This window comes from Monodelphis domestica, chromosome 5 (assembly GCF_027887165.1).
Source record: "Monodelphis domestica isolate mMonDom1 chromosome 5, mMonDom1.pri, whole genome shotgun sequence".
In the NCBI taxonomy this organism is placed as follows: Eukaryota; Metazoa; Chordata; class Mammalia; order Didelphimorphia; family Didelphidae; genus Monodelphis; species Monodelphis domestica.
The window spans coordinates 144,723,270-144,867,448 of NC_077231.1; the positions used below are offsets into that span (position 1 = coordinate 144,723,270).

At 35.1% G+C, this 144,179-nt stretch overlaps 1 long non-coding RNA gene across 1 annotated transcript; it reads left to right on the top strand.

Moving 5' to 3' along the window:
* The first annotated feature begins 3,228 nt into the window (after positions 1-3,228).
* On the top strand, positions 3,229-99,979 carry LOC103106285 (uncharacterized). The gene is made up of 4 exons (XR_472801.3): positions 3,229-3,732; positions 30,947-30,999; positions 88,435-88,571; positions 95,381-99,979. It is a non-coding gene; the product is annotated as an uncharacterized LOC103106285 (long non-coding RNA).
* The last annotated feature ends 44,200 nt before the right edge of the window (positions 99,980-144,179 follow it).

Below are 144,179 nucleotides of genomic sequence, written 5' to 3' on the forward strand. Positions count from 1 at the left end.
CAGGAAGACTTGAGAAAAAAAAACCCTGGAAAAACTTACTTGAACTGATGTAGAGCAAAATGAATAGAACCAGGAGAAGAGTGTAAACCATAAAAGCAAAAATGTAAGATGAATCATTGTGAATGAATTTGCTATTCCTAATAATGAAATAATCAAAGGCAATCCCAAAGTTATCATGATCATAAGTGGCAGCTGACTGCAAAGAAAAAAACTGATGGATTCTGAATCCAAACCAAAGCATACTGTTTCACTCTCTTTATTAACTTTGTTCATATTTTCCTCCATAACATGACTAATATAGAAAAAAATGTTTTACCTGATTTCACATGTAAAATCAATATCAGATTGCTTACGACATCAGTGAAGAGGAAGGAGAGGGAAAGTGGGAGTGATCTGGGGACTCAAAAAAAATTAATGAATTTTTAAATTATTTGTACATGCAATTAAAGTAAATGAAAAAAAGAAAATTATATTAACTAAAAAATGATACATGTGTGGCTACAAGTATAGACACATAGTTTATGCTTAATAAATGTTGGTTGATTGTTCATTAGATGGCTGAAAAGATTGTGATTTTCAACCAGAATCTGAATCTTCAAATGACATTCTGATCTTCATAAGGAAAACTCCCAAGTCCTGAAATTAAATAAATAAAATAAAATCCAATAAGACAATGCAAATGGGTAGGGGAAAAAAAAGGTCTCGTTAGGATGTGTCAAATGTATAAAACTTTTTATCATGCAAATATAAAGAAGTACATATAAAATATAATGACTAAATTTGCAATTTCCTCAATGAGGAGAACTCTCATGTGGGGAAACTCTCTCTACCAAAGCAAGTTGGTGCCTTCTTGGCAATATCTATTTCTAGAGCTGTGTATATAACACTGAGAGATGAAAAGATTTACCTAAGCTCAGAAAGCCTATCAAAGGCAGAAAATGAATCTAGATCTTCTTGGTTCTGAGATTGGTTCTCTATCCCAAATACTGTATTACTCAAGCACAGATATAAGAAAACAATGATTATTCACAAACACAGAGAAACACAAGACAACGATACCATTCTTGTCAGGAGCAAGTCAAGAGCATAAAAATGGAGCAATAATCATAATTTATTCATTTAATGAACCTATGATTTTTAACAAGGTCCAGAAAGAATGGCAAATTTTTGGAAAATGTAAAAGTTTAAACTTATCACATGGAGGAGGAACAATTGAATAAATGTCAATAAAACATCATGGAGAAAGCAGCAGAGGATGCATAAGGAGCAAAAGATGTGAATTAGAGATGACATGATAGATCAACTATGGAATGGATTTGTTTAAGTAATGAAAATAAAATGTGTTGAAAGCATGGTAATAAAGATTTTGTAGAAATTACTATGAATTGAAAGAAGCACACACATTTTAGTCCATATTCTTCCACCACATAACATAGTTATATGTAACATATCATTCAGTCATGCATAATTTTAGCTATCTACAAAATATTCTCATAATCCAAAATGGAGAATGCCATTATGATATCATACAGAAGTAAAAAGTCATAGTGAATATTCATTAATATTGCTGATTCATTTAGTCCTTGATTTTTTTATACTGATGATAATAATAGTATGGGACTCAGACCTGTGGATGCATACTACAGAGGAAAGAACACTTTCTTTGGAGTAAGAGGTCTTGGGTTCTAATCCATCTCTGATAAACCAATCTGACCTTGGCAAAATCATATAATCTCCCTAACTCTCAGCTTCTTCATCTGTAAAACAAGAATGTTGAGTCAGGTGCCTTTTCAGGTTATTTCTAGTCCTAGATTCATGATATTATGGTCCCAGGTAGAATATTTAGAATTTCAGGTTTGGTGTAAGAAATACCTTGGTTTAAATCCGGTTTCAGATACATACTAACCATATGACCTTGGGTAAGTGACTAAAACTCTGCAGCAGTTTGCTCATCTGCAAAATTAGAATAATTATGTCACTTACTTCCCACAGCTTTTGTGAGGATCAAATAAGATAACAATGGTAAGGCACTTAGCAAACAAGTGCTATGTAGATGTTAACTATGTTTATCACTATATAGCTATTACTATTATTATCCCAAGTTTTAATTATTGGAATATTGCAATAGCACAGATGGCTTTTTGGAGTATTGCAACAATACCCCCCCTAAATTATAAAAAAAAAAAAGGTGTTCAGTGTGCTGAGTGAAATTTAATTGGAGAATTATGGAAAACCCTGGATAAGAATAGCACAGGACAAGAAAGCATTGGAAGCGCTGCAATCTGAATTTGTGGAGTGAGAATTCATAATATTAAAACCATTAATCACTCAATTAGTTCTTAAGTAATGCTTGTGGCTAACTTTATAATACTACTCAATCATATTCTTCTCTGATTTTTCACTCAATTTTAGTAATTATTAGTGATTCATATTATGTCAACTATATATTATAATAAAATTGACATTTGTGTAATACAATAAGGTTTGCAAAATGCTTCACATTATATAATTTGTTTCTCATAACACCTTAATTTAAATGATACATATATTATTCTCTCCATTTTCCAGATGGGGATGAAAAGGGATAAAATGATTAAATTAAAGCCACATGCTTAATAGTTTATGAAGCAGGATTTAAGCCTAGCTCTTCCTGACTACAAAGTAGTAAGTACTCTTATTCTATGGCACTTCTCACTACCTAACAAAACAAATTTCCACCTCTCTTAAAGTGATTTAGAAGTACCATATTCCATTATGTGTGTGTATTAATCACAGTAATGTTTTTAATGTTTCTTACACCAGTCCTTTTATACATATAGAAAAGAGTCTCATCATTGTTCTTATTCTCCTATTCTAGTCCTTTATCCTAGGGTAAGGGGTTAAAATTAGGAGCTTGACAAAGATAGGAGAATTACCTTTTTTTTGTTTTCATTTAGAAAAGATAATGAAGATAGAAAGAGGGGAAAAAGAGAGAGATTTAACTCTCTACCCTAGTACTATGTAAAAACTACCTAATCTTATATCAACCTACAAACTACCTAAAAACTATCATTTGAGAGAGTCTCACTAATAACTTTTCAGCCTAGCTAACCAGGCTGAAACTACACAATATCTATATCTATATCTATAACTAGAGATATAGATAGTCTAATTAACTCACTAAACAATGGACAGCTACCAACCCACACACTCTCCTTCTGTCAGATTCTATAGCAGCCAATACTCACCAGCAACTGCCAGCAGCACCCTGCCCTCAGGAAACCGTAGAGTGAAAGGGCCTTCTCACACTTCATGCTTGCCTTTCTCTCTCACTTTCCAACTGTCATTCTTACATCACTTCCTCTCTGAGATCAGTTTCTATTTCTTTTAACTATAGTCTGGTCTCCATGGTAACAGAACTGCTTATCTTTGGGCCTGGCTCTCTGTCTACTGAGCCAACCAGCTCTTTCCCCAGTTAAGTTAGAGCAAGGGATTAAGAATTCCCTTTTATACTAAAATGGAGGTAGCTATGGATTCTTGATGTTTATAAGAGAACCGAAACTTCAGCAGACCTGTGTCAAAATGAAAAGGTTATGAACAGTTTCCTCAGAACTATATTCTTTAATATGATAACCAACCTGGTTATATTGGAAAAGGCCCATCATCAAGTTGACTGAAAATAATTTTTGCACTTCAACTGATCCAGAGGATGCTTACCAAGACATAGAAGAGTTGCAATCTTCATTGGCAGAGGTAGTATTCCTATACATTTAATTTCTGATTGTTGAAGCACTGAGATACCTTACTTAATGTTCATATTATTATTATAACTACATTATTATAATATTATATTATATTATAACTACATTATAGGTACATACATATATATATATATATATATAGGTACATACAAACATTGTACCTAGTCATCCATCTTATCACCCATGATATCTAACCAACAATCTTCCACTTTGGACCTAAGCTTCCATAGTCTGATCCTAAATAATCTGAACTCTCAGTTCCAGAGGAAAATTGATCCCTTTTCCTTTAGAGTTCACTCCTACCCTGATTGATTGGTGATTGAGTGAATGCAAACTAGCTTACTATATTTGCTACTCAGCCCAGAGGCCAGATTATTTTTTGCCTTTGTATGCCATCCATTTACATGAGTCATTTTGTAATTTGCTAGCTTAGGTACAGAAATAAAATAGTGCTATTTCTTCTTTTTGTTATTCGGTCACTTTCAGTTATGATGCTTTATGACCCCATTAGGATTTTCTTGTCAAAGATATTGGGGTAGTTCTGTGTATCCAGACAATTTTTTCAGATGAGGAAATTGAAGAAAACAGGATTAGGTAACTTTCCACACAGTGAGAAGGTGTTTGAGGTAGAATTTGAACTCATGTCTTCCTGACTTCAGGCTTGATACTCTACCACATACTACATACTACATACACACTACTGCACTATCTCCTGCCCACTATTGCTTTTAATCACTGACATAGCCCTAATGGTTTTGTGTATTCTTTTATCATTCAATTATGTGGTACTGGGGACCATTAGAGCATTTTAAGTATATTTTTATAAAATGTTATAAAATTATATCATTATCTTTTTTTAAGTTTGATATATAATAGACTATCACCAAACTACTATGATACATAAAACAAATTCTGTGACAGGATTCAACATCCTTTTAATAATATAATACAGAAAGAATAGGGTAAACTTTATGGAAATGAAATGCTTAAATAATAGTGCCCTCCCTCGTATGGTTAAGGGATTATTTCTAATAGAAATTAAACCCTGCAAATCTTCCCTATCATGGAATTGGGAGAATCTAGAAGATAATCTTGCACTATTGCTCAGTTTCTGTTTAGAAGGGATTTCAGCATTGGGAGACAGGTTCAATTGGTCCCTCTGAGACTTTCTCATTTTTTTCTATATATAAATTGCTTTTAGATTTTTTTTATGAATCCCAATGTTGTCTCTCCCCTTGAGAGATCCTTGGGAGCAGGAACAAGTCCTTGAATAAGTGCCCAATTTAAATGATTTAACCAATTATGCATTTACCCAATCCACAGTCAGGACTACAGAAAGTTTTGCTACACAATGAAAGACAGAATAGGGATTAGATTATAGGAGCCAAGTAGGAGCCAATATTGAGATACTTATTAGAATGTGGTACAAGAAAGACCTGTTTTTGACATATGTCAAAACAGCCACAACAACAAACCCCCACACAACTTCAGATCCTCTTGTCTTAACTCAAAATTTCATCAATCCCATTGGAACTGGTTGGTCTCTTAAACCTTATGCTCTATTGGCACTATACAGTTTAGCTTTGTGCCACTTTGGCATTGTGCAATTGTTATTTTTCTATTCCCTTTTCCTGGAATCAGACAAAATAATTACTCAAAGTCCCATAATTGTTTTAAACAATCAGTGGCATCATTTTTATAGTCTAAAACTTTTGGTGTATGCATTAATATTAGAACAAATGCATTTTAACTTATATCACTGCAAAATAAAAAAATTAAATAAAAATCTCAATACTGTTGACATGTGCTTCAAATACAAAAAGGAGAGAAAAACTATAACTCAGATACTATATTGCACATGCAAGGAAAGACAATAATAAAAAATAATTTTAAAAATCAAAAATATGTAGCTCACAATCAGTGACACACTGTGTCAGCCAAGGAGAGGTAGAATACAAAGGTTTGCCAGAGGCAGCAGTGAGGAACTGTGGAATGTAGGTTCAAGAAGAATCTCCCAGCTAAAAAAACAGCCTAGAGAAAGACTGGGCAAAAAGTAGGGAAAGAAAAATGTAGCATCTCCAAAGAGTGTTTGGAGTTCTCTTGGTGTTTGTGAGGGTGTGTAGGTGGGTGAGGTGGGAAAAAAGCCTTGGAAAGAGAAACATGGCTTAAAAAATTTATCTAGGCTATCTTTAAAGACTGATTGTTTTTCCTTCAGCTTATGGTTGCCATCAATATAAAAATTAAAATTAGTCTCAATAAATAAAAATATTATATTTTAGGAGATTTATTAATGATCATTAGAAATCAAGGAATAAAGAGGTTACAAAATAAAAACCATGTGCCCGTGACTGATCAGCCAGTTTGAAACACCCACCTTAACACTACCAAGCTCGGGACAGGAAGCAGGATCCTCCACATTCCCACCTACTATCTCCTATTTATAGGAAGTATGTAATGATAGGAAGTTTGTGTGCTTGAGGGAAATGATTTTCATTTATACAATACATTATTTTCTTCTTTGTGTTATCACAAAAGATTTTGACTCCAGTCTTTGATAAATCACTTTTGTTCAAGTCATTCTCAAGATAATTATTAGTACTTAAACTGAGCATACTATCCATACTGAGATAATTGCTATCTCTCAATGAGCATCTTTAAGTTATTTACAACAACCAATCCATCATAGATTTCCATGATGAAAACCGATACCTACATATTAGATCAGTTTTGGTCCTGAATTCATGCCAAAGCTGATGTTTCTTGAAGTTTAATCGTAAATTGGTAAGAAAGTTTATGAACTCAGATTCATGTGCACTAGACAATTAGCTCTATGAAGAGACCATCTATGATCTTGGGCTTGTGTGTCCTTATAAGTTAGCTTCATAAATTTTACATAAACATTTGAAAAGTGGAAATGTACTGATTGAGAGTAATATAAAAAGAGTAGCTTTTGATTCATAAACAAGAATTCAACTCTAAAATGTATTGTAGGAAGCAATCAATATAGAGGCATAGAAGTAGCAAAAGTCGAGTCCTCTGTGAAAACCCTTCCACATCTATCAAAAACAAAGCACATCCAAGAGGACAGAAAACCAAATACAATAACAAGACAGAGCTGGGGGGACCCTTTTAATTTGACTTAAAAGATATACAGAGATGGTAGAATTCTCTGGTTTAAGGAAAAGAAAGAAGGATGGACCCAGGACCATTTCCCCCACCTACTGTGCTGAGATCTGGAGATTGCTAGGATCTTAACGAGAAGGCTCCAGCCTGGAGGGAGTGCCTTGCTACCAAAGCTACTCGAGGCTCAAGGCTCTGACCACATTTTCAGGGAGGCAGCTACAGGGGAAGAACAGAGAAGAGGGAAGCCTGGTTGCAACTATCAGTCCCCACTCCTCCATCTTGGGCCTCAGCCTTTGCTCAGGGAACATACAGCTCTGCAGATCAGCTTGTTCAGCATAATCCAGTCTAGCAATAGTACATATAGGAAGCATTCAGAGAGTAGGAAAGCTCAGTCTCCAACACCTCTCCCTCACCTACTGCACTGAGACCCCCCCCACCCCCAGTAAGAATACAGTTGACTAGGATTTCAGGGCAAAGACTGCAACCATAACAGAGAACCTAGGTACAACCATAGGAAGCTCAGGGTTCTGAGTTAGCTGCTAGCAGGGAGGTAGCTGGCAAAAAGGAATAGAGGAGGACAAAGATAATTACTTTCTGCCTCCAGATCCTTACCTTTATCTTCAGCTGCTGCTGGCAGATCAGAAATATATGGCCTCAAGACGCATTCATGTAATAGGTCAGTTCAATCTGCCTAATCCAGTTATTCAGAAGAGCAGAGAAGAAGCTCCTTCAGGACAAAATAGTCCAAACCTACAGATCCAGCAAATAAACAGAGGAGCAAAAATGAAGTCAAAGATAGGGGGAAAGAAGGAAAAATAATATGATTAAACAACAGAAAAAGAAAAAAAGTAATTATAATTGATGGCTTCTATCCAGGTAATGAACAAAGTAAAAATAGGACAGAGGAGGACCAGCGAATACCAAGGTGAAACTCAGGAACTTGAGCAAATTGAACACAGACTTTGAAAGGACTCAAAACACAATTCAAAAAACAATTAATAAAGGTTGAAGAAAATTGGGAAAAGAACTTAAAAATCAAAATAAATTATCTGGAAACTGAGGCACATGAATTAAAGCAAGAAAATACTATCTTAAAAGCCAGAATTGACTAGCTTAAAAATGAGGCAAAGAAAGGAAAAGGTGACCTACAAAGAAAAACAGAACAAAAGGAAGAGGATGATCAAAAATCCAGGGATAAAATTCAGTGTTTAAAAATTAGAATCCAACAACCATAAACAAATGACTTCACAAGGCAGCAAGAGTCTATAAAACAAAATCAAAAGAATGAAAAAATTGAGGAAAATTTAAAACACCTCATTGATAAAACAACAGACCTGGAAAATAAATCGAGATGTGACAATTTAAGAATTATTGGACTCCCTGAAAATCATGAATAAAGGAAAATCCTGGACAGCATTCTACAGAAAATTATCCAAGAAAACTGCCCTGACATTCTTGAACAAGAAAGTAAAGTAGAGATTGAAAGAATCCACAGATCACTTCATGCATTAAATTCCCAATCAACAATGTCCAGGAATGTTATAGGTAAATTCAAGAACTTCCAGACCAAGGAAAAACTACTACAAACTTCTAAGAAGAAGCCATTCAGATACCATGGAACCACAGTTAGAATAACACAGGACCTGGCTGTATCTACACTGAAGGAATAGAAAGCAAAGAATATGATATTCCAGAAAACAAGGGAAAATGACTAAAAACAAAAAGTTGGGGGACAAGGTAAGAGAGAGGGATGAGAATAAAGGCAGAATCAAAGGAGGAAGTCAAAATGGAGGGGAATACACAGACAGTATTCATAACTGTGAATGTGAATGGAATTAACTCACCCATAACAAGGAAACAGATAGCAGAATGGATTAAAAACCAGAATCCTACCATACTTTATCTACAAGAAATACACTTGAGTCAGGTAGACATGCTCAAGGTAAAGATAAGAGGGTGGAGTAGAATTTACTGGGCTGCAACTGAGGCAAAGAAGGCAGGAGTAGCAATTAGGATCTCAGACAAAGCTAAAGAAAAAATAGATCTCATTAAAAGAGATAAGGAATATAAGTACATCTTGAAAAAAGGCAGTATAAATAATGAAGAAATATCAGTACTCAACATATATGCACCAAATGGCTAGGATCTAGATTTCTAAAGGAGAAGCTAAAGGAGATTAAGGAGGAAATAAATAGCAATACCATAAACATGGAGGACCTCAACCTTCTCCTCTCAGAACTAGATAAATTGAACCAAAAAACAAATGAGAAAGAAGTAAGTGAAGTGAATGAATTTTTAGAAAATTTAGAGATAATAAATATCTGGAGAAAAATAAATAGGGATAAAAAGAATATATCTTCTTTTCTGTATCAGATAACACATATACAAAGATTGAATGTAGTAGAGCATAAAAACATTGAAAATAAATACAGGAAAACAAATAATACATGCAATTTTTTCAGATCATTATGCAATAAAAATTGCAATTAATAAGGGCTTGTTGAAAGGCAGATTTAAAATTAATTGGAATCTAAATAATCAAATTCTTCAAAACTGAATGGTCAAATAAATAAAAAACAATTTATAAATAATATATAAAATAATTACATATTATAATATATAATATAAATAATTACCTGACTTTTCCTTAGAACCAAACCTAAATGGAAGCTGTTGTTACAGATAGCAAAAACAACTGATTTCTAGTTATTGACATTGGTGGTATGTTATTCCTATTCTAGTAAATTTAAAGAAAAAGAAGATTCCTAAATATTACTTCTGGTAGAGTAGACACTTAATAAATAGTTGTTGACTGAATTATCCAACACATTTGGTAGACATTAATTAAAACTTTTGGAAAACATGTATAATGTGTGCCTTGGGCACAGAAACACATTACCAAAATGGGCTCATCAAGTGGTGAAGGAACAGAAAATACCAAGCAATAAATTCAGGTTTGTAAGCAAAATATTAAGGGAATCAGTAGAAAGAAAATAGAATCTATGAATTCTAACTTAAAGGAACATTAATAAGAATGTAACCTAATTTTCTTATTGTATATGGAAATGAATACAAATGTCCCAGGACATACCCAGAAGAGAAGTTAATTCTGTCTGTGTTACCAAAAGACCACAAACCTTTTATTTTTTTATCTCTAACTAGGTTCTAAAATTTTTTGACACATTAAATTTCCTTTTGGTTGCTTGCTTCCAACAAATCTTCTTATACTGAGATTCTAAACATATAAATTCTACTGTAGGAGAGGAAACAGAAGTCCCTTTCTTTTTTTTCTTTATCCCTAAAAATAGCTATCTGACAACTTAACAGATAATAATACCTCACTTTTATATTGCACTTTAAGGTTTGCATAGAACTTTAAATATTAGGTCTCCTTTTTTTCCTCACAACGACCCTGGCAAGTAGATGTTATTGAATCAGTTTTATAGATCAAGACATTAAAGCAGATAAAGGTCAAATGATTTGCCCAGCACCATACAATGTGTCTGAGATTGAATTTAAACTCATATCTTCCTAATTCTGCCCTATAATCTACTACTGAGCCATAATTAAGAGTGTCAATTGTAGCTTCAGATAGAAAAAAGAAGAAAAAGGGAAAAGTTCAGTAATTGCTTTTTATAACTTTAGAAAAGTGATCTATCTACTCCTCCAGAAACAGAAAGTACCAGAACCCAAAGAGATAGGGGGAGCTCTCCTATTTGGACCAGGAGAGAAAAAGAGGAAAAGAGACAGAGAGAAATCAATCAATAAATTAAGACCAAGAATAACTTAATTTGCTGAAACCAAAAAAATTGATCAAACTTAAAGCTGTGAAAAGTGGTATTGTTCTCCTGATTAACCAGATGCAATGAAATCAAGAATAAGACCAAGAGCTCAGGAGGCCTTGGTTTTGAAAACATATTTAGTACAAAGGTTACTATACACATATTATGTTACATCACAAACAGCTAGTTAGGTTCCTCTCTGATAGAATATAAATTTGATCCTCAACTACTCCTACTCTCAGAATGTGGCAATCTCATGTCTATTCTGAATCACCATTTTGTTCAGCAATGGAAGATTTGAATTGATGATGTCATTAATGAATCTAAAGATGCCCCATCAATTTGTGACCCATGAGGGGCACCTCCTTTTGTAGCTAGAGACACGTTAAAAAGGGCAAGTTATTCTATTCACCTCATTCTACCACCCACCCTTACCATTTAAATAGCTAGAAGATGGCTATTTTCTTGCTGATGATAGATGAGCTGAAATAGCCTTTGCATAGCTCTTAAGAAAATTAACTTTGGAAGAGTGCCTGAATCTACTCACATCCATATAGAAAAACATAATTCCATACAACTTTTAACATATACACCAGTATACACTCATTTTCTACAGAAATAAGTATATTAAACTTCATTATCATAGTTTCATTTTCTATTCTTAATTTCAATAACTCAAAGTTTTTTGGTTTTGGGGTTTGTTTTCTGTTAGCCTCTCATTGGTACTCTGTCATAATGCATTTGGCCTGAGTGTCTCAATAACCATGAGACATTATGAGTAAAATATATTGGATATCCAGTAAAGAGACCAATATATCATTAGTGCATTTCAACTTGATTCTCTCCTGGTGTCCTGAGAAGGGCCATGCATTCCTGAAGGGTAAGTTTCAAAAGGATAAAATCCAAAAATAAAATGCATTGCTATTTTTCTTTCTAAAATGGTTCTGCTAGTAATCTTTTCAATAATAACACCAAGATCAGTCAACAGACTTTCTAATTTTCCCTCATTTATCAATGCTTCTAGCAACAATTAGTTTTATCAATGGAAAAGGTGGGGCAATCTATCTTTTCATTCTAGACCATGTATCCAGGAGGTATTCCAGATACTCATGCTAACAATATTTCCTTTAGACTGATACCTTGCCTTTACAATCATCAGGGAATAAAAGTATCTTAAAACAAAGGGGTGTATGTTAAAAAGAAAAAAATATTACTAATTTTGGAACTCATTTCTGGTAGGCATGAAACAGCCTGATATTCAGATCGCTGTTAATCCATGGGTAAAATTCTATTTATACACATGAGGACAGATAAATAAGCATTTGCACAATTACATAACTGGCAAGGTAAATTTTCTATGGACCCTCTTTGTTTGCTTTCTCTCCTCTAATAGATATTTCTTTCCCTTTCTGGATTGTGGACTGTTCATTAAAATAGACTGCCATCTCCCATGACAATATTAAAGGTTCTAATATTTTTAGTAGCGCGTTGCCTGATTATACTTCCGTGTAAAAGAATTTAACTCAATTGACAACCTGAAGGCCTGAGTGGTTTAAGGTTTTTATCTTCATGATTTGATAGGTTTTGTCTTCCATTAAAGACATTTCTGACAGCAGAAGGAAATAAACAAGGAACTGGGGAATGTGGAGAATATAAACGTCCCATATATTCAATATTTCTTGACCATTCTAATACTTCTGTTAATAATCATATTATTCAGTATTTTAAGGAACCTTAGCTATTTAATTAAACTTAGATATTAATTGCAGATTAGGAAATCGAGGCCCAAAAACTGATGAAGAAATTTTTCCACAATCACATAGACAATGTTATAGAGTTCAAGTCTAAGCCTAAGCTTTTTTCCTCCAAATAGAAAGTTTGTTTTTTTTCTTTTTTTTTTTTTGCTACTCTGGGATTCATTTCTATAAAATAGGTCTATTCACTAGTCTCCTTATTGGTTAATAAGACTCATAATATAATTAATTTAAAAGTTGGAATGTATCACAGAGTGCATGTGGCTATAGACAGCTAGATTGTGCAGAGGATAGAATTCAAGATGTGAAGTTGAGATATGAGTTTGAATCCTGCCTCAGAAAGATACCTCTCTATGACCCTGAGCACGAGACAAACAGTTTTTTCATTAGTAAAATGGTCACCAACATGCTACTTATTTGATAGGATCATTGTGAGGATCAAATGAGTTGGGGTTTTTTGCAAACCTTAAATTCTTTGGATGTTTGGATGGTAGTTTTTATTATGTAAATGTTAAATCTAATGGTTGGACTCAAATTATATGAAATAACGTGGTCACCAATATTATTATATCTCAATTCAGAAGTTTATTGAGCAAAATAGAGGGGGAAACAACAAAGTAGAGAAATATGAAAGAGGTTATAGAAAATACATATACTAGTCCTCAACCAGGAAGGTTGATAGTGATTAACCAAACAACCTCCTCCAAGATGGAAGCTAGTCTCTTTAGCAACTAGGAAGGGAGTCAGCCTTTTCACTCATCTAATGAAGTAGTACAGAAGTCAAAGTTGAAGTCACAATCCACACCACAGTCTCCAGTGAATTTCCCTCGAAGACTATCTCCAGAAGGCACTCTACATGAGACTCAACTTCATGAGACTGCCCTAGGTGAGGGATTTCATGGCTTTTATGGCAGTTTCTTGTCCCTGCCCCTTTTCACATGGGTTAATCACAGTTTCCAAATTGTCCAGCACTGCCCAGGGACAGTGTCTGTGGGAGTGACTTCTCACCTCTAAAGGTGTTAACTCTCCTCCTAGTATTCACACATTTCTGAGTTGTCACTTTTGGATTCACACATTTCTGAGTGAGTGAACTCTTAAAGGAATTCAAAAGTTTCTGTCTATTAGGATTAGAAAAATGGTGGAGCTCTCCAAGTATCTTACTGGCTTCTCACCTAGCACTAAGTAGGGTGTGAATTCACTAAGTGGTTTGCAGCTCCTCCATCTAGTTCAAGCTGGTGTTGATTCAATCAAAAGGTAGACAAAGGAAATTTAATCCTGTCTTCACAATCTAGTGAGGGACTTAAATTAGTATTAACCAAAGTTTTGACTCCAACTAGGCAAAGAACATAAAGGGTTCCCTTTTCACAAATGTACAAAATAGACAAAGAGAATAAAGAATTTCCTTTCACAATTAGTAGTAGCACCTAATATTTATATCATGCTTCCTATGTGCCTGGCATTATGCTAAACATTTTGCAATTATTATTTCATTTGGTCCTCACAAAACCCTACTAGGTAGATGCTATTATTATCCCCATTTTACTGATGAGTAAAGTGAGGAAAAGAGAAGTTAAATAAATTGTCCAAGGTTATAAAGCTAGTAAATAACTGAGGGCAGATTTTAATTCAAAACTTCTAGATTCATTCCAGGCTCACTCTGGCTTCAGAAATCTATATAGTGTGCCACCTTGCTGCCTTTATTAGCTCAGCAATTTATATACTGTAGCACCTTGCTGCCTTTATTTTATTTTCAATAATAATAATAATGAAGATGATAGCTATCATTTATACAGTATTTATGTGCTAGGCACTGGGATAAGCATTTTATGATTATTATCTCATTTCATCCTCACAATATCCTTGGGTGGTAGGTGCTATTATTATTTCCATTTTACAAATAAGGAAACTGAGGTAAGCAGAGATAAAATGATTTTCTCAAGGTCACATAGCTAGTAAGTATCTAAAGTGGTTTTTGAATTCAGGTCTTTTTTATTCCAGAGCTAGTGCTCTATCCATTGCACCAATTAGTTGCCTATATCATCATCATCATCTTTTTTCTCTCTTTATTACCATCATCATATCAATCTCATTATTATTTTCATCATTTTAAGTATCCTTGACAAATGTTCATGTAATCTTTCCTAAAGCTGATCATTTTGCTTTTGAATATTTTTAATTATTAAGAGGTTATTTTATTTCTCTTTTTGTTTTTCCTTTACATCTAGTTTAAATTAAATTCATTGTATCATATAGATGATAGATTAATTGGATCACAGGTCTCGGCCTGGAAGGGACCTTAAGAAATCATCAACACATACTGCCTTATTTTACAGATGAGGAAACTGAGGCTAAGAGTTTGAGTGGTTCATCTAGGGTTATATAACTAGGAAATGTTTGGGGTGGGATTTGAACTCAGGTTTTATGTACTCTCAGTATTTTCTATTATGTAATGATACCTGTCAGCTTCTAACTGCTGCTTCTAATTTTGTTCTCTCTGGTCAAACAGAGAAAGTGGAATATGATTGCCCATCATATATTTGAAAATAGCCATCACATGTGCCCTAGGGCATTTTTTCCTACAGAGTAGCCATTCTCAATTCCTTCAAACAATTATTGTATGGCATATTGGTGAGACACTTCATCAAGCTGATTACCTTCTTCTGAATTCTTTCTTTTTTTTATTCTAAAACCCTTACCTTCCATCCTGGAGTCAATACTGTGTATTGCCTCCAAGGCAGAAGAGTGGTAAGGGCTAGGCAATGGGGGTCAAGTGACTTGCCCAGGGTCACACAGCTGGGAAGTGGCTGAGGCCAGATTTGAACCTAGGACCTCCCGTCTCTAGGACTGGTTCTCAATCCACTGAGCTACCCAGCTGCCCCCTCTGAATTCTTTCTTAAAGTGTGTCTTTCTCAAATTTTCAAAATTCTCTAGATATGGTCCAAAAAGGGTAGACTAGTAGAGCAGGACTATAACCTCTTTATCATGACTATTTTGGTTCTTTAAGCTAAGGTCACATTAGTTTGTTGGTTTTGTTGTTGTTGTTGTTGTTTTGCCTACAAAAATGAGTCATCAAAGCCTTTTCATCTGATATTAACCTCAAATCACATGAAAAATAGTTACTATTCACAACCCCACATCTTACACATGATACCTTTTTATTTTTGTGCCCAAAGGTAAGGCTTTGCATTTGTTCTTACTAAATGAAATTGAAATTGATTCAGCACAATGTTCTAATCTGTTCAATTCAATTCAGCTTAATTCAATTTAATAAATATTTATCAATGGCCTACTATATGCCAACCACTATGATAAGTGCTTGGTATACAACTAAGAAAAAAAAGATAGTATTTGCCCATAAGGAACTTAAAGTCTAATGGGGGGGGACCCCATACCCAAAGTGGAACTAGAAAGTTGGAGGTGGAGTGTTGTAAAATGTTCTTGTGAGTCATAACCCAATGGAAACCCCTTGAGTACACATTTAATTTTTGTACATTATCCAACATTCCTCTGTTCTCAGTTTGGAGAGAATTGTCAGGACTTTAATCACTGGAAGATTCCTCTTTTTTTTTCCTTTAAGACAAAGAAATGTATTAAGACTCTTAAGCTAAGGAAATAGTCTGTTGAAGGATGTATTCAAAATAATAAAATCAAAGATCTTTGGAGTGATAAGACAGAATGTAATAGCATGAGAGGGGGATCGTTACTGAGTGTTATTATATCATTTAGAATGACTGTGGGTAGACACATTGAGAATTTCTAAGGGGATATGATGATAAAGTTCTTTGAAGGCAAGTTTTTTTTTTTATTTTTGTATTCTTTTTAGTATAATATAAATACTATGTAATAGTATTTAGTATAATAGTATAATATATAATAATAAACCAATAAAATGATTGTTTATTAAAAATTAAAGATCACTGGATTGTATTGTATAGAATGAAAACAGGGGTGGAATTCTTCTATTAGGGAGAAGACCAATGGTTTAGTGTGAAATTCCCTGTTTCAAAGCCAGAGTAAATATATAAAGAGCTTCTTCATGAGAATAGAAATGTCAGAATTAGATTTAACTACTATCCTTATCAAATTAATTCATAGGTCAACAGTGAATGAATGAAGAGTTTCCTTTGTTTAAATGAAAGCAGGCTTATTTCTAAGGAAATTTTTTGAATGTAGCTATGAGGAAGCAGTATGAAATAATTTAATTTGTTTAAAACCATCCCATTTTGCAAATAAACTATGGATTAACAAGGTCTTTATCCTAATATTTATATTCTAGTGAGTCCCATCCCAGAAAAATGAACCAATATTAATGCCTAATATGAAATATTATCTCTAGGGAAATATGTAGGTCATCTTTATATAAGACTGTCCATCTCAATCAGTATTATGCTGCTCTCTGATATAAGCCCAACTCTCTGAATTTCTCTCATTGGGCATTGTCTGCAGGACTTCTAGTGACAGGTGTTATAATCATTTCAAGAGAAATAATATTTTCCTCTCTTAAAATACCTTTGTTATTTAAAATCCATATCTTTTCTTTTAGTATCAATTTTAAGACAGAAGAGTGGCAAGAATGCCTTATTTGGGGTAAGTGACTTGCCAAGTGTCACAGAGTTAGGAAATATCTAAGGCCAAACTTGAATCCACTTCCTCCTGATTTCAGGAATGACACTGTTCACTGTGGTACCTAGTTGCCCCCTCTTAAAAGATTTTAAATGGGCCTATATACACACAGAATAAGAAAATATTATTTATCAATCATACTCATGATATTTACCTGGAATTACTAGAACTTTTACGTTGATATAGTATCATGGATGATAAATCTAAAACTGAAAGTGTTCAGGGAAGACTGGTACCTGTTGTGGGGGCTTGCTAAGAGTTTTTCATGGCTCTTTATCCACCTCTGGTGAACATCTATCACCTGATTCTCACATATGGTTCCAAGAAGCTATACCATATAGAGCAGCCACATCTTTATAAAACCTTCTTGGCAAATGGGCTAAATCATGTTGAAGGTAACTATCAAGCCTCAAACTCATCTGTGCAGTAGTGGGATATGTATTCCAAGTATTTGAAGATTTCCTTGTGTGAAGGGTTAAACTTTGGGGAGCAGCAGTTTGATCAAAAGCCAGTGCACAGTTTATTAAACAGAAAACACTTAGTTTATTATTAGGAATTATGGATAGGAAATAGGAAGAAGGAAAATGAAAGTAATGTTATAATAGATTATAACTATACCCAAGATCCCAATCCTAACTAAATTATTTTTAGAAAACCCTCCATCTATCTGCCTCAGAGGGCAGCATCTTCTGCTAGACCGATGCCCTTGCCTACTCTCCTATTCTCTCTATCTGATAATATAACCACTATCTATCTACCTAAACTACCCAAGTTAATCAAAAATCAATAAGGCTATTAAAACTTTAATTCAGTTCTATGTCTCTAATCAGAGAGATTGCTAGCAGCACGACTTCTCCCCAGGAGACCCAGAGACCAAAACTTCTTACAACAGTCTGCCACTTACTAACCACACTTGGCTACACCCTTCTAACTGTCAGCAACTGACAGTTTGCATAGTTGGAAAACCCCAACTGCTGACCGGCACAGCAAGGGGTCTTCTAATGGAAAAAACAAACAAACCTTATTACTCCTTTTCTTCTTAAATATAAAAAGTAAGAATTAATAAAAAATTATCTTAACACTTGGCAAAAATGGGTAGATAAAAGCATTTTGTTCCAATAGTCATGAAGGTGATGGGAGTGTTACAGCTTGAGCAAAAATGAAACTTGCCAGATTCATCTGCTGCATCCTGGGCCATCACAAGTTGTCTTTACTTTTGCCTTGCCACAGGACTTTTATGATTTTTTATACTCTGCCTCACCACTTAAATCCATTTTACATGCAAGTCAATAGATTCACAAATCTAGATACATCTCCATCACAAATGTTCTTAATATTTGTGCCTTACTTGTGGTAGAGCCTTTCAAGATCATATTAAACTGATTATCCATAGTTGAACACATGGTACCCTGACCCCAAAATTGTAATAATATTGGCCCTCTTTGTGTACAAAGGATGAACAACAGTTCAACATTTTCATTTTTTAAATGTGGAAACACAGGGTTAGGAAGTTAATTGACTTACCCAAACTTACATAGATAAATCATCAGAGGCAAATTTTGAACTCAGGTCTTCTGTTTCCACATCCACTCTTCTTAACATGATTCCACACTGGAACACTCTGGAATCATTCACTTTCTCTCCTTTATGCAACCTTCAAGATTAAAGAAGTTAAAACGTGCCATGAAAGTCAGAAAGAAGCTTAGCAGTGGCTTTTTAAAGTAAGTATTCCTAAGTAACTTTTCTTTGTTTCCTTGCTACTCACAAGTGCTTGTGAACTATCTATTCCTTATGTTGAAATCTATGTACCAGAGGGCACTGTAAAATGAAGGACTACATTTTCCTCTTGAATTTTATCTTGTGTTTATTGACTCAAAGACTGATGTACAAACCTTCATGTTAACTAGTTACAAAGGCTTACAGTCCAAATTACCAATGGACATTTTACAAAAATCCTATAATACCACTGCAGAAAAGAAAAACACAACTTTTTAGCTTCTACCTTTTTCTCTTCCCAATATCACTTCAGGTCTCACACAAACCAAACTATGATATATTGCCAGTGGTATTCCTTTTTTTTAACTAGTCAGTTTCCTAAATATTTCATATATTTATTCATTTCAAAATATTTGTTCACATTTTTCTTGATTATAATTCATTATACACCCCATTCTATTAAATCTTACCTTTTTCTCAAGATCAAGTTCCATTCCTACTTTTGCCATGAAGATCCAAACGTCATTTGTATCTCTAATCTAAAATTAGGTAATAATTTTGAATTATTCATTTCATACTATATTCTGCTTTTTATTGTTATTATGTCTCTTTAGGTGAACATCCTGTCTCTCTAGTTAGATGGTAAGCCCTTAAAGAATGGGCATTATATTTTAAATATCTCTATATATGTCCATGACTCGCTTGTAATGGACCTTTGACAAAGACATTTTAGTGTATAGAGCACTGGTATTGGAATTGGGAAAACCTGTGTTCAGAATTTGTCTCAGAAACACAATTGTGTAGGGGCAGCTGAGTGACTCTGTGGATTGAGAGCCAGTCCTAGAGATAGGAGGTACTGGGTTCAAATCTGGATTCAGACATTTCCCAGCTGTGTGATCCTGGGCAAGTCACTTGACCCCCATTGTCTAGCCCCTAACCATTCTTCTGCCTTGGAACCAATACATAGTATTGATCCCAAGATGGAAGGCTAGGGATTTATAAAAACAAACAAACAACAAACAAACAAAAACACAGTTGTGGGACTCTGGGTAAGTTGCTTAATCTCTGGCTGCCTTAATTCCCTCACCTATAAAATGGATAGAACCTACATCACAGTGTGGTGGGGGTAAAATCCCCTACCCTCTTATATGAGGAATAGATTTTAATGTTAGCAATAGTTTTTAATTAATCATAATTGTGATTTTAAGATGAGGAAATTAATACTATCATAAGTGATAAAAATTAATAGGTTTGTGATTATTTTAGTGTAAGTATTAAAGTTGTGAATTAAATAAATAAATGCTTTAGCATAGGCTTCATAGGAAGTGTCAGCCTCACTGTCAGCCTTAACCTTCAAATTTTCTATATTATGCACCCTCAGGAATAATGGCCTTGAACTTGTGTACTGGGCCTTCAGCCTCTCCACTCCCCCTTGGCTATCAAGTGACTTCTTCTACCAATGAGAAGTATTTCCTGATTACTTCAAACAAACCACATCTCTATTTTCATCACTGTGCTGAATTATTTTGGTACTGGCATAAAAATTGTCTGATTCTTTGGCCTATATAGGAAGGTCAATCACAGTGCTCAAGGTCTCTTGGTCTTGACCAGGAGTCTGGTTTTATTATAATAAACCTATCTTTCTTTATGGCTTGGAGATTGTATATCATTTTCATTCCTGTGGTTAGAAATTACACAATTGGCAACTCTGGTAGGACTCAAACCCAGGTATGCATCAAATCTTTTACAAATATTAAAGTGCTATATAAATTTTATCACCATCTAGTATATTATTATGATTGTTGTTGTTATAGATTTTAAAAGTATTTTTATCCCATTTGATTCTCATAATATTGACAATGAGCTACATTGTAAGGTATTATTATCCTTTTATAGATGTGGAAACCAAGATTAAAAAAATTTAATTAATGTGTCTATCCATGATATCACAGCTAGTAAATATCGGAGACAGGATTCACACCCAAATCTCTTCTAATTTTTGTCTACCAAGATTTGTCAAAAGTATACTGCATATAAGTTTCCCTCCTATGATCAAGCATCAGTCCTTACAATTCTTTCTCCCTTTATTTTGTATAATACTCTTTGATCTATTCCCTTGTCTATACTCTCTTGTGTAGTTATTGGCCTCAGTGGAATACTACAGTATTACTGTTCTCTTTTTCTATGGGTCACAGTTATTTTCTTGGGTAGGCTGGGATCTTGATTGTTTAGGCTTAGGGGCATATTGTCACCTTCCTAATATCTGACTTTCCCCTACAATCATGGAATTTTCCACTAATAAAGTTGAGTTCCATCCTGACCTAAATGGTGCTTTTGCCTTTTGGTATATGGTAGTCATCATTTCTGTAGAAGTGCTAATCATGAGTCACTCATGGTATTAATTATGGCTTTGACATTAACTGTCTACAAATAAGGACATTTGCAATTAGGACACAAAAGTTCAAAGAAATTCAGGTCATTTAAATCCTTTTGAATGTAAAAAAATTCTCTCAAGATTTGCTCTTATTCTACTAGAGAAGTCATGGAATTTATATTTAGCAAATATGATGTGTCTCTGTTTCCCAGTCAGTTATCCATCAACTTAACATGTTAATATAATGAATTGTTCCAAAAGGGCCACATCTGAGCTCACTAGAAGCTTCCAGTTCACTTAAATTAGAAATAGATCTACTCTGATGAGATGATGTAATTCACATTATGCAAATTGAAAGGATAAAAACAGGAAATAAAAAAAATTACCATGGACCACATTCTGACAAAATAATCTTCATAAGAATTAGTCTTTCTTACATGAAATCTACCATTTCTTTATATCAATTATCATTCCATTTAAAATTCATTAAGTTCTCAAATGGTGAGACCTAAGTTTAAGGAGGTATTTGTCTTCTCTCAAAATAGTTTGGTGAGTATGTTAATGAAATAGGTTCATAGATATCAATTTGGCTCTTTTCTTTTGGTTTCTATTATTTTTTCCTTCACTCTCCTGCAGAAGTGTATGTTATCACCACTATTTTAAAAATGACTGATTGCTTTGCCAAAATCAAGTAAGAATTTCAATTATTCTAAACAGTTCACCAACCAAGGCAGATTTTTTCTCACAAAGCCCTGAAGATCACTGTCTAGTAAAATAATGCTTAAGTAAGCAGATTAATTTCTGTTGACTGTAGTAAATCAGTTAAGCCAATTCACTTTAAAGATTCTTTTAACATCTCAAGCAGGAAAATATTATTAGTCAAGTAGGAATTGCATTGTGGATTTGGTAATTTTTTAAAATATGCATAATGAGTGCCTATTAGGAACAACTTTGGAGTCTTTTTGATTATATCCATTTATTTGTTAAAGAAGTACTTATTGAGTACCTACTATGTGAAAGTCTCTTTAAAAAATTAGTGAGATAGATATAGTTTAACCCCGAAGCAAAATAAACAAAACAATACAACATAGAATGTGATAAACACAATAAAGAGATAGAAACCAAGGGGGTGGAAAAGTAAAGTATAATTTAGAGGATACACCAACAAATTCACCAATGAAATAAGATATGATTTGAGATGTTTTAAAGGATAGGAGGTATTTCATAGGACAGACAAGGGTGAAATTCCAAGTATAGGGAATGATACAAAAGTAGTGCAAGATGACAGGTGCATATGGGGAAACATCATGATCAATAAAAAGGTAAGGATCAGATTGTGGAGAACATTTTCTGCTGAGCTAAAGACTTTGTTTAATAGGCAATGGAGAAAGAATGAATCACTTTGCAAAAAGATAATCCTTGGGAAAATGAAATAAAAAGTTTCAGGTATCTAATCACCAGAATTGACTTCCATCATGTTATGAGAGTCATTGGAGAAATTTGTACAATTGTAGTAACCTGGTCCTCTAGATATCTGGATAGTTTAACTGCAAATAACAGTGATGGGCATACTTTTGAGCTTGGTGTGTCAAAATTTACCCAAAAACCTTAGCATAACCCAAGTGGGGTGTCACTTTGAGAAAACAAACAAACAATAATTTCATAATATTTATAGTTTAAATTAAAAAATGTATAATTGTAATATATAACTGTATTTGAAAAACCAAAAATGAATTATTTAACTTACCTGCTGAGTGACTTCTTTGTTCATTTTCAGTTGGTTTCTTCTGTTGGTCTTGATATTATTTTACCTGTGTGAGGTGCTATGAACTAAGATAAGTGAGGAGGAGGGGGAATTCTTTAACTAACCTTCATATTAGTGACTTTTTTGTTGCTGAATTTCATTGGCTAAATCTTCAATTGAAGGTTGGTATTTTGTACACTTCAAGCCCAAGCAAGCGCTACTAATTCCATCTGTCAAACTGTTTCTTTTGTTGTTTTTGATTAACACTGAGAATAAGATCTCACAAAAGTATATAAAGGGAAAAATTGTGAGTAAGGCCATTGCTATATTTTTCAGGGTGTTAAAAGTATCTGGTAATTGGTTCCAGGTACTCCAAATTTCCTGTTCATAGTGGCACTCCTCTTGATTCTCCAAGCAGTACCTTTCCAGATTCTCAAGCTTTGACCTCAAGTCGACAAACACCTGAGTCCAGATGCTGTCTTGAAATTCTGCAAGTTGCATCTCAAAAACATCAATTTGCATCCACTGGAAAGCATTTAATTCCAAACCATTGTAGACTACTACATCAGGATACTTAATTATTTTATGGTATGTTCTAGTCTTCTAAATTGATTAAATCTATCACTGAACTGGTCAAGTAATGAGTCTAAAACATGCTGGTACTTTACATGCAAGGGTTCCATTTCATTTTGTACAGCTGCACTGGCCTTCTTGAAATACTTTGTTACTCAAGGAAAATATTTATAAGTTTTAGTTTCTACATCTCACTTGAAAATTTAAGTTTACTTTCAAAAGCTTTAATGTATCCAAACATAACATCAATACTTTTGCCAAAACCTCGTAACTTTAAGTTCAGTTCATTAATATGAACAGAGAGATCTGTGAAAAAACATCACAGTATTGATGTACTCATCCTCATTGAGCTGGGAAAAGTTTCCCAGATCCTTATATTGAAGAAATAACTTAATTTCTTCAAAGCAATCCACAAAGTGCTCAAGAATTTTATTTCAGTTCAACCATCTTACATTACTGTACATCAGCAGCCCACTGTAGGTGGAATCAACCTCCCATAAAAGTACAGAAAATTCTCACTTGTGAAGGTGTCAAGCAGCTATTAAATTAACTCATTTTGTAACAACTGACATTAAGTCATTTATGTCAGTGAATCCTGACTTGACACATGAAACCTCCTAAGGGATAATATAATGAAAAGGCAAAATCAGAATTCCAATAGCTTCTGTAAGCAAATTGAGGAATCTGACTTTTTCCCCACCATGTTTGGTGCTCCATCTGTTGTCAGTGACACAGCTTTAGAGATATCACTGCTTAGGTCAAGGAATGTTTGTATAACTACTGAGATCCATCCAGTGGTATGTCTGAGGGTACAAGGTTATCTCTGTCTAGGTGTGGCAATCTGGTCAAATAATGATGATGAGAAACACTATGTGTTTAAACTCACGTATGTAGGCATCACACACAGTACTCTGCCATAGTACTGTGATTTATTTTGTGAATTTTAGATTTACTCCACCCTGCTTAGTCTTTAGAACTTCTAGCAACCAGGAATGTATACACCCCCACTTAAGGATTAAGTGTTGAGGAGGATGACCTATGACCGACATGTGCTAGCAAGTGACAAATAAGAAACAACTGACAAACCCCCTGGGATGTCTTAAGTCAAGCTTAAGCTACTATTGGTATATGTGAGATGCAGGAAGTGATGTAAATAACTGTCTATATATTTTGGATCACTTCCTCGCTCTTTCACTCTCACTCTCTCTTGAGGAGACATTAGGCTTTTTCCATGTTGGGAGCTCATGGCGGCATCCTTGGCATCTTGGCGGGTTTTGGCATTTGCAGCTTGCTAGTGAGGTGATTGGGAGAAGCTCTGTAGAGGGGGTTAGATGAGGCGTCTTCCCTGAGCAACCTTGGTGAGGTGACTGATTCCTCCTTTCCTCCTTTCCTTGACCTCCAACTCCTATCTGGCTTGCCAGAGCAGTCCAATTCCCTTTTTTCTCTCTCTTCTTCTTAATTTCTTCCTTCTATTGTAATTAAACCACCATAAAAATCCTAAACTGACGAATATTTTATTGAGATTGAATTTTAATCCCTAGCGACCACTAGTATAATATATTCAGTCGACAACCCTAATTTTTACCCCTTGTGACATCAGTAGTATCATAAAGTGAGATCAAAAATATTTACAATTACTTATGTCTCTTTTTAATTGATGATTTATGTTTGTGTTCAGTATAATTATTCAGACTTTTAAAATATTTCTACTGAGTGGTAACTCAGATATTCTCTTAATAATTGCATCTTTATACTGCATATCATGAAATAGAACTGGTGAACATCTTAGGAGATTTTCTTTAATAAATTCTCTCTCACTGAATGCTTTTCCATTCTGAGCTATGGAATGAGCAATACTCAAACTTTCAGATGTTAAAATTGTAAAGCCAATAAATAAGAAAGAGGTGAGAGAAGCAAATGAAATCTTAGAAAAATTAGAGTTAGTAGACATATGGAGAAAAATAAATAGGGACAAAAAGGAATACACCTTCTTTTCAGCAGCACATGGTACATTCACAAAAATTGACCATGTACTAGGGCACAAAATCTTTGCAAACAAGTGCAAAAGGGAAGAAATAATAATGCAACCTTCTCAGACCACAATGCAATAAAAATAATAATGAGTAAGGGTACATGGATAGATAAATCAAAAATTAATTGGAAGTTAAACAATATGATTCTCCAAAACTAATGAGTTAAAGAACAAATTGTAGAAACAATTAATAACTTCATTGAAGAAAATAACTATGGTGAGACATCCTTTCAAAACTTATGGGATGCAGCCAAAGCAGTACTTATGGGGAAATTTATATCCTTGAGTTCATATATAAACAAATTAAGAAGGACAGAGTTCAATGAATTGGGCATGCAAATTAAAAAACTAGAAAGTGAACGAATTAAAAAACCTCAGATGAAGACTAAATTAGAGATCCTAAAAATCAAAGGAGAAATTAATAAAATTGAAAGTCAAAGAACTATTGATTTAATAAATAAGACTAGAAAATGGTACTTTGAAAAAAATAAAATTGACAAAGTACTAGTCAGTCTAATTTAAAAAAGGAAAGAAAAAAACCAAATTGACACTTTCCAAGATGAAAAGGGAGACCTCACCACTAAAGAAGAGGAAATCAAGACAATAATTAAAAACTACTATGCCCAATTATATGGCAAAAATATGGCAATCTAAGTTATATGGATGAATACTTATAAAAATTTAATTTGCCTGGACTAAAAGGAGAATAAATTACCTAAACAACCCCATATCAGAAAAAGAAATTGAACAAGCCATCAAAGAACTCCCTAAGAAAATATCCCCAGGTCCAGACAGATTCACAAATGAATTCTATCAAACATTCAAAGAACAGCTAACCCCGATATTATAAAAACTAGTTGACAAAATAAGCCAAGAACGGGTTCTACCAAATTCTTTTTACGACACAAACATGGTACTGATCCCAAAGTCAGGCAGGTTAAAAACAGAGAAAAAAAAAACTATAGACCAATATACCTAATGAATATACATGCAAAAATCTTAAATAGGATACTAGCAAAAAGACTCCAGCAAGTCATCACAAGGGTTATCCCCTACGATCAGGTAGGATTCATACCAGGAATGCAAGGATGGTTCCATATTAGGAAAACTATCCACATAATTGACCACATCAACAAGCAAACCAACAAGAACCACATGATTATCTCAATAGATGCAGAAAAAGCCTTTGATAAAATACAACACCCATTCTTACTAAAAACACGAGAAAGCATAGGAAGAGAAGGGTCGTTCCTAAAAATAATAAACAGTATATATCTAAAACCATCAACTAATATCATCTGCAATGGGGATAAACTAGATGCATTCCCATTAAGATCAGAAGTGAAACAAGGATTCCCATTATCACCCCTATTATTTGACATTGTACTAGAAACACTAGCAGTAGCAATTAGAGAAGAAAAAGAAATTGAAGGCATTAAAATTGGCAATGAGGAGACCAAGTTGTCACTCTTTGCGGATGATATGATGATTTACTTAAAGAATCCTAGAGAATCAACCAAAAAGCTAATCGAAATAATCAACAACTTTAGCAAAGTTGCAGGATACAAAATAAACCCACATAAGTCATCAGCATTTCTATATATCTCCAACCCAGTTCAGCAGCAAAAATTAGAAAGAGAAATTCCATTTAAAGTCACAGGAGACATTATAAAATAATTAGGAATCTATCTGCTGAGACAAACACAGGAACTATATGAATACAACTACAAAACACTCTCCACACAATTAAAACTAGATCTAAACAATTGGGAAAACATTGATTGCTCATGGGTGGGAAGAGCTAACATAATAAAAATGACCATCCTACCCAAACTTATATATCTATTTAGTGCCATACCCATTGAACTACCAAAAAACTATTTTACTGAATTAGAGAAAGCCATAACAAAGTTCATTTGGAAGAATAAGGGATCAAGGATATCCAGGGAAATAATGAAAAAAAAATACAAAGGAAGGTGGCCTTGCAGTCCCAGATCTCAAACTATATTACAAAGCAATGGTCATCAAAACAATTTGGTACTGGCTAAGAGACAGAAAGGAGGATCAGTGGAATAGACTTGGGGTAAATGACCTCAGTAAGACAGATTTTGACAAACCCAACGACCCCAGCTTTTGGGACAAAAATGCAGTATTTGACAAAAACTGCTGGGAAAATTGGAAGACAGTGTGGGAGAGATTAGGTTTGGATCAACACCTCACACCCTACACCAAGATAAACTCAGAATGGGCGAATGACTTGAATATAAAGAAGGAAGCTATAAGTAAATTAGGTGAACACAGAATAGTATACATGTCAGATCTTTGGGAAGGGAAAGATTTTAAAACCAAGCAAGACTTAGAAAGAGTCACAAAATGCAAAATAAATAATATTGACTACATCAAATTAAAAAGTTTTTGTACAAACAAAACCAATGTAACTAAATTTAGAAGGAAAGCAACAAAATGGGAAACAATCTTCATAACAAAAACCTCTGACAAATGTCTAATTACTCAAATCTATAAAGAGCTAAACCAATTGTACAAAAAATCAAGCCATTCTCCAATTGAAAAATGGGCAAGGGAAATGAATAGGCAATTTTCAATTACAGAAATCAAGACTATTAATAAGCACATGAAAAAGTGCTCTGCATCTCTTATAATCAGAGAAATGCAAATCAAAACATCTCTGAGGTATCACCTCACACCTAGCAGATTGGCTAACATGATAGCTATGGAAAGTAATGAATGCTGGAGGGGATGTGGCAAAGTGGGGATACTAATTCATTGCTGGTGGAGTTGTGAATTGATCCAGCCATTCTGGAGGGCAATTTGCAACTATGCCCAAATAGTGATAAAAGACTGTCTGCCCTTTGATCCAGACATAGCCCTTCTGGGTTTGTACCCCAAAGAGATAATAAGGAAAAAGCCTTGTACAAGAATATTCATAGCTGCGCTCTTTGTGGTGGCCAAAAATTGGAAAATGAGGGGATGCCCTTCAATTGGAGAATGGCTGAACAAATTGTGGTATATGTTGGTGATGGAATACTATTGTGCTCAAAGGAATAATGAACTGGAGGAATTCCATGGAGACTGGAACAACCTCCAGGAAGTGATGCAGAGTGAGAGGAGCAGAACCAGGAGAACATTGTACACAGAGACTGACACATTGTGGTACAAGAGAATGTAATGGACTTCTCCAGTAATGGCTTTACAATGTCCCTGAACAACCTGCAGCGATCTATGAGAAAAAAAAACAACAAAAAAACAACTATCCTCAAGCAGAGGACAAACTGAGGGAGTAAAAACACAGAGGAAAAGCTATTGCTTGACTACAGAGGTTGAGGAGACATGATCGAGGGGAGATGCTAAATGAGTACCCTAGTGGAAATACTAACAACAAGGAAATGGGTTCAGAGTAAGGACACATGTGATACCCAGACGAATCGCCCGTCGGCTAGGGAAGGGGTTGTGGGGGAATAGGGGGAAGGAAAAGAAAATGATCTGTTTCCAATGAACAATGTATGAAAATGACCAAATAAAATAATGTTTTAAAAAACTAAAAAAAAAAATATGTAAAGCCTTTTACAAATTTAAGGATGTAATTAGATTGGCTCTTATAAAGGTGTAGCTGCCTAGAAATGTATTGTTTCCTTTCATCCTCACTTTTTTTACGAGCTGTAAATGATTAGTTTCAAAATATCTATTTATATTCCATGTTCTGCTTACTACCATTTCAGTACATAGAATGGAAAATGATCTGCCATTTTTTTCTATAATGCCACACATCTTGGTTCATGTCTCTTGAAAGGGTCAGCTACTGCTACTATCACTTCCTTTACTTAATCTGTTTTTTAATTTTTGGGGGGGTTCTCCATCAAAGGGTCAATGACAGAAGATGGAATTGTAAATAGCCTGTTAGCCCTGCAGGCAATTAGGGGTTAACTAGCCTAACTGCCCACAAGATGGCACATGTAACTGTATTTTAGGGAAGGGCAGGGTTAATAAAAATAAGGAATTAAAAAAGTAATAGGGGTGAAACGGAATCTTCACTATGCTGCAAGATGGCATTCCTTATGTAACTTAAGATGGCTGCTGCTATGTCTAATGGCAGGGAACAGTACCCATAGCACAGGCCCTCTCCTTTCCCAACCTCTCCCTCACTTATCTCAGTAATGGTCAATTAGAAATCCATGACACCTGAGAACAGTAGATTGGATGATGGTTGCTGTGATTATGTGGTTTCTGGCAATGGCAATCATAGGGCCCCCAGAGATGCATCCCCCACAGCATTATGCTGATCCCTGCTCCACAAGATGGAAGCGAGTTCAAAGATCCCCTAACAGCCTAAATTGAAGTCTCCGAATTAGATGCTCTGTGCCCGAGTTCTGTTGTTTTGGCCTACATATCTCTGAAAAAGAGTGTCTACACTATACTACAGCAAATGTTTTCCCCTTGGCTACTGCACCTGGGCATGCAGGAGTCAAGGATGAAACGTTCTCAGCATGCAGCTTCATATTTCCCCACATGACATTGAAAATGGCCACATCTGTCAGTGCTGACACATGTGTCATAAGTTTGCCATCAGGGGCATATAATGAAAGCTGAATAATATTACATCTCCCCAGTAGAATGCTGCCTCCTTGTAGGAAGATAAGATTTTATTTAATTTTTATAAATCTAGTGCCTGACTTTGTGCTTTCTAAATAGTAGATGTCTAATAAGTATTTTGTAGAATTTAGGTTGAAAATGGCATATGTTGCATATGCATTTGAAAATAAGAAAAATAAAAAAAATTAGTATGAAATTGTTTTTGAAAGTTTGAACTTATGCTATTATGAGACTTCAAAAATTTCTAATTCAAGACAAAACAGCAGTAAATAGCAAGGGCATACTTCCAGATGATGGTAGCAGAGGTATGCCTTTTGATTCCATACAATGATTCCAAATAAACACAGTTTTGAAACATGTGATTGAGCTTCCCCATTTAATGTAATCCATGTTAGTTTTCCTACTCTTTCCCATTCACTCTCTTCCCAAATAGGAGGCCATTGTGTTATACAAAGATATCTTCATCACATTTTGCAAGCGTGTGATTTTGCTAGTCCTGTAACTATACATGGCCTACACAAAGGGCCATAAACCACACTGATAATTCTCATCTCTGAAATGACTGTCTATAATTGGAGAATTTTACCCTAGCATTGAGTCTTTGTAAAATGTTTTGGCATTTGAAATTTAGGAGAACAAAGTTCCTGCAATTCCCCAATGTTCTGCAATAGGGATCATTGTGAATTCTTCACCCCTTCTTGGAATGAGTAATTTCTAATCTTCTTGACTTTCAGAACATTGTGTCAGATCTATTTGTTCAGGTTAACTTGGTCTGCTTGATGAATCTTCCCCCTTTTTCTTTTCCTGAACATACTGTTTCTTTGCCAATTGCAATCTGTTTTGGAACTCACTAATAGTGTTTTGTTTTATTTTTCAGGTGAACTGTAGGGCACTGCAGCTGTGTGGAGAATTCAAGTGATGATGCCGAGTGTAAGTAGTTATACATAGTTATATGCACATATATGTTTTTGTTAATATACACACATGTGTATAAATTTTGATATAAGAAATAGATAGAATCTAGACTAAGGGTCAGTATAAAAGAGGATCATTATGAAATTCATTAATAAAAGTTCTACTTATCATTTTATTTTGATTTAAATAATTTTTTAAAAGTGTAGCACAGTGATTGCTCACCAATCATGGGAGTTACATTACAAAGACCACACCCCACCATAGATGAAAAGCTGAGAAGTACAGTCAATCAGTACTCAGGATACAGAACATAGCACTGTAGTTGGTTACCTTTCATTCAATCAGCCAATAGGGTACTGTGTATAATCTCATGCTGGCAAACTTGCACAAGTGGTAATGACTATACTTCATTTCCATTGTTTTCAGTAGGGTATTCATTCACAAAATCACCATGATATAACAAAATCTCCAAGATAGAGAATTGCATATATTCTTTAAAAAAATCTGTGACTTACTGAAGCTGTGAGAAGTGAATGGTGATATAGCAAGGGATATCTGTACACTACTTTCAGCAGGAACTAAGGCCTATGATTTTTAATGCTATATTTGCATCTCCACAAATATACTTTAATTAAAAAAAAACTTTTGGGCACTGATGCCTATAACCAAAGCATAGTACTATGCCTTAAATTTATAAATATTACCTTTGCAATGGAATATGCACTATGCTAGGCATTCTACATAATCATGTGTACAAATATATTTGTGTATAAGCACATGTATGATGGTGTTTATACATATATACACTCATGTACATATGTTATATACTTCATATATATAGATATATTTACACAATATGCATACATGTGTAATAAAGTAAATATAGATACACATACAAATTAATTTTTAAATGTAAATTAAATTAAATGTGATTTCATCCATAGGGGGATCTACCAGTAAGGAACATTCTTTACCAACTCAGATTGTCAACTTCTCTACATATTATATTCTTTCAGATTTGTCTGAAGAACTGACAGGTCAAGTGAATTTCCCAGAGTCAAGCAATTAGTATATAACAGAGTTAGAATGTGAACCCAGGCCAGATCTCTAAGGCCAGATCTCCATTAATGATAACATGGTGCCTTTTCTGTGTATAAAATGATATTATTGTGTACTTTAAGTCTTGGCAGGTATATATGGCATATGCACACACACATATATGGTCATGTATATTATATTAATAAATATATTATTTAATAATTATGTAATATATTTATAGCATAAAATAATATTTACCATATTTTGTACTTATACTATATTAGTATATATACTTGATACATATATTAGAGAGTTAGCTATCTTCAAAGAAATGATGAACCAATGGGAACTGATGACTTCTTCAAGAAAAGGAAGAGAGAGAGGGAAAGAGACACACACACACAGACACACACAGAGAGACAGAGAGATGCACAGAGATTGAAGAGGGTCTAAATAAAATCTTTACTGCATGATTACAATTAGTGTATGGGAGAATTGTTGATCCAATAAAGGAGGGAATTATAATTATAGAACTCATTTGAAGGAGGTCTCTTTAGTCATATAAGTTTGAAGTCTTCAAATATTTGGAGATCTCTGTGTGTGTATCCATATATGATTGAGAAGCATTTTTTACAATTATAAACATAGATGTATAAGAACAGAAACTCAGAAAAACTGAGTGTATATGGGGTAACTCATAAAATAGGAAATATATATCTGCCTTGATAAACTGGAAAGTTGACCAGAAAAAATCCATCAGAATTATGATTGGCTTTAAATCAATGTCTAATGAGGATCATTTGAAGGAACTGAAGATATTTTGTCTGTGAGAGAGAAGAATTAATAGGAAATGAAGAACTTAAGTCTTCAAATGTTTAAGGAGCCATCAAATTAGCTAACCTCTAAGATCCCTTCTAGTTCTAAATCTCTGGTTCTATGATCCTAATGAATGTCCAAGAGGCATTAAAGGTTTTCTGCTTGATGGAGGACAGAATTAAGCAGAGTGAAGAATGGAAGTTATAGGGGGAAATGTATAACATAGATTTTATTTAGGGAAAAAAACAATTCTGCTAATAAAGTTATTCCAAAGTGCAACAGTCTGATTCCAAAACGTAATTATACTTCCTTTTCACTATAGCTCTTTAGGCAATATAGAATCTTGAGTAAACATTGATGATAATATAAGAAACATTCTGGTTTAAGTATAGAGGATGGTCAAGATAGGTACTGTGTACCAAACCCTGAGGTTCTGATTATTTGTTTATGGCTATCATCATTGTCTGAATCTTACAGCCTTCACTTCAACCACAGCAATTTACTCTTTCATTCCATTTCTTCAAGACAATGAAATATGCAAATAATTCTATTTCCTAGGAATAGTAAATTCACCTTTCTTCCTATTAGTCAGTGGACTAACAAGTTCAAAATACCTTTCTACTTTACTGAGAAAATCAAGGTTATATTTTCAGGTTCCTTCATAGTGCCTACTCTATATTTCAGAATCCCTTTACTTTAACACCTATCTATCTTCTGTTATGTTCCTCTGGACTCTTGTAGAGGTAGTATTCACCTTCTCTTAGAGTGTTCAAAATGTTGTAAAATCTGTTGTATATATTTTAAATCATTTTGTATCATTTAACACTCTCAATTCTAGCTAAACTCTGTATCTTTCAATTTCATGAATTAAAGCTATATAATGTACCTGGAATAAATCCCTTCCCAATTTCTACCTTATCTGCTTCCTTCAAGGTTTACCTCAGGTTCTACATTCTCAGGAAAGATTTCCAGACTCTTCCTCAGTCTATAGGATTCTTGTCATAACACATTACCTTACATTCTACTTCTCTGTGCACATGTTAAATTTTCCAGAATATAATCTCCTAGATAGCAAGAATGTTTGTTTGATTTTTTGCTTCAGCATTTTTGGCTTTCTTTCTCAGAGATCACTACAATGTACTTGCAACTGAAACTTTGCTATCTCCCACCACCACCATAGAAGCTTTCTTTCCTGGAGCCTGTTAATCTGATTATCTGGTTCCTCCAAGAATCTCCATTTTAAGGAGGATACAAAGGCTAGCTACAACTCCATTCTTCTTCCTACTCTTCTGACTCCCCACATTTTCTTTACATGCCAGGCATATTAATATCTTCTTTCCTATCCCAATTTGTCAAATTCCTTTTATGAGTTATTTTCCCATATTAGAATGTCAGATCCTTGAAGAAAGAAACCATCGTTTCTGCTTGAATTTGTTTTCTCAGAAATTAACACAGTGCCTGCATGTAATAAGTCCTTAATAAATACTTGTAGTTATCATTTCTGCATAAAGAATGTTTTAACTGTTTTCAAGAGAGTATGTATCTGCAATGGCTGGCAAGAGATTATTCAATACACTGAGAGAAAGGACTAAGAATGTATTTACTGAGAAAATTAGTGAGTTAAGTATGAAGGAGAAAGAGTTGTTAAAGCCATTTACTGAGAGAACATATTTTAGCATTTATTCTGTAGAAGAGAGGTTTTACCTAAAGACCATTTTTCTTCAACATCCAAGCTTTTAGAAGAACTCACTAATTGGGAAAATCTGCTGGGAAAACTTGAAAACAATAAGGCAGAAACTGGACATAGACCAATAGGTCAAGTCATATACCAAGATAACATCAAAATGGATATGTGATTTAGAAATAAACAGTAAAGCCATAAACAGTTTTGGGGAGTAAAAAATAATTTATCCATAAGATCTATGTGAAAAGGAAGACTTTATGACAAAACCAGAAATAAAGGAGTTTGAATACAGATTGAAGCGCACCATTCTTCATTTTATTATCCCCATGAATTTTTCTCTAATATAAGAGATATGTGTCTTTTTTCATAAGATGACATAAAAACTCCTCAGGAAGAAGGGGTTGGGACAGAGGGAGAGAAAGTAGATCACAACATTTTGGAAATGATTAATAAAATTATATGTATGTATAATTTGGAAAAAAATTCATTCTTAAAAGACTTTGATTATCTTCCTAAGAGATGAATGGGAAGGACTTTGTCATCAGAACAGAGAAGCCAGCAGTTGAAATTGATTGTAGGAGGTGATACTAGCTATGACCTTTCTCAAATAACATTATGCCATTTAAATATATAAATATTTCTTTGTATTTTTAATCAATAAAAAATTTTTATGTTAGTAACACTGATATTTATTTAAATCTATAAAATCATGGAATTTGATACTGAGAGATGAATGATGGCTTACTAAAAGATATTTCACCACATTATTTTATGAAAAAATATCAGAACATGCCCCTTAAATGCATTAAAATTAAGTAGATAAACAATAGATACTGTGTAAATAGGTTGAAGGATAAAGCTGTGGTTACATTTTTGGTCAGTATAGTATATCACACAGCCATTGTGACCCTACCTCAGCTATCAATGAGATAAACTAATATTAATGCCCCTCTAAGAGGTCAGATCTTACTTCATTCATATCTTCTCATCCAGTATGATTCATTCATTTCCTCCCATAAACCATGTGAGCATCTGCCCCTCCCCAAAGTGCTTAGGCTTTTCCTCTGAATCTCTTGACATTGTATGAATCACAATAGAGATCAAGTTCTGCCCATCAGTTAATTATCATTCTCTATATATGGCTAAATTCATACTTCATTATAAATGTCTGGCTCAGAGGGCCTTAATAACTATTTGCTGAATTGAATTGAATATAGAGACTAAGGTTCTAAAATCACATCATTTTTGTTTACTTATTAGGTTTGTGATTTTGGATAATTTGCTTGAACTTTCTGAGCCATATTTACTCTATAAAAGAAGATATTAATAGTGACCATCTCTAAAGTCCATTACCACATAAAAAATCTGTATCACTATGCATGATAAAACTTTGCAAACTACAGATACTTTTAAGATATTCAATCTTGAGCTGTTATAGATTTTGGCTTTAATATAAATAATCCTGTAGAAACAAATCGCTAGACCAAATTTCAACATGATGGATAGAAGGATAGCCTTAACAAATAGAGCAATTCAAAGGTGGGATGAACTATAGGATTTCTATCCTCAGAGGTCTTAAGGGCAAGAAAGATAAGTTCTTAATGAGACATTGTAGAGAATATTCTTCTTCAGTATGAATTAAACAAATTACATATAAGATTCCTTTCAGCTCTGAAATTATGTGATAATCCCCACTTAATTAAAACACAAATAAGAAAAATATCAGATGAGGCATAGAGCTAGAAGATTGGACAAAATTATGGCATAACTCAAGCAAATACTGTGTTTCCTGTGTTATTTCTTTAACTGTCTTTCCTGAGTATATTCATTTTTGGAGGGAAAGTAAATAGGTATATAGTTTTGTGTGGGATGGGGGAGGTGAAAGAATATGTTTTAAGTGTTAGGGAAATTTTTTAGTTTTAGAACAAACTCCAATGTTCTTTTTGTATGTCTTTAACTTAAAGAGTCATTTGGTGCCACTAAGAGGTTTTGATTTTTCATGGTGACATGATCTGATCTGAATCAGAAACAGTGCTATGACGTCCTGTTAAAAAATATAGACTAAATGTTATATAGTAGGCACTAGAAATATTTTTAAATGAAAATTATCATTAACATAAGTTTTGTTTCAAATCTCTTTACTTCAAATGTAAACAACACTAAGAAAGGAGAGAAGAAAATTAATAAAGAAAAAGTCCAATTAAGTTCTTAAAAAATGCAAACAGAAGAAATGCCAGAAAGAATTACAAAGAAACAGAAGTTTTTTAAATTATATGATCTTGTCATATCTGATATCAAGATGACAGAGTAAGGAAGTCACCCTCCTAAATTTCCCTCCAAACAACACTAAACAAAAGCCTCACACCAAATTTTGAGCTTATCAGACCAGAGGAGCCTGTGAGATTAGCACAACAGATTTGTTCTACTGGCATGGGAGAGGAGTGGAGTCTAGACAAGCAGTAAGTACAATCTGTACCCCAGTGTGCTAAGCAAGGACCTGCCCACTCATCAGTGAGGCCTTAACCGGATGTAAGCCTCCTGTAAGGTTCACCACCTGTAGGGTTCATCACCTGGGGCCAGTCAGCAGCAAGGTTCTGCATCCAAGGCTGACAAACAGTAAAGTTCCACCCATAATGTCTAGCCATCGTAAGTCTCCTTCTCCAGAGCTATCCAATAATCTCTGTTCTTGAACTGTCCAGCCTTGAATCTATTTCAGTAGAAGCCTGCATTGAGTTCTCCCACAAGTACAAAGTAACAGTGAGACTTCTGCAACTTCAGTTTATTGAGTTGGAGTAGGGGGTTACATTGTCATATCTGTACTAAAGGAAAAAAAAAACTTTAGAGGCTGAATGGATGACAGATCTGAGTGGGAACAGACTTGTGACAGGAATAATTATTGTCAGACTATTACAAAATACAGACTTGAGGTGATGAAGACTTCTACCTTTGGAGTGGCAGCATCAGAAGACAATAGAGAGTGTATGAGAAAGATGTAGCAAAGGTGAATTTATCAACCTTGGGAACAGAATGAATGTGGAAAAGAGAGAATTAAGAGTCAAGTATGACGAGACTTCCGGTTAAGATGGCGGCTTAGAGAAAGCTAAAGCTCAGATCTCCGGAAAACCCTTCCCGACCAATCTCAAACGATAAGCTCCTAAGGCGCCGAAATTCAAAACGATCAACAGCACAGACCCTGGGAACCCTCCTCCTGGACCTGGACCCGGTTCAAAAGGTACGGCTCCCCTTAAAAGCCAGAACCCGAGATCACTCGGACCTCAGGGGTAGGAGCGCAGAGTCCAAGGCTCCCAGAAGCCGCAGCCCGGCCGGCTCAGAGAGCAGGGTCCTCGGAAACAACAACCCTCAGGGCCTTCTACAGTCCCGGTGAAAGTTACTGCCTGGGGCTTCCGCTGCAGAGAGCTGGTCAAAACAACAGCAACCCTCAGGGCGGGCAAGACAGCCTCACGGGCTGGATCCTGCTATCCAAGTCTCAGTGAAAGTCTGTGCTCTCGGAGCTTGGGGAAGCGGCAGCCCATCCCCCCGCAGGCCGACGAAACAGCCTCACGGCCAGCGATTCTGAAGGCAACTTCCGGAAAGCGAGCCGGGGGGGAGAGTGTGGCCTCGTGGTCCGACCCTTCCATTCCAGTTCCAGTGAGGCATATTCAGTTTAACCCAGGGAAAGCCCATAGAACTATCTGCCCAGGACTGCCGCTGAACACCAGAAAGAGACAAGAAAAACTAATCCTCCACATTCAGAGATGACAAACTCCACAGAACCACAGAAGCCCCAAAATACCAAGAAAAATAAGAAGAAAGGGGCGACTTTGGACACATTCTATGGAGCCAAAATACAAAATACAGAGCAGACAGAAGATAATATAAAAGAAAATGCTCCAAAACCTTCCAAAGGAAATGGAAACTCTCCACAAACCTATGAAGAATTTGAATCAGAAATGACCAAAAAGATGGAAGCCTTCTGGGAGGAAAAGTTGGAAATAATGCAAAAGAAATTCACGCATCTACAAAACCAGTTTGACCAAACTGTAAAAGAAAACCAGGCTTTAAAGGCCAGAATCAGGCAGCTGGAAGACAACGATCGTGTAAAAGAGCAAGAATCAATAAAGCAAAGCCAAAATACCAAGAAATTAGAAGAGAACATAAAATATCTCACCGACAAGGTGATAGATCTGGAAAATAGGGGGAGAAGGGATAATTTAAGAATAATTGGACTCCCAGATAAGCCAGAAATAAACACCAAACTGGACGTGGTGATACAAGATATAATCAAAGAAAATTGCCCAGAGATTCTAGAACAAGGGGGCAATACATCCACTGACAGAGCTCACAGAACACCTTCTACACTAAACCCCCAAAAGACAACTCCCAGGAATGTAATTGCCAAATTCCAAAGCTATCAAACAAAAGAAAAAATCCTACAGGAAGCCAGAAAAAGACAATTTAGATATAAAGGAATGCCAATCAGGGTCACCCAAGACCTTGCAAGTTCTACTCTGAATGATCGTAAGGCATGGAACATGATCTTCAGAAAGGCAAGAGAGCTGGGTCTCCAACCAAGAATCAGCTACCCAGCAAAACTGACTATATACTTCCAAGGGAAAGTATGGGCATTCAACAAAATAGAAGACTTCCAACTTTTTGCAAAGAAAAGACCAGAGCTCTGTGGAAAGTTTGATACCGAAAATCAAAGAGCAAGGAATACCTGAAAAGGTAAATATTAAGGAAAGGGGAAAATGTTATCTTCTTCTTTTACTCAAACTCTCTTCTATAAGGACTACATTTATATCAACCTATATATACTAACATGTGGGGAAAATGTAATGTATAAATAGGGGGTAAAGAAAGACCAAATAGAATAATCATTCTCACACAAAGATTCACATGGGAAGGGGAGGGGAAGAAAACTCCTATAAGAAGGAGAGGAAGAGAGGGGGGGGGGTTACTTAAACCTCAATCTCAGGGAAATCAGCTCTGAGAGGGAAAAACCTCCAGATCCATTGGGATCTTGAATTCTATCTTACCCAACAAGGGTAAGGAGAAGGGAAAACCAAGGGGGGGAGGGGGAGAGGGAGAACAAAAAGGGAGGGTAAGAGAGGGGGGAGGGGGAGGGAACAAAAAGGGAGGGACTAAAAAGGGAAACATCAAGGGAGGGGACAAGGGGGACTGTTTCAAAGTAAATCACTGGACTAAAAGGTAGAGCCGAAGAAGAAAAGGTTAGAATTAGGGAAGGCAATCAAAATGCCAGGGAGTCCACAAATGACAATCATAACTTTGAACGTGAATGGGATGAACTCACCCATAAAACGTAGACGAATAGCAGAATGGATTAGAATCCAAAACCCTACCATATGTTGTCTTCAAGAAACACACATGAGGCGGGTTGACACCCACAAGGTCAGAATTAAAGGATGGAGTAAGACCTTCTGGGCTTCAACTGATAGAAAGAAGGCAGGAGTGGTAATCATGATATCTGATAAAGCCAATGCAAAAATAGACCTGATCAAAAGGGATAGGGAAGGTAATTATATTTTGTTAAAAGGGACTATAGACAATGAGGAAATATCATTAATCAATATGTATGCACCAAATAATATAGCACCCAAATTTCTAATGGAGAAACTAGGAGAATTGAAGGAAGAAATAGACAATAAAACCATACTAGTGGGAGACTTAAACCAACCATTATCAAATTTAGATAAATCAAATCAAAAAATAAATAAGAAAGAGGTAAAAGAAGTGAATGAAATCTTAGAAAAATTAGAATTAATAGACATATGGAGAAAAATAAATAGGGATAAAAAGGAATACACCTTCTTCTCAGCACCACATGGCACATTCACAAAAATTGACCATACATTAGGTCACAGAAACATAGCACACAAATGCAGAAAAGCAGAAATAATGAATGCAGCCTTCTCAGATCACAAGGCAATAAAAATAATGATTAGTAATGGTACATGGAAAACCAAATCTAAAACCAATTGGAAATTAAACAATATGATACTCCAAAACCGTTTAGTTAAAGAAGAAATCATAGAAACAATTAATAATTTCATCGAGGAAAATGACAATGGCGAAACATCCTTCCAAACCTTTTGGGATGCAGCCAAAGCGGTAATCAGAGGTAAATTCATATCCCTGAATGCTCATATTAACACACAAGGGAGAGCAGAGATCAATCAATTGGAAATGCAATTGAAAAAACTCGAAAGCGATCAAATTAAAAACCCCCAGCAGAAAACCAAATTAGAAATCCTAAAAATTAAGGGAGAAATTAATAAAATCGAAAGTGATAGAACTATTGATTTAATAAATGAGACAAGAAGCTGGTACTTTGAAAAAACAAACAAAATAGACAAGGTACTGGTCAATCTAGTTAAAAAAAGGAAGGAAGAAAAGCAAATTCACAGCATTAAAGATGAAAAGGGGGACAGCACCTCCAATGAGGAGGAAATTAAGGCAATCATTAGAAATTACTTTGCCCAATTATATGGCAATAAATACACTAATTTAGGAGAAATGGATGAATATATACAAAAATACAAACTGCCTAGACTAACAGAAGAGGAAATAGAATTCCTAAATAATCCCATATCAGAAATTGAAATCCAACAAGTCATCAAAGAACTTCCAAAGAAAAAGTCCCCAGGGCCTGATGGATTCACCTGTGAATTCTATCAAACATTCAGGGAACAGTTAATCCCAATACTATACAAACTATTTGACATAATAAGCAAAGAGGGAGTTCTACCAAACTCCTTTTACGACACAAACATGGTACTGATTCCAAAACCAGGCAGGTCAAAAACAGAGAAAGAAAACTATAGGCCAATCTCCCTAATGAATATAGATGCAAAAATCTTAAATAGGATACTAGCAAAAAGACTCCAGCAAGTGATCAGAAGGATCATTCACCATGATCAAGTAGGATTCATACCAGGGATGCAGGGCTGGTTCAACATTAGGAAAACCATCCACATAATTGACCACATCAACAAGCAAACTAGCAAGAATCACATGATTATTTCAATAGATGCAGAAAAAGCCTTTGATAAAATACAACACCCATTCCTATTAAAAACACTAGAAAGCATAGGAATAGAAGGGTCATTCCTAAAAATAATAAACAGTATATATCTAAAACCAACAGCTAATATCATCTGCAATGGGGATAAACTAGATGCATTCCCAATAAGATCAGGAGTGAAACAAGGATGCCCATTATCACCTCTATTATTTGACATTGTACTAGAAACACTAGCAGTAGCAATTAGAGAAGATAAAGGAATTGAAGGCATCAAAATAGGCAAGGAGGAGACCAAGTTATCACTCTTTGCGGATGACATGATGGTCTACTTAAAGAATCCTAGAGATTCAACCAAAAAGCTAATTGAAATAATCAACAACTTTAGCAAAGTTGCAGGATACAAAATAAACCCACATAAATCATCAGCTTTTCTATATATCTCCAACACAGCTCAGCAGCAAGAACTAGAAAGAGAAATCCCATTCAAAATCACCTTAGACAAAATAAAATACCTAGGAATCTACCTCCCAAGACAAACACAGGAACTATATGAACACAACTACAAAACACTCGCCACACAACTAAAACTAGACTTGAACAAATGGAAAAACATTAACTGCTCATGGATAGGACGAGCCAATATAATAAAAATGACCATCCTACCCAAACTTATTTATCTATTTAGTGCCATACCCATTGAACTACCAAAATACTTCTTCACTGATTTAGAAAAAACCATAACAAAGTTCATTTGGAAGAACAAAAGATCAAGGATATCCAGGGAAATAATGAAAAAAAACACATATGATGGGGGCCTTGCAGTCCCTGACCTAAAACTATATTACAAAGCAGCAGTCATCAAAACAATTTGGTACTGGCTAAGAAATAGAAAGGAAGATCAGTGGAATAGACTGGGGGAAAGCGACCTCAGCAAGACAGTATACGATAAACCCAAAGATCCCAGCTTTTGGGACAAAAATCCACTATTTCATAAAAACTGCTGGGAAAATTGGAAGACAGTGTGGGAGAGACTAGGAATAGATCAACACCTCACACCCTACACCAAGATAAATTCAAAATGGGTGAGTGACTTAAACATAAAGAAGGAAACCATAAGTAAATTGGGTAAACACAGAATAGTATACATGTCAGACCTTTGGGAGGGGAAAGGCTTTAAAACCAAGCAAGATATAGAAAGAATCACAAAATGTAAAATAAATAATTTTGACTACATCAAACTAAAAAGCTTTTGTACAAACAAAACCAATATAACTAAAATCAGAAGGGAAACAACAAATTGGGAAAAAATCTTCATAGAAACCTCTGACAAAGGTTTAATTACTCATATTTATAATGAGCTAAATCAATTGTACAAAAAATCAAGCCATTCTCCAATTGATAAATGGGCAAGGGAAATGGATAGGCAGTTCTCAGATAAAGAAATCAAAACTATTAACAAGCACATGAAGAAGTGTTCTACATCTCTTATAATCAGAGAGATGCAAATCAAAACAACTCTGAGGTATCACCTCACACCTAGCAGATTGGCTAACATAACAGCAAAGGAAAGTAATGAATGCTGGAGGGGATGTGGCAAAGTAGGGACATTAATTCATTGCTGGTGGAGCTGTGAACTGATCCAACCATTCTGGAGGGCAATTTGGAACTATGCCCAAAGGGCGACAAAAGAATATCTACCCTTTGACCCAGCCATAGCACTGCTGGGTCTGTACCCCAAAGAGATAATGGACACAAAGACTTGTACAAAAATATTCATAGCTGCGCTCTTTGTGGTGGCCCAAAACTGGAAAATGAGGGGATGCCCATCAATTGGGGAATGGCTGAACAAACTGTGGTATATGTTGGTGATGGAGTACTATTGCGCTAAAAGGAATAATAAAGTGGAGAAGTTCCATGGAGACTGGAACAACCTCCAGGAAGTGATGCAGAGCGAGAGGAGCAGAACCAGGAGAACATTGTACACAGAGACAAACACACTGTGGTATCATCGAACGTAATGGACTTCTCCATTAGTGGTGGTGTAATGTCCCTGAACAACTTGCAGGGACCCAGGAGAAAAAAACACCATTCATAAGCAAAGGATAAACTATGGGAGTGGAAACACCGAGAAAAAGCAACTGCCTGAATACAAAGATTGAGGGGACATGACAGAGGATAGACTCTAAATGAACACTCTAATGCAAATACTATCAACAAAGCAATGGGTTCAAATCAAGAAAACATCTAATGCCCAGTGGACTTACGCGTCGGCTATGGGGGGTTGGGGGGGGGAGGAAAAGAAAATGATCTATGTCTTTAACGAATAATGCTTGGAAATGACCAAATAAAATATATTTAAAAAAAAAAAAAAGAGTCAAGTATGACAAACAAGCTGCAAGAATGGAACACTGGGAGTAGGGTGATTCACTTGACAGTAACAGGGAAGTTTATAGGTGGGAAGGATTTAAGAGAAAGTTAATGAGTTCTGTTTTGGATATGTTGAGTTTAAAATGTGTATGGGGAATCCAGGTCCAGAGGAAGAAATTAATTCAGTATATATACATGTATGTATATTTACATTTTATATAGTTATATATGGGGGTGTATGGGGTGCTCAGGGAGGAGGAGTATCTCTGATATGGAGGGCTTGTTGAGCCCTCCTAGGGCAGCTCTCCAACCTCTGACCCTCACCTGACATCCAGCTCTCACTTGTGGCTCCTAGTAGCTGCTAGCATGTGGCAGTGGCCACACCCCAGGCAACGGCTTTGACAGGTCTGTTAAACCTTGTGAGGGTAGCCATAGGGTTGTAGACTCCTGTTGAACTAAGGCTTTGCTCACCCAGCATGTGAAGACTGCTTCGGCCAAACAGACTGAAGAAACCAATAAGAAGGTTCAACGGCTGAGAGGGTGATGCAGCAAAGCACTGTGGAGTGCTTAGTGCGTGTTGGAGCACAAAAGACAACATGGCCATCCAATGCAACTGAGGAAGTCTCCAGGTGTAACAATTTTTCATGCCAATGGACTCAGGCTTCCAAAGCTCAGAGTGGGACTGTCTCTGTGCATAGACTTTTCTACTTAAATCTCCTTCATGCACAAGTGTTTTTTGTGCACACTCATCTACATCACAGATGAAAGCGCAGAAAGACGGACGTCATCCTCGGTTACCGAGAGACTACTACTACTAGTTATATATGCCTACATATATATACGTGCTAATTTTTAATATAAACTATATTTTATTGATGTAAACACTTGGAGATATAAATTTTCCTCTGCTGCTTTGCTGCATTGCATGAAATTTTATATATTCTCATATTATTGTCAATCTTTTCAATGGAATTCTTGATTTTTTCATATAATTTGTTCTTTGACCCACTGAATTTTTATGATTAAATTCTGTTCAAGTTAATTTTCATCTGTTTCAATGTTCTTTTATTAAATATAACTCTGCATTATGGTTTAAAAGGATAGAATGTTTTTCACTTTGTTATAAGGTTTTTATGACCTATAAATGGACAATTTTGTTAATGTGCCATGTACAGCTAAAGGAAAAATTATAGTCCTTTCTGTTCCTATTTACTTTTCTCCAGAGGTAATTTATATTTAACTTTTCCCAAATTCTACTTATCTCTTTCATTTTTGTTTGTTTGTTTATAGTTGTATTTACCTAGATCCAAGAGGAAAAGGGTGACTTCCTCCATTGGTATAGTTTTACTGTGTATTTTCTCCTGTAACTCATTTAAATTTTCCTTTAAGAACTAGGGATCGGGACTTCCGGGTAATCATGGCTGCAATCTAGACGCCACACGCTTCCTCTCCCCAGCACTGAACGAAATAGACTACATCAAAGGATCATAAAAATCACCTTTGGAGGAACCGAAGGACTCCCTAGTACTCCCTAGTACCCCACAGAGGCAAAGGTACGTGGGGTTTGAACATTTCCACACTATAATAAGAAGGAGAAAAAGCTTGCACAGAAACTTGAACTGAGCAGCCCTTCCCCCCCACTCCTCCACCAAACCAGAGTGAGCTACCGGAGCACTCACTGGGAAAGCGAGTGTGTGGGGAACGTCTCTGTATGGGGGGACACTCCAGGGTCCTTGGGATCTGGGGACTGCCAGGAAAAAACGTCTCAGGGCAGTTTCACAGGAGAATCCTGCACTGATCACAGGGGGCCCAGGGAGCCTTACTCGGGTCGGTTGTGCTGAGCATCTGGGTGCAGCTAAACACCAGGGGCAGACCATGAGCTGATTATCTGGGCGGAGCTGAACACCTGGGCAGTTTGGCTGTGATAAGGGGCCCAGCTCTCTAAGAAACCTCAGAGGCTGGGAAGAACTAGTCTGAGGCAACCTAAATTCACAGAAAACCCGCCCATATCACCCAGACCCCAGACCAAAAAGGAAAGGGGAATAAAACCACCAAAGGGATGGCTTAAATGGCCAAAAATCAAGCCTCCAGGAAGAAAGGGAAAAAAGTGACTATTGAAAACTTTTATGGTGGAAGTACCCAAGGAAAAGAGGAGAATGAGGATGAAATCCAAAAAAAAATCAGAACATGCCTCCCAAAATGGAAACTATCAACAAGTTCTGGAAGATCTCAAACTGGAATTTACCCAAAAGATGGAAACCTGGAAAGAAAAATGGGAGAAAGAGATCAGCAGTCTGACAGATAAGACTGCTCAATTGGAAAAAGAGCTCGAAGCATCAAATAGAAGGGCAGACAAAGCTGAAAAGCAAAACCAGTCCCTAACGACCAGAATTAAGCAACTCGAAGAAAGTGAGATCATAAAACACTGAGAATCAATAAAGCAAAACCCAAAAATTAATGAATTAGAAGAAAACATAAAATATCTCACTGAAAAGGTCACAGACTTGGAAAACAGAGGAAGAAGAGACAACCTCCGAATTATTGGTCTCCCAAAAAACCAGAGATAAACAATAAACTCAATGTTATTCGACAGGAGATTATAAAAGAAAATTGCCCACACTTTCTGGAGCAAGGGGGCAAAATAGAAATAGAAAGGGTTCATAGAACACCCTCTATACTAAATCCCCAAAAGACAACCCCTAGGAACATAATTGCCAAATTCAAGAACTTCCAAGAAAAGGAGAAAATCCTACAAGAAGCCAAGAAGAGGAGCTTCAGATATAGGGGGGAACCCATAAGGATCACACAGGACTTAGTGGCTAACACACTAAGAGACCGCAAAGCATAGGACATGATATTTAGAAAGGCAAGAGAGCTGGGTTTCCAACCAAGAATCAACTACCCAGCAAACTGACTATATACTTTCAGGGGAAAGTATGGACATTCAACAAAATAGAAGATTTCCAAGCATTTGCTAAGAAAAGACCAGAACTTAGTGGAAAATTTGATATCCAAGCACAGAAAGCAAGAGAAACATGAAAAGGTAAATATGAAAAAAAGGGAAAAGGAGATAAATCTTATATTTTTCTTTAAGCCAAACTCTCTTCTATAAGGACTACATTTACATCAAATTATATATAATAATATGTGGGGAAAATGTTTTGTGTAACTCTCAAAAATTGTATGCATCATAAGAGTAGATAGAAGAAACATGCATAGGGAAAGATTGGGGCATTAAGAAGATTTGGGGAAGTGGGAGCAAAGAAAGGAAGAGGGAGGGGGGAACCATCGATAACACTAAGATTTACTTCAAGAAATAGGGGTGGACTTAATAGAATAATCTTTCCCATATAAAGATACACATAGGAAGGGGAGGGGAAGAACTCTCATATGAGAAGGAGAGGAAGAGAGCATGAAGTGGAATTTACTTAAACCTTACTCTCAGTGAAATCAAATCTGAGAGGGAAGAACATCTAGATCCAGTGGATTCCTGAATTCTATCGTATCCAACAGGGCAAGAAAGAAAGGAACATTAAGGAGGGGAAGGGGGAGGAAGTATAAAAAGGGAGAAAAGGAGAGGGGGGAGGGGGAGGGAGCATAAAAAGGGAGGGGCTAGAAAGGGAAGTATATCAAGGGAGGGGACTAGGGGGACTGACCTAAAGTAAATCACTGGTTCAAAAAGAGATAGCTAAAGAAGAAAGGTCAGAACTAGGGGAAAATATCAAAATGTCAGCAAATCCACAAATGACAATCATAACTTTGAAAGTGAATGGGATGAACTCAACCATAAAACGTAAACAAATAACAGATTGAATTAGAACACAAGACCCTACCATTTGTTGACCTCAAGAAACACATATGAGGCGGGTTGACACTCACAAGGTTAGAATTAAAGGTTGGAGTAAGACCTTTTGGGCCACAACTGATAGAAAGAAGGCAGAAGTTGCAATAAATAATAATATATTAGTATAATATAATAATAATTAATAATAAATAATAAATGCAGCCTGTTCAGATCACAAGGCAATAAAAATATTGATTGGTAATGTTACATGGAGAGCCAAATAAAAAATTAATTGGAAATTAAATAATAAGATACTCCAAAAACGGTTAGTTAGAGAAGAAATCATAGAAACAATTAATAATTTTGTTGAGGAAAATTACAATGGTGAGACATCCTTTCAAACCTTATGGGATGCAGCCAAGGCAGTATTTAAAGGAAAATTCATATCCCTGAGTGCATATATTAACAAATTAGGGAGGGCAGAAATCAAGGAATTGGAAATGCAAATCAAAAAATTTGTGAACGAACAATTTAAAAACACCCAGAAGATAACCAAACAAAGGATCCTAAAAATTAAGGGAGAAATTAATAAAATTGAAAGTGACAGAACTATTGAGCTAATAAATAAGACTAGAAGCCGGTACTTTGAAAAAACAGACAAAATAGACAAAGTACTGGTCAATCTAATTAAAAACAGGAAAGAAGAAAGGCAAATTAACAGCATCAAGGATGAAAAGGAGGACCTCACCTCCAATGAAGAGGAAATTAAGGCAATCATTAAAAACTACTTTGTCCAACTATATGGCAATAAATATACCAACCTAGGTGATATGGATGAATATTTACAAAAATATAAATTGCCTAGAATAACAGAAGAAAAAATAGATTTCTTTTTTTTTTCCTAATAAATCACCCAGAATTTATTAGGATCCTAATATGTGCCAGGCACACACATACAATAACAGCTCACATTTATATAGTGCTTTATGACTATAAAACATTTAATATACATTATTTCATTTGGTATTCATAGTAATCCTGTGAACTACTCAAGGTATAGGTCACTGGACCTATTATGAAATAGGTCCCGGGATGGGGACCCTTCAAAGGAGGAATCTTCTACTAATTTTGGTGTATAATCTGATATCAGAAACAGAAATCCAACAGGCCATCAAAGAAATTCCTAAGAAAAAATCCCCAGGGCCTGACAGATTCACCAATGAATTCTATCAAACATTCAAAGAACAGCTAACTCCAATACTATACAAATTATTTGACATAATTAGCAAAGAGAGAGTTCTACCAAACTCCTTTCATGACACAAACATGGTACTAATTCCAAAGCCAGGCAGGCCAAAAACAGAGAAAAAAAAATTATAGACGAATCTCCCTAATGAATATAGTTGCAAAAATCTTAAATAGGATACTAGAAAAAAAACTCCAGCAAGTGATCAGAAGCATCATCCACCATGCTCAAGTAGGATTTATACCAGGGATGCAGAGCTGGTTCAATATTAGGAAAACTATCCACATAATTGACCACATCAACAAGCAAACCAACAAGAACCACATGATTATCTCAACAGATGCAGAAAAAGCCTTTGATAAAATACAAAACCCATTCCTACTAAAAACACTAGAAAGCATACAAATAGAAGGGTCTTTCCTAAAAATAATAAACACTATATATCTAAAACCATCAACTAATATCATATGCAATGGGGACAATCTAAATCCATTCCCTTTATGATCAGGAGTGAAAGAAGGATGCCCATTATCACCTATATTAATTGACATTGTATTAGAAACACTAGCAGTAGCAATTAGAGAAGAAAAAGAAATTGAAGGCATTAAAATAGGCAAGGAGGAGACCAAATTATCACTCTTTGCAGATGACATGATGGTCGACTTAAAGAATCCTAGAGATTCAACCAAAAAGCTAATCGAAATAATCAACAACTTCAGCAAAGTTGCAGGATACAAAATAAAGCCACATAAGTCATCAGCATTTCTATATAATTCCAACACAGCTCAGCAGCAAGAACTAGAAAGAGAAATCCCTTTCAAAATTACCTTAGAAAAAATAAAATACGTAGGAATCTATCTCCCAAAACAAACACAGGAACTATATGAACACAAGTACAAAACACTTTCCACACAACTAAAACTAGACTTGAACAATTGGAAGAACATTAACAGCTCATGGGTAGGACGAGCCAATATAATAAAAATGACCATCCTACCCAAATTCATCTATTTATTTAGTGCCATACCCATGGAACTTCCAAAAATTTTTTTTACTGATTTAGAAAAAAAAACATAACAAAGTTCATTTGGAAGAACAAAAGTTCAAGGATATCCAAGGAAATAATTAAAAAAAAAATACAAAGGAAGGGGGCCTTGCAGTCCCAGATCTCAGACTATATTATAAAGCAGAGGTCACCAAAACAATCTGGTACTGGCTAAGAGAAAGAAAGGAGGATCAGTGGAATAGAATCGGGGTAAGTGACCTTAGCAAGACAGTATATGACAAACCCAAAGATCCCAGCTTTTGGGACAAAATTCATTATTTCATAAAAACTGCTGGGAAAATTGGAGGACAGTGTGGGAAAGATTAGGTTTAGATCAACACCTCACACCCTACACCAAGATAAATTCAAAATGGGTGAATGACTTGAACATAAAAAAGGAAACTATAAGAATATTAGGCGAACACAGAATAGCATACATGTCAGATCTTTGGGAAGGGAAAGACTTCAAAACCAAGCAAGACTTAGAAAGAGTTACAAAAATGCAAAATACATAATCTGGAATACATCAAATTAAATAATTTTTGTACAAACAAAACCAATGTAACCAAAATCAGAGGGGAAGCAAAAAATTGGGAAACAATCTTCATAAAAACCTCTGACAAAGGTTTAATTACTCAAATTTACAAAGAATTAAATCAGTTGTACAAAAAATCAAGCCATTCTCTAATTGATAAATTGGCAAGGGACATGAACAGACAGTTTTCAGCCAAAGAAATCAAAACTATTAATAAGCACATGAAAAAGTGCTCTGCATCTCTTATAATCAGAGAAATGCAAATCAAAACAATTCTGAGGTATCACCTCACACCTAGCAGATTGGCTAACATGATAGCTATGGAAAGTAATGAATGCTGGAGGGGATGTGGCAAAGTGGGGATATTAATTCATTGCTGGTGGAGTTTTGAATTGACCCAGCCATTCTGGAGGGCAATTTGCAACTATGCCCAAAGGGTGATAAAAGACTATCTGCCCTTTGATCCAGCTGGGTTTGTACCCCAAAGAGATAATGGGGAAAAAGACTTGTACAGTAATATTCATAGCTGCACTCTTTGTGGTGGCCAAAAATTGGAAAACGAGGGGATGCCCATCAATTGGGGAATGGCTGAACAAATTGTGGTATATGTTGGTAATGGAATACTATTTTGCTAAAAGGAATAATAGACTTCCGGTTAAGATGGCGGCTTAGAGAAAGCTGAAGTTCAGATCTCCGGAAAACCCTTCCCGACCGATCTCAAACTAGAAGCTCCTAAGGCGCCGAAATTCAAAACGATCAACAGCACAGACCCTGGGAACCCTCCTCCTGGACCTGGACCCGGTTCAAAAGGTACGGCTCCCCTTAAAAGCCAGAACCCGAGATCCCTCGGACCTCAGGGGTAGGAGCGCAGAGTCCAAGGCTCCCGGAAGCGGCAGCCGCGCCGGGCTCAGAGAGCAGGGTCTGAGGAACAACAACCCTCAGGGTCTTCTACCCAAGTCCCAGTCCGGGTGAAAGTTACTGCCTGGGGCTTCCGCTGCAAAGAGCTGGTAGGTCAAAGAGCCGGTCGGTCCGGTTGAAAGTTACTGCCTGGGGCCTCCGCTGCAAAGAGCCGGTTGGTCCGGGTGAAAGTTACTGCCTGGGGCTTCCGCTGCAGAGAGCTGGTCAAAACAACAGCAACCCTCAGGGCGGGCAAGACAGCCTCACAGGCTGGATCCTGCTATCCAAGTCTCAGTGAAAGTCTGTGCTCTCGGAGCTTGGGGAAGCGGCAGCCCATCCCCCCGCAGGCCGACGAAACAGCCTCACGGCCAGGGATTCTGAAGGCAACTTCCGGAAATCTAGCCAGGGGGAGAGTGTGGCCTCGTGGTCCGACCCTTCCATTCCAGTTCCAGTGAGGCATATTCAGTTTAACCCAGGGAACGCTCATAGAACCAACATCTGCCCAGGACCAAAGCCTCTGATCACCAGACAAAGACAAGAAAAGCCAATCCTCCACGTTCAGAGATGACAAACTCCACAGAAGCACAGAAGCCCCAAAATACCAAGAAAAATAAGAAGAAAGGGGCGACTCTGGACACATTCTATGGAGCCAAAATACAAAATACAGAGCAGATAGAAGAAGATATACAAGAAAATTCTCCAAAATCTTCCAAAGGAAATAGAAACTCTCCACAAACCCATGAAGAATTTGAATCAGAAAGGACCAAAAAGATGGAAGCCCTCTGGGAGGAAAAGTGGGAAATGATGCAAAAGAAATTCACGCATCTACAAAACCAGTTTGACCAAACTGTAAAAGAAAACCAGGCTTAAAAGCAAGAACTAATAAAGCAAAGCCAAAACACCAAGAAATTAGAAGAGAACATAAAATATCTCACCGACAAGGTGATAGATCTGGAAAACGGGGAGAAGAGAAAATTTAAGAATAATTGGACTCCCAGAAAAGCCAGAAATAAACACCAAACTGGACATGGTGATACAAGATATAATCAAAGAAAATTGCCCAGAGATTCTAGAACAAGGGGGCAATACATCCACTGACAGAGCTCACAGAACACCTTCTACACTAAACCCCCAAAAGACAACTCCCAGGAATGTAATTGCCAAATTCCAAAGCTATCAAACAAAAGAAAAAATCCTACAGGAAGCCAGAAAAAGACAATTTAGATATAAAGGAATGCCAATCAGGGTCACACAAGACCTTGCAAGTTCTACGCTGAATGATCGTAAGGCATGGAACATGATCTTCAGAAAGGCAAGAGAGCTGGGTCTCCAACCAAGAATCAGCTACCCAGCAAAACTGACTATATACTTCCAAGGGAAAGTATGGGCATTCAACAAAATAGAAGACTTCCAACTTTTTGCAAAGAAAAGACCAGAGCTCTGTGGAAAGTTTGATACCGAAAATCCAAGAGCAAGGAATACCTGAAAAGGTAAATATTAAGGAAAGGGGAAAAATGTTATCTTCTTTTACTCAAACTCTCTTCTATAAGGACTACATTTATATCAACCTATGTATACTAATATGTGGGGAAAATGTAATGTATAAATAGGGGGTAAAGAAAGACCAAATAGAATAATGGTTCTCACACAAAGATTCACAGGGGAAGGGGAGGGGAAGAAAACTCCTATAAGAAGGAGAGGAAGAGGGGGGGGGGGTTTACTTAAACCTCAATCTCAGGGAAATCAACTCTGAGAGGGAAAAACATCCAGATCCATTGGGATCTTGAATTCTATCTTACCCAACAAGGGTAAGGAGAAGGGAAAACCAAGGGGGGGAGGGGGAGAGGGAGAACAAAAAGGGAGGGAAAGAGAGGGGGGGAGGGGGAGGGAACAAAAAGGGAGGGACTAAAAAGGGAAACATCAAGGGAGGGGACAAGGGGGACTGATTCAAAGTAAATCACTGGACTAAAAGGTAGAGCCAAAGAAGAAAAGGTTAGAATTAGGGAAGGCAATCAAAATGCCAGGGAGTCCACAAATGACAATCATAACTTTGAACGTGAATGGGATGAACTCACCCATAAAACGTAGACGAATAGCTGAATGGATTAGAATCCAAAACCCTACCATATGTTGTCTTCAAGAAACACACATGAGGCGGGTTGACACCCACAAGGTCAGAATTAAAGGATGGAGTAAGACCTTCTGGGCCTCAACTGATAGAAAGAAGGCAGGAGTGGTAATCATGATATCTGATAAAGCCAATGCAAAAATAGACCTGATCAAAAGGGATAGGGAAGGTAATTATATTTTGTTAAAAGGGACTCTAGACAATGAGGAAATATCATTAATCAACATGTATGCACCAAATAATATAGCACCCAAATTTCTAATGGAGAAACTAGGAGAATTGAAGGAAGAAATAGACAATAAAACCATACTAGTGGGAGACTTAAACCAACCATTATCAAATTTAGATAAATCAAATCAAAAAATAAATAAGAAAGAGGTAAAAGAAGTGAATGAAATCTTAGAAAAATTAGAATTAATAGACATATGGAGAAAAATAAATAGGGATAAAAAGGAATACACCTTCTTCTCAGCACCACATGGCACATTCACAAAAATTGACCATACATTAGGTCACAGAAACATAGCACACAAATGCAAAAAAGCAGAAATAATGAATGCAGCCTTCTCAGATCAAAAGGCAATAAAAATAATGATTAGTAATGGTACATGGAAAACCAAATCTAAAACCAATTGGAAATTAAACAATATGATACTCCAAAACCGTTTAGCTAAAGAAGAAATCATAGAAACAATTAATAATTTCATCAAGGAAAATGACAATGGCGAAACATCCTTTCAAACCTTTTGGGATGCAGCCAAAGCGGTAATCAGAGGCAAATTCATATCCCTGAAAGCTCATATTAACAAACAAGGGAGAGCAGAGATCAATCAATTGGAAATGCAATTGAAAAAACTCGAAAGCGATCAAATTAAAAACCCCCAGCAGAAAACCAAATTAGAAATCCTAAAAATTAAGGGAGAAATTAATAAAATCGAAAGTGATAGAACTATTGATTTAATAAATAAGACAAGAAGCTGGTACTTTGAAAAAACAAACAAAATAAACAAAGTACTGGTCAATCTAATTAAAAAAAGGAAGGAAGAAAAGCAAATTCACAGCATTAAAGATGAAAAGGGGGACAGCACCTCCAATGAGGAGGAAATTAAGGCAATCATTAGAAATTACTTTGCCCAATTATATGGCAATAAATACGCCAATTTAGGAGAAATGGATGAATATATACAAAAATACAAACTGCCTAGACTAACAGAAGAGGAAATAGAATTCTTAAATAATCCCATATCAGAAATTGAAATCCATCAAGCCATCAAAGAACTTCCTAAGAAAAAATCCCCAGGGCCTGATGGATTCACCTGTGAATTCTATCAAACATTCAGAGAACAGTTAACCCCAATACTATACAAACTATTTGACATAATAAGCAAAGAGGGAGTTCTACCAAACTCCTTTTACGACACAAACATGGTACTGATTCCAAAACCAGGCAGGTCAAAAACAGAGAAAGAAAACTATAGACCAATCTCCCTAATGAATATAGATGCAAAAATTTTAAATAGGATACTAGCAAAAAGACTCCAGCAAGTGATCAGAAGGATCATTCACCATGATCAAGTAGGATTCATACCAGGGATGCAGGGCTGGTTCAATATTAGGAAAACCATCCACATAATTGACCACATCAACAAGCAAACTAGCAAGAACCACATGATTATCTCAATAGATGCAGAAAATGCCTTTGATAAAATACAACACCCATTCCTATTAAAAACACTAGAAAGCATATGAATAGAAGGGTCATTCCTAAAAATAATAAACAGTATATATCTAAAACCAACAGCTAATATCATCTGCAATGGGGATAAACTAGATGCATTCCCAATAAGATCAGGAGTGAAACAAGGATGCCCATTATCACCTCTACTATTTGACATTGTACTAGAAACACTAGCAGTAGCAATTAGAGAAGATAAAGAAATTGAAGGCATCAGAATAGGCAAGGAGGAGACCAAGTTATCACTCTTTGCGGATGACATGATGGTCTACTTAAAGAATCCTAGAGATTCAACCAAAAAGCTAATTGAAATAATCAACAACTTTAGCAAAGTTGCAGGATACAAAATAAACCCACATAAATCATCAGCTTTTCTATATATCTCCAACACAGCTCAGCAGCAAGAACTAGAAAGAGAAATCCCATTCAAAATCACCTTAGACAAAATAAAATACCTAGGAATCTACCTCCCAAGACAAACACAGGAACTATATGAACACAACTACAAAACACTCGCCACACAACTAAAACTAGACTTGAACAAATGGAAAAACATTAACTGCTCATGGATAGGACGAGCCAATATAATAAAAATGACCATCCTACCCAAACTTATTTATCTATTTAGTGCCATACCCATTGAACTACCAAAATACTTCTTCACTGATTTAGAAAAAACCATAACAAAGTTCATTTGGAAGAACAAAAGATCAAGGATATCCAGGGAAATAATGAAAAAAAACACATATGATGGGGGCCTTGCAGTCCCAGACCTCAAACTATATTACAAAGCAGCAGTCATCAAAACAATTTGGTACTGGCTAAGAAACAGAAAGGAAGATCAATGGAATAGACTGGGGGAAAACCACCTCAGCAAGACAGTCTATGATAAACCCAAAGATCCCAGCTTTTGGGACAAAAATCCACTATTCGATAAAAACTGCTGGGAAAATTGGAAGACAGTGTGGGAGAGACTAGGAATAGATCAACACCTCACACCCTACACCAAGATAAATTCAAAATGGGTGAGTGACTTAAACATAAAGAAGGAAACCATAAGTAAATTGGGTAAACACAGAATAGTATACATGTCAGACCTTTGGGAGGGGAAAGGCTTTAAAACCAAGCAAGATATAGAAAGAATCACAAAATGTAAAATAAATAATTTTGACTACATCAAACTAAAAAGCTTTTGTACAAACAAAACCAATATAACTAAAATCAGAAGGGAAACAACAAATTGGGAAAAAATCTTCATAGAAACCTCTGACAAAGGTTTAATTACTCATATTTATAATGAGCTAAATCAATTGTACAAAAAATCAAGCCATTCTCCAATTGATAAATGGGCAAGGGAAATGGATAGGCAGTTCTCAGATAAAGAAATCAAAACTATTAACAAGCACATGAAGAAGTGTTCTACATCTCTTATAATCAGAGAGATGCAAATCAAAACAACTCTGAGGTATCACCTCACACCTAGCAGATTGGCTAACATAACAGCAAAGGAAAGTAATGAATGCTGGAGGGGATGTGGCAAAGTAGGGACATTAATTCATTGCTGGTGGAGTTGTGAACTGATCCAACCATTCTGGAGGGCAATTTGGAACTTTGCCCAAAGGGCGACAAAAGAATATCTACCCTTTGACCCAGCCATAGCACTGCTGGGTCTGTACCCCAAAGAGATAATGGACACAAAGACTTGTACAAAAATATTCATAGCTGCGCTCTTTGTGGTGGCCCAAAACTGGAAAACGAGGGGATGCCCATCAATTGGGGAATGGCTGAACAAACTGTGGTATATGTTGGTGATGGAATACTATTGTGCTCAAAGGAATAATAAAGTGGAGAAGTTCCATGGAGACTGGAACAACCTCCAGGAAGTGATGCAGAGCGAGAGGAGCAGAACCAGGAGAACATTGTACACAGAGACTAATACACTGTGGTATAATCGAACGTAATGGACTTCTCCATTAGGGGCGGTGTAATGTCCCTGAACAACTTTCAGGGATCCAGGAGAAAAAAAACACCATTCATAAGCAAAGGATAAACTATGGGAGTGGAAACGCCGAGAAAAAGCAACTGCCTGAATACAGAGGTTGAGGGGACATGACAGAGGATAGACTTTAAATGAACACTCTAATGCAAATACTATCAACAAAGCAATGGGTTCAAATCAAGAAAACATCTAATGCCCAGTGGACTTACGCGTCGGCTATGGGGGGTGGGGGGGAGGAAAAGAAAATGATCTATGTCTTTAACGAATAATGCTTGGAAAGGATCAAATAAAATATATTTTAAAAAAAAAAGTAATAATAAAGTAGAGGAATTCCATGGAGACCGGAACAACCTCCAGGAAATGATGCAGAGCGAAAGGAGCAGAACCAGGAAAACATTGTACACAGAGACTGATTCACTGTGGTCCAATCGAAGGTAATGGACTCCTCCATTAGTGTCAATGCAATGTCCCTAAACTATCTGCAGGGATCTAAAAAAATACTATCCACAAGCAGCGGATAAACTGAGGGAGTAAAAATACAGATGAAAAGCAACTGCTTGACTACAGGGGTTTAGGGGAAATGACTGAGGAGAGACTCTAAATGAACACTCTAATGCAAATACCAACAACAGGGAAATGGTTTCGAGTCAAGAACACATGTGATAACCAGTGGAATCGTGCGTCGGCTATGGGAGAGGGAATGGTGGTGTGAGGGGGGGAGGGGAGGAAAAGAAAATGATCTTTGTTTCCAGTGAATAATGTTTGGAAATGACCAAATAAAATAATGTTTAAAATTAAAAAAAAACCTAGGAATTATAATTAACTGTGTATTTCCTTTGTTTTATTTTTTTCCTTGTTTATACATCTATGCCTCTCTCTCTCTCTCCATCCTCAATTCTTTATTTTATTTCTCAACACTAGCTCCTTAAACACATAATTTTCCCTAATCCCCATTCACTGGCTCTTATCTCCATTCCCTTCTTCTTCCAATAAGGACAATATATACTTCTCTATCTAATGGTTTGTGTTTGCTATTTTCTCTTTAAACCAATTTCAGTGAGAGTAAGATTCAAAAACCACTTACCACCTGTCAATTTACCCTCTGTTGTAAAAGATTTTCCTTTCATGTTTCTTTTATGAGATAATTTTCTTTTTTTCTCTCCCCCTTTCTCCCAATGAATCCTTTTTCTCAATTCTTAATTTAATTTTTGAATAATCCCATCATCATTATATTATATCCATGACCTCCTGGTTGCCTGGAAGGCAATATAAATTGCCTAGACTAACAGAAGAAGAAATCGATTTCTTAAATAATCTGATATCAGAAACAGAAATCCAACAGGCCATCAAAGAACTTCCTAAGAAAAAATCCCCAGGGCCTGACGGAATCACCAGTGAATTCTATCAAACATTCAAAGAACAACTAACCCCAATACTATACAAACTATTTAACATAATAAGCAAAGAGGGAGTTCTACCAAATTCCTTTCATTACACAAACATGGTACTAATTCCAAAGCCAGGCAGGCCAAAAACAGAGAAAGAAAATTATAGACCAATCTCCCTAGTGAATATAGTTGCAAAAATCTTAAATAGAATACTATCAAAATACACCAGCAAGTGATCAGAAGCTTCATCCACCATGATCAAGTAGGATTTATACCAGGGATGCAGGGCTGGTTCAATATTTGGAAAACCATCCACATAATTGACCACATTAACAAGCAAACCAACAAAAATCACATGATTATTTCAATAGATGCAGAAAAAGCTTTTGGTAAAATACAACACCCATTCCTATTAAAAACACTATAAAGCATAGGAATAGAAGGGTCATTCCTAAAATAATAAACAGTACATATATATATATATATACATATATATATATATATATATAAAACCATCAACTAATATCATCTGCAATGGGGATAAACTAGAGGCATTCCCATTAAGATCAGGAGTGAAAGAGGATGCCCATTATCACCTCTATTATTTAACATTGTACTAGAAACACTAGCAGTAGCAATTAGAGAAGAAATAGAAATTGAAGGCATTAAATTTGGCAATGAGGAGACCAAGTTATCACTCTTTGAGGATGACATTATGGTCTACTTAAAGAATCCTAGATATTCAACCAAAAAGCTAATCGAAATAATCAACAACTTTAGCAAAGTTGCAGGATACAAAATAAACCCACATAAGTCATCAGCATTTCTATATATTTCCAACACAGCTCAGCAGCAAGAACTAGATAGAGAAATCTCATTCAAAATTACCTTAGACAAAATAAAATACTTAGGAGTCTATCTCCCAAGACAAACACAGGAACTTTATGAAAACAACTACAAAACATTCTCCATACAACTAAAACTAGACTTGAACAATTGGAAGAACATTAACTGCTCATGGATAAGACGAGCCAATATAATAAAAATGACCATCCTAACCAAACTCATCTATCTATTTAGTGCCATACCCATGGAACTTCCAAAAAATTTTTTTACTGATCTAGAAAAAACCATAACAAAGTTCATTTGGAAGAACAAAGGATCAAGGATATCCAGGGAAATAATGAAAAAAAAATACAAAGGAAGGGGGCCTTGCAGTCCCAGATCTCAGACTATATTATAAAGCAGAGGTCACCAAAACAATCTGGTACTGGCTAAGAGAAAGAAAGGAGGATCAGTGGAATAGAATCGGGGTAAGTGACCTTAGCAAGACAGTATATGACAAACCCAAAGATCCCAGCTTTTGGGACAAAATTCATTATTTCATAAAAACTGCTGGGAAAATTGGAGGACAGTGTGGGAAAGATTAGGTTTAGATCAACACCTCACACCCTACACCAAGATAAATTCAAAATGGGTGAATGACTTGAACATAAAAAAGGAAACTATAAGAATATTAGGCGAACACAGAATAGCATACATGTCAGATCTTTGGGAAGGGAAAGACTTCAAAACCAAGCAAGACTTAGAAAGTGTCACAAAATGCAAAATAAATAATCTGGAATAAATCAAATTAAAAAGTTTGTACAAACAAAACCAATGTAACTAGAATCAGAAGGGAAGCAAAAAATTGGGAAACAATCTTCATAAAAACCTCTGACAAACGTTTAATTACTCAAATTTACAAAGTGCTACAGTAATTGTACAAAAAATCAAGCCATTCTCCAATTGATAAATGGTCAAGGGACATAAACAGGCAGTTCACAGATAAAGAAATCAAAACTATTAATAAGCACATGAAAAAGTGTTCTACATCTCTTATAATCAGAGAGATGCAAATCAAAACAACCCTGAGGTATCACCTCACACCTAGCAGATTGGCCAACATGAAAGCAAAGGAAAGTAATGAATGCTGGAGGGGATCTGGCAAAGTAGGGACATTAATTCATTGCTGGTGGAGTTGTGAATTGATCCAACCATTCTGGAGGGCAATTTGCAACTATGCCCAAAGGGTGATAAAAGACTGTCTGCCCTTTGATCCAGCTATAGCACTGCTGGGTTCATACCGCAAAGAGATAATAAGGAAAAAAAAAAACTTGTCCAAGAATATTCATAGCTGCACTCTTTGTGGTGGCCAAAAATTGGAAAATGAGGGGATGCCCTTCAATTGGGGAATGGATGAAAAAATTGTGGTATATGTTGATGATGAAATACTATTGTGCTAAAAGGAATTTGCCTAATGTCTCTTTCTCTGGATAAATCAAGGTCCATATATGTATTTCCTATATCAATGTCTGTCCATAAACTGGGAGGGTGTTTCATCAATATCTTTTTGGGTTCTTTCAAATTTTGACCATTTTTCAGGTCTATCAGAGCAAGCTCTCATGGCTGTCAATAATGCTTCTCTGGCCTGGTTTAGTTTTGTGTGATCTAGTTCAACATTGGGGTTCCAATGTGGATCTTCAGTTGGCCAATAATGTCTTCTTCTACCTTGTTTTTGATTAGCCAGAGAGACAATATTTTTTTCTCTTTTTGTCAAAAATACTTCTAATAAATTCTCAACATCCATCCAAGTGGGATCAAAAGTTCTGAATATGTTCTCTAATTTTTTTATAATTAATATTGATTCTTCCTCAAGTGATTGCATATCTTCCTTAAATTTATTTAAATCCTCAGGGCTAAAAGGTGTATGATGTCTTACAGATACCAAGTTTCCATCTTTATTAAAATTGGGTACTTCCCTTAAAGGAAATAGCCTATCTGAATTATTTGGTGCTCCTATTCCTGTTTCTATGCTTCTTGCTCCATTCTCAATGGGGTAAGTATGAGAAAGAGAAGAGTTGGACACACTGAGGGAGAGGGTTTTTTGTTGTCACAAAGTGCCAGAAAGATCAGAGGTAGGAAGGGTATGAGAATTGAATTGAGCAGGATGAGAAGGAGCAGCCAAGGAAGAAGTATGAAAGGATACAGAGGTGTTAGGATTGGAGGAATGAGTAAGGTGTGAAGTGGAGACATTAGGATCAGAAGCATGGGTGAGGTGTGTACTTAGAGTGGATTGTGTAGGGTTGGAAGCATGGGTATGGTATATACTTAGAGTTGAGGGTGTGGGGTCAAAAGCATGAGTAGTAGGAGGAGTGGGTTAGTTAGAACTAGGGTTTTCTGAGGCCGGTGGGACAGGGGGAGGGGTGGGTTGGTTAGATGTAGGGTTTTCTGAGGCTGATGGGGCAAGGGGAGGGGAGGGTTGGTTAAGAGTAGGGGGTTCTAAGGCAGAGTTGGCAGGAGGAGCAGTGGGTTGGCTAGGAAGGTTAATGTCCAGAGTTTCTGATAATGTTCTGAACTCTCTTTTAGTGTTCCTCATAAAAGCTATGAGCTCCCCCAAACTTTTCTCTATAAGTTCAAGCATAGTATTTAGTTCTGCATTTTGTTGAGTAGTAGAAGGAACACTCGATTGGTTTGACTGAGAAGTGGGTTTTTTAAGAAAATACAATATTACAGCTGTAACAATCAAAATCCCAAGGGGAAGTACTGTGTTGATTATACTTTGCCATAAGCCTCATGGTATGAGAAATTTCAGAGAGACAATGAATGTGAATTTTACAAGGTTGGTCATGGAGCTGAATAGCCAGTTGTTAAGTATGTTGTGAACTGGCTGTAACCACATATTTCTATAGTAAACCCGTGGGGAGCAGGACAAGGCCAAAACTTTCCCCACGTTTGTCTTAATCTTAATTTAGGCAGTTGTAGAAACAGCTCTCCTACCCAGGACCTTAGGGCCCTGTTGCTAAGATATAAAACAGCTGTATTCTATTTAATTTAAGGAGAATCAAAATGTTTTTTACTCACCTGCTCTTGCAGCTGTATTTTGAAGCCAAGTTAGCAATGTTTTTTAAGACTGACTGATAGAGCAAGTAATAAAGAGAGAAAGGAAAGAGATTTCACAGAAACTTTTTGAGGGTTTTCTCACCAACTTTGTGGTCTGCCATAAACTGTGATGATTAAAATAGTGGGAGTATAAACTGTTACAGATAAAAGAGTGGTTGGCTTAAATTGTGACTGCAGAAAATATGGTTTCAAGACAGTGTCTTGTTTTAAATCAAATATAAGGTGGTCACCAGGGAAAAATTCCCAAATATTAAATATACCCAAGTCAGCTGGGTTTTATAGAGATTTTAATTAATCCAAATAAGGAATTAATGAGAGAGAGAGAGAGAGAGAGAGAGAGAGAGAGAGAGAGAGAGAGAGAGAGAGAGAGAGAGAGAGAAGAGAAAAGAAATAATGAAAAAAAGGGCTAGACCAGCCTAGGTCAGCATGAGCCAGCCTAAGCTGAAAACCCTAAGAGAGAGATCAATCAGTCTTTTACCCACTCACCACAAGATTTGTCCAAGCAAGATTCTAGTGTTCAGAGACACCAGCTGCCTCCTCCAATTCAGCTTTTCCCAGCTGAATCTCCTGAGACCTCCTTTTTGACCTCCTTTTAAAGGGAATTTTCTCCTATGTCACCTCCCCTAAGTTCTCACATCTACCAATTACAGTAGATGTTTTCCAAAGGACAGACCATTCTTAATTCACACCTTAGTAGACTTAAACTTTTGATTAAGTTCACACCTGAAAAATCCTCTGAGTAAGTTCTCACCTCTTTGTTCCTTGTAAATTCACAAGTTGCCTGACCTTTATAGGTACTTAGCACCCTTTTGTATTAGATCTAAAAATAGGCACAGCTTAAGAACTTTTGCCTTACTATAAGTATGGGTTTAAGTGTTTTTCATTGTTCAGCAAGGAGTTTCTTCCCCTAAAGCATGTTAAGTAGGAGTGGAGTAGAGATCTCACATTCCTGATCTAAGTTCCTTCATTGTTTAAAATGGGGAATGGTCTTAACCAAATCTTATGAAATAGGGTCTGAGAATTTTTAAGATTCACATACCTCTGAAATAGTAAGCAATTTCATATATATATTAAATATGCAACTATGTAAAACCTTTTTTATCTATTAATCCTTTTGTAAACCAAACACAAAATAAGGGAGAAAGTGAAAAAATTTTGCCTTTTTCTGGATTCAGACTCCATTAGTTCTCTTTCTCTGGAAGCAGATGACACTATTTTTAAATATCAAGACCCTTTGAGATTGTTGGGAATCATTACATTGCTGAGAATAGCAATGTAATTCACAGTTGTTCATTATACAATTTTCTTGCCACTGTGCATAATGTTCTCTTGGTTCTGCATATTTCACTTTCAGTTCTCCTAAGTTTTTTCTACATTTTTCAGAGCTCCTTCTGTGTCATTTCTTACAGCAAAATAGTATCCCATTAAAATCATATTCTATATATAAATTACTCAGTCATTCCTCAATTGATGTGTATCTCCTCATTTCCAGTTCTTTGTGTCTACACAAAGAATTGCTTTAAATAATTCTCTACATATAGATTCTTCCTGGTTTTGTTTTTTATCTCTTTGGAACACAAATTGAATAATGGTATTGCTGAGTTAAATGATATGTGGTGTTTTATAACCCATTGGGTATAGGTTCAAACTGATCTCAAGAATTATTGAATCAGTTTATAACTCCCACAATAGTGCATTAGTATCTCAATTTTCACAAATTCCCTCCAAATTGTGTGATTTTCCTTTTCTGTCATAACAGCCAATCATCAGATTAAGTTTTGGAGCGGTACCAAAGAGTTGTTTTAATTTACATTTTCTAATTAATAATTATTAGAGCATTTTTTATGTCTGTAAAGAACTTCAGTTATTTTGTTTACCTGCTTGTGTATATCCTTTGATCATTTATCCATTGGGGAAAGAGATTTATTCTTATACATTAGTCTACTGCCTCTATTTGAGAAATGAAGCTGTAATTACAGAGATTTGTTATAAAATAATTGTTCCATCATGTTTATTGAATATTAGACTTCATCCTATTTCCTCCATTTACTTTTTGACCACCACTTCTCCCAATTTGCCCTCTTTTCAATCAGCCCTATTTTTTTTTCTCTTATCTACTTCACCTTTTACATTCTTGTAGAGTAAGATACTCAAATGATAGTGTATGTTTTTTCCTCATTGAGCTAATTCCAAAGATCAAAAGGTTCAACTGCCCCATCTTCATTCTCCTATTTACCCTCCACAGTAAAAAAAAATCTCATTTATGACTCTTTTATGTATAATAATTTATCCCATTCTATTTTTCCTTCCCCCTTCTCTCAAATGCATTCCTCTTTCTCAGGCCATATTCTTATTCTTTCATATCACTTCATCATATTCTACTTACAGTCTTTCCCTCTGTCTATGTCTACTTTTAACTTCCTTAATAATGAAAAATTTCTTAGGAGTTATAAGAACTATCTTCTCATAGAGGGATATACATTGTTAAAGCTTATTAAATGTCTTGATTTATCTTTCCTGATGATTTTTTATACTTAACTTGAGTCTTGTATTAGTGAATACAATTTTCAATTAAGCTCTGATCTTTTCATTTCTTTGAATACCCATTTTCCCCCCTGTAGGATTATACTCAGTTTCACTGGGTAAATGATCCTTGATTAAAGTCCTAGCTATTCTGCCCTCTAGAATATCATGTTCCAGGCCCTCTAATCCTTTAATTTCGAAGCTGCTAAATCTTGTATCATCCTGTCTGTGGCTCCATGATATTTGAATTGTTTATTTTTGACTATTTGTAATAGTTTCACCTTCATGGGTGAGTTCCGGAATTTGTTTATAATATCATGGGAGTTATGCTTCTAGAATTTTAAAGTGATTGGTGGATTCTTTCAATTTGTATTTTCCTTCCTAATTTCTTGAAAGATGATAACTGTCTGTGTGTATGTATTTTTAATCCAGACTTTCAGATAGTCCAATAATTTTTTGATTATCTCTCCTGGATTTATTTTCTACATAAATTGTTTTTCTTAGAATTATTTTCATATTTTCTTCTATTTTCTTCTTCTTTTTTTTTTACTTTGACTGTTTCTTGATGTCTCATGGAATCATTAGCTATCATGCCTGTACTTTTGCACATGAGTAACCACAAGCACATTTTTCCTTCTTAAAACTGTGACCAGGTGAGCCTGTTGCTCTCTCTATGTAAGCACTTGTGTGTGTTAGTGCTCCTCCTCATCCAGAGAACACACAGCAGGACTGCTACCTGGATCTCTGTGTCATCAGTACAATAAGAGTCTTGCAACCAAATCTAGCAAGGATCCTTATAATCTCCTGAGCAGTTTTCTGACCCTTCTTACTATTGGAGCCTATGAGCTGTGAAACTTTTGCTGCTGTTACAGTTGCCCTCATGAGGCCTGCCTTGGAATATTACTTGGTCCTCCACTTCTATGCATTGTGTAATTAGAATGTTTTACCCTTGAACTGTATTTCCCAGCATTCCTCTCTTGTCCCCACATTACAACCTTATGTTTTGTTGATAAAAGTTTCTGTAATTCTGCCCTCTCACTCTCTCTTCTACCACTTTTGTGGTCCAGGGAACTGCTCTTTACTAATGTTATTACTTTTCTCTACTTCAAATGATTATTAATAGATCTTATAAAGTATAATATTTGGAGTTATTGTATATTAATTTTTAATCTTACTGCAGGTGCGCTAGATCTTTTTGCTGACTTCCTAAGTGGTTTTGGCCAAAAAATATTTTATACCATCATTTTTTTTACGTTATACTACTTTGAAATCATTCAAGACCTTATGTCATAGTTGCTTGGAGTGCAATTTGGTAGTGTTCAGGTGGGTCCATGTACCTTCTCCACTATCTTGGCTCCATTCTTCTATTCCAATAATTCTTTTCTCCTCTGTTTTCTAAGCAGCTGTTTTTCTAAAGAGATAGTCACATTTTCTGCTTTTTTCATTCTTTTTTTCCTCCTTTTTAAAATTTAGAATATTTTTCCATGGTTACATGATTCATGGTTTTTTCCGTTCCTCTACCTTCTGAAGCAATTGTACTGGGTTAAACATGTATCATTGTTCAGAAACTATTTCCATGTTATCCATATTTGCATTGAGTGATTTTTAACATAAAAACTCTAATCATATCCCTATCAAACTATATGATGGATCATATTTTTTTCTTCTACATTTCTGTTTCTACAGTTCTCTCTCTAGATGTGAATAGCATTCTTTCTCATAAATTCCTCTGTATTGTCTTGAGTCATTGCATTGTGTGAAGATGGTATTAGCTCTCCCCTATTTATTCTTTAGATTTTAGCCACCAGGAATATATACACCCCCACTTAATCCTTAAGTGGAGAAGGAGAGGTCTATGACCCATATGTGCTAGTAAGTGACAAATCAAAAACAACTGACTGCCCCCTGGGCAGTCCAAAGCAAAGTTAAAGCTACCATTGGTCCATGTAAAAGTAGGCCAAAGATATAGGAATTGATGCAAAGAACTGTCTTTGGTAACTTCCTGTGAGGAGGTTCTTCCCCTTTGAACTTGGCCTTAGAGGAGCTTGGGCTTGAGACCTCAAACTGCTTCCGTTTGAACTGACACATGGGTGAGTGAAAAAGGCTGACCCCTTTCCTTGGCTTTTCTGGAGGCACTAACCTCCAGAGAGGCCCATTGTCTTGGAGGAGGCCTCATGGCTAGAAGTCTTGTTTAATTAACCTCTATTCCCCCCTCTGCTGGTTAATTTTTGGTCAAATTAAAGTTTTTTGCTCATTTCCCAATCTATTTCTTGATTTGTATATATTTTTTAAAGTTAGGCTTTTGTTCATGGGGAAGAGTTCATTACCCTAAACTTCAGGCCTTTCTTATTACTCTTTTCAGAGTTAACTCTGTGAGGCTATAGCTAGTTGGTGTTTTCAAGGAGGAATGATCTGAAAAGTGGTGTCATCACTTTTTTTTCCTCGCTTTGGTCTTCACCCAGGAAAGAAACTTGGCATCCTGTAGCCACTAGTTATGGCACTCCCACTGTTCTATGGACTATATGACCATATCTCCTTCTCTCCTACAGCTTCAATTGCTGTTACACCCCTCTGTCATGCAGTTGAGATCAGAATACCTATTTCTCTAGGAGTGACACAACCACATATCTCCCTTATGGGCTCACTTACCCTCTGAAACAAGTGGTATTGTCTCTTTTGGCCCTGAGATTTGAAAAGGAACTGCATATGGGCAACATAACAATATTCTGAACCTAGCAAAAACAAAAGTCCCCAGAAAATTTCCTTCTGATCAGTTGTCTGACTGCTTCTTCAACTGCAATGACTGGACTAAAAGCTCCAGGAACTGCTTCTATTGCCAATGAAACTATCCCCAAAGAACTATCTAAGTTACCTGGACTTTACCACCAAACTACTGAGATAAACTTGTTCTGATGACTTTTTAGGTTGTCCTGGCATGGAAAAATGTATCATCTGACCTTTTATTGGTTCTGATATTCCAGATTTCCATTTGACACATTATTTTAGGGTCATTTGCAGGAGTATTTTTAGGAGCTCAGTTGAATGTTTCTGTATTCCAACATGTTGGCTCCAATTCTATTTTTAAATATTTTGACTTTTTCATTATAATAACATTATTTTTAATATTTTTAAATCAGCTTCATGAATTATTTTTATTTTCTTTAGTTGTTTTATTCTAATTTTGTTAATTTAATGGCTTTTTTTTTGCTTATTTCCTTTTTATAATTCTTTGTTAATGTTTATGTTTTTTTGTTGTTGTTGTGGCTTGCCTGGTTTTTAATAATTGCTTTCGAAATATACTGAACAGTTCTTTCTCTCCTTTGTTAATAAATATATATATATACATATATGTATATATTCCTTATGTCCTCAGATTTTGTCATGTAGCCTAGTGTCATTTTCTTTGATAATATCTTGTAAACCTCAAAATTTCTTAGACTTATAAATGTTGGAAATTTCACCATTGGGAAATTTCATACTTGAAAAATTTCCTATTGATAGTGGGTCTTGACTATTGGAATGTGAACCCCATTGGCATGGGAGGTTCCTTCCCCTCCCTTCTTAAGATTACTTTAGGACAGAAACCTTTTGCTGAACAATGGAAAGGACTTTGACCTATGCTTAAGCATAGAACAGGAATTTCTTTGAGTCATGATTGATTTTAGAATTGATTCAATGGAGATACTTGGAATCAATCTCCACCCTATTCAGTCCTAACAGGATTGAGTAAGGGCTGCAGCCTACATCAAAATTTAATTATTCCAATCTCTACCCTACTCAGGTTAACAGGATTTAGAAAGGGCTGTAGCAAAGGATCAAAGATTTAATTATTTGAAAATATGACCTTCAACAGACATGTGCAAAGCCAGAGACCTCTGGGCGGTCCTGGGTTAAGCTAGAGCCTCCATTGGCACAGGGAAATTGATGGACAGGGGATTGGTAGATGTGAGGACTGAGGAGAGGGAACTTGGATGGTTTTCTTAAGGATAGGGGGGTCTGAAGACTCGATGGTTGAGGAGTTTGTTGGGAGTGGTTGCGGTGTGCTCTGAGAAGCTTGCGCTGAAGGAAGCTGAAGGTGGGGGCCCTGGAGACTGTTTCTCCATTTTTGGTCACGTGAGTAATAGGGACTGATCTCCTTTCATTGCCCCAGCTATCTAAGGGCTTGGGCCTTTTGGCCCAGCCTAAACAGAAGGGGTATTTAAGCCCTATTCCCTTCTCTCCCCTTTCTCTCTCCCTCTATCTCTCTATCTCTAATTCCTTTCTTCCTCCTGTTTGTAATTAAAACTCCATAAAAGGTTGATGGCTGACTTGAGTTTTCATTAAGGAATTACATAGCTGAATTCCTTGGTGACCTTAAATTAATATATATCAGTCTTTTAAAAGTGATTTCCTTGTCACAATCTCTTATTTCTATTTCTCCTTTGACCTTCTGATTCTTTAAGATGAAATACTTTGTTCTTTAATTGTTTTAAATCTTATATTCAAAGTCCCTTTTGGGGAAATTAGTCAATAATTTTTATGCATATGTGTTTATATGCATGTATATGTTTATATATATGAATATATGTATGTTTATATTCTGAATCAGTTTATAATTTCAATGCATAAAAATGAATTATATTTTTGTAAGGTGCCATGCACAGTTAATATTATATAAAATTCTTTCTGATCCCATTAACTAACCTCTATAGACATCATCTTTAACTTTGCTAAAGTTCTAAAGTTGCTAAAGAATGGCTTTTCTTGTTTAACTTTTTGTTTTCTTTTTCTAGTTATTAAAGGAGTACACTGAGGTACCCAATTGTTTGAGTTTTATCTCTATATTCCCTTAAAATTTGATTAAAATTATCTTAAGAATTTAGATGCTATAGTATTCTGTGTGTAGATATATAATTGATATTGATATTCCTTTCTTCATACTGTGGTTTTCCTTTTTAAATCTTTATATTGCTTATTTTTTTATTTTGACTCATCTAAAATCATGATTGCTATCCCTATTTTTTATTGTTTACATGAGATATGATATATTTTTCTTACTCTATATTAACTGTAAATTTTCATGTTTTAAGTGTACTCCTTGCAAACAACATGTTGTTTGGTTACACTTTCTAATCCATTCTACTCCACCTGTTTTATGGCTCAGATTGTGGTATTTCTGCTAGTTACCATGATTATTGGTTGCATATTTCAGTCCATACTTTTCTTTCTCATTTTCTTTCTACCCTGCTATTATCAGGTATTTTCTTGCCTCTTTTTCATAGAAATGTTTTTGCAATAGAGCAGTTAAGCACTGAAATGCATAAGTCCTGCTTTAGTCTTTGCTTCCTGCCATATTTTAAGCACTGGCTGTCTGAATACTATTCTGGTTCAATACTTTCCTGTGTTCTTGAGTGCTGCTATCTATGCTGCATGCCGCTGAACACTTCTCTGGTCCTATCTCCTAATATGCCTCAGGTTGTCAAATTCACTGTCACACCTGGCAGTGAGATCCAACATGGGCAAAAAGAGCTTAAAAGAAGGACCTATTATTTGCTAGAATAAATGCCTTACTGTGATGATTTGCTAGATTTCCGCAATTTGCCAGCTGCACCACAGCTATTAAATAGTTAGTCTTACACTGAGCTTGGTGTTTTAATGCTTTTATGCTGTGCACAATGTTTGTTTTGAAAGCCATTCATAAAATAATGTGGCATATATAGGAGCACAATGGAGTTTTATGACCATCTGATAATCAGAACTATTGCTTAATTAACATGTGTTTCCCCTGGGGTATACCAGTTGAGAAGTTTCTATTGTATTTCAGTCAATCAGTACTTTAGGCTTCATCTCTTCTTGGGATGAGAGTATCATAAATGATATATGTATAATTCTGACTTAGGTAACCATTATAAGCTTTGAACAAGCATTTTGCTTAGATTATCAAGAATGAAAAAAGGTCTTGGGCTGGTAATGTTTTTGTTTTATATAAATTATAGCACTATGTTAATTCATAAATGATGCCTTATAAAGGCTGTCTTCAGAACCCTCTTCTTCCTCTGTAATTTTCCTTTTTTTTTTGGCTAAGGCCAAAGACCTGTTTTGGAGATTTAATTTTTTATTAGCATGATAATGTGAATTATTATCATTGTCATTGCTCAAGAAATTAAAAAGAAGGCAGGTAAAGAAGGGGACAGGTAATTATTTGTCATCTATTATGTGTCAGGCAGAATACATCTAGTTGGTGCAGTTGATAGACCTCCAGTCCTGGAGTCAAGGAGACCTGAATTCAAGTACAAGTTCAAGAAATTATTAGCTATGTGATCCTAGGAAAGTCACTTAAACTTGTTTTCCTCAGCTGCTCATCTGTAAAATTAATTTAATTTTATGAATTTGGAAAAGACGGCAGAGAAAGCAGCTTGTTTAATCATTAAGCTTAAGGTACATGTAGGACCCAAAGATGAACAAATAAAGAGAACAGTATATAATATTGAACACTTTCCTTAAACTTAAGGCTAGAAGGCTTGGGATTACGTCCAAGTTTTACCACTTACTGCTTCTGAGACATAGAATAAGTAATTTATTCATTATGATATTTTATTTCCTATTAAAATCATCCTGTATCTATATATGCCTTATATTTCTTACATAATGACTCCCTCATTAGATCATGAGCTCCTTGAAAGCAGGGCTACTATTTCTTTGTTAGTATTCTCTAAAGTAAACACAGTGCTTGGCACATGGTAAAAGATTAACAAAAGCGTGTTGACTTAAGCATCATAATGCCCACTTTATCCAATCTACAGTTCAGTTGTAAGTATAGAATGGGATTTAGATGTAAAGAACCTTTTGTAAAGTTGTAAAATTATCATCTAAGATATGTTTTGACAGAGTAAGTGTACAGACCTGTATTTTCTTTGGTAGCCTTAACTTCCAAGAAAGGAACTCACTCTCTCCTTCTTGATGTATACCAGTTCTTTAGAGTTAGAGAATTGTCCAGAGATCTTAGGGTTTAAGTGAAATTTTGCTTGGCATCACACATTCTATATGTATCAGAGGTTCAACTTGAGCCTAGTTCTTCCAGCTAATGAGATTTCCTTTCTATACACTATCTAAATTACCTTTTCTGTGATTACAGTAACAATACTGAAATTTTTAAGGAAAGACTTGTGGCTCCCTAATAAAACCTGACAAATTAATATTTTTAGAGATATATGTTGCCTCTTGCAACTGACACAGACTATTAAAATATCCATCTTACCCTACAAACCCTATTTCTAATAAAAAAGATGGAGAGTCTAAAATTCAAAAAACTTCCAATGCCCAGTGTAAAGATAAAGATTTACTGTTTTTAAAATACTTTGGAATCAAAGGTGAGGCATAAGATGATGGTGAATAGTAGAAGAAAAGCATTGACAATGTGTTGCAAAAAATCTGTCAATGTCCATTTCTAGCTAGCTTCCAGATGGTTCTATGATTCAGTAGAACTAAAAAAATATGAGCAGTCTTCTGGAAGTGAGTGTTGAATATTGCATGAAAACCCAGTAAATAGCTCTTTTGCCTAATGTCTAATACTGACACAGGAGGATTCATACAGAAATGAGTAGGAACTCTAATGTGAAAAAATTTAAGGGAGCATGTTAGAAGCATTTATTGAGTTCTTACTACATACCAGGCTTTCTGTAGAGGGCTGGGAAATTAATAAAAACAGGGAAATATAACAGGAGGGAAGGGATGATTTTTAAAAGTTGCCACGGGGAGAAATAAGAATGTACTTACAAAGGACTATGGTGGTGAAGTCCATAAATCAGAAGTATAACAAGAAGGTGAATGAAATGTAGTCAGCCTACACCTATCCTGCAAAAGTAGGTCCTAAAAAGAATTTACCAATGATAAAGAGGTTGACATGATAGGGGATTGTTCCAGGGCACCGGTATCAATTTCAAATAGTATGGAGGCTGTTGAAAACAAATATAAGAATTTCTGTGGAGGCATAGTGACTTAAAAAACACAGTAAAATGATCTTTGTTCTATTGCATATTTATTTTGTTAAATATTTCCCAATTACTTCCTAATTTGGTTAAGTTGCAGAATTTGGTTAGAAGATCAATAGTATAACACTTGAAAAATGACAATTCTATCCAAATTAATTTACTTATTCAGTGTCATACCCATCAAACTCCAAAAAAAAAAATTTAAAGAAGTAGAAAAATAATAGCAAAATTCATCTGGAAGAAGAGGAATATCCAGGGAATTAATGAAAAAAATGTGAAGGATGGGACTCTAGTAGTACCAGATCTTAAACTGTACTGTAAAGAAGTAGTTATCAAAAAATAAAGTAATGGCTAAGAAATAGAAAAGTGGATCAATGGAATAGAATAGAGGTAAATGACCTCAACATGCTAGTATTTTATAAACCCCCAAATCCCAGTTTTTGGGATAACAACTCATTATGTGACCAAAACTTCTGGGAAAATTGGGGAAAAATGGAAAAAATAATATTTAGATCAATATTTCATACCCTATAGATCAAAAAAAGATCAAAGCACATGATTTAAACATAAAGGGTGATATTATAAATAGAGTATTGGAACATAGAAAATCTGTCAGATCCACAGAGAAGGGAAGAATTTTTGAACAAACAAGAGACTGAAATCTTTATTAGATATAAAATGAATAATTTTGATTATATTAAATTTAAACAATTTTGTACAAACAGTTCAATGGAATGAAGGATAAAAGGGAAGGAAAGAACTGGGGAAGTTTTAAAACAAATTTCTCTGATAAAGATCTTCTTTCTCAAATATATAAAGACCTAAGTCCAATTTATAAGAATCCAAGACGTTCCCCAAATAATAAATGGTCAAGGGATATGAATAGGCAATTTTTATATGAAGAAATCAAAGTTATCAATAATCATATAAAAATATGTTCTAAATCCCTCTTGATTAGAGAAGTGAAAATTAAAAGAACTCTGAGGTTCCCTATTACACATATTATGTTGGCCAATATGACAATAAAGAAGAATGACAAATATTGGAGGGAATTTGACAAAATTGGGACACTATTGTATTGCTGGTGGAGTTGTGAACTGTTCCAACCATTCTAAAGGGCAATTTGGAATCATGGCCAAGGGACTAGAAAAGAATGCATAACCTTTGATCCAGTAATCTTACTATTAGTTCTGTATCCCAAAGAGGTAAAAAAAAATTGGGAAAGAATCTGCTTATACAAAAATATTTATAGCTTGCTCTCTTTGTGGTGGCAAGAATTGGAAACTAAAGGAATGTCCCACAATTGAAGAATAGCTGAAAAAATTGAGCCAAATGACAGTGATGAAATATTATTATAATATAAGAAATGATGAACAGTATGATTTCAGAAAGAACTGGAAAGACTCACATGAACTGATGCAGAGTGAAATAAGCAGAACCAGGAAAACATTGTACACAGAAATAACAATATTGTATAATGATCAAGTATGATAGACTTTGCTATTAGTAGCAATACAATGATTCAGATAAATCCTGAAGGCCTTATGAGAAAGAATGCTATTCAACTCCAGAGAAAGAACTGTTGGAGTAAGGTACAGTTGGAAGCTATCATTTGTAACTTGTTTATGTATATGTTTTAGAGTTTTGGCTTTATAACATTATTCACTTACAAAAATGAATAACATGGAAACATTTTGCATGCTCATACATGTATAACCCAGATAGAATTGCTTGCTAGCTCTGGAAAGGGAGAGGGGAGAAGGGAAGAAGACAATTCAGATTGTATAATTTCAGAAAACTCATGTGGAAATGTGTTATCAAAGTTTTAAAAATTAAAAACATACATAGAAAAGAAAAAAAATGTATAACCTTTGGATATCAAGTTAGAAAGGCACTAAGTTCTGAGGGAAGTTACAGAGTGAGAAGAGTTGAGTCATGATGACCAAATTCATAGAGTTAAAAGCAGAAGCTAAAAGAGAAGTTAAGACCCTATTTCAGTGAGAAAATATTAACACAATCAACCTACCATGCTGTCTTATGATTTTTTTTCAGTTGTTCAGTCATTTCAAACTCCTCATGATGCCCTGGATCCATAGCATGCCAATAGTGTACACTTGGGAAAGATATTATACCAGTTTGTTATATCCTTTTTAGTAGCTTAAGATGAACATAGGTTAAGTGACTTATTCAGGGTCACAAGGCTAGTAACTGTCTAGGAATAGAATTTCATCCAGTTCTTATTCCAAACCCAGAATTTTATTCATGTAGCCATCTAGCTGCTTCTTTATATGGGGTTAGAAAAGAGCCTAATCAGGAGGGAGAAAAATTCTTGAAGTCAGTGTTCCTTATTTCCCAGAAGTCAGTGGCTATTGTAACTATAATACTTGCTTAGTTTTGATCATGTTAAGCCCCTCCCCTATTATTCTTCTCCCTCAATACCCAACTCATTTACTGAGATGAATTTCAAACCTGCTATAGCTTAATATCAAATAATAGAGCATATTACATTACTTAAAAGGTTGGCATACTTCACATACCTTCAAAGAATCAAAGAATCACAGATCTAGAGTTAGAAGGGCATCCAGAGATTATAGAAGAGATTCTAAATTATTCCTCACCATATCTCTGTGAAATACTTACTATATACTATACAATCCCCTTTTTGTTGATGAAGAAATTGATATTCAGAGAAATAGATTTACCTTTGGTCATAGAGATATATGTCAGGAATGAGATTTAATAGACATGTTTCTTGCTTAGACTTTCTGAATAACAATTTATTGCCATATGGTCAAATGAATAGAACATAAGAGAATATCAACATGGCCAGGCTAACCCTTGAACAAAAGACATATAATCCATCACCATTTTTATCCTTGAAGACTTTAAAGTTTGGAATGACGTAGTATAGTTCCAACTTTCATGGAAGAGCTTTCTGGATTACAAAGGGAAATAATTACAGTTTTGACATTAGAGGCTGGAATTTTATTCAATATTATTCCCCCCAATTACATGTAAAAATAATTAAATATTTTTTGTTTGAATCCCACATTCTCATCCTCCCTTCCTTCTTCCTCCTCCTCACTGAGATGGTAAGCAACCTGATATCAAGTTTACATATGCAAGCAAGTAAAATATTTTTACATGTTAGTCCTTTTGTGGAAGAAGACTAAAAAATGAAAAAAATTAAATATAGGATGATTTAATATGGAATCGGAATCTATAAGTTGTTGGGTTTTTTTCTGGAAGCTGATGGCAGTTTTCATCATGTGTCCTTTGGCATTGTTTTAAATCATTTCATTGCTGGAGGTGGAGTCAAGATGGCAGCATAGAGGCATCAAAAGTTCAGACCACTGAAAACTCTTCCTTACCAATTACAAATTAAATGCTCACAGGGGACTGAAAATCAAACCCAACAAGACAGAGGCAAGGAACCTTCCTGCTGGACTCAAATTAAAAGGTATGCCCCCAAAAGCCAGAATTTGAGAACACTACATTTTAAGGGGAAGGAAGAAAAAAGGTCCTGGGAACCCTCCCCCACCTAGAGCATTAAGCCTCCAGCAGCAGCTGGAACCTCTGGGCAGGCAAAGGCATTGATCTGGAGGGATTCCTTTGTGGGCAAAGCTATGGCAGGCTGAGAGTGTCCAAAAAAAGGCAGTGGGGTAGCAGTTGGAGAAGAAATGCAAAGCACAGAGTGGGAGGAATACTTGCAACAACAGAGACACTACATACCCCTCCCCCATGGAGGTTTTGGCATCAGGGCACATTCAGCAACCCAGTTGGACTTAAAGCCATCAAAGCCTTCAGAGGGCAGGGAAGCTCAAGCTCCAAAACCCCTCCCCAAAGATTGCTGGACTTATTCCCATCAAAGTCTCCAGAGGACAGGGAAGCTCAACCTCCAACAACCCTCCCCCATAGACTGCACTGAGACATTTATTGAAAAAGTCGAAGGGTGAGGGTGGAAAGAAAAAAAAAAAGTAAGCAGATGGAGTCAAATCTACTGGGCATCAACTAACATAAAGAAGGCAGGAGACACAATCATGAAAACTGACAAAGCCAAAGTAAAAATAGATCTAGTTAAAAGATATAGGGAAGGCAATTATATCCTGATTAAAGGCAGTATAGACAATGAGGAAATATTAGTACTCAACATGTATGCACCAAATGGCATAGCATCCAAATTTCTAAAGGAGAAACTAGAGGAGCTCAAGGATGAAAGAGATATAAAAATTATACTAGTGGGAGATCTGAACCTTCCTCTATTAGAACTAGATAAATAAAACCAAAAAAATAAGAAAGAGGTAAAAGAAGTGAATGAAATCTTAGAAAAAAATTAGAGTTTTTAGACATGTGGAAAAATAAATAGGGACACAAAGTTATATACCTTCTTTTTAGCAGCACATCATACATTCACAAAGATTGACCATGTATTGGGGCATAAAATCATTGCAAAAAAGTGAGAAAGAGCAGAAATAATGAAGGGAACCTTCTCAGATCATACTGCAATTAAAATAATAATTAGTAAGGGTACATGGAGAGGTAAATAAAAAATTAATTGGAAATTAAACAATACAATTCTCCAAAAGTGATTAGTTAAAGAACAAATCATGGAAACAATAACTTCATAGAAGAAAATGCCAATGATGAGACATCCTTTCAAAATCTATGGGAGGCAGTAAAAGCAGTACTCAGGGGTAAATTCATACCCTTGAGTTCATATATTAACAAATTAGAGAGGGCAGAGATCAATGAATTGGGCATGCAATTTAAAAAGCTAGAAAGTGAAAAAATTAAAAATCCTCAGATGAAGACTAAATTAGAGATCCTATAAATCAAGAGAAATTAATACAAAAGAAAGCCAAAAAAACTATTGATTTAAAACATAAGACTAGAAGCTGGGACTTTGAAGGAACAAATAAAATAGACAACATACTGGTCAATCTAATAAAAAAAGAAAAGAAGAAAACCAAATTGACAGTATCCAAGATGGAAATGGAGACCTCACCTCTAATGAAGAGGAAATTAAGACACTCATTAAAAAGTATTATGCCCGATTATATCTCAATAAATATGGCAATCTAGGTGATATAGATGAATACTTATGAAAATATAAATTGCCAGACAACAGAGGAAGAAATACATTATGTAAACAACCCCATATCAGAACATAAAATTGAACAAACCTTCAAAGAACTCCCTAAGAAAAAAATCCCCAGGACCAGATGAATTCACAAATGAATTCTATCAAATATTCAAAAAACAGCTAATCCCAATATTATACAAACTACTTGACAGAATAAGCAAAGAAAGAGTTTTACCAAATGCCTTTTATGACACAGATATGGTACTGATTCCAAAGCCAGACAGGTCAAAAATAGAGAAAGAAAACTATAGACCAATCTCCTTAATGAATAAAGATGGAAAATCTTAAATAGGATACTAGCAAAAAGACTCCAGCAAGTGATCATGAGGGTTAGTCACGATGACCAGGTAGGATTCATACCAGGTTCAATATTAGGAATAACCATCCACATAATTGACCATATTAACAAGCAAACCCACTAAAACACACAATTATCTAAATCAATGCAGAAAAAGCCTTTGACAAAATTACAGACTCATTCCTATTGAAAACACAAGAAAGCATAGGAATAGAAGGGCCTTTTCTAAAAATAATAAACATTATACAGCATTTGCCTCACCGTGAAGACCATGGCGATGGTGCTGTGATCTGGTTGAAAGCCACATTGTGATTCAGGCAGGTTCTGCTCTGAAACAGATGACAGGAGTCTGTTGAGTATAACACGGGTGAGGATCTTTCAGGCAGTGGAGAGGAGTGAGATGCCTCTGTAGTTGTCACAGGCTGTTCATGAGCCTTTGTTCTTGTATAGGGCTACAATGAAGGAATCTCTGAGTTCTGGGGGCATGTCTTCCTCTTCCCATATGCTGGTCAGCACTATGTGGAATTCCTGGAGTGCCTTTCCATTTAAGGCCTTGTACACCTCGGTTGGGATCCCGTCTTTACCGGGTGCCTTGCCTGCACTCATTTGTTTAATGGCTTTTTGGACTTCCTCTATTGAAGGAGGGACATCAAGTTGTTCAATGGAGAGGTTTTGGAGGATCTGGTCAAGGGTGCTTTGGTCGACTGAAGAGGGTCGGTTGAGAAGCTGACTGAAGTGTTCTCTCCACCTGTTGCTGATGCCTTTTTTATTTTTTATGAGAGTGTCACCGTCAGAGGACAGCAAGGGAGTGGTGGTGGGTTTTGATGGCCCATAGACAGTCTTGAGGGCACTGAAAAATTGTTTGTAGTTTTTCATATCAGCAAACCGCTGGATTTCTTCTGCCTTTTTTTCCCACCATCGGTCTTGCATCTTCCTGATCTCACACTGCGCCATAGCTTGGAGAGACTTGAATCTGTCCTTTATAGGAGCAGAGTTTGGGTTATTTTGCTACTCCATAAAGGCTTTGCTCTTCTTGCTCAAAATGTCCTCAATAGCAGTGTTGTTCTCGTCGAACCAGTCCTGGTGACATATGGTAACATAATAAAAATGACAATACTGCCTAAATTAATTTACTTATTTAATGCCATACCCATTTAACTACCAAATTCTTTTTTACTGAGTTGGAAAAAAATATAACAAAGTTCATTTGGAAGAGCAAAAGATCATGAATATCTAGGAAAATCATGAAAAAAATGCAATGGAAGGAGGACTTGCATTCCCAGATCTCAAACTATACTATAAAGCAGTGGTCATCAAAACAATTTGGTACTAATAAGAGTCAGAAAGAAGGATCAGTGGAATAGACATGGGGAAAGTGACCTCAGCAAGAAGGTCTATGATAAGCCCAAAGATCCCAGCTTTTGGGACCAAAATCCACTACTTGATAAAAACTGCTGGGAAAACTGGAAGACAGTGTGGGAGACATTAGGTTTGGATCAATATCTCACACCTTCCACCAAGATAAACTCAGAATGGGTGAATGTCTTGAATATAAAGAAGGAAACTATAAGCAAATTAGGTGAACACAGAATAGTATACATGTCCCATCTTTGGGATAGAAGACTTTAAAATCAAGCAAGAGCTAGAAAAATCATAAAATGCAAAATCAATAACTGATTACATCAAATTAAAAAGTTTTTGTATAAACAAAACCCATGCAACCAAAATTAGTAGGGAATCAACAAATTGTGTAAAAATCTCCATAACAAAGACCTCTGACAAACATCTAATTTTTCAAATTTATAGAGTTAAACCAATTTTACAAAAAATCAAGCCATTCTCCAATTGATAAATGGGCAAGTGACATGAATAGGCAATATTCAGTTAAAGAAATCAAAAGTATTAATGAGCACATGAAAAAGTGTTCTAAATCTATTATAATTAGAGAGATGCAAATCAAAAGAACTCTGAGGTATCACCTCACAACCAGCATATTGGCTAACATGACAGCAAATGAAAGTAATGAATGCTGGAGGGGATGTGGCAATGTTGGGAGATTAATTCATTGCTGGTGGAGTTGTAAATTAATCCAACCATTCTGGCGGGTATTTTGGAACTGTAAAGATTAAAATTTAGGGGAGATGGGGAGACTGAGGCAGGTAGAAATTAGTTTCTCTCTGCAAGGAGTATTATATTTTTAGAGGTTTATTAAAGGCTAAAGATTAAAGAATATACAAGTAAGAAACATGTGCCTAGGCCAGAGGCCTAGGCCTCATCACGCAAGAGATGAGCCTGCTCCAAAACGGAAGTCCAAAAAGAGCCAAGAGCCCCTCAAAAGCCTTTGAATCAGCTTAAATACCTTCTGGATCTCAGCCCAGGTGAGATTACAAGGCATTCTGGGGAAGTGGAGCAAAGGCTCATGGGGATTGTAGTCCTGTATTCGAGTCTATTTTTTACATACCCCCCTTTGATCGTTTGCAAAAAAATTAATTTTTTTTCAAAGGATCATGAAAACAATCAATTTAAAGATTACAATAATTTGAGGATAAGAGAAAGAAAAGAATAAAACCAATAATTACTGGACGCATTGACAGAAAGCCAGTTATGGGGCAGTCCCCTTTGGCATGAAAGTATGCATGCAAATGTTCATTAACCACACCCAAATTTCATTTTTGTGCAGTTTGTGGTCTGGAGGCTTCTTCATGATGGCTTCTCCAACAGTTCAGTTTCTGAATTCAGGGAAGTAGCATCTTCTTTACCTAAAATTCTTCTCAAAAAGAATTTAAACTTTGCAATTTAAATAATGATATTTTTACATTCCCCCCGTTAAGAGGGTGATTGGAAAAAAAAAGGATCACGTAGGGATACATGGCTGAGGTATGAGGTATATGAATCAACTGGCAAGAGATATTAAAGGGATATCAGAAAATCCAAAAAAAGAAAGATTTCTGGATGAAAATATAGACTATCAAAGTCTTATGTGTAAAATTCCAAGTAGAAGAAAAATAAATCTATAACAGGTCCTTCAATCAGGGCCCAATCAAAATGATCTAAGTAATGATGCATTTACCCAGTCAGTGCCAGGACTACAGAAAGGGACCACACTATGAGAGGCAGAAAAGAAAGGGACCAGATTAGAGAAGCCAAGTAGGAGCCAAGGTTTTGGGGATACTCGTCAATGAGTATCTCAGGGTGAGTGTGGATACAAGGAAAGCCTATGTCTTAACACATGTTAAACATAGTAACCTCGAGTCTTCACACTAGGTTCAAGACCTTTGTATTGGCCTAGAAGTGCATCAATCCATCCTAGATTGGCCTTTCTTTGGCTCTGTGCAATGGCTCTTGTGTGTATATCTTGTCCTAGAATCAGACAGAATCATTAAGCAAAGTCCCATAATTTATTTAAATAATTAGTGGCATCATTTTTATAGTCACAAGCTTTTTGGGCATGCTGACAAATGTATCTTACACTTGTAGTACTGAAAAATCAAAAGGTTAAAGAAAATCTTAATGCTGGTGACATGTGCTTCAAATATAAAAAGGAGAGAAAAATAATAAAGAAACTGAAAAAGTATATTGCACATGCAAGAAAAATATAATAATAAAAGAGCTTTAAAAATTCAAAAATATAGCTTATAACCATTGACACTCTGTGTCAGTTAAGAAAATATAAAATACAAGGCTTTCTCACCAAAAAATGAGATCCATTTCCTCTTTGTATCTGGCCATGATCACTGTGAGTAGAAGGCAAATGAATTGAACAAGGTTACCAATTTTTCATTTTTAAAAATACAGTAGTACAAATATGTAGATATCAAAATCCCCAAAATTCTCAATAGCCCAATTAATTACAATAGCAAACAAACACACTTTCATATTTCACATAAGTTGCTGTATGACATTTTTAAAACCTATGAATTGATGGACATTTGTCACAATTTTTACAAACATAGCAATCCTTCAACCTTGGTATTTAAACATATTTTTTAAAACAAAGTAAAACTCATCTTGGGTTTAGAACATAATCAAGAAATCTATATATCATTCTGGAAGAAGTAAAATAGTGAGCTGAAGAGCATAAATAAAGGGGTGCTCCTTTTTCTTGGAGGCTTATGGGGATACAAATGCCCTGAGATTAACTGCCCAACTTCCATTCACATGTGGGAAGGTTGGGGGTTATAAAATGTATTTCATTTCAGCTAATGGGCCTTACCTCGTGGTAGAGGCAGGCAAAAATAACCAGATTGTTAAAAAAAATTCCAAAAATCATATTTAAAAAAACCCTTAAAATCAAATCATTTGCGGTATTTAGCACATTAAAATTTCCAAGGTTGTTAATACAATTATAACCAGTTCTGAAGTCCATCTATCCTCGGCAAAATAGAAAAAGGCTGTTTTTTCATATATGGGCTAATTCACAATAATATTTGTTCAATAGTTATAGGGGAAAAACAACAGAATTTCAAAACTCAGTACATTCAAAATAAATTCAATCAACCTTCAGTTCAAGCAGAATAATATTGAATCCAGTAATATATGAACTTAAAATCACAAAGTTAAACCTTAAACAAAAAATGCAATAGAATACAGAGATTTTTTTATAAACCATTGGAGTCTGAAATGCCTTAGAATATAGCCTTTAGTCTCTTCAAAGTTCCTTGGTTTTTTTTTTTGTTCTTTGTTTGTTTGTTTTTAATTATCCATTTAAATATCTATTGTCCGAAGGTAGAGTAGTAAAGGCTAGGCTATGGGGTTCAAGGGATCCGTCCAGGGCCCCATAGCTGGGAAGCATCAGAGGCCAGATTTTAACTAGAGACCTCCCGTCTCTGGGCCTGGCTTCCAGTTCGCTGGGCCACCCATTTTCAAATTCAAAGTTGAATCTTTGGGCTGAGTCTGCTCCCAGACAGGCAGGTAAAATCAATGAAATTGCCAGAAGAGTCAAAAATCCTTTTAAACAGCCCATTGCTTTTTAGGTTTCTGTTTGAAAAGTCTGTTTCTGATCTCTAGTCTTTTCTCTCTTTCCCCTCTCTGATCCCCCTCTGGCCAATACCCCCAGCCACGTGGAGGCTTAGCCTAAGGGAAAATTGCCCTTTCTCCTTTCCCTCTCTCCTCTCCCCTCCACCCACGTGGCCAATACTGTTACCAGCTGGTCGCAATGAGTCCTGAGTGATCTGCTCCAAGGATCTGGGTGGTGAGTCAGCTGGGTCGGAGGCCAGATGGGTGAGAGACAGACCACCGGGGTGGGTCGGCCGGGAGCTGGAGCACAGCTCAGGCACCAGGTGAGAGGCCAGGAGCAGAAGCAGGAGCCAGAGACGGCCGCAGGCAGGAGCTGATCAAGATGGTTTTCTAAAGAGCATCTCGGAGAACCTTGGCTTTAAAAGAAAAATTCTCTAGGCTAAAAATTTTTTGAGAAGTTCTCATCCAATCTAGTGGTCGCCATCTGTAAAGATTAAAATTTAGGGGAGATGGGGAGACTGAGGCAGGTAGAAATTAGTTTCTCTCTGCAAGGAGTATTATATTTTTTAGAGGTTTATTAAAGGCTAAAGATTAAAGAATATACAAGTAAGAAACATGTGCCTAGGCCAGAGGCCTAGGCCTCATCACGCAAGAGACGAGCCTGCTCCAAAACGGAAGTCCAAAAAGAGCCAAGAGCCCCTCAAAAGCCTTTGAATCAGCTTAAATACCTTCTCGATCTCGGCCCAGGTGAGATTACAAGGCATTCTGGGGAAGTGGAGCAAAGGCTCATGGGGATTGTAGTCTTGTATTTGAGTCTATTTTTTACAGAACTATGCCCAAAGGCACTAAAAGACCCTTTGATCCAGTCATAGCACTTCTGGGTTTGTATCCCAAAGAGATAATAAGGAAAAAGACTTGTACAAGAACATTAATGTGCTCTTTATGGTGGCAAAAAATTGGAAAAGGAGGGTCTGTCCTTCAATTGGGGAAAGTCTGAACAAATTGTGGTATATATTGTTGACGGAATACTATTGTGCTCAAAGGAATAATAAATTGGAGGAATTACATGGAAACTGGAATGACCTCCAAGAATTGATGCAGAATGAAAGAAGCAGAAAAAGGAGAACATTGTAGCAGAGACTGATACACTGTGGTACAATCAAGTGTAATGGACTTCTCCATTAGTGGCAGTGATGCTGAACAACTTGGAGGTATCTAAAAAAAAAAAAACAGTATCCACATTCAGAGGAAAAACTATGAGAGTAGAATCACAGAACATAAACAATGGCTTGAATGCATTGGTCAATGGAATATGGCTGGGGATGTAGATTAAATGAATATCCTAATTCAAACACCAACAACATGGAAAGAGGTTCTGATCAAGGACACATGTTATACTCAATGAAATTGCATATCAGCTTTGGTAAGTATTGAGTAGGGGAGGGAGGGAAATAATGTAACTCTTATAAACAAGTATTAATGTTCTAAATTGACTAAATAAATAAATACATAAATAAATCATTTCATTGCTGAAAAGATCCAAGTTATCCACAGGTATTCACTGATGTATTATTTTGAATACATACCATGTTTTGATTCTGCTCACTTCACTTCATATTAGTTTTTTTTGTCTTTCCATATTTTTCTGGTTATCCTGCTCATCATTTCTTTTACCACAATTCTATTCTCTTATAATCATATACTACAATGTAGCTATTTCACAATTGAAAGTTATCCCTTTAGTTTACATTTCTGTGCTGTGACAAAGAATCCTATAAATATTTTTGTAGATATAGGTCTCATCACTTCCCAGCCTTTTGGCTAAGATCAATTGTAGATATAGGTCTTTTTTTATCTCTTTGGGTGCCAAACCAGTTATAATATCACTGGGGTAATACAGCTTAAAACCCTTTTGGAATTGATTCAATTTTCTCTATAGAATGAGTGAATTAGTTCAACCTGCCCCACCAGGGAATTTGCGTCTCAATTTTCCCACATTCCCTGATACTTTTCTGATCCTCCATTTCTGTAGTAATACCCAGGCTGATAGGCATGTGTTATAGCTCAGAGTTTGCCTTAGTTTGCATTTCTCTCATTAATAGTGATTTAGGAATTATTTCACTTTTATTTATTTACTTGTTTGCTTTTTTTGTTAATTAATTAATTAATTAATTTTAACTTTGAAAACCACCTCTTCATAATCCTTGACCATTTATCCATTGAGGAATGAATTGTATTCTTATATCCTTCACACATTTTTCTATGTATTTGAGAAATGACGTCTTTATTAGAGACATGTTGTAAATTACTTTTTCCATTATGATTACTGTGTATTACCTTTGATTCTATTAATCACCATTGTTCCTTATCTCTTTCCTTTTATCCTGTTTATCCTCACAAGTGTTTTGTTTCTGTCTACAGTTTTCCCCAATTTGCCCTCTCTTCTATCAGAACCCCCCACACCTGTTATCCTTTCCCACTCCAACTTTCCTATAGGGTAAGATAGATTTCTAAACCCAATTGAATGTGTATGTTCTTTCTCCTTTGAGCCAATTCTGATAAGAGTAAGGTTGACTCTTCTCCCTACTTTTTCCATCTTCCTCTGCACTATAAAAGTTCTTTCATGCTTCTTATCATCTCATTGTAGTCAACTCATATTCTTGTCCTTTGTCTATATATACTCCTAACTTCTCCAATAATGATAAAGTTCTTAGGAGTTACAATAATCATCATATATATGGGTGTATATAGTTTAACCTTTTTGAATCTCTTATGACTACTCTTTCCTATTCAACTTTTATTTTTCTACAATTGAGCTTTATATTTCAGAGTCAGATTTTCTATTTCACTCTGGTATTTTTCATCAGGAATATTTGAATGTCCTCTGTTTCATGTAATGCTCATTGTTTCATCTGTAGGATTATACTCACTTTTTCTGGGAAGTTATTCTTTGTTGTAATGCCAGCTTCTTTGCCTTCTGGAATATGATATATCAACCCCTCCAATACTTTAATGTAGAAGTTGCTAAATCTTATGACTGATTCTGGCTCACAGTACTTGAAATATTACTTTTTGTTGGTTTGAAATATTTTTTATCTTACCTGGGATTTCTAGAATTTGGATATAATATTCTTAAAAGTTTTCATTTTTGAATCTCTTTTAAGAAGTGATTCTTTTCATTTCTATTTTACCCTCTCGTTCTAGAATATCAGGGCATTTTTCATCAATAATTTTTTCAAAGATGTCATGATTTTTTCTAAGTCATTCTTTCAAGCAGTTTAGTAAGTCTTAGATTATCTTCCCTGGGTCTTTTTTTCTGTCAGTTATTTTGTCAATTACATATACATAAATGTATATAATATAATAATACATACTTACAATTAGTCATTCTTTTGACTTTGTTTTATTGTAGTTGTGGCTGTTGTTGTTGTTTGATGTCTCATGAAGTCAATAGCTTTCACTTGTCCAAGATTAATTTTTAAGAAATTTCTTTCTTCACTGAGTTTTTTACTGTTTTCCACATTTGTTGAAATATACTTTTTATGGATTTCTTTTTTTTCAATGATTTTTTTTCTTCATCCTTTCTCATTGAGTCAATTGTGCTCTTTAAAGAGTTATAGTCAATGAAACTTTAAATATATTTTTCCACTTGGCCAGTTCTGTTCTTTTAGGAATTCTCTCCTTAGTCGATTTTTGTACCTCATCAATTGCCCTATTATGCTTTTTAAGGTAATATTTTCTTCACCATTTCTGGACCTCCTTTAACAGACTGTCAACTCCTTTCTCATTCCTCATTCATTCTCTTTTCTTTTCCAAATTTTCCTTTTATTTCTCAAATTATTTTTTAAATCTTTTTTGAGTTTCTCCAGTAATTCTTTTGGGGCTCTGGATAAATTCACATTTTTTGAGCCTTTGGATACAGCAGTATTAACTTTGCTGCATTTTGAGTTTGTATTTTGGTCTTCTCTGCCACCAGAATAACTTTATGTTGTCTTTTTTTTTTTCCAGCAAAGTGCCTTGTCACCTTTGTAACCCAGATTACAAAAATAGCCTCTTAAGGGAAAGAAACTATAAAATTTATACAATTTCTTTACTATGAAATCTAATTTATCTTTTTATCTCTGTACAACATCACATTTCTTGTAAGATAATTTTTACTATTTTTTTTCTTTTTAGTTAAACACTGCTATGTAATCATACACCAACATTTACCAAGAGTTTTTTTGTTTGCACATCACTATGGCAAATAATACATATTTTCTTTAATATTAGGAATAACTGGGTCTCACTAAAAAGGAATTCAGAATCTAAGGAAATATTATGGCATACTTAGTTTAGTCATAAGAATGATATAAAAAGTGAAATAAGATTATATACCAGCACTCTAAAGTAACTATAGAAAGATATTTTTCTCTACAAGATTTTACAGAATCGATATGCCTAATATCAACTCAGATAAGATAAGCTTTCATCAGCTTCCTTATTATGGTCTTATTAAAAAGGGCAGCACATTTTAGGAAGATAATCAATAGAATGGCATTTTCCAAGACTGATATTTTTGTAAACTTATGGCCAAATGGCTAAAAAGTAATATCTACCTCTATAAATGTAAAAATAATTTAACTCAAAAGATTCACTACAGAGTTATTTTTAATTAATGTTGTTTTAGAAAGTTAAACACTATTGAAGACTTTTGCCAAAGAAAATCATTGGCTTATTTTCTCTACCCTTGGAGAAAAAAGCAAGTTGATTTAAAAACAAGCTTAAAGAGGAGGAGAATAAAATACAGTTTTCTTTGTCATAAGAATAGCCTAGATATAAATGGAAATACTTCATTCTTCATGAAGAAGGTTATGGGATAACTAAAATATCTAGGGTTAAAAACATTGTTTGATTTTTAACTTTTTTTTTCAGAATACTGGGAAACCTTTCAACTATTGAATTGGTATGCATGAAACATGAAATGAAAAAGTGCTTGTTTCCCACTAACTCAAAAGAGAGCTTTCTAAGACATCAATTTCCATAGAGAGATCAAAACTGAGAAGCATCAGGTAAAAATATTAATTGTATTCACCTGATAATAGGACAATAAGATTCAAATCTGGAAAAGACCATAGAGGTCATCTATTCCAAACCATTTTATTTCTAGGAAAACAGTAGAGGATTAGTAATAGAAAATGATTTGCCTAACTTCACACAGGTGTCCTTTGTAGTAGGACACAGATCTGTTAAATTCATGGTTGGACTGAATACATTTAGTTGTTCACCAGAGATTTAATGACTAAATCCCAATGAATTACTAAAGTCAGAATAGAATTTATGGTATTTTATTTTACAATAGAGGGGAGATATTAAAGAAGAGTGAAGGAAAAGAAAAGGAGAGAGATACCTGCTCTGGCTTCCTCTGAACCAGGCAGGAATTCAGAGGTCCCAAGCAAGGAAAAGGGGTCCCAAGACAATGGGCCTCTCCAGAGGCTGGTGCCTCCAGAAAGACCAAGAAAAAGGGAGTCAGCCCTTACATTCACCACATGTCAGTCCAGTCAACAGATTCTTTATCAGCCTCTTCTTCATCAGCTCAACTCTAGTAGAACTGCCAGTAGCCACCAGCAGAAGTCTAGTAGAACTGCTTCTCATAGGAGGTACCACTCCAAGTGTGTGACCCTCGAGTTCCAAATCGAACTTCACTTTTAACGACCATTTCTTTTGTGTCACTTCCCCTAAATTTTTACATCTACCAATCACAGCCAATGCTCTGTTTCAGGACTGTCCACTCTTTCACACATGGGTCACAGTCCTCCCACTCAATGTGTGAAATGGGTGTTCACACCTTTTGTAGTTAAATCCAAAATGGGTAGATCTCTATATTCAACTTTAAGTACCATGTTTACATTTTGGGGATTAAATCTAAAAATAGATGGGGGGGGGTTACAATTTAATCTTCACAATCAAGGAGGAGCTGAGTAACTCCATTGTTACAATCGGGGAAGAGCCAAATCCAATTTTGACAGATCATAACTTTATAGAAGACACCTCTATGGTAGATCATAGGTCATTTGATTCTGGATATAATCCATTTTAATTTGCTATCTCACATTCATATGAATTTTAATGTTTTAAAATCTCTTATGTTCCAAGATTCATAAGTTTAGGGTTGGATGAAACATAATATTTCACCTAGACCAATTCTATGATTGTGTAGGTAAAGAAATACTCTTAGGAACATGAAGCAACTTGTCCAAGATTATACAGTTAGGAAGAGTTAGAGTCAGTATGCAAATCCAAACCTTCTAACTATAAATCCAGTATTCTTTTTACTTTGTCATACTTAACTCACTTCTGATGAGAAGGGTCTATACATATTTTGAAGAACTTGCTTACCCTTACTGAGAGGTCCATATTATTTCAATCAATTGGAAAGGACTTCAGGTAGGGATAACTGAGTATAGCTTTTCCACATATATTGCTCTTTATGAGGTCCTCTAATTGAGAGTGTGATATTGTTCTCCTACCCCTTTACTCCAACTATACCCATTAGGTCATGGTCAAAGTTATCTTTAAGGGTGATATGATTTCCAACCTATAACCCACATTTCCTTCAGTACTACTTAGCTTTTAGCAGAGGTCAGTTGCTCCCTGATCCCTAATTTTAGTATCTTCTGCCATCTTGTACTGATGACCCTGCTGCTCACACTTCATCTTCTTCTCACAATTCTCTTCTGTCTCCAGTAGATGGCAATTATTCTGTGTTCCAGAACACAAAACCAACTTTCTTCAGATTTTCTGTAAGCTTGCATGTCTCAAAACAGAGCTTTATTTCTAAATTCTTTTTTCAGTTTTCTGTTTCCTGGTTTGACAATCAAAAAGCCAGCTAGGGATTTAGAGGAATATTTTTGCTTTGCACTTTATAAGCAGATTTCTTCAGTCCATGTTGGTTTGTGAGACTTTTGGTATTTTGTCATTATCTCTATCTTAGTACTTAGAAAATTTACTTTCATTCTGTATCTAGACCTACTACATACACATCTAGAGATTCTGTAGATATTCCTAGACATATGTATTTTGTTGCATAGTCCATCAGAATCTCATTCAGGTCTTTGAGGCAGGTTCATTCAAATCACTCAGGGCTGCTTCCTAAATGTTTTTTTTTTTTTTTGAGAATAAACAGACATGAATTATCCCCAACTTTGTTGTATGCCAGAGAGCTAAAGCTTTATAATATTTGTTATATTGAAAAGCATTTTAATCCATATTTTATAGATGAAGTTGAAATTAATGAAACACAACGAGGTGATTGGTTGCCACACAGAGATTATATTTTGGAGTTGATACTCATGTTCTAATTACCGATTCAAAGGTTCTTCTATACTAGAAAAAGTCATCCATCCTTGAGCACCTTTATGAGCAGGATTTTAAAAATCACAAAAAAGAACAAATTATATGCTCAACTTTGAAAGATTTGCTTCATTTTTCCCCTCATCCCACTCCCTTTTTTTAGCCTAATATATCACTCCTCCATGAGACCAATATTCTTAGACGGTAAAAATTTTTAAAAAATCAAAAGACAGATTTTTCTCCTTTTTATTTTATGGATATAATATGTTTCTATCTAGATATGTGTTATATATGTATACATATATAACATAAATTACCATTTTCTATTAAAGAAAAGATGATATATATATATATACATATATAAGTATATATATCTTTAGGCTCTTAGTCTGTCAAGATATGTGATTCAGGACTGCTTAGGTGTTGATATAGTATCAAATGCCCTCTGGGCATTGTTCAGTTTTTTCCAACCTCCCTGAATCTGATCCCCACCCCATATCTCCTCAATCACAGATTTAATTGCTTTTCAATAGTTTTCCCTGACTATTGAAAAAAAAATTCTTTCAGAAGTCTCCTTTTGCCCATTTAGAAAGTCAGTTCATGCTAATTTGGAAAGTCTCAGACCCTGCAAAAATTGACATGCATAATAATGAGCAATTTCTCACAGATGGAGATGTGTGAGCAACATTTACAATTGAAAGGTCTATTGTCTTCTCAGGGAATGTACCCAGGAAGTGATAGAGACCACCCCAAAGCTTGTCATATCCGATGAATAATATTTACTCCTGGTAACTCATGGACAAAAATGATACTGCTATAAGGACCCTAGAAATAATTGCTAAATAATATTACATCTGAGGTAAAAAAAATTAAAAAACCCTTGAAGAACTTAACAGAAGAGGTCTTTTTTATATCTAATACCAGACAAATTTCCATAGGATGAAGAAACAGTTTGAATATGAACAACTGGTTAATAAAGTAATGGCTAAGAATTTGACTTACATTTTCAGACTAGTGTTTAAAATTTGTTTTAAAAATACTATTAATAGTTCATGAAATGGGCCTAAAATGCCTAGTAAAAGATACTCTAGTCTTAAAAATAAATAAAACAAAAACTTTTATCTGGAAAAGAAATAATAAGAAGAAAACTACTTACCAATATCCAAAAATTGAGATATAAAAAATAACTATAAAGCAGAAAAAAGCCCCAGAAATGCCAAAAATTCAAAGAAGAAGGAAAAAAAATCTAACAAGAGGCAGGAATAAAATTCATTACTATACATGTCTATATAAAAATTAGGTTTATACATAAAATAAATATTAGTAACAATAATAGTCAACTAGAGACCATAAAAGGTAAAATACTTTGATTATTATCAGTTTAATTTAGTATAATTAGAATCATTTTTGGAATATGACACTGGAAAACCATAACTATTTCAAATGGATCAGGAAAAGCAAAAGAGATAGAAATGGTGCTGGTGCTGAGATTTAATAAGTTACAAGAAAATAAACCAAAGGAAAGAAATTCTAGTTGGTTACATTTGTAATATCAATTGTATAATAATCCATGGGGGAGATAGTACTCATAACTGTGAATGTGAATGTGATGTACTCACCCATAAAAAAAGAAGCAGATAGCAGAATGGATATAAACCAGAATCCTACTATATGTTGTCTACAAGAAACACACTTGAGGCAGGTTGACATACAAAGATAAAAGGTTAGAGGTTAGAGCAGGATTTTCTGGGCTACAACTGAGACAAAGAAAGCAGGGGTAGCAATTATGATCTCATACAAAGCTAAGGCAAATATAGATCTCATTAAATGAGATTAGGAAGGTAATTACATCTTGATGAAAGACAGAATAAATAATGGAGAAATATCAGTACTCAGCATATGTTCACCAAATTATATAACATTCATATTTGTAAAGGAGAAAGAGTTTAGGAAGAAGTGGATAGCAAAACCATAATAGTGGGACCTCAACCTTTCCCTATCAGAACTATATAAATTAAACCAAGCAATAAATAAGAAAGAAGTAAGGGAAGTGAATGAAATGTTAGATTTATTAGAAATTGTTAGAAAAATTAGAACTAATAGATATCTGGAGAAAAACAAATAGGAAAAAAGAATATACCTCCTTTTTTAGCAGCACATGGCACTGATACAAAGATTGACTATGTACATTGCAAACAAATATAGGAAAGCTGAAATAAATGCAATTTTTCAGAACATAATGAAAGAAAAATCTTAATCAATAAAGGTTAATGGAAAGACAAATTTAAAATTAATTAGAAATTAAATAATCTAATTCTTCAAAGTTGTTGGGTCAAAGAACAAATCAAACAAAACAAATACTGATGTCATTGAAGAGAATGACAATGAGGAAACAACATATCAAAATCTATGGGATGCAGCCAAAACAGTACACAGAGGGAAATTTATATACCTGAGCACATATATTAATAAATAAGAGAGGGAAGAAGTCAGTGAATTGGGCATGCAACTTATAAACTAAAAAGAGAACAAATTAAAAATCCCTAGATTAAAACCAAATTTGAAGTCATAAACATCAAAGGGAAAATTACTAAAATTGAAAATGGAAGAAATATTGAACTAATAAATAAGATGAGGTGCTGGTACTTTAAAAAAACAATAAAATAGATAAAGTGCTGGTTAATCTAATAAAAAAGAAAGTAAAATAAAATTAACAGTATCAAAGATGAAAAGTGTCACTTCACTTATAATGAAGAGGACATTAAGATAATTATTAAGAACTATTTTACCAACTACATAACTATAAATGACAATCTAGGTGAAATGGATGAATATTTTTAAAAATATAATCTGCCTAGATTAACAAAAGAGGAAATAGAATACTTAAGCGATCCCATCTCAGAAAAACAAATTGAACAAGCCATCAAGGAATTCCCTAAGGAAAAAAAAAACCACAAGGTCAGATGGATTCACAAGTGAATTTTATCAAACATTTAAATAACAGCTAATCTCAATACTATACAAACTGACAACATAAGCAAAGAAGGAGTTTTACCAAATTCCTTTTATGACACAAATATGGTACAGATTCCAAAGCCAGGCAGAACAAAAACAGAGAAAGAAAACAAAAGCCCAATCTCCTTAATGAAAATAGATGGAAAAATCTTAAGTAGAATACTAGTAAAAAGACTCCAAAGAGTTATCACAAGGATTATTCACTATGAATAGATGGGATTCATAACAGGAATGCAAAGATGTTTTAATATTAGGAAAACCATTCATATAATTGACCACTTTAATAACCAAATGAACAAAAATCATGTGATTATCTCAATAGATGCAGAAAAAGCCTTTGACAAAATACAACACCCATTCTTTTTTTTTATAACATTATTTTATTTGGTCATTTTCAAACATTATTCATTAGAAACAAATATCATTTTCTTTTCCTCCCCCTGACCCCCCATCACACCTCCCATTGGCAATGCTTGATTCCTCTGGGTATCACGTGTCCTCTGCTGAGCTCATTTCCATGTTATTGTTTTTTGCATTACGGTTTTCATTCAGAGTCTTTCCTCAATTATATCCCCTCTATCCCTATAGTCAAGCTGTTGCCTTTCCTCAGTGTTTTTACTCCCACCATTTGTCCTCTGCTTGAGAGTAGTGGTTTTTTCTCCCTGATCCCTGCAGGTTGTTCAGGGACATTGCATTGACACTAATGGAGAAGTCCATTACATTCAATTGTACCACAGTGTCATCAGTCTCTGTGTACAATGTTCTCCTGGTTCTGCTCCTCTCACTCTGTATCACTTCCTGGAGGTTGTTCCAGTCTCCATGGAATTCCTACACTTTCTTATTCTTTTTAGCACAATAGTATTCCATCACCAACATATACCACGGTTTGTTCAGCCATTCCCTAATTGAAGGGCATCCCCTCATTTTCCAGTTTTTTGCCACCACAAAGAACGCAGCTATGAATATTCTTGAACAAGTCTTTTTACTTATTATCTCTTTTGGGTACAAACCCAGCAGTGCTATGGCTGGGTCAAAGGGAAGACATTCTTTTATCGCCCTTTAGATATAGTTCCAAATTGCCCTCCAGAATGGTTGGATCAAGTCACAACTCCGCCAGCAATGAATTAATGTCCCCACTTTACCATATCCCCTCCAACATTCATTACTTTCCTTTGCTGTCATGTTAGCCAATCTGCTGGGTGTGAGGTGATACCTCAGAGTTGTTTTGATTTGCATCTCTCTGATTATCACCCATTATTAAAAAGAAGGGTGGGAAAAATCATGAATCATGTAACCATGAAAAAATATTCTAAATGAATAAAAATGACATAAAAATATATCTATAATATTGTATACCTTAAGTCAGTTCTAAAAGTCATGTTTTTCTGAACCTAAGAGATCTGATGAAGAGAAACCTTATTTTGTTTGGTTCTCCAGGGATCATTCGTAATGCAAATTGGTAAAAGTGGGCAGGAAATAATCTCTAACCAAGGCTGTCTCAAATTTTCTCTAGGGTCAACTTTTGGTTAAAAACTGAGGAACTCTGAATATGGAACATATTCTCACCACAGCATAAAAAAGGAAAAAAATATTATATACATAATAAGGGTTTTGGCAAGCGATGATATTCTGTCCAGTTACCCAATATAATTCTCTAGTAGCTTCTCCATTGTGAAGCTGGGACACAAAGGTAGTATTAAAAAGCAGAAAACTTTTTCTGCTCTATAATTCAGCTTGTCAACATTGCTCTGACCTTCTGCCTTTCAAGGTAAGTTTATGGTAAGTGAGTCAAACATCATGTCCCCATACCCTTGGAAGTACTAGACTTCCCCTTTAGTTTATTTTTGTCATTTTTTGCATATTTCCTTCACAATTCCCCATTAAGAACGTAGTTCTCTGCCAAATCCTGAACAGGAGGAGGCACCAAAGACTAAGATAGGTACTAGTGTTCTCTACCTCTCTTTCTGACCTTTGGTATTGATTACTAAATAGATAGTAAAACTATACTAGTGGGAGACCTGAACCTACCACTATCAAATTTAGAAAAATCAAATCAAAAAAATAAATAAGAAAGAGGTAAAAGAGGTGAATAAAATCTTAAAAAAATTAGAATTAGTAGATATGTGGAGAAAAATAAATAGGGACAAAAAAGGGAAAAAAAGGAGAGATGAGGTTTTGTGAATTTCAAAACTACTCCATGCTATTCAGACCATTCTTTAGAAGATGGGATTTAGCTATTTCCTGATCAATGACAATAGAGATTCTTGGAAAGATGGGAGACATATTTTTTTAGTATAATCCATCTTACAAGGACATTGAGAACTTGCTACAGGCTTTTTTAACTGAATGTGAGAAAATAAAATAATTGCTCATGTTAACAAAACCCGGGAGCATAATGTAGCACATTGGCCATCTCAGGATCCCAAATGGGGCTATAACAACCCTGAGTATTTTCTACAACTATACCTTCTTAGAGAGGCCATCCTTACAGCAATGAGGGAATGTTCAGACAGTGCAGATAAGTGGATAGAACTTGAAAAAATTAAGCAAAAGGAGGAAGAAACATGCTCCAGATTCATGGATAGAATAATCAATTTTGGGGACAGATACCTGGATTGAGACCTAACTAAAGAGAATAGCTTAAGACAAGTTAGAAGGATCATTGTCAATAAGTCTTGCAAAGTGATTAAGAATTATTTTAGAACACATTGTCCAAGATGGTCAGAGATGGACCTTGAAGAATTACAAAAAATAGCTATATATGTTTTAAAGGGAAATAAAGAAAAGGAGGAAGAAAATAATGATGCCATGGAGGAAATGAAGAAATGAGATGTGTAAAAGAGAAGATAGTTAATTAGAAAGTGGGCATGATAATGAACCAATGACACTTGCCCCTCTCCAGAAATCTAATTATCAATCCATTACCTGCCACTTCTGTGGGAAGAAGAGCCACAATATGGTACAGTGTAAAGTTTTTCTCAAGATTATAGAAAGGAATACACAATTTAATGAAAACTGCAGAAATGATAATTATAGAAATAACTATAATTATGACAATGAAAACTACAACTTTAGGAATGATGACTATAGGAATACATATTGGGAAAATGATAATTCAAATGAAATAACTCCACACAATATATAAAAACTGGTGCTTGCCAATCTGCTCATATAAATGGTCACTTTGGTACCCAGAGCATCATGAACTCTGTTAAGAGAGTATGGATAGCCCCCGGTATAACTACCATAGCCTCTAAAGTGTGTTCAGCTTGATCTACCTGCCAGGTATATAACCAACCTGCCTTTTGTGGCAAAGCTTTCAGTGGGCGTGCTCTGGCTTACACACCTTTTGAGTACCTACAGAGAGATTTCATAACAATGCCAAAGGCTTGACATTATAAATTTTGTCTAGTCATAGTAGATCAACTGAACAGATGGCCAGAAGCTTTAAGCATTTCCTGTGACCCGAGCCACAACAGTTTTTGTTGCTAAGGTGCTTTAAAAAGAAAGTATTCCTCGTTTTGGCCAGCCAGCACATATTGATTCAGATGGAGGAAGTCATTTTACTGATTCTATCTTAAACCAAATATATTCTTGCTTGGGGATAACTCCCAAATTCCATGTTCCATATCATCCCCAGAGCTCAGGCCAAGTTGAAAGGATGAATAAAGAACTTAAAACTATGATTGGCAAATTATGCACTGAGACACATTTAAAAAGGCCTGAAATTCTCCCTCTGGCCCTATTTTATCTTAGAAGCAGGCCTAGAGGAGACTTATATATCTCACCATTTGAGATGCTTTTTGGACATCCATCTATACAGGCTTAGCCTTTCTCCCTGGCATATACATCACTATTAGGGGGAGATACTACTATTGCTTCTTATATACAGGAATTACAGCATAAACTGTGTGAACTTCATGCAGTACAAGCCGGACCACTAGACTTTTCACATCACAACCTGAACCCAGGAGACAAGATATATATTAAGAATTTCCAGCATACTGGAGCAACTCAGCCTTCCTGGGAGGGACCATTCTAAATATTGTTAACTACTCCAACATCTATAAAGGTTGGAGAGAAGGACTCTTGGATTCACTGCTCACATGTGAGAGCATTTTCTGTTGAGACAGATTGACTGTATCCTATCACATGCATTGAAGATAATAATCCATTGACAAGTGGATGCTGTTTTTCAAAAACACACTGAATTCCTGATTTTTTCTTATCTTTCCCTTATTTTTTATTATTGCTTTTATTTTGAATATTTGAATTTCCCCCCTTTCCTCATTTCTCATAAAAAAGGTACATACAATTAATTTTTTTCTTTCTCTCTGCAGTAATTTAAGTTTAAATATACATACTTACTATATTATTAAAACATACCCAAACAGCTTTAGACTGTGGGAACCTGTCATTTATTGATAAAATGTTACAGGACTATGATTAATATTTGTGTCTGATTCCAGGAAATGGTATAAAAACAAGGAGCACCAACTTAACCTGAATAGTGCCAAAGGAGCACACAGGAAATACTAATGTGGACTCGAGGTTTCAACACTTGACAAATGTACAGTTGTAGGACTTCCTTGTATCTACACTCTTTCTGAAGTACTCATAAAAGTACCAAAATTTGACTATCATGCTAGCTCCCTATATCCCTGAGAATGAAAAAAATCAGACCTGGGAATGATGCTTCCTTATCAAAATGTAATTATAGTTCCTTTGCTTCATATAATATGGCAAATTACTGTAGTCTCGGCTGCAAATGGGTAAGTGAAATAGTACTGCATTCTGTCCTACAGACTTGTGGGATAGAAATTACTTTAAATTGGACCTGTACAAGCTCCTATTATGATTTTATTTTTGCTTACTCAACATTTTACATACATAGATTTTGGTATTTTGATTCTGATTTTGAATTTTTTTCTTCCCTTTCTCCCAAAAGTTTAACTTTCTTCCATATTTTTTTTCTTTTTATATATTTTTGTTTTGTTTTTTGTTTGTTTTGTTTTTATTGCTTTTGAATTCTTTTAATAACTGACTCATACATCCCAATAACTCAACAATGCATCCTGAGCTGAATTGGATTTTTTTAACACCTACTTCAGAGGGGTATTGTATTTTAATAAAAATCCAAGATTTTGAAAAGTTATTTTTGTTTAAGAAAGATCTTAGGAAGAAGCTTGCTAACTCCTAAATCCAAAGAATGAACTGTTGCAGAAAGATGCCAGAAAATCTACATTACATCAATATCAAGAATAAAACTTGGGGTGTGGTTGCTTGAACTGAAGGTTGATGGAATTTATTTTGAATGTACACTCTTCTGCCAAAGGGGACTGCCCCCTAATTGGCTTTTGTCAATGTGCCCAGTAAAACATTGGTTTTGCTGTCTCTCTCTATCTCTCCTATTTTTCTCTTATCTCTAACTATTGTAATTTCATAGCTGGTATGTTTACAAGACCCATCAGAGAGAGTAGTCTTCCTTGGGCCTCAGGGGGATTGTGAATTTCAAAACTTCTCCACCCTATTCAGACCATTCTTTAGAAGATGGGATTTAGCTATTTCCTGATCCATAATAATAGAGATACTTGAAATAACAGCAGGACTTAGAAACTACAATCTCCACCCTACTCAAGGTAACAAGATTAGGAAGGGCTGCAGCAAAACTCAAGATTTAATTATTTGAGAATATGGCCTTCAACACACATGTGCAAAAAGGACAGATCTCTGGGAGGTCCTAGGTCAAGCTATAGAGCCCCCATTGGCACATGTAAGACACAGGAAGTGAGGTAGAGAACAACCTCTGGAGTTCTCGGGACTTCCTGTGAGGAGGGCTGGAGGTAGTGGGAGGCTGGTGCTTGGAGTTGGAGGAGCCCACAGACTGTTTTTCTCCAGATTGGTCACGTGAGTGATAAGGACTGATCTCTTTCCTTGCCTTGGCTATCCATGGCCTTAAAGGCCACTTTGGCTCAGCCTGAGCAGAGTGGGTATTTAAACCTTTTTCCTTCTCTCCCCTTTCCTTCTCTCTCTCTCTCTCTTCCTCTAATACTTTCTTTCTCTTGTTTGTAATTAAATCATCATAAAAAAGTTGGCAGCTGAATTGAGTGTTTCATTTAGTAAATACATAGCTGAATTCCTTGGTGACCTTAAATTAATATATATAACAATCTTTAAAAGTGACTCCACTATCACAGTTTGGATCAGCACCTCACACCATCCACCAAGATAAGCTCAGAATGGGTGAATGACTTCAACATTAAGAAGGAAACAAACTACAAGTAAATTAGGTGAACACAGAATAGTATACATGTCAGACCTTTTGGAAAGGAAAGGTTTTAAAACCAAGCAAGACTTAGAAAAAAATCACACAATATGAAATTATTAATTTTGATTACATCATATTAAAAAGTTTTTGTACAAATAAAACCAACATAACCAAAATTTGAAGGGATGTAATAAATTGGGAAACAGTCTTCATAACAAATAACTCTGACAAAGGTCTAATTACTCAAATTTATAAAGAGCTAAACCAATTGTTCAAAAAATCAAGCCATTCTCCAATTGATAAATGGCCAAAGGACATGAATAGGCAATTTTCATCCAAGGAAATCAAAACTAGTAATAAACACATGAAAAAGTGTTCTAAATCTCTTATAATCAGAGAGATGCAAATCAAAAAATAATCTGAGGTATCACCTCACACACCTAGCAAATTGGCAACATGACAGCAATGGAAAGTAATGAATGCTAGTGGTGATTTGACAAAGTTGGGTCATTAATGCATTGCTGGTGGAGTTGTGAATTGATCCAACCATTCTGGAGGACAATTTGGAACTATGCCCAAAGGGCAATAAAAGACTGCCTGACCTTTGATCCAGCCATAGCACTGCTGGGTTTGTACTCCAAAGAGATAAGGATAAAGACATGTACAAGAATATTCATAGCTGCACTCTTTGTGGTGGTCAAAATTTGAAAAATGAGGTGATGCCCTTCAATTGGGGAATGGCTAAACAAATTGTGGTATATGTTGGTGATGGGATACTATTGTTCTGAAAGGAATAATAAACTGGAGGAATTCCATATGAACTAGAATAACCTCCAGCAAGTGATGCAGAGCAAAAGGAGCAGAACCAGGATAACATTGTACAGAGAGACTAATACACTGTGGTACAATCGAATGTAATGGACTTCTCCTAGTGGCCATTTAGTGATCATTAACAACAAGGAGGGATCTATGAGAAAGAACACTGTACACATTCAGAGGAAACAGTGTGGGAGTAAAAACACCAAATAACAACAGCTTGATTACATGGGTCGAGGGGGATATGATTGGGTATATAGACCCTAAATTACTATCCTAGTGCAAACTTCAACAGTATGGAAATAGGTTCTGATCAAGGACACATGTAATACCCAGTGGAATTGCACTTCAGCTATGGGAAGGGTGGGGTGATTTTTGTAATCAAGGAGTGTTTGAAATTGACCAAATTAAAAAAAAATTAAAAAGGCTATTTGGTAAGCAAGGCCCCCAAATCCACTAAATAGAAGACCAAAATTGGCCAAAGGGAAAAAGATATACAAAAACTCACAGATTAGAATAATTTCTTAAAAAAAGAATGAATCATATGAAAAAAAGAAGTACAATTCCCTAATGAAAAGAACTTTAAAAAATAGAATTGGCCAAATAGAAAAAGAGGTACAAATTTCACTTAAGACAATGTTCTTATAAATTAGAATGGATGAAGTAGAAGTTTGATGAAACAACATAAAATCATTAAAGTAAAAAAAAATTGTTGAAATAGATCCTTAAACACAAGACTCAGTAGTAGTAGTCTCTCGGTAACCGAGGATGATGATTGTCTTTGTGCGTTTTCATCTATGATAGATGAGTGTTGTAAACCTTAAAATTTAAAATGAGATATTTAATAGAAAGGATAACTAAATTAGAAAGTGGGCATGATAATGAACCAACGACAATTGCCCCTCTCCAGAAATCCAATTATCAATCCAGTACTTGCCACTTCTGTGAAAAGAAGGGCCACAAAATGATGGAATGTAGAACCTTTCTTAAGATGATTAGAAGGAATACAGTTTAATAATAGCTTTAGAAATAATAACTATAGAAATGATGATAATGGTTATAGAAACCAGAATTCTAGAAATTACAATAAGGACTATAGAAATAACTATAATGAATATAGAAATAAGAACTTTAGAAACCAGAATTATAGAAATAGGAATTGGGAAAATAATGACAATGCTCCAAATGAAGAAAATTATAATGATAATGAACAGCAACAATATATGAGAAACGGTGCTCGTCCAAAAAAATACTCGAGGTACTAATGACCCTCAGAGAGGTGCCCTTCAGGGGGGTGCCCAAGGAATATCCCAAACACAATGATGGTGTCCGGTGGGGGGGGGGGGCTGGGACACAGGAATCAGAGTATACAACCTTTGATTTCCAGGACCCTGATGTCCTACTACCCATTGTCCCTATCCACTGCCCTCCTCATACTAATGAACCCCATGTTACCTTAAAGGTAGGTAACACCTATTATGATTGTCTATTAGACACCGGAGCTTCCTGGTCTGTATTAAAGAGAACACCTGATTTATAATGTTATTCTGTTGGCTCAGAGAATGTAATGGGAGTATCAGGAATAACCCAAAGAGTTAAAAGACTTCCTCCTAGAATGGTGTCTGTAGGACCCCTAGAGGTACAACACTCCTTCCTTTTGATGCCTGACTCCCCTTTAAATTTGCTGGGGAGGGACCTTCTATGCAAACTCAGAGCCACAATAACCTGCTCCCCAGATGGCTCATTATCATTAGAAGTACCAGAGGAATCTTTAAATTTACTCCCTGTAATTCTCTCAGAGAGTCAGGAGAAAAAAGAGCATCCCGTCTTTGCAATACCTAAAGATATACTGGAGACTCTTTGGGCCACATCTTCTTCCGATGTAGGTTTACTTAAGTCGGCTGTTCCTGTGCAGATAAAAACTAAATCTAGCCCACCTCCTTCTATCCCTCAGTATCCCCTCTCAAAGGAGGCAATTTAGGGTATTATACCGGTTATTAACTCATTAACAGAACAGGGAATAATAATCCCTTGCAAATCTGAATACAACATGCCCATCCTGCCAATTAAAAAACCAAAAAGAGGGCCCCATGGCAAGCACCTCTATAGACTCGTACAGGATCTAAGGGCAGTGAATAATCACGTTATAAAGAGACACTCCGTAGTTTCTAGCATACATACTATTATTTCATCTATTCCTAGCACAGCTACATACTTTACAGTAGTAGACTTGTGTTCATCTTTCTTCTCCATACCTATACATGAGAACTCCAGGCATATTTTTGCTTTCACCTAGAAGGGCTCACAATATACCTGGTGTCGGCTGCCACAGGGTTATGTCAAAAGTCCGAGCTTATTTGAGCAAATTTTGAGCCAAGACACAGACAATATAACATTTAAAAATAGCAAATTAATCAAATATGTAGATGATCTACTCTTGGCTTCAACAGATGCAAAAACATGTCAAGAAGATAGCAAACACATTCTTTTGGAATTGCACAAAAGAGGACATAAAATCTCTAAGGATAAAGTTCAGTGGTGTCTCCAAAAAGTAGAATATTTGGGATTCATCTTGACTGCAAGTGCTCGTTATATTTCTCCAAAACGAATTGAGAATATTCAAAAATTGAGTGCTCCTACCACTGAGAAACAGCTGAGAGCAATTTTAGGAGCAACAGGGTTTTGCAGACAATGGATTCCTTGCTATGAGGAAATTACTAAACCCCTTATAGCATTAGCAAAGGATTTGGTTCCTGAACCCCTCAAATTAGAGCCTGAACACTTGTCAGCTCTATCAGATCTAAAAAAGGCTATCATGTATGCCCCTGCTCTAGGCATCCCAGATTACAACAAACCATTTATTTATATGTGCATGAGCGAAGAGGAGTAGCCTCTGGCATCTTAACTCAGACTTTGGGACCTTCTCAGCACCCAATTGCTTAATGTTCTGCCCAACTAGACCCAGTAGCAGCAGGAGCACCACCATGCCTTAGAGGAGTAGCTGCTACAGCCTTACTAGTAACAAAAACTGTTGATTTAGTATTGGGAAGTCCATTAACAATAATGTGCCCACATGAGATAGAAGCATTATTGAGAAAACATAGAACACAGGCATTCTCAGATCAGAGAATTACAAGGTATTAAATAACCTTATTAAATAGTGGAAATATTACCTTGAAATGCTGTTCAACTCTTAACCCTGCCACCTTGCTTCCAGATTTACCTACTTCAGGAGAACCATTACATAACTGTGAAACATTAGTGTCCATGTCAGAAAAGCCTCAAGATAATCTCTTGGACACTCCCTTAGACAATGCAGATCTGATTTTATTTACCGATGGTTCCTTTTATGAGGGATGGCATACGTTACACTGGAGCTGCCTGTAGTCTCAGAATTTGCCACTGAATGGTCAGCTTCACTACCTTCTAACATTAGCGCTCAAGGAGCAGAACTCATAGCTCTAAAACAAGCTTGTATAATTGCAAAGGATAAAAAGGCAGCAATTTCTACAGATCCTAGATATGCTTTTGGCATTTGTCACTCAGTCGGGATGCTATGGCTCCAGAGAGGACTTTTAACCTCAGCTGGAAAATCCATAGCTAATGCAGAAATTATTAATGAAGTTCTTTCTGCTCTCAAACTGCTGAAAGCCCTAGTTGTAGTTCATTGCTCTGCCCATAGAGGTGGCTCTGACCCTGTCTCTACAGGAAATGACCAAGCAGATGCTGCTGCAAAACTAGCAGCCATAGAAGGACCTGGATTAATTTTAACATTAACAACCACTGATAATTTAAATTTATCACTTTCCTATAATGAAAAGGAAGTGAAAAAATGGAAACAAAACTTTAAAGCAAAACAGATTAATGGAGTATGGGTGTCATCTGAAGGAAAACCCCTGCTCCCTAGAAGTTTCTATAACCAAATTTGCCAATCTATTCATAAAAATGGTCATTTTGGCACCCAGGACATCGTGGACTCTGTCAAGAGAGTATGGATAGCCCCTGGTATAACTACTATAGCCTCTAAAGTATGTTCAGCCTGCTCCATTTGCCAGGCATATAACCAACATGCATATCGTGGAAAAGACTTTGGGGGACGTCCTCTGGCTTACACACCTTTTGAACATCTACAGATAGATTTCATAATGATGCCAAAGGCTGGACGTTATAAATTGTAGATCAACTAACCAGATGGACGGAAGCATTTCCTACAACCTGAGCCACAGCAGATTTTGTTGCAAAGATACTTTTAAAGGAAATTATTCCTCGTTTTGGCCTGCCAGCACGTATTGACTCCGATAGAGGGAGTCATTTTACCGATTCTGTCTTAAACCAAATATATTCTTGCTTGGGGATAACTCCAAAATTCCATGTTCCATATCACCCCCAGAGCTCAGGCCAAGTGGAGAGGATGAATAAAGAACTTAAGACTATGATTGGCAAATTATGCACTGAGACCCATTTAAAATGGCCTGAAATTCTCCCTCTGGCCCTATTTTATCTTAGAAGCAGGTCTAGAGGAGACTTACATATTTCACCATTTGAGATGCTTTTTGGACATCCGCCTATACAGGCTAAGCCTTTCTCCCTGGCTTATACATTGCCATTAGGGGGAGATATTACTATTGCTTCCTATATACAGGAGTTACAGCACAAACTACGTGAACTTCATGAATCTGGAGCTGCAGTATAAGCCGGACCATTAGACTTTTCTCTGCATGACCTGAACCCAGGAGATAAAGTTTATATCAAGAATTTTAAGTGAACTGGAGCAACTCAACCTTCATGGGAAGGACCATTCCAAATATTATTAACTACTCCAACATCTATAAAGATTGGAGAAAGAGACTCTTGGATTCACTGCTCACATGTGAAGAAAGCATCTTCTGCTGAGACTAATTAACTCTATCCTATCATATGAATTGTGACTATATCTTATCATATGAATTGGAGATAATAATCCATAGACAAATGGATGCTGTTTTTTTCAAGAACACATTGAATTACTGATTTTTTCCTTATTTTTCTTATTTCTTTTCTTTTCTTTTTTGATCAGAATATTTGATTTTTTCTCATTTTTTGTACTGAAGGTACACATAATTAATATTAATATTATTTTTTCCTGCAGTAATACAAGTTAATATATGTACTCTTGCTATAATATCAATATATGCCTAAAAGCTTTAAACTATGTGAACCTGCCATTTATTGATAAAATATTATAGGACTGTGATTAATGTTTGTGTCTGATTCCAGGAAAAGGGATAAAAACAAGGAGCACAGACAAAACCTGAATAGTGCCAATAGAGCACACAAGAAATATTAAAGTGAGACTCGAGGTTGTGATGCTTAACTCATGTTTAAGTCGTAGGACTTCCTTGTATCTACACTCTTTACGAAGTACTAAAACAAGTACAAAGCTTGACTATCATTCTGGCTCCCTATATCCCTGAGGAAAAAAAATCAGACGAGGGAATGACATTTCCCCATCAAAATAGAATTCTAATTCTTTTCTTCTTATATTATGGCAACTTCCTGTAGTCTTGGCTACAAATGGCTAAGTGAAATATTATTGAATTCTGTCCTACATACTTGTGGGATAGAAATTACTTTAAACTGGACCTATACAAGGCCTATTTTGAATTTTTCTTATGTCTTTGATTATTTTTCTATTCTTTTGATAATTGACACATACACCCCCATAACTGAACACTGCATTTTGAGCTAAACTTGATACTTTTTAATACTTCAGGGGGGATTGTATTTTAATTTAAAATCTAAGAATTTTTTAATTTTTTTTGTTTAAGATTGTATTTTTATAAAAATCCAAGAATTTTGAATTTTGTTTAAGATTGTACTTTTGTAAAAATTCAAGATTTGATTTTGTTCGAGAAAAGATCTTCAAGAAATAAGCTTGAAATTTTTATATCCAGAGAATGAACTGTTGCAGAAAGATGCCGAAAACCTACACTTCATTAAGAAGATCAAGAATGAACTTTGGATATGATTGATGGGACTGAACTTTTGATTGAATATTCATTGTAATTCTACACATTTATGCCAAAAGGGACTGCCCCTAATTTGCCTTTCTGTCAATGAGCCTAGCAAAACATTGGTTTTGCTTTCTTTTCTTTTCTATTTCCTCTCTCACTATTCTAATTCTCTTAAAAAATTGAATATTGTGTATATCTATAGTTAGAATTGAATTCAGAATTACAAAATTGATTATGTTGTTTGATTAATGGGGAGACTGGTCTCCCATGATCATCAGGGGGGATTGTAAACCTTAAAATTTCTTAGACTTATGAATGTTGGAAATTTCTCCATTGGGAAATTTCATACTTGAAAAATTTCCTACTGATAGTAAGAACTCTATTGGAATGTGAAACTCCTTGGCATGGGAGGATCCTCCTCCTCCCTACTTAAGACTATATTAGGACAGAAACCTTTTGCTAAACAATGGAAAGGGCTTTGACCTATGCTTAAGCATAGAACAGGAAGTTCTTTGAGTCATGATTGATTTTTGAATTGATACAATAGAGATTCTTGGAATGACAGAACCAGGTCTTGGAACTTACAATCTCCACCCTACTCAGAGCAACAGGATTTAGGAAGGGCTGCAGCAAAGATCAAGATTTAATTATTTGAGAATATGACCTTCAACAGACATGTGCAAAGGGGGGCAGGCCTCTGGGCGGTCCTGGGTTAAGCTAAAGCCACCATTGGCACAGGGGAGACATGGACAGTGATTGGTAGATGTGAGAACTGAGGGGAGGGGACTTAGATGGTTTCCTTAAAAATAGCGCGGTCTGAGGACAGAGAGGAGGTTCCAGAGGTTTTGCTCTGAGAGGTTTTGCTCTGAGAAGTTTTGCTCTGAAGGAGTCTGAGAGGAGAGAGCTCCTGGAGGGAGAGGTCCTGGAGAGGTCTGAGAGGAGGGCTTGCTCTGAAGGAGGCTGGAGGTGGAGACCCCTGAGACTGTTTCTCCATTTTGGTCACGTGAGTGATAGGACTGATCTCTTTTTTTTTGCCTCAGCTATCTAAGGGCTTGGGACTTTGGCCCAGCCTAAACAGAGGGGGTATTTAAGCCCTATTCCCTTCTCTCCCCTTTCTCTTTCTCTCTCTCTCTCTCTCTCTCTCTCTCTCTCTCTCTCTCTCTCTCTCTCTCTCTCTCTCTCTCTCTCTCTCTCTCTCTCTGTTTCCCTCTCTTTTTCTCTATCTCTAATACCTTTCTTCCTCCTGTTTGTAATTAAAAATTCCATAAAAGGTTGACTGCTGACTTGAGTTTTCATTTAGGAATTACATAGCTGAATTCCTTGGCGACCTTAAATTAATATATATATATCAGTCTTTTAAAGTGATTTCGGTATCACAGTGTGCACAAAGACATTTGTGCCTGAAGTGGAAAAGTCTTTGCACAGAGACAGTCCCACTCTCTCGGCGTTGGAAGCCTGGGTCCAGTGGCACAAAATGTCGTTACACCTGGAGACTTCCTCAGCTGCATTGGATGGCCGTGTTGTCTTTTGTGCTCCAACACACCCTAAGCACTCCACAGTGCTTTGCTGTGTTGCCATCTCAGCCTTTGAACCTACTTGTTGGTTTCTTCCTTCTGTTCAGCTGAAGCAGTCTTCACATGATGGGTGAGCAAAGCCCTAGTTCACCAGGGGTCCATGGCGACCCAATGGCTACCCTCACAAGGTTTACCGGTCTGTTGAAGCCATTGCCTGGGGTGTGGCCTCTGCAGCATGCTAGCAGCTACTGGGAGCCACAAGTGAGAGCTGGGTGTCAGGTGGGGGTCAGAGGCTGGAGAGCTGCCCTAAGAGGGCACGACAAGCCCTCCATACCAGAGATACTACCCCTCCCTGAACACCCCATATACCCCACAAGACTCAAGTGAAGCATAAAATGAAAACAAGAAAGAAAAATATAAAGACATTCAATATAGGTAAACATTTTACATATTTTATGGAAATATAACACAACATCTAAGACTTTATTATTATTAGGAACATTAGTAATATTATTCATAAGTAAAGGACAAGAAAATGAATTGAATGTGACAGGTAATACTGAAAAAAATTAAGGAGTGAGAAAGAGGAAGAATTTTGGAGAAGAGAGAAGGTATAAATGGAATGAGGTGAATTATTTCATATAAATATGTGAGCTATTTCACATAAAAGGCATGAATTATCTTTTACAGTGGAGAAGATTGTGAGGAAAAATGGTTGGTAGGTACTTGAGCCTTACTCTCATATGAATTGGCTCAAAGAGGGAAGAGTATAAAAAATCATTTAGGGGTTGTAGTATGCAAAGAAAGATTGTGAAATGATTCTACAAAATTAATTGCATTTGATTTACAGGGATATGTGACAAAGAATCATATGAGACCCTGGGTCAATATTCTAAAAATGTTTTTACTGGTTGCTGGCAGCTGGACCGAAGACCAAATAAGAACCATCCCTTCTCTGCTGGACTTACTTTGGACTAGCTATGGAATCTTGGCTCATTTACTAAACTTTGCTTTGTGATGTTCTGTTTGGATGGGGGGGGAGGAAATTAACTTATTTAGCCTAGATAAGTTAGCCATTATGATATTATTGAGGAAATTTAGGTTTGGGAATAAGATTAAGAACTTTTCCTTCTCCCTTGTTACCCTCCTTTCTCTACTTTTCCCCATCAATAAACTTAAAATATTTAGATGTTTCCCTTATCTTTTTCCCTTAAACAATCTAATAATAACAGTATAGAAGTCAATCTTACCCTATGGGAAAGTAGGAGGGAATGGGGATAAGAGAATGAGGGATGATAGAAAAGAGGGAACATTGGGAATCCTGCGGTCAGAATGTAAACACTTTTGAGGATGGTCAGAATGAAAGGAGAAAGATAAAAAGGATAAACAAATGAGTGGAGTTTAAGATGGAGAATATTACAGAGTACATTTTCTCAATACATAAAGAAATTAGTTAAATGTATGGAGATTACAAGTATATCAAGAGATAGTTATTGAAGTAAGTAAAACTCTGTATAGTTATGTGAAAAATACTCTAAATAACTATTAATTAGATGAATGTAAATTAACATGATTCTGAAATATCATCCCACACCTATCGAATTACCTATTATGACAGAAAAGGATAATAGCAAAAGTTGGAGACAATGTGAGAAAATGACACTAATGCATTTTTGGAAGTGTTTTGAAATTATTCAAGCATTCTGGAGAGGAATCTGGACTTATGTCCAAAGTTCTATAAAACAGTACATACCCTTGACCCAACAACATCACAAAGTCTGTATCCCAAAAAGATAAAAAAGGGAGAAGGGCTTATATGTAGAATGAATATTTAAAGCTGTTCCTTTTGTGAAGGCAAAGAATATGAAAGTTAGGGGATCAACTGGAAAATGACTAAGTTATAGAATATAGTTGTAATGGAATTTTTCTGTGCTGTAAGAAACAAGGAGTGGAAAGTGCTTGAAAAATCTGGAAAGACATGAATGTAAAAAGAGAGAAATGAGGAGAATATTGTATGCAGAGGCAGCAATGAAGTGAGATATACAATTGTGAAACTGTGAATTAGCTATTCTTTATAATATAATGATTCAAAACAATCCCCAAAGACTCAAATTAAAAAATTCTATCTGCCTCCAAAGAAAGAACTGAACATGTCTGAATCCAGACTAAAGCAATTTTTCTTTCTTCCTTATTTTTTTTAGTTTCCTTCCACAAAAGGATTAATATGGGGAAATGTCTTATGTGACTATACATGTAAAATCTATATCAGGTTGCTTACCATCTCAGCAGGGAGAACTTAAGGGAAAGAGGGGGAGAATTCTAGATTAAAAATTCTCTTTAAATTTTTGGATACTCTTTTTACATGCAATTGGGAAAAATTAAATTAAGCTTAAAAAATAAAGAGGGTCCTATGCCAGTTATAACTTATTCCTCTTCAGGATTCCATTACCAAACCCTCTCATTCACCAAGTATCTGAGTTTTCCCTGTTTTTCTTTTGAACATGAGGGCAACAACTGTCATACTTTTTATATCTGTGTTCCCTGAACTTAGCACATGGCTTAGCACATAATTAGGGTTTAATAAATGCTGGTTTACTAATGACCAAAGTATTCTTCCTAAATCCATCTACCTGGAAACTCTTACTGGCAAAGTTGATGAACCCCCTCCAACAAGTTAAACAAATGGAGAAATTAGATGAATGAATAAAAAGCACCTTAGCCAGAAGCATAATTTTAATCTAAATGAAGTAATATTACTCCTTAATACTTAATCTTTTGAGTCCGACCATATTATACAATAGGAAGGATGAATGAATAAATTAAATCCATTTTTGGGATATTAATAAGAATAAAGTATAATACTAATCACTGGGGATGAAAATATAAAGGAATAAGACAGCTTCTTTGCTCTCCTCTCCCAAATTTTATAAAACTAAACAGGCATTTTCATATAGATAAAAGATAGTATGCAAATAAATTAAGAAAAAAAAACAATATGTTTAGTTTGCTTTTCTTCATATGTACATTATAAATCCTATCCCCTATTGTCCCAGAATTTCCCCACCCTTCCTACATTACAAAAGATATTGTCAAGATGACCAACATGTACATCTAAATCAAGTCTTTCATATTTCATCTTTCTGTTCACTTTCTGAGTATTCAGAGTTTATTCTTCCAGGATTAATTAATTCTATGGCTATGTATTATGTTTTCCTATTTCTGCTCATTTCACAATTCAGGATCTCATGTAGCTCTTCCTAAGTTTTTAAAAATAAGTCTGTTCATAATTCCTTATTGTACACTAGTATTCCATCACAATCATATGCTATAATTTGTTCAAACATTCTTCAATTTATGGACATCACCCCAGTTTCTAATTTGCCACCACAAAGAGAGCTGCTTTAAGTATTTGGAAACATATGAGTGTTTTTCCTCTTTCACTGTTCTCCTTGAGAAATGTACTCACTATTGCTCGGTATATACTCTATAAAACAAGTATAAAACACGTTTTAATAACTCTCTGGATGTAATTCCAAATTGCTCTTCAAAATGGTTAAATCAGTTCACAATTCCACCAACATTACATTAATGTCCCTACTTTTACACATTACTTCAAACATTTCTCACTTTGCCCTTTTGTCATTTTAGCCAATTTGATTGGTATGAGATAATATCTTAGAATTCTTTTGATTTTCTCTAATTAGTAGTGATTTAGAACATTTTTCATTTACCTACACAAGGCTGTGATATTTTCATACAAAAACTTTTTTTCATATCTACTGCCATTCATCATTTAGAGGAGGGCTCTTATTCTTATAAATTTTAGAATTTTTATATTTTACACGAGGCCTCTATCTAAATGGCTAGTTCTAAAAATTCTCTCTTACACCCCCAATTTTTGGCTTTCTTTTTTTTTTATCTTGGCAGTGTTTATTTCATTTGTACAGAAACTCTTCAATTTAATGTACTCCAAATTACCCATTTTGCATTTTACAATATTCTCCATCTCTTATTGATTCATAGATTCCTCACCTATCCACAAATGTGATAACTAGTATGTTCCTTATTCTTGTCATTTACTTATGATATTTTCTTTAAGGTCTAAATCTATATCCATTTTGATCTTCTCTTAGTGAATGTTGTAAGACATTGATCTACAACTATTTTCTTTCAAACTTGTTTCTGGTTATCAAAAAGTAATTTCTTATCCCAAAAATATAGATTTTTGATTTTGTCAAATACAAGATTATTATAATTGTTTGCTGCTGTTTGTCATATATCTGTTCTGTTCCAGTGATGTACTTTCTAGTTTTTAGTCATTATCAGATAATTTTTATAAATACTTTTTGTAATACAATTTAATATTTAGTATTGCTAGATCTTCATCCTTTGTGTTCTTCCCTTACTAAATGCTTGGACATTTTCAATTTTTTTCTAACTTGATAAATATTTTTGGTTGCTTAATTGGGATGGCTTTGAATAGGTAAATTGTTTAAGTAGGATGTTATTTTATATGAACAATTACAATTTCTCTAATTATTTAGATCTGACTTTATTTAAGGGAAAATGTTTTATAATTATGTTCATATAGTTTGTGGGTTTGTTTTGGCAGGTATACTCCCAGGTATTTACTCTATCTATGGTTATTTTAAATGAAGTATCCCTTTCTATCTCTTTTTGCAGGAAATTACTCTTAAGAAACCAAAATTCTGATAGGAGAGAATATATATATAGAAGGCTTCATGTGAAAGTGTGATTGAATAGATATAGCAATGCCTTTTTTTCAATGTCAGTGAGAAACCTGAACCTTCCTCTATCTGAACTAGATAAATCAAACCAAAAAATAAATAAGAAAGAAGTAAGAGAAGTGATTGATATCTGAGAAAAATTAGTTAGTATATATGTAGAGAAAAATAAATAGGGAAAAAAGGAATACACCTTCTTTTTCAGCAGCACATGGTCCATTCACAAAGATTGACCATGTATTAGGGTATAATACATTGCAAACAAGTGCAAAAGAGCAGAAATAATAAATGCAACCTTCTTAGATCACAATGTAATGAAAATAATATTTAGTAAGGGTACATGGAGAGGTAAATCAAAAATTAATTGGAAATTAAACAATACAATTCTCCAATATCGGTTAGTCAAAGAGCAAATCATAGAAACAATTAGTAATTTCATGGAAGAAAATGACAATGATGAGACATCATTTCAAAACCTATGGGATGCAGCCAAAGCAGTACTCAGGGGGAAATAAATAAGACTAGAAGCTGGTATTTTGAAAAAAAAAAAATGAAATAGACACTGTACTGGTCAGTCTAATTAAAAAAATGAAAGAAGAAAACCAAATTGACAGAATCCAAGATGAAAATGGAAACCTCCCTTCTAATGAAGATAAATTAAGGAAATCATTAAAAACTATTATGCCCAATTATATGGCAATAAATATGGCAATCTAGGTGATATGGATGAATACTTACAAAAATATAAATTGCCTAGGCTAACAGAGGAAGAAATAGATTACCTAAAAAACCCCATATCAGAAAAAGAAATTGAAGAAGCCATCAAAAAACTCCCTAAGAAAAAATCCCCAGGTCCAGATGGATTCACAAATGAATTATATCAAATATTCAAAGAACAGATAATCCCAATACTATACAAAATATTTCACATAACCAAATAGGGAGTTCTACCAAATTGCTTTTAAGACACAAATATGGTGCAGAACCCCAAAGCCAGGCAGGTCTAAAACAGAAAAAGAAAATTATAGACCAATATCCCTAATGAATATAGATGCAAAAATCTTAAATAGGATACTAGCAAAAAGACTCCATCAAGTCATCACAAGGGTTATTCACTATGACCAGGTAGGATGCATACTAGGAATGAAAGGATGGTTCAATATTAGGAAAACTATACACATAATTGTCCATACTAACAAGAAAACTGACAAAAATCACATGATTATCTCAATGGATACAGAAAAAGCCTTTGACAAAATAACACACTCATTCCTATTGAAAACACTAGAAAGTATAGGAATAGAAGGGCCTTTCCTAAAAATAATAAACAGTATCTATCTAAAACCATCAGCAAACATCATCTGCAATGGGGATAAACTAGAAGCCTTCCCAATAAGATCAGGAGTGAAGCAAGGATGCCTATTGTCACCTCTATTATTTAACATTGTACTAGAAACACCAGCAGTAGCAATTAGAGGAAAAAAAGAAACTGAAGGTATTAAAATTGGCAATGAGGAGACCAAACTATCACTCTTTGCAGATGATATGATGGTCTACTTAAAGAATCCTGTATAATCAACTAAAAAGCTAATCAAATTAATTAACAACTTTAGCAAAGTCACAGGATACAAAATAAACCCACATAAGTCATCAGCATTTGTTTATATCTCCAACCCATTTCAGCAGCAAGAAATAGAAAGAGAAATTCCATTTAAAATCACCCTAGACAATATAAAATACTTAAGAATCTATCTGCCGAGACAAACACAGGAACTATATGAACAGAACTACAAAACACTCTCCACACAATTAAAACTAATTCTAAACAACTGGAGAAATAATGATTGCTTATGGGAAGGATGAGATAACATTATAAAAATGACAATCCTGCCCAAATTAATTTACTTATTTTGTGCCATATCCATTTAATTACCAAAATATTTTATACTGAATTATATTAAACTATAACAAAGGTCATTTAGAAGAACAAAAGATCCAGGATATTCAGGGAAATTATGAAAAAAAATGCAAGGGAAAGAGGACTTGAAGTCCCAGATCTCAAACTATATTATAAAGCAGTGGTCATTAAAAAGAATTTGGTACTGGCTGAGACAGAAAGGAGGATCAGTGGAATAGACTAGGGGTAAATGACCTCAGTAAGACAGTCTATGATAAGCCCAAAGATCCTAGTTCTTGGGACCAAAACCCACTATTTGATTAAAACTGTTGGGAAAATTGGAAGACAGTGTGGGAGAAATTAGGTTTGGATCAATATCTCACACCTTATACCAAGATAAACTCAGAATGGTTGAATGACCTGAATATAAAGAAGGAAACTATAAGCAGACTAAGCGAACACAGAATAGTATACATGTCATATCTTTGGGAAAGGAAAGACTTTAAAACCAAGCAAGAGCTAGAAAAAATCACAAAATACAAAATCGATAATTTTGATTACATCAAATTAAAAAGTTTATGTGCAAACAAAACTAATGCATCCAAAATTAGAAGGAAAGCAACAAATTGGGAAACAATCTTCATTACATACCTCTGACAAAGGTCTAATTATTCACATTTATAAAGAACTAAACCAATTGTACAAAAAATCAAGCCATTTTCTAATTGATAAATGGGCAAGGGACATGAATAGGCAATTTTCAGTTAAAGAAATCAAAAGTATTAATGAGCACATGAAAAAGTGCTGTAAATCTCTAATAATCAGAGAAATACAAATCAAAACAACTCTGAGGTATCACCTCACATCTAGCAGATTGGCTAAAATGGCAGCAAAGGAAAGTAATGAAAGCTGGAGGAGGTGTGTCAAAGTTGGGACATTAATACATTGCTGGTGGAGTTGTTAATTGATCCAACCATTTTTGAGGAAGATTTGGAATTATGCCTAAAGGGCACTAAAAGACTGTCTGCCCTTTGATCCAGCCATAGAACTCCTGGGTTTGTATCCCAAAGAGATAATAAGGAAAAAGACATGTGCAAAAATACTCATAGCTGTGCTCTTTGTGGTGGAAAATGAGGGGATGCCCTTCAATTGGGGAATGGCTGAACAAATTGTGGTGTATGTTGGTGATGGAATACTAGTGTGCTCAAAGGAATAAGAAAGTGTAGGAATTCAATGGGGACTGGAACAACATCCAGGAATTGATGCTAAGTGAGAGTAGCCGAACCAGGAGAACATTGTACACAGAGACTGATACACCATGGTATAATCAAATGTAATGGACGTCTCCCTTAGTGGCAATGCAGAGATCTTGAACAACTTGTAGGAAACTATGAGAAAAAAAAAAACACAATCCATATTCAGAGGAAAAATTGTGGGAGTTGAAACACAAAAGAAATACAACTGCTTGAATACATGAGTTGAGGGGATATGGCTGGGGAAGTGGACTCTAAATTAACATCTTCATGCAAACACCAACAACATGGAAATGGATTCTGATCAAGGACACAAGTAATACCTAATGAAATTGTGCATTCGCTGTGGGGAAGAGTGGGTGGAGAGGGGTGGAGTGAAATAAAGTGAGTATTGTAACCAAAAAAATTAAGTTAAATTTAAAAATATTTTTTAAAAAGAATGATTAAGTATCTATTATATGCTAGATACATTGGATAATCTATAAGGAATCAAATAATTATTCTGAAAGTACCACTACCCTCCCACTTCCTAAGCTTGATAACTTCCTTATAATATTTGTTTTTTTTTCCATCAAATTCTCCTAATACAATAATTTGCAAAGTACAGTTAATACTACATTCATGGCTTCTCTGCAATTTTTTTTCTTTGAAAACCACCATCTTAATTCCATACTTACTTTTCTATACTGTGGATAAATTTAATACCTTATCAATTTGTATTCATATTTTCAGATGAATATCTTTTCATTCATTTTCCACAGATTCCAAACAATTTCACTAGGACTTAGATATAATCATATTATTCCTTTGTTCAAGAGTCATTAGTGATTCCCTTTTGCCTACACAATGACAAACCTACTCCATGGATAGTCATTTTTTGCCTTTTGTTATTTGACACCAATTTACATTTTAATCTATTTCTTATTACTCCCATTTAGGCACCATATCTTCTGAATTCAACATTATGTCTTTTGTCTCTATTCATTTGCAAGAATATAATGGGATACACTTTCTTTACATCACTATGTCTCAGAATATTTTCCTTTATTAATGGGTTAGTTCCATGATGTCATCCCCTGGCATGATTTGTTAATGTTCTTTACTTCTACAAATTATCCTCTATTTATTTCTCTGGATACAAGGTGTATCCCAATATGAGCATGAGTAGAGGATTGTCTATATTTTAACAGCTAGTTCTTTTTTGAGATTTAAATATATATATATATATGTATATATATATTTTCACATTTACATTATTAATTTTCTTTCCCTCCCCTCAGCTCTTCCCTCTCTAAGAGCCAACAAGAAATTCCACTGGGTTATAAAAATGCTATCATTTGATACTTAATAGGTAATTTTTAGGGAATTGCTTAAACAACTTGCTTTATAAATGACTTTCTCATGATCACACAACTAGTGAATGTGAAATACTCAATTTTAATGCAGGCATTTTTCATCCCAAACTCAGAATTTCACATATACTCCTCAGTAATCTATATTCCAACCAAGTTGTACTGCTAAGATTGGGAGGTAATGGGTAGGGTTTAAAGTGAATTTCTAGTCGTAGGTGATGAAATTATATGAGATATGGGGTAGGTGAATTAGGCAATAAAGTGTCAATGTCTCCCCTTTCAGAATTTGAGTGGTTTCATTTACAACTTCTAAAGAGTGTGAAAACTTGAGTATCTCACATTATGTGTAGGATATTCACATATTGTAAAGGGTGTGAAAATGGGAGTGGCCCAGTTTCAAATTGTAAAGGTTCACCTCTTTTAGATACTGATGAGATGCTATTAAGGAAATATGAAATGTGAAGAAGTTCTTGAATCAATTTGATTGAATGATTAGAGCTCCTAGCCAGGATGGCTGATAGTCTGAAAAAAGCACAAACAAGGCCCCAAAAGTTAGTGAACCATCATTGTTAGTTGATAAGAAAATCAGTTTGAAAAAGAATCCAGCTAATGCAAGATAATTACTCTTCTTTCCACCTGATATTTTTTCTAATATACAACAAAGTAAGAAAGGATTTCTTTGTTCTTTCTCTTCCACTCCACATGAACAATGGTATTGTATAATTGAGAAATTTGCTCAGTAGGAGATATGCTATATTGGATAGAGAATGTACTCTAGGAATCTAGCTGCAGAGTCAAGTTGAGCTATAGAGAGGAGCAATATTAATGAACCTAGCTGAGTGACTTACCCAGAGAGTGCCAAGATGGGGAGGGGAGTAGGAGACATCATTAAAGTTCCATAAGAAGAGAGAGTGCATCAGGACTCAGCATTGCTGGAATTAAGAATTTCCAGGCCATTGTTTTCTCATGTGTTTTTATATTAGTATGCTATATTTGTATGCTTACTATAACAGTCCATTCTATGTGTATCTATGGAAAACTGTAATCCAAACAAGGTAGATAGAGGGACTAATATGTTATTAATGTTCAGTCTATACTATCTTAGTAAAAAAACCTTTCTCTGAGCTAATTATATTAATTTCTTGACTCTCAAAGGTGAATATACTGATGAGAATTCATAATCTATAATGTTAGAATAAATATTTGCAATGTATATTGAACATGGGATAATAATCTGAGAACTTCTCCTACAAATGAATGAGCTAATATGCCTATAGGGTTGTGGATATGTTTATGGGTTTGCTTGAGAGGTTGATGTCTTAGATTTTTATAAAAGTCAGAATCTTGACTTTCACCTCTGAGTATTTATATAGGCTACTCCACTTTTTTAATACAACTTCTCTATTTTTCTGCCTATCAGAATCATTTTCTTCCTTCAAGACTAAGCTAGGTGCCACCCACCAGTGTTTCTTTACTTATAATAGAAATGTGTTGAGAAAAGGGACTGAATATTCTTTTATTTTTATATTTCTTATTACTATGTCTTGCAAAAATGGAAGCTCCTATGTCTATAAATATCTAATGAAAAGAATTAAGTGATACACTTTAAAGAAGTAATACTGAATTTTAAAATTACTGTCATACTTTTAACAGATTCATACTGTAATTTCTTTCCCTACAATTGGTCCAATAACATAGAAACTTCATAGTTTAGACATGAATACAAAAGCCCATTATAACATATCAACATTTTGCTTTGTTCTATCATATGATTCATATTCACTATGAGGTATTGTAGTGGGGCAAAGCCTAAAGACCCTCAGGAGGAAAGCTCTTGGAAACACAGACCCTAAGAAAATTAAAGCTCAACTGAGGTTAGACGTATAGCCACACAACCCATCCTTTCTACCCCTCCCACTGTGACTGAATGTTCTTACAAAACTATTGATGTATGCATTCTCTGAAAATCTGGGTTAGATGATTATATGCAGACATATTGATTTATTAGCTGTGTAGATAGAATTTTCTATCTTACCCAGCATCCCATTTGTGTCTTTATGTTGCATGGGTACACTATGTGCTACTGTAGAGAATAGATTTTTTGATATAACCCTGACTCTCTCCCCCTTCTTCCCTTCTATTTCTTTTATTTTATTTCTTCTACTTCAAGTGATCACTAATACATCTTATAAAATTAATAATTGGAGTTATTGATATTAATTTTAAATCTTACATTTTGAGTGACAGGAAGTTTGGAGTTTAGGATCCTTACTCTTCACTAAGTAGATTAAAACTATTTTTCTCTCTTGCTGTGTCCTTCTTGCCTTTCCATTCTGGGGAACTCTCTTCAGAGTTTTCCCAGTGGTGAGAACCCACCCAAAATGGGGGCCAGGTAGTAGTGTCTCCTCCTATCCACTTTAGCTCACAGGGCTCCTGGCCAAAATGGATAAGCAGCTTCCTGCTGCAGTCCATGACCATTTTTCCCACAACTTCTACCAGTGCCCTTGCTGCTCCCTCACTGCTTCCTCTCACTGCCGAGTCCCTGAGTTCTGTGGAAGAGGCATGAAGGAAGAGAAAATTTCAAGCATATAAGACAGAAAGCTGGGGAAATCATCTGTCAATCAAGGTGAAGATTCCAAATGGAATGTTCCCAGGAAAGGCAGTTTGAGCCTGGTCAGAAGAAGAACTAAGAGGTTTCCTTGGCTTCTGATTGAAGGGGGAAAAAGCTGAGAAAAGATCCCTGTCAGCTTCTGTTCCAGGTTGAAGGACCCTTAACTTTTGATGGTGGTTTTGTGTAATTGGAAGAAGAAATAAGATATAACAGTTGTCCCCCATCTCCCTGACAGACTTTTATGTCATAGTTTTGACAGAATTGACATTCCCAAAATCCTTCTAATCCTTCCTTGTAGATTAGGGACAAACCTCATCCCTCTCACCTAAATCTCCATCCTGTTGTTCCCAATAAATCCCCTTACTTGAGAAGAGAAAAGAAAGGAGATTTTCCTCATAAAACTCACAGTCCACTCGGGGGGGAGGGGCAAAGCCAAAAGTTTCAGAAAAGGGTGGTGTAGGGAGGGATTGAAGGAGGAGGAGGAGGGTAGGAAAAATATTGATCTATTAGCCATCAATAGTGATCAATAGGCAACCCCAGAATATGCCTCTCCAATAGTATCTCTCTATCTCTCAGAAGTATTTTTATCTCCATTACAACTAGGCACCCTCAGGTTCCCCTAGTATCTCTCTAGTCAAGCCAGAGTATATCATTCACTGCAACAAGAAATAGTTCCACAGATTATCAATTTATTACAGATCCCTACATGGAAGGTGAGAAGCTGGTACCCTTGTGGTCACTGTGTATAACTGAATATTTGGCCCCATTCCTCCTGGTGTGGCTCCACCTCACCCTCCATCTTGTGGGTCTCAAGCATGCATTAGCTGCTTGTATTTCTTGCTTGGAGCTGAGATGACTTTTTATACAGCAGTGCAGTGTGGGCACACAGTAAGGAGGAGATCCTGGGCCCCTTCCATGCTGCATCATGCCCATCCCCATTAAACTTCCAAGCCAATTTTAAACCATCCCAAGGAGGCTTCCACACTCCTGTCTGTGAGGGTGGGGAGAAAGCTTTTATGTTTTCTTGCTTTATCTCCTTTTTAGATAAAGCCTTTCAGACACCCTCCATTTTAAACTACTTAAGAGGGGAGTGTCTAAGAATGATTTTTAAAATCATGCTGGCAATAACAGTTTCCTCTCAATTTGAAACAGCTTTTGTTCCAAAAACTTTACTGTGTTTGAATAGAGCATAACTTCAGAATGGCTTTATTTAACACTGTTCCTGGGAGCAATATTAATCCTAGGATATTTTGCACTTTATTTTCCCTCAGGAAAAATCAATAGAAGGTTACCTTGATTAACTTTGAAACTCAACTGTACAACATTGAAAGACACTTGAGTAATCTCAAAATTCAGAAGGAAGATACACCTCCAACCAAGCCTGCCCAGACTATGCCTCAAGCTGATTTATTCCTATCTTGTCTTGCTCAGCTTTTGGAAGCTCATCACCCAAACCCATCCTCTCCCCCCTTGCTCTACTTCTCCATCTGTTTCCCCTGCTCCCTGTCATTCCTCCTATCCAATCTCCACTCTTTTCTCTCCCCACTTCCACCCCTGTCAGATCTCCCTTCACCCTGCCTCTTCATCTTCTTTCTCTGACCAAGCCCCACCCTCCTTTACCCAACTGACCCCCTTCCCTGTCCCAACCTCTTCCTCCTCAACCTGACCCATGACCTCATGGCACTCCACCTGCCCACCCCCACCCCATTCTTCCTGCCCTGCCTCCCCATGCCTGGACCAACACCTCCCTCTTAGCTCACATATTTCTCCCCTCTACTCACCTGCTCCATTGCAACCCTAACATCCATCCAGGACCCAAAAATCACAAATAATTCAGTTAAATATATCTTCCCCTTAAGGAAAGTACCCACCTTCAATAAATTTGGAGATGTGGTGTCCTGGAGACACTATATACCCTTCACCCCATAAGATATTGAGAGTTTTAAGCAAAGTACACCATCCTTTGAAGATGATTCTATTGTAGTTATTAAAAACCTTGAAAGCATTTATTATACTTACGATCTCAGGTGATCAGAAATAGAAATTTTGTTCCAAGCATTTTTGACAGAAAGAGAGAAAAATAAAATCATCTATCTAGTTATCTTATCCAGCATCACATTTGTGTCCTTACATTATGTGTTTATGCTACATGCTAACATAGGGAGGATATATTTTGATGAAACCCCTCCTCTCTCAATCTTCTTCTCTTGATTGTGGCTACTGAAGCTGGCTTTTAGCCAGGCAGGATAATTTACACATGTGGTCTTACTTTAATTAGATAATTAGGTTTTATATTTCTATTTCTTTTTTCTAATTTCTTCAACTTCAAGTGATTACTAATAGATCTTATAAAATTAATACTTGGAGTTATTGATATTAATTTTAAATCTTACATAGCCCATAAAATACTCTGTTTATATTAGAGGAGTTAAACCAAGTCCATTGTACCACCTTGTAAATCATTAGTTGATCATTACTTTTTATTGTGTATATGAAAGCTTACCTAAGCTCTCAGCTTGCTTCTCCCTTCTCCCCCCATATAAAAGTAGATGTAACTTTCGATAAATTGGTTCTGGTTGTTATCAGCACCTCTTGTACCCCAGACCCCCAATTGCATCTCTGTCATTTTTCTTGCCACCTTTTGGGGACCCTTACTGATTCTATTGAGCTGGCACTTGATAAACTTGACAGGACATATAACAATATGCTGTGTCCCCTTTTTGTAGAAATGTAGACTTACAGAATTTAAGAGCAGGAAGGACTTCTGAGCTTCTTTACTTTTAAAATGTCTTATGGATTGGTAATGCCACAAGAGTTTCTTTTACTTGGTATTTTAAAGATCTCCAATGAAACTCCCAAGATAAGCTAAATCATCATATTTCACATTTCCACCTTCGTTTTATTGTTACATCATTAGAGTTGATATTTCCATTGAAGAAATAGGTAAATATATATTTTACTGTGTTTTCAAAATGCTACATATAACTAGGGCATAGACAACCCAACTTTTTCTTTTTCTATTTTCAGTTTCCTGAATGTTTTATCTAATAAGGACACAGATATAAGTTTAAAAGTAATTGGTAAGTTGTTTTGGAAGTAGTGTTGTCTAGTTAAGCCTATTGATGGTCTCCTTTGTTGCTTGATTACATGTTCTTTAATTTTGATTGATATTCACCAAGAGATGATCCCAAATGACTGTTAAAAGCAATGAAACAAATAAACAGAGCTTATATATTTTAAGTTGTATGTGCAATATTATTAGTTGGCTTCCTGTAATCTGTTCTGCACTATGTATGTCTTCAAAAACTGATAGGGACACATGTTGTTCAGAAACAATTTTAGTGAACACTATATTTTTATGAGGGTAACTGCTTATAATCCTCTTCCTGTGTTTTAAATTTTAATTTAACTACTAAAAGTCCTAAGAAGATTAATTAAATATTGATGACTGTGTTAAATACTTTGACTCTGTTCTCTCTCTTGCTTCTCTGTCCTTTGTTTTTTACTTCCTTTCCAAAAATAAAAGACACAATTATTTAAGATGAATGCATCCTAAATAATAAGAAATTAAATCAAATAACAAGAACTCTTGCCACTCATTTCCTAATGTTATTATTTCCCGGGTTCTCAGAGAGTGAGGATTTTTATTATCCTTTATTTTCAATGCAAGATAGAGGGATTATGAAAGTTTCACTCACAGACTGGTCTGTTAAAAATACTGGTGTCCAGTAGTGATTTTCTGTCTTCTGTCTCTTTTTATCTTTTTCTTTTTCTCCTCATCTCTCTTCACTCTCTCCATTTCTCTCTTTATCTCTCTTTTTCATATGTCTTTTCTCTTCTCTTTTCCAGTAGTGTCCTCCTCACCTCCATATCCTTTCCATGTAAATTTTTCTAACATTCATTAAAAAAAACTTTGATTTCTTTCCATCCCTCCATCCCTAACCCCTCATTGAGAAAGCAAACAATTTTATATAGGTTATCTACATGCAGTCATGCCAACAATATTTCTAAATTAGTCATATTGTGAAAGTACATACCAAAACAAACAAGAAAAATAATTTAATAAAGAATGCCTCAATGGGCATTCAAATTCCACAAATTCTTTCTCTAGTGGTGGAGAGAACTTATAACCATGAGCCCTTAGGATTGGCTTAGATGATTGTATTTCTGGAAATACCTAAGTTTCCTACAGTTGATCATCAATATTGCAGTTACTGTTTAGTCCTGGTTCTACTCACTTCACTTTGCATTAGTTCATACAAGTCATTCCATGGAAAGAAAAAAATGTAACATTCCTACTCTTCATTTTTATAGCACAGAAATATTCCATCAAAATTATATATCACAATTTTTTCAATTATTCCCCAATTGATAAGAACCTCTTTAATTTCCAATTCTTTGCCACCACAAAAAATGATAACATAAATTTCTTTGTATACATGGGTCCTTTTTATTTTTTGTTTGAGTGTTTGTTTTTGTGTTTTGGGGATATAGAACTAGTAATATTGAGTCAAAGGGTACACACAGTTTAATAATCTTTTGCCCTGTTTTCTGTGGTATATTTAGTTATAGACTTCAGACTTTGATGTAAAGAATGAACTACTTAAGAATAGTAATCTTTTGGCCTCCAGACAGTGTTTTGTAAAGTTTAGCTTTCCTCTGTCTTGTTCCATTATTATTATAGACAATCTCTAGCTTTACTGTTCGAAGCAGAAATAAGACTTAGGTATCCTTGAATGGTTCAGTCTGCCTACCAGTTACATCACTATAAGTCAGTACTATGTATTGGCTACTACATTACAGGAGTCTTTGGTATAAAATAGTTGTACTTTGGGTTCCTTATTATAAATTATATAATATGTTATAAAATAGGTCTCTGAAATGGAAACAGATATTTCCTTTTAAAAGTGGTTATTTCTTGCTTTTACATAGGAACTGCAAAAATCATGAATTTTGTGTGCCAAAATATAATCCAGAAAGAAATCCAGTTCATTCACCTATCAAATGCAACTATATTTTTTGCTTATTAGAGTAATTGTGCCCATTTGGGGGCGGGGATTTATGGTTGTTCTATTTTGTCTTGTTTTCCAATAAGGAAATCACATTATTATGAAATTGATAATTAAATTCAACACCAGAAATTGTGAGTTTTCCACTAAAATGGAAGAAGTTGTTTTAAACAAAGTTTTTCATTTGTTTGTGTGTGTGTGTGTGTGTGTGTGTGTGTGTGAGAGAGAGAGAGAGAGAGAGAGAGAGAGAGAGAGAGAGAGAGAGAGAAACAGAGACAGAAAAATAAAAAATGAAAGATTGGGTGTCTTTGCTGGCTTGTATTTCTCAATGCATAAGCATGGATATATCTGGTTTATTATTTAATTTAACTGAATGTTTGGATTTGTGAACTAATGTAAATAGCATTTTTTTTACTTATAAGCAGAAAATGCAAAAACAAGCAACGGAAGTTAGTAGAAGTATTTCAACACTCATAACAGAGAACTTTCAAAAAGAAACTTTGTTGTGGAGATTAGTAGAAAATATATAAAATAGGTGAGTGTTGAAATGTGGTGAGCCTTGAATGACAGGCTACAAAATTTGCCCATTATCTTATAAGTAAAGGGGAACTATTGAAGGTGTTGAATGAAATTATTTCTCAAATGAAACCATAATTTTTTGGCAAAAGGTGCAAGAAGAATACATGAAAAACAGCCCAAACTAATCAAACCATTTTGAGACACATTGAGTAATGTTATATAAAGCATAATGTAATTTTATTAAATGAGCTTGCATTTAAGCTCTGTAAATAAACTGTTCTTGAGGAAATTAAATACTTATAAAACTGAAAAAGCAAAATTTTTATGACTATAGACTTATTTTCTTAAGAAAGAAGTGAAATGCATGTAAAACCCAGTGGAATTGCACATGGGCTATGAGAGGGGGGTGGGGAGAGGGAAGGGAAAGAACATGAATCTTATAAACTTGGAAAAATATTCTAAGTTAATTTAAATAAATAAAATTTTCAAAATTAAAAAAAAAGTAGTGAAATGTATTGAACAAATGATTTAATTTTGAATTCTGCTTTTCAGTACTATCAGCTCCTTAAGTGTAGTGCCTAGGAAGGCCCTCTCTCTGACTAATGGTGCCTCACATTCTTTTAGTATATAACCTCAAATATGACGCAACACACACCTAATGTATTTAATAATACCCTTATACTAAGGGCAAATGGTGAAATTTATTTTTTTCAGTGCCCTTTGTTTTGTGCTGATTTAAAGTCCATGGTCCCATATGCCTATTTTATTTGAGGCTAGAAAAATTCTTTTAGAAATCACTGATTGTACTTTTTTGTATTTGCCCAAAAACATTTTAGAAATTCAACAAAACTTTTAGGCTCCTTGTTTTCAATATTCTCATTAATTGGCATTCAAATAGTTAGGTAAAGTAGGAAGGGTCCTTATGACAGTTTTTAATTTTCTAAGACTCCAAGGAACTAAACCCTCTGAATTTTGCAGCATATTTCAGCCAGATGAGTGTTTAGTTAGTCTCTCCAAATCATTTTTGCCAAAATTCCAGCTTATTCATATAATTCTGAATCTTATTTCTTTTGGTCTATCTTATCTATCATCTGCTTTGTTGAATAATAGATTATTTGAAAATAAACTAATTAGACTTCATGTCTTTATTCAAAGAAGTTATCATTAAACTGAACAAGTCACTGAAAAAGACCACTAGATACCTTCTTTCAGTTTCAATTTCAATCTTTCAATTTTAATCAGTATTATTTGGTTACTGCTGTATGATCAGCTTCTTCACTTCTAATTGTTTGTATATACATGTCTATATAGCCAATTCTGAAGAAAGTTTCATATGCCCCCTTTCCTACCCACCCCTTCTTCCCCACCACAGTAAAAGCTCTTTCTTGTATCTTTTATATTCAATAACAGATCCCATTTTATTGCCCCCTCCCCCTCCTGTTTGTATTCCTCTATCTAATGCCTTAGTTTATTTTTTATATCACCCCATCATATTTAACTTATATGTCCCTCTTATTTATATTTTATTTACATGTGTATTCATATATTTATATATATTTATACGCCTAACTGCCCCAATAATGATAAAGTTCTTATGATTTATAACAATTATATATTATTATATAGGGCCTGGTTTGGCATACTGCTTTGCATTTGACTTTCACCATGATGCATTTGATTTTTTTGTGTAAGCTTTATAAGTTGTTTTGGGATAAAAACAAATATTTCACCCTTCTTTTGAAGGTTATGCTGCTCCAGAATTCATCTTGAAGTGTTATATCACAGTTTTCTTAGAGTAATTTGGTAGGTATTAAGTGGTTCTGTATACATTCCCTGCCATCTTGGCACTACCAGGACTATATCTTTTATGGAAAAGGGGGTCTACATAGTTCTGATCACAGTATTATCCTGCTAAATAAGTTCCCCTTGTTCTCTCTTGTCACTACATTAAATTTTAAAAAGGGACAACAAGGTACTCAGTATGTAGAGCTCCCAGTCAGAAGTCAGGAGGACCTAGGTTCAAGTCTGGCTTCAGACACTTTCTAGTCATATAATCCTGGACAAGTCTCTTAATTCCATTTGCCTAGTCCTTGCCCTTCTGTCTTAGAGTTGTTACTAAGAACATAAATGTTAAAAAATAAATAGTTAAAATATAAACTCTTCTGTGTGATTTTCACACCTAGCTCAGTCTTCTATTCCATGTTTGTTTTCCATTGCCCTTAATATACTTCACTAAAAAAATTGCATACTTGCTATTCTTCATCTACAACAACGCAATTCCCTTTTCTATGTCTTAGTGTACAATGACTCCCTTGCCTGCAATTCCCCCTTCTATTCACTTCTTCCTAATGAAAACCCCATCTTTCTTCATGGTTTACCCAAGCAACAACTCCTATATCAGAGAACTTCCTTTTTTGCCTCATTCATTCTTGAGAAAACCTGGTGAAACCTATGGGCCCTTTCTCAAAATAATATGTTTAAAGGTTTAAAAAAGGATTCCAAGAGAAGTCAATGATACTGAAAGTTATCTTTTATTTTTAAGTTCACAGACCTTAGTTAAGAATTTTTGTCTTCATGTTAGCATATTCTGATTTGGCACAGATTATAATTTCTTCTCCATGGAACTAGTTTTCAGGTTTTTAAATTGTTTATTATTTTCTTCTGTTTTCATTTCTACATACCAACTTTTTTCCTCATTCCAGAGAAAGAAGACTTACACATTTAGAGTATCTGAAGTCCAGACCCAAAGGAGTTAAGGGATTAGGAGGAACTTTGACAAAATTCTTATAGTGTATTCTTGTCAAACACATATTCCAAAGACCTGTTTTCAGGCAGTTCTAGTCTCCTTTAGCTACTAGTTAAAAATCATAGCTATAATTTTTAATAATCATTCTCTGATATTCTGAGATCCATGTTGTCTTCTGTAAGAATAATTTAGGGTTGTGCTCCTGCATCTCACATGTACCAATGATATCTTAGGCTACACTTAGGACAGCCCAGGGGTCTATCAGTTTTTTTTCTGATTTGTCATTTGCTAGCACATGTCTGTCATAGGCCATCCTCCTAAATACTTAATCTTTAAATATGTTTGTAGACATTCCTGATTTTGTTAGACTAAATAGGGTGGAGTAATCTAAAGTTCACACTCTCTCCATTGATTCTCTCCCTGCTCTCTGAGATGGCAGGATATATGATATAGCTTATACATGTAGTACCACATGTAAAACATTTCCATGTTTGTCACATGAGAGGAGATATATATATATATGTATATATATGTATACATATACATATATATATATAATCTATATGACTTAACAAGAAAAAAAAACTATGAAGACAAAAAGTGAAAATGGTATACTTCAATCTGCATTCAGACTCTATTAGTCCCTTTTATTGTCCTAGATAGCCTTTTTTGGGGGTCAGGAATCCCTTGGAGTAGACTTGGACATTAGCACTGATAGGAATTAAATCATTCACAATGTAGTTGTTTAATGTCTTTTGTATATGGACCTCTCTTCCATCCACATAATAAAAAGTGAAGCAGGAAGTGTTTCTTCCTTCTATTTAGAATTTTAGGACATATCACAGTGCCTAGCACATAGTAGGTATTTGATAAATGATGAATGAATAAATGTATGAACCCCAAAGATTCCAAAGTAAGTAGGCATAATGAAATGGAAAAGAACTCTGGAATTCAGATCAGAAGTGACTAAGTTCTAAACATTTCCTTTGACACTCACTAGCTGTGCGATCATTAGCAATCATAAAACAATCTCTAAGACTCAGTTTTCTCACTTGAAAATTCAGGATAATAAAAACTCTATTGCTTTCCTTATGAGACTATTGTGAGAATCAAGAGAGAAAATATAAACCACTTTGAAAAACATGAAAGACTATATAAATTTTAAAGGATCATAGTTATAGAGATGGAAGCAATCTTAGAGGTCATTGAGTCCAAATCCTCTCCTTCTAAAGAAATTGAGGCTCAGAATGTTTGAATAAATTGTCCAAGGTCACACAGGAAAGCTTCCATTACATTTGATGGATACTATGTGGAAGGTTTATGTAAAGACATGAATAAGAATCACAAAAGATGATAGGATTTAAACTACACCATTTTTTAGAAATGTCCACCATTTACCTGGGAACTATTTAGTATTTAAGTATATTTGAGCTTATATAAGTGACAAGCTTTTTGAAGGAAGAAACCAATACCTCAATGCTAAACAATTGAGTGAGTGATGATGATGATGGTGATAATAGTTATCAAATGTGTTAGGTATATGGAGAAATATTTATGTTGATTCAGAATGAGGTCAAAAGCAGGACTAGTCACTGCAGAGTGACATATCAGAAACATTGATATGCTGAGTAGGAAAAAGGTTCAAACTTGTAGTGTCATTCAGAGGTTGAACTGTTAAAGAAAACTCTCACACATGGCAATTTTGGAATATGGTCCTCAGTAGAATAAGATTATAGGGTTAAGTTGTTTATCTAGAGTGTGCAGGGCAAAAGCAGTTGAATTTTTGGATTGTGGATAACAAGAAATGATTGTAAGAGTGTGAGGGAGAGGGAGACTCAATTTGTACAAGAAAGATTGGATAAGGACACTGACTATTAAATGAGACATAGTGGAGGGATTTCTAGTGAAGACATGAGAAAGCAAAGAAAAAGTAACTATATATGCACCTAAAAGAAAGTTTCTGCATGCAAATTGTTTAAGCAGAAAACTATAATCAATATTAATGAGCGAAAAAATGGAACTATTAATGACTTTTAAGTGGAAATAAAAATTCAGAGAGATGAGATTGCTTTTATTTCTCACAAATTTTAAAGGCACAACAAAATTAGTATTTTTAGTAACTAAATGAAGTATAATAAAATGTTTGCTGGAGTACAAAGCTGTTACTGAAAAAATAAAAGCTATTAAATTATATATATATATATATAATGCTTATAGGAAAATATAGTGCTTTTGAAAAAATAAAGTGTGGAAAATTAAAGTGCATTGGAGGTGGAACAATTATTGATAATTATCAGATTAATGTTCTTTGTAGTTTAGGAATATACATAATAATGTTCCCACTGATGAGGCATAGCCAGGTCATCACATTATTTTAAAAGATATTTGCTACTAAGTGCCTTTTTACTTTTATATTAGGGATCATGACTCATGATGTGTCACATGGGCCTTGTCAGGTCACATGGGCTGTGTCATGTAATGCAACCCGTCCTTGACATGTGTGTCATCCCTGACACATGTGTTGTTTCTCGACATGCGTGGCCTTTCAGGCACACGTACCGTTTCTGACATGCATGTCATCAATGACACACGTGCTGGGAATGTCACACTGCAGTTCCTGGTATGTGTGCCCCTTCTGACATGATGAGCCCATTCAACCTTAGATATCTTCAGACATAGAAACTGTTCCCTACCTTGTTAAGGTTTGTTAAATTAATGTAACATATTATTGTAGGGTGGAATGCAAGGCATAGCCAGGTCATCACATTCTTTTAAAAGATATTTGCTACAAATTGCCTTTTTACTTTTATATTAGGGATCATGTCTCATGACATGTCACGTGGGACATGTAATGTCACATGACCCATCTCTGACACGAGTGTTGTTCTCGACACATGTGCCGGTTTCTGTGTGTGTGTGCCTCTTCTGACATGTGTGTCATCCCTGACATGTGTGCCCTTACTGGCATGCTTGTCGGCCTCTTCTGACATGTGTGTCCTTACTGACACATGTGTCATTCTTGACACGTGTGATGGGAAACCCAGACACATATGCCCTTCTGGCACACATGTCACCGTGTCATTCCTGACAGACATGGTATGGCGTGACCCATGTGACACGACATGAAACATGATGAGCCCATTTAAGCTTAGATATCTTCAGACATAGATCCCTTTTATAAGAATTCACACCCTCAGAGGATGGGAGGTGTATCCCACAGATACTGACTCCTGGGCAGTGCTAGGCAAATTGAGAGACTTTGATTGGTTCCTGAGATGTGATAGACAAACTTACAATGAAAGGAAGGTGGAACCAAAGAGACAGGAAATATCGTGCAGAAAACTGATCATGAAAATCAGCCAAGAACATCCTGGGATTTATTCTTCTTCTGCTGTACTGGTGATTCTTGCTGAGGACTTCTGTATTGGATTCTTTTGGGTGACACTTCTTCTGCATTGGAGGACTTCTATGTTGTTGTCTTTGCATTTGTGTCTCTGTGTTGGAGGATTTTCCGTTTTGGAGGACTTCTGCTTTGAAGGCTGAAACTCTCCCACTCCTCTGGCTGGAGACTCGAAATTTGTTGGAGAGAGAGCTAGATTTCTTCAGAGCAGAACTAGAGTGGTAAGCTAGACAATTCCCTTATCACCTTCCTACATTTCCATCTTTACTATCTCTACCCTGCTGCAATAAAGCTACTAAAGCTACTAGCAGCCTTGTTACTTGAGTTATTTTTTATAAAAGTTGAGGTAAAGATTAAAATTAATATCCAATACTCCAAGTATTGTATTTAATAATATTTATTAAAATTCAACTTGAAACAAAGGGAAAGTAAAAGCTAGAGAAACCAAGAGAGCTGCTGCCCTCCTCCATGTGGATCCCACCAGAGCCAAGAGGGAGAGTCTGGGCAGACAGGCAGAAATAAAACTCAAACCTCAATCAATGTAATGATGCAAATACAGGAAAGGGAAAAGTGAATTGTGGGAAATGTATTCCAGGACACACATTCTAATTAATCCAGTGACCACAATATTTTTTTTTAATTCTTATATGTGTAAAACTCATTTTTTAACAAAGAGTGAGGTCAAAAGGTTAAGGATGATCAAGGAAATTTTCATGTATGAAATTCCATTAAAATGAGCTTTAAATTATATTTACAATTTCAACAAAAGAAAAGGGACTAGATATTCCAATCAAGTAGAGAAATAATAGTAAAAGCCAAGAAAGCCAAAGAATATCAAGAGGATACTTTCACTATAGTTTATTATTTATTTTAACATTTTTTACTTTTAAAAAATTGAGTCCCAAATTCTTTCAATCTCCCACATCTCTACTTCATCCACTGAGAAGGCAAGAACATATCGATTATATATGTGAAATAATCTAAAAATAATTTCCATATTAACCATATCAGAAAAAAGTAAAAATGAAAATTATATTACAATTTCTACTCAGAATTCACCAGGTCTTTTTTTGGAGGTAGATAGAAATGTTTATAATTCTTTTGGAATTCTCTTGAATTATTGTAATGATCAGAGCAGCCAAGTATTTTACTTTAAAAGAGCAACATTGCTGTTTCTGTGTACAATGATGTCCCCATGCCTTTCACTTCATTTTACATTGGTCCATATAGTTCTTGACATGTTTTTCTCCAACCACTCAACTCACCATTTCTTATAGAATGACAGTACTTCATTACAATTGTAAAAATAGACTCAAATCCAAGACTTCAATCCCCAAAAATCTTTGTTCCACTTCCCCAGAATGCCCTCTAATCTCACTGAATTCTCACCTGGGCCGAGAGCAAGATAGGCTCTCCACCTAACAGGCAAGATGTGAGTGGTCGTGAATAGGCTCTCTGGGCCTAGACGCATGCTTTTCTTACTTGTGTTTTCTTTATATTTTAATCTTTAATAAACCTCATAAAAATAATCATACTCCTTGCAGAGAGAAAATAATTTCTATCTTGCCTTAGTCTCCCCTAAATTTTAACTGTTACATAATTATATGTCACAACTTATTCAGGCATTCCCCAGTTAATGACAATCTCCTCAATTTTTGTTGTATTTGTCATCATGGAAAGGGTTTCTATATATGCTTTTACACATATAGATATATTTTCTTTTTTCTTTGATCACTTTGATGTAAGAACCAGTTACTAGGTATGACTGGATCAAAAGTTATACACAGTTTCATAGTCACTTATGCATAGTTCCAAATTGTTCTCCAGAATGTTGGCACCAATTCAAAACTATACCAACAGTGTCCCTATTTTCCCCAACCCCTCCATCATATGACATTTCTGATAAGTATGAGATAGTACTTCAGAGTTCTTTTAAATTAAATTCATTTAATCACTAATGATTTAGAACATTTTTTCATATACCTAGAGAGAGCTTTGATTTCTTTATCTGAATATTGCCTCTTCATATCCTTAACCATTTAAAACTGGGGAACAGCTCCTATTTTTTTTAGAAATTTGCTTTACTTCTCTTTACATTTGAGATCATTTCTGATTTCATTTCTGAAGGCTTCATTGGCCTTCAGAAGAGAATTTGTAGTAAAATGTTTTATATTACTTTATTGTCAAAGGTTCCTTTTATTCAAACTCTACTTAGTCTGTTTATCTCTTTTAATTAGGTAATATTTTGCTTTTGCTTTTTATTAGATTATGACTGCTGTCTCCTTTTTCACCTGAAGCAACATTGATTATGTGTCAGTCTTTTATTTTAACTTTGTATGTATGTTTCTGTTTCAAATGTTTCTCTCATATAAATCATATTTTTGCATTCTAGGTTCTATTCTATTCTAATATAGACTTCCATTTTTATTGAAGAACTCATCCAACTAAAATTTATAATTATTATAGCTGAGGTTACATTTCCATCCACATCATCATTCTTCTCTCCTTTTATCCCCTCTTCACAATTCATTTTTGCTTCTGACCACTGCCTCCTTTAATCTGTCATCCATTTTTTTATTCACTTATATATCTCTTATCTAATTCTCCTCCTATTTATTTATTGGGTAATATAAATTTCTATACATAGGTGACTATATACATATATTACTCTTTGAACAAATTCTATTGAAAATGAGGTTGAAGTCTTGCCTGCCAATCCTCTATTTTCTCCTTCACTATAATAAATTTTCTCATATGCCTCTTTTGTAGAGGAAAAATTTTCTCATTCTTCCTCTCTTTTTTCCCAATTACACCCTTCCCCTTCTTCACTTCTTCACTTTTTGTTTTGGAGAGAATCCCTATTCAACTCTCATTTATATCCTCTATGTATTAAGATTCTTAATAATTGCTTTAATGATAATAAAGTTCCTTGAAGATACATGTATGATCTTACCATGTAGTGATATAAATAGTTTAACTTTACTGAGTCTCATGATAACTCTTCAATATTTCACATTTTTTTTTGTATTATGCTCCTCTTGTGCTTGTGATTGAATCGACATTGCTTATTTACTTTTGTTATTTTCTTCAGTAATGCTTAAATGTTCTTTATTTCATTAAATATCCATTCCACCACTAGAGGATTATACTCAGTTTTGCTAGGTAGATTTTTATTGGTTATGAGACAATGATACTTTTCCTCATAGTTTCTTGAAACACCATGTATAGAGTCACAGAAGCAGCAGTTGTCAGCAGTCACAGATCAGGTCAAGACAGGGCAGTAAGAAACACTAAAACTTGCCAAACACTCTCCAGATGACTAGAGAAGAAGAAAAAGGTCTCAAAACAAATACTGGAGTAGCAGGATCAACAAAAGTAGTATTGAAGTATTGCTCCAGCAAAGAATAATGTGGAGAAACAGGAAGGAAAATTTATTTTAATGAAGTACAAGGAGAGAGTGCTGAACAAGCTTCAGTGAAACTTGGATGCTAATCAGTCCAAGAATAGGAAGAAAGAAAACATCCTGCTTCAAACTATAACTCACACTGCAATGGAAAAAGCACAGATGACCGGGTCCCTGCTCAATAAAGAAAGAGAAACCTAAGTAATATAGAAAAAGCATCAGTGGAAGGAAAGTAGTCCTACATAGTCCAGCCAGAACAGAACCCATGTATGACCGAGTGCAGATAGCTATAAAAGGAGCACAACCCAGCAAGGTCCAGATTCCATGAAATTGGGCAGAAAACAAATCAACTGAATTGAACAGCTGAAAACTTCCACACAGCAGGCTAACCACCTACTTCTGAAGAGTTCTCAATTTGGGACTTGTAAATATTAGCCAATGCCAGGCACAGTACAAATGTGGAACAGTATTCTCTAAACCCCAGGAAAATATCTAATATTCAACATATAGACAAAATCAAGGGGGGAAATAACCCCCAAATGAGCGAAAGACAGATAAAGAGACTGACATTAGAAAATTATGTCAACACGTGAGATGATCAAAAGAGAAGCTTAGAAGAGGACAGCAATACAAAAATGAAAATATATGAAACTTCAGAGGAAAATATGAAAGAATGTCAAGCACTAAAGTAATCTCCTAGAAGAGTTCTGAAAAAAGAATAAAAACCCCCAAATAATAAAAAACTTAGAAAAATTAGAAAAGGATCGATAGAAAAAACAACTTAAACAAATGTTTACTGAAGAATATGGGAAAGAAAGAAAATGGGAAATATAACTCAAGTAGGATAATATTTCCCTAAGAAAGTCTCAAAAAAGAAAATGATTTCATAAAAATTAAAATTAGGCAGATGGAAGCTAACAACTTCATGAGATTGTAGGAAACAGTAAAACAATTTCAAAAGAATAGGAAAAAAAACAAAAATAAAATTTGAAATCTCCCATTGTAAAAAAAAAAACCAACAATAACAACAAAAACAATTGACCTGGAATAATCCTAGAATCATTTTATTGCTTGAAAGTCACAATAAAAAAGAACCAATGGAACAGAGAAGGATGAGGGAACACCAAGCAAAAAACAAACAAACAACAACAACAACCAGAAACCCCAGTGAATTGGATACAGGCATACAGGCTTTGGAAGAATTCAAAGTACAATTCAAAATACAATTAGGAGAGGCAGAAGACAACTGGGAAAATAAATTAAAAAGCAAGATAAGTTATCTGGAAGCAGAAAACAGTGTCTTGAAAGCCAAAATTAACCAGATTGAAAATGAGGCAAAGGAGATGAAAGATGAGGCAAATAAGATGAAAGATGAGGCAAAGAAAAAAAAAAGATGAGTCAGAGAAGATGAACAATGACCTCTAAAGAAAATTAGACCAGAAGGAGAAAGATGACCAAAAAGCCACAGATGAAACCCAGTCTTTAAAAACCAGAATACAACAACTTGGAGAAAGAAACTTCAGAAGGCAACAGGACACTATAAAACAAAATCAAAAGAATGAAAAAAATTGAGGAAAATATGAAGCACCTCATTCACAAAACAGAAGATTTAGAGAATCATTCCAGGAGAGGCAACTTAAGAATAATTGGTCTACCAGAAGTCAATGACAAAAGAAAAAGCCTGGACATAATACTATAGGAAATTATTCAAGAAAACTGCCCTGTTTTTCTAGAACAAGAGGGAAAAGTTGAGATTGAAAGAATGCACAGATCACCTCCTGTACTTAATCCCCAACTGACAACACCCAGGAATGTTATAGCCAAATTCAAGAACTATCAGACCAAGGGGAAAAAAAAAACATTACAAGCTGCTAAGAAGAAGTCATTCAGATACCATGGAACCACAGTGAGGATAATATAGGATCTGGCTGCATCTACACTGAAGAACTGAAAGTCATGGAATACAATATTTTGGAAAGCAAGGGAACTAGGCCTACAACCAAGAATCAACTACCCAGAAAACCTGACTATATTCTTACAGGGGAAAGTATGGTCATTCAATACAACAGAAGAGTTCCAAGCATTCATAATAATCATGATATCTGACAAAGGCAAAGTAAAATAAATTCAGTTAAAAGAGATAGGGAAGGTAATTACATCCTGATAGAAGGCAGTGTAGACAATGAGGAAATTTTAATACTCAACGTGTATGCACCAAATGTCATAGCATCAAAATTTCTAAAGGAGAAACTAGTGGAGCTGAAGGATGAAATAGATAGAAAAACTATACAAGTGAGAGGCCCGAACCTTCCTTTATAAGAATTAGATGAATCAAAACAAAAAATAAATTAGAAAGAGGTAAGAGAACTGAATTAAATCTTAGAAAAAAATAGAGTTAGTAGATATGTGGAGAAAAAATAAATAGGGACAAAAAGGAATATACCTTCTTTTCAGCAGCACATTGTACATTCACAAAGACTGACGCAAAAAAAGCCTTTGACAAAATACAACTCTCATTTCTATTGAAAACACTAGAAAGTATAGGAATAGAAGGACCTTTCCTAAGAATAATAAATAGTATATATCTAAAACCATCAGCAAGTACCATCTGCAATGGATATAAATTAGAAGCAATCCCAATAGGATTAGGAGTGAAACAAGGATGCCCATTATCACCTTTATTATTTAACATTTTACTAGAAACAATAGCAGTGTAAATTAGAGAAGAAAAATGAATTGAAGGTATTAAAATAGGTAATAAGGAGACAAAGCTATCACCCTTTACAGATGATATGATTGTCTATATAAAAAAACCTAGAGAATCCACTAACAAGCTAGTGGAAATAATCAACAACTTTAGCAAAGTGGCAGGTTACAAAATAAACCCACACAAATCATTAGTATTTCTATATATTTCCACCACATCTCAGCAGCAATAGTAGAAAGAAAAATTCCATTTAAAATCACCCTAGACAATATAAAATACTTAGGAATATATCTACAAAGAAAAACACAGGAAATATTTCAATACAACTACAAAACCCTTCCCACACAATTAAAACTAGTTCTAAATAACTGAAACATTAATTGCTTATGAGTAGGATGACCTACAATAATAAAAATGACAATCCTACCCAAACTAATTTCATTTTTTTAGTCCATACCCATTAAACTACAAAGAAACTTTTTTTATGAATTAGAAAAAAAAATCATCACGAAGTTCATTTGGAAGAACAAAAAATCAAGAATATCAAAAGAAATATTGAAAAAAAAATTGAAGTAAGGTGTCCTAACAGTAAAAATAACCTCAAACTATACTATAAAGCAGTGGTCATTAAAACAATATGGTACTGGCTAAGAGAGAGAAGGGACAATCAGTCATGGGTTAAATTACCTCAGTATGATAGTCTATGATAAACCCAAATATCCCAGCTTCTGGAACAAAAAGCCACGATTTGACAAAATCTGCTGGAAAAATTGGAAGATAGTACGGTTGACATTAGGTGTGAATTAACATCTCACACCAAAATAAACTCAGAATGGGTGAATGACTTGAATATAAAGAAGGAAACTATGATTAAATTAGGTGACAATAGAATGGTATACTTGTTAGATATTTGATAAAGGGAAGATTTTTAAGACCAAACAAGAGGTAAGAAAAAATTACAAATATAAAATAAATAAATTTGATTACATAAAATTAAAAAGTTTTGTACAAACAAAGCAAATGCACCTAAAATTAGAAGGAAAGCAACAAATTGGGAAAAATCTTCATTAAAAAACTCTTACAAAGATCTAATTACTCAAATTTGTAAAGAGCTAAATCAATTGTACAAAAATTCAAGCCATTCTTTAATTGATAAATGGACAAGGGAAATGATTCTGCATGTTTTAGACAAAGAAATCAAAACTATTAATAAGCACATGAAAAAGTGTTCTAAATCTCTTATAATCAGAGGAATGCAAATCAAAACAACTCTGAGATATCACCTCACACCTAGCAGATTGACTAACATGACAGCCAAGTGAAGTAACAAATATTGGAGGGGATGTGTCAAAATTGTTACCTTAATGCATTGCTGGTGGAGTTGTGAATTGGTCCAACCATTCTGGAGGGCAATTTGGAACTATGCCCAAAGGCCACTAAAAGACTCTCTGCCCATTGATCCAGCCATAGCACTGCTGTGTTTGTATCCCACAGAGATAATAAGGAAAAAGTATTTTCAGGAATATTCATAGCTTTGCTCTTTGTGGTATCAAAAATTAAAAATGAGGATATGCACTCCAATTGGGGAATAGTTGATCAAATTGTGGTATCTGTTCATGATCGAATACTATTGTACTAAAAGAAACAATGAACTGGAATGACCTCCAGTTATTGATGCAGAGTGAAAGGAGCAGAACCAGGAGAACATTGTATACAGAGACTGATACAAGGTGGTACAATCAAATGTAATGTACTTATCTATGATTATCAATGCAATGATCCAGGACAAGTCTGAAGGACTTATAAGAAAGAACACTCTCCACATTCAGAGGAAAATCTGTGGGAGTAGAAACACAGAAGCAAAACAACTACTTGAACAATTGAGTTGATGGGTATATGATTGGGGATGTAGACTCTAAATGATCACCCTAGTGAAAATAATAATAGAAAATAGGTCTTGACCAATGACACATGTAAAACCCAGTGAAATTGTGTGTCCACTACGGGAGGGGGTTGGGAGAAGGGCCGGGAAAAACCATGATTTTTTTAATCCTGGAAAAATACACTAAATTAATCAATTAAATAAAAATTTAAAAATAAATAAATAAATAAAAGGAATTATCAACTGGAGGAATTCCTTGTGAACTGGAAAGAGCTCAAGGAAATGATGCAGAAAGAAAAGAGCAGCACCAGGAGAACCTTGAACACAGGCATTGATAAATTGTGGCATAATTGAATGTAATAGACTTTTCTATTATACAGAACACAATGATCCAGGACGATACTGAGGAACTTATGAGAAATAGCTATCCACATCTAGAAAAGGAGATGTGGGAGTAGGAATCCAAAAGAAAAACATATGATCGATCATGTAGTTCAGTAGGGATATGATGGGATTATAGCTTTAGAAAATCATTCTATTGAAAATTTGAATAATATGTAAATAGGTTTTGAACAATGATAAGAGGATTTCCAAATGGAATTGCTTCTTAGTTCTGTGATGGGTGAGGGAACAGGGGTGGGAAAAATCATGAATTATGTAACCATTGAAAAAATTCTAAATAAATGTAAAAAACAAAGTAGAATACAAAAAAGAAACAATAATAATAAGATAGAAAAAGTAGATCAATTAATTGAGCATGAATCTAAAAAAACACAACCTAAAAAAATCCAAATTAAAATTCTCCAATTGAAGACTAAATTGAAAATCCTTAATATCAAAGGTGACATTAACAAAATTTAAAGTAAAAGAAACATTGAAGTAATAAATAAGACTGAGTTGGTTTTGTGATAGTATATATGTATATATATATATATGTACATAAAGAATTGGTCAATTTGATTAAAAAAGGAAAGTAGAAAATCAAATAACTAGTATCAAAAATGAAAAGGTTGAATTCACCATCATTGAAGAGGAAATTCAAACAATCATCAGGAGCAATTTTGCCCAATTATCTGCCAATAAATCTGACAATCCAAATTAATTGAATATTAATAAAAATATAAATTGCTCAGATTAACAAAAAAAGACACAGAGTACTTAAATAATCACATTTTAGAAAAATAAATTGAATAAGCCAACAATAAACTCCCTAAGAAGAAATTTCCAGAGATTGATGGATTTACAAGTGAATTTTATCATGAATTTAAAGAACAACTAATCCCAGTATTATATAAATTATTTGGGATTATAGGGAGAGAAGAAATTCTGTCAAAGTATTTATACAATACCAATATGGTGCTGATAGCTAAGCCAGGAAGAGCAAAAATAGAGAAAAAAAATTATATTTGAATTTCATTCATAAATACAAAGGAAAATATTTTAAATGAAATGAAAGCAAGGAAACTAAAACAACATATCACAAAGATCATTCATTATGACTTGGCAGGATTTAGCAAAGGAATGCAAGGATGTTTTAATATTAGGAAAACTATCAGCATAACTGGCTACTTTAATAATAAAACTAACATTAATTATATGATTATCTCAAAAGATGAAGAAAAATCCTTCATCGTTGTGTAAGACCGATTCCTATTAAAAATACTGGAAAACACAGGAATAAATGGGCCATTCCTTAAAATGATAAGTAGTATCTAACCAAAACCATGAGCAAGTATCATATGCAATGAGAGTATGTTAGAAGGCCTTCCAAATAAAATCAGGTAAAAAGGAAAGATACCTTTTATCACCAGTATTATCTAAGATTGTTCTAGATTTAAGATCTAGGATTGTTCTATCTTTAGAAATAAGAGAAGAAAAAGAAATTGAAGGGATTAAAGTAGGCAATGAGGAATTAACTATCATTCTTTTCAGTTATGATTGAATACATAGAGAAAACTAGAGAATCAACTTAAAAACTAGTTGAAATGATTAATAACTTTAGGAAAGTTACAGGATACGATATAAACTCCCACAAATTATCACCATTTCTTTTTGTAAAAATTAAAAATAATGTACAATAATTTAAAATATTATATTAAAAGGATTTATTAGTGATAATTAGAAAGAAAGGAATAAAAAGCTAAACATGAAAAAGCAAGTGCCCAAGGCTTATCAGCCTGTTAGAAATCCCTTCTTATCACCACAGTCGCTGACAGGAAGCAAAGAGGCTGGGACCAGCAACCCCATTAACTAATATCCTCTGTCTACAGGAATTACCTAATGACAGGAAGTCAGTGGGCTCCTGGGAAATGCAGTTTTTAGGGTAACAGATTTTCAATTACACATCTTTATTCCAAAAAAGTTCAACAGCAAGAAATATAAAGAGAAATTGTATTTAAAATAGCTTTACATAATACTTAGAGATAAATCCAGAAATTATATTAACACAGTAACAAAAGTCTCATTGCAAATGAAGTCAGTTCTAAACAAAATGAAAAATATTAATTGCTCATGAGTAGGCTGAGCTCATATTATGGAAATGATAGTGTTACCTAAATTAATTTACTTATTCGGTGCCATACTAAACTACCAAAATTATTTTACAAAATTATAATATTTCATCTGAAAGAGCAAAAGATCATGAATATCAAGGGAATTAATGAAACATAATGTGAAGGAAGGTGTTCTAGCAGTACCAGATCTCAAACTAAATTTTAAGAAGTAACCATCAAAACAGACTGGCATACTGTATACAAAAAAGAATGGAGGATCAGTGAAATAGATTATATATACAATATACAGTGGAAATTACCTTAACATCTTAGTATTTGATAAACCCAAAGACCCCAGTGTTGGGGATAAGAACTTATTATGTGACAAAAATTGCTGGAATAATTGGAAACCAGTATGGCATGAACTAGGTATAGATCTATATCTCATATCCTATATCAAGTTAAGGTCAAAATGGGTATTTGATTTAGATATAAAGGGTGATTCCATAAGGAAATTAGAGGAACATAGAATAGTTTTCTAGCACTATTAAGAAGAGAAAAATTTATCACCAAACAAGAGACAGAGAATATCATAAAATTTAAAAATAAATAATTTTTATTATTCTAAATTTAAAAGCTTTTGTAGAAACAAAGCCAGTGTAACCAAGCTTACAAGGGAAACAAGAATCTTGGGGGGAAATTTCAGCAAATTTCTCTGATAAAAGTCTAATTTCACACAGAATAGTATACATGTCAGACCTTTGGGAGGGGAAAGGCTTTAAAACCAAGCAAGATATAGAAAGAATCACAAAATGTAAAATGAATAATTTTGACTACATCAAACTAAAAAGCTTTTGTACAAACAAAACCAATATAACTAAAATCAGAAGGGAAACAACAAATTGGGAAAAAATCTTCATAGAAACCTCTGACAAAGGTTTAATTACTCATATTTATAATGAGCTAAATCAATTGTACAAAAAATCAAGCCATTCTCCAATTGATAAATGGGCAAGGGAAATGGATAGGCAGTTCTCAGATAAAGAAATCAAAACTATTAACAAGCACATGAAGAAGTGTTCTACATCTCTTATAATCAGAGAGATGCAAATCAAAACAACTCTGAGGTATCACCTCACACCTAGCAGATTGGCTAACATAACAGCAAAGGAAAGTAATGAATGCTGGAGGGGGTGTGGCAAAATAGGGACATTAATTCATTGCTGGTGGAGCTGTGAACTGATCCAACCATTCTGGAGGGCAATTTGGAACTATGCCCAAAGGGTGCTAAAAGAATATCTACCCTTTGACCCAGCCATAGCACTGCTGGGTCTGTACCCCAAAGAGATAATGGACACAAAGACTTGTACAAAAATATTCATAGCTGCGCTCTTTGTGGTGGCCCAAAACTGGAAAATGAGGGGATGCCCATCAATTGGGGAATGGCTGAACAAACTGTGGTATATGTTGGTGATGGAGTACTATTGTGCTAAAAGGAATAATAAAGTGGAGAAGTTCCATGGAGACTGGAACAACCTCCAGGAAGTGATGCAGAGCGAGAGGAGCAGAACCAGGAGAACATTGTACACAGAGACTAATACACTGTGGTATAATCGAACGTAATGGACTTCTCCATTAGTGGCGGTGTAATGTCCCTGAACAACTTACAGGGATCCAGGAGAAAAAAACACCATTCATAAGCAAA